The following is a 144179-nucleotide window of genomic DNA, read 5'->3' as shown; positions in this document are numbered from 1 at the left end:
AGAAATTCCGCTTAAATTGAGTTGTCCGCATAACACACAAGGTTTCCTTGAATGACTAAGTCGGAAGTTACGCCTAAGAAATAAGACTAAGTTGAATTTTTCGCCTAAGACTTTACATTTATCCTTTTCTGCCTAAGCTCTAGGCGGAATCTGTTTGAGAATTTAGGCGGAAATTTCAGAAACTTAGGCGGACTTTGCTAGAAATTCCATGTCCGCCTTAACCTAGCAGGAAAATGTGGATTTTCTGAATATTTTAGATGGAATCCGCCTTATATAAGGCGGATTCCGTCTTACTTTTTCGTACGGGTATATATCCCTGTGTGTGAAAAAGAAAAGAATAATGTAAGGCTTAATTTTTCACCCCATTTAAGTAAAAGATTTATACCTTTAAATAATTAAGTTTTTCTTCTAAACCAGATGATTCTTAATTGAGAGAAAAAGTAAGTAGGGCCTATTTCATTTACTAATAGTTGTGATCTTGTGACAATTATTGTGTTTAAATGAACACTTTACAGTATTTGTACAGTCATGCTGAATCATACTATCAAGATACATGCATAAAGGCTGAAAACAATGGGAAATCTAAACAGGAACAATAATGATTGTTGACTTTGAAGCTTCTTAAAACTGAGAAGTGATAATTTCTTAACAAAGCATCCCAGTTTAGTTGCAACAGGCTTTCATAGGCATTGTATGTGCTGCTCCGGCTCTAATGAAAGTCATGGCTTACTCTGAAAGCCTGCTTGTCTTAGTAGTGAGAGCATCAGGTTTGTAGGCCAAGGGTTACTAGTGAGGTAAAAAAAAATCTGTGACAGTTGATAATAGACATTGAGTCTGTGGTATTCATGTGGTATGGAATAATTTAGTGGTGTAATTCCATATTTTAAATTGTATCTTCTATAACGAAGAATTTTACCGTTACACCGTCGAAATTGCCCGGCTGTTCAGTGATCAATTAGGAAAATAGATATTCTATTATTCATACTGATAGATCATCGTAACATATCTAGGTAAGTTATATAGATATATTCTAATTTTAATGCGATTTGTTTACAGTTTGATCTCTGAAATAATGAATGATTTTCGGATATATCAATAGATTCGGTCGCAAAATTTGTGAAAATATATCTGTGTTTAACTTTAAATCTGTAAATTCAGTGGAAGGTAAAATGTGCTGTTTAAATAAGTACCTTTGTTTTTATTTTGAATGACCATAAGTCATTTATAAGGCAATGCATTTTTTTAAACTGTACATTCAGAACAATTGTACATTGTTCAGTCACCAGGGTAAAGTTAGAAGTGACTAACAATCAGCAGATCACATGCAAATGTTAAAGGCCCAAATGCCTCAGAACTGGTTTCATTTTTATTTCTCAAAAGCTTTGTATTTCTGGTGTCCTGTTAATAGTTTCCAAAATGATACTCATTGGCCAATTACCTTAACCATCTTTTGCTTTAAAGAACTGTTGACCGTTCTTTACTGGCAAATTATTAGTACAAATATCAAGCAATTTGTATGGAAGTCAAAATACTACTGCTACTGTAACAGTTTGTTTACTTTTGCAACTATTATGACAGATACTTTAACTTCCTGTGCTACTGTTTTCAAGGAATAAGCATCTTACTTGCTCAAAATCCATTACTTAAATGTTATAAAATTAATGTTTGCTTTTTCTAAAGAAGAACAAACTTATTTACTCATTTCTGAGGCATAATGTTCCTTTAATGAATTATTGTAACATGACTTTGTTGTTTCATGTCCAAACATAGGTGAGCTTTTCATTTAGTTTACATTCATTGAATTGTAACATGGTTCATTTAAGAAATAATATCGGTCTTAGCGGTGTTTACCAGCTATTTAACACCGGTTTGGAGTTTTGATGCGTAGGAATTGACCATGCTGGTCGTAAGGCCTGAGTGGTTAATTTTTTCCGCATCAAAACAACAAAACGGGTATTAAATAGCCGATAAACACTGCTAAGACCAATATTATTAACCAGGTTTTCCGAAGGAAAAAACTGGTTATTAGATTGAGGTATGTCGGCGGGTGGACAGGCAGGCGGGCGTAAACAATTACTTCTGTGCGCAACTCCTCCTAAATTTCTCAACGGATTTTGACCAAACTTTCACAGAAGCTTTGTCATCAAGTGCCCTGGTGCATATTGTCGCGGTTTGCCATTGGATAATATTTGACCTAATTATGGCCCTTTGTTGTTTTTCCTTATATAGAATATATAGTGAACAATTTCTTCTGCGCGCAACTCCTCCTACATTTCTCAATGGATTTTGACCAAACTTTCACAGAAGCTTTGTCATCAAGTGCCCTGGCGCATATTGTCAGGGTTTTGTGACTGGATAATATTTGACCTAATTATGGCCCTTTGATTTTTTTCCTTATACAGAATTATCAATATATAGTGAACAAATTCTTCTGTGCTGAACTAGTCCTACATTTCTCAACAGATTTTGTTCAAACTTTCACAGAAGCTTTGTCATCAAGTGCCCTGGCGCATATTGTAGAGGTTTTGTGATTGGATAATTTTTTACCTAATTATGGCCCTTTGTTTTTTTTTTCCTTATACAGAATATATTTTTTCCTTATATAGAATATATAGTGAACACTTCTTCTGTGGCAATTCCTCCTACATTATTCATGTCTTACATTGCACATAGTTACATTGTTCATTGCTTGTATTTGTATTTCAAATACAACATATTTATCTACAATGGAGATAATTGAAAACCTGGTTTCGTGGCATTGCCATGTTTCTTGTTTAGATTCTAACAAGACAAAATAAGGAAGATCACCAATGTTACTTTTTCAAGCGGAGATTACTTCGGGTGCAGATTTTCTTATAAGACTGTTCGATTTCCCACTCTTCTGTTGCTAAGATATAGAAATTATTAAACAAAAGAAATGACACGAAAAGAAAGTTAATTTATCAAGTTTTCAACAATTAAAACTTAAGTGTTAGACTGGATTGTATTGTATTTACATCAGTGTTTGATTAATCATTGTCAGTTTAAAATGGCATCATTCATGAGTTGTTTACTAACGATGATGTCATTACGCTGCTAACTGTTAAGCGCCGTTTTGTCAAATTATTCATTAACTGATATGGATCAAATCTGTGACATTAGTGTATGTCAGATATTATTTCAGCATTATATGAAAAAAAACAACAGTCAAAGAACAGAAAATATTAATAAATATGTTTTTTATTGTTGCTTTAAAAGGCTTTGTAAACTATATAATCAAGGGAGAAAACATGACAGCTGCATATTCAAGTAGTCTGTAACGAGTGTTTATTGGCAGTTTAACACCATTTTTTTTCTTCTTTGTCTTTAGTGACAAAATCACAAGGAGTGTTAGAATAAAATATCAACAATATTTTCATAGGTACATGTAATATACAGCATAAGATCTTTGTAGTATTCTTTGCCTGGCATTTATGATGGTTCCAGTATGTTAAGAAAAGTATAATTGCTGTATTAGCCATTATAAATATAATACGTAGATTTAATTTTTAAGGACTTGTAATTGACTGATCACATAAAAAATTTGGATTTCTATATTAGAATTGACAGTTTGATCAATGATCTTACTGTCTCTTGATCTTACTGATAAGTTGATATGGCTATCAAAATCATTATAACTTTATCAGTGTGTTGAATGTAATAATTTGATAAAAGAACTAGAATAGTTGATGCATATCAAGAATCAGATTAATTTTAATACAATATATGAATATAATTATCTTTAGATTAAATATTGATAACTTTTCCGTAAAATATTTTATCTGTAATCTGTATTAATGATATAAACACCTTCTATAAATGCAATCCTTAGTTTCATCTCAAATATATAGGTAATGGAACAATATGAAATTAAGATACGGCACTTTTTGCATGATATAGACATATATACTGGAGAGAACGTCTGCATTAGTTCTTGTTGCAAATTAAATTCACTAATGTTTTACTGATATTCAGCACTGCTTTTGACCTTCCAACATTAATTTTGCATTATTTACAGCCAACATGTGATATTTTACCATTTTGATTTTTCAGGTGAGAAGGTGAAATTGAAAGATGTCTACAGGTGTGGGAGATACTGAACATGAAAAGCAACCATTACAGCAGGCAGAAGGCCGTGATGAGACAGAACCAGTGCCAGAAGTAACTCAGAATGATTCGGCCAATGATCCAAACCTTACGGGACAGTCCCTTATCAGGCACACTGATGAAACTCAAGAAAATGACCTTATGTCGCCTTACCAAATGGAAGCAACTCGAGTTACAGATGCATATGAAAATCCTTACAGAGAAACTACTGACAACAACCAGGGATTTATTCGGAGAGTTCCTAGCTCAGATTTAGTACCTACTCCGTTTAAGAAATTCAACCACGTAATTATCTTGTCAGTTATAGCAACTGTGCTATTCGTATTTGTAGGCGTCTTTGCGATACGGCTGGCTAGAAATGCAAAAATGCAGCACTCAAAAGGTTTATATGGCTTGGCACAGAGGGATAGCAAGAAGTCTGTGATACTTAGCTATCTAAGTATTACACTTGGTACCCTGACAATTATAACCATCCTAGTGTTAACCCATACAATATAGTGTGAAAAGTTCTTCGTTTTTTTTCTCAAGAATACAGCTGATTTTAAAGATTTATTTATGATATTTTTTGTATAGATCTATGTGCGTGTCCAGGGGAAGACAAAGATTTGAATGTAAATTTACTAGTGACAGCACTTGATGGAAAATAAATCAATCACAGTCCCTTTAATTAATATGATTTAAAGTAAATTTGATACCTTTTAGATATTCTTTCCCATGTCATGATCTATACGACAGTTCTAACTCTTCAGATATGTTTTGGGCAATTTTTGTGTCAAACAGTTTTAAGTTCTGATATTTTCCTTTTGCATTGATAATAGCTGCATTAGTAAAATTAAAAATTAGAGAAAGTTTTAAAATGTTTTAGATACAAATTATGATATAATCATGGCAAAACTGAGATTATTTTACAGTTTAACTGGCAGCCTTAATTTAAGGCCTAGCACACACTAGTTTTATTTTAACATTCTTGCCATTTTCTCGATCTTTTGACAATTCCATTATAAAGGTGAAGGACCTGCTTTGACTTTATATTTTTATTGCACTACATGTATATGATTGAAGTGTAGAAGTGTCAAGTCTTGTTGTTTTGTAATAATAGATATACTGTTGATTAGTGATAAGTTGGCCTAGATAGTAGCCTTTGTTTAATGAAAGCAATGGTTTTTTAACTTTCTTCTATATAGAGGATGATAACACATTTTTTTCTGCTTAATTTAAATTTTTATATTGTCTGGAATTTATTGGTACTGAAAGTTTATTCTTTATGCAGATGGTATATAAGACTTTTACCTAATTGACTTTTGATTTAAAATTTGGCATTTCTACACAAAGGGTTCCTTTCAAACATAAGCAGTCCTTATTTTTCCATGTACACTATCAATAGTTTCTTAGAGTGTTCTTTACGGATATTTGTGTAGAACTTTAACTTTTTACATGGATCTTGTACAGTTTCCTATATCTGCATTGAGAATTGATTAAGTGTAAGAATTGGTCAACATACAACATGTACTGAGTTCATAGAACATGTAGAAATTCAGAACTCATTGTCAAGAAATAAAATGTGACAATAAATGGCAGAGAGGAATTTGTAAAATTTATTAAGCTGAAGTATTGAATTGATTAATATTAGATAGTGTTTAAGAGGATTTGTGTAATATCTTCCACCATTGATTGTAATCTTTAAGAAATGTGCCATGGGAATAATGTTGCTAAAATGTGTTCAGTTTCAAAATTTTACATTTGCCTATATTTTAGTGATACAAATTTAATTAAGTTCGTGTTGGAAGCGATAAGCTTATTGAAACACTTTAGAATTTGTACTGGAGCTTAAACCAGTACTTAGCAATGAGTGAAAAGTTTCATGCCATTAATAATTTGTTACTCAGATTACTACAGCTTCATATATATTGTATATATATTACTTACATACATTCAAGGAAATGTTAGGAAAAGAAACAGTGATTTGAGAACTTGGTTTATATTTGTTTTTATAGACCATATTATTTTCAGAAAATAACAAATTTTAGTCTTGTATTTATAAATTCTCTAAATGGCAATGGAATCTAGTGAGGTTTATTTTTTATGTAATGATCTTATATTCATATATTTTGTCAATTATTATTATTATTGTACATTGTAATTATCAATTTTGGGGATATCACATTGAAAAAATGAAGTTGTTAAGCCAACAGTTAAGTGCTAGATCAGATTGCACAGCTGTGTAGGCTGGACTACTGGTGGCAAAGTCTAGTCGCTTTCTGTTCTAGCATCAATGGTTAAAATCAATTATAAGATATTATACATTGTCAGACTATAATATGCAGCAGCCTTAAGAACAAGCTGAGTTGTTCTAAAATTTACTGAAAGAAGTTGTTTTGTGCAATATATTTTAGTATGATTATTATTTTTTATTTATTTTTCATGTATATTTAGTTTTTATATTTAGTTTACCATATATTGCTCATAAATATTTATACATTTCATCATAGCAGAGAAAATTGCTTACCATATGCACACAATTTTCATATATATATACATAACAATATGGTAAATTAGGGTCATTATATAGATTTGCACATATCCCAAGTCATTCATCCATCACACCATCTATTAACATTGCTTCCGCAATTTTTTAACTTTGTTTGGTCATGCCAACTTGGTTAATTAATGTTGAATGATGTCATTCCAGCTATACCGGCTCTGGACGAGATCAGCTGCTCCTTGATACAATATTTAATTCACAAACAGTTGCCTAAGTAAAACTTCAAACCATAAATAAGTTAGCTGCACAGTTGACTTGCTAAATGAAATTCTTTCTCAGGCCATCCTTAAAAAAATGTTTGTTTGCAGTAACCCGACCCAGAATTTTCAAGGTGAGTAGGTAGGTCGATTTTTTTTTTTTTATTGAACTGTACTCCCAAATAAACATGGAATTTCAAAATGCTGGACAATATATGCTTTGATAATCTGGTAACAATTAATAAATTGATAACTGAATTCTTATTTAATAAGCACTACATTTTATTTCTTCTATTAACCTTTAAAAGAATGAAAACAAAACACAAGGCATAATTTTCTGATTAAAAAAAAATTTTTTTTTATCCAGACCATGAAAAAACATTTGAGTAGGGGCAAATTTTATGAGTCGGTCGCGTTACTGCAAACAAACATTTTTTTAAGGATGGCCTCAGTCACTGCTATTTATTTCTGTTAAAATAAGTAACTAAGACAGTTACTTAGCTCTAAGCTTACAAAATCGTCAGTGGCTACACCCTGTTGTCCACACTTGATGGAAGTCATGTATGGAGGGAATCGCAGAGTTTTCCTTCTCTGTTTCATGTAAATCTGAAAAATATGTTACATTTAGAGTGCATGGATTAAAAAAAAACAACACAAAATAGCTTGAAGTTTCACCAGTGACTGGTACTTAAATATGTTCAGATTTAAGCGGAAATAACAAACAATTATATCAGTGTTTTCTAAAGCATTAAATCAAACATTTGTACCAACTTTAAACTTGCATTTATTTTATAAACTCTTTATTGTTTGTACAAATTCTTCAAATTCTTTCTTTTGAACTTTATCTGTACAGGTGCAGATCAAGGATTTTTTACCAGAGGGGGTTTTCAAAATTTTGCTATGGAGTAATGCATATACCAGAAGGTGTTTGCATTTCACTGTTTCCAGGGTTAATGAGGGGTGATGATACAATTTTTTTACAAAAAACTTCAAGTTTATATCCAAACATTGATGTAATATACTTTAAGCATATTCATCCAAATCCAATCCCAGAGTGACCCTCTAAACCACCACCCCACCCTCTGGATTTGTGCATGTTGTAAACCCCAATAGTACGTGGCCTGATCACTTAATGGTGTTTAATAAATGAAAATCCTAATAAATATATAAGCAATTCATCTGTATTACTATAAATCTTCTCTAGATTTAAACAGTCTGGAATGTAAGACAGAAGATTAATATCAGATCAGGTTGTGAGCTTCATGTGTCATTTAAGATTTTTAGTCTGTCAAGGTGCTTTTAATGTGTTAAAACAAATGAGCCGCGTCACGACAAAACCAACATAGTGCGTTTGCGACCAGCATGGATCCAGACCAGCCTGGGCATCCGTGCAGTCTGATCAGGATCCATGCTGTTCGCTTACAAACCCTATTACAAGTAGAGAAACTGTCATAGCAAAACCCATTATGTTTGGTTTTGTCATGACGCGGCTCAAATGTTTTTTAAGGACATACTCATTTCCATCTGTTATGATCGCAATTTTTCTCCATATAGAATTGCATATAATAACTGTCTAATATTATATACACTTAATTGATGCTGTTATGCAGTGAACATGGCCTTTGTATTAAATGAATTATTTATATTAAGGCAAAGCAGGAAGAAGTGATTAATACCTTATTATACAACAACTTGAAGGTCAAAGACATGAATGGTTTACTATAATAATAGTAAAAGTATTGCACTTGTAGTTGATCAAATTATAATAACCAAAAGCATGTGATATCATAGGCATAGTCATTTCGTAAAGGAAACATAAGATTATTCATACACCCACGCTATTTTAATCTTAGTCATATTTTTAACTTGACGCGCTGTATAAGTAGAATATGTTTACATGCTTTATGTTTTGAAATAGCCTAAATCTTATGCATACAAACTGTAAAGTTTTAGTTAAAGTACACATAACCTCATTTTGATTTTGTTTTTGACAAGAGTTGAGGCCCTTTTTGTTTAATAATATACTAATTTGAAGATTGTCACATTAAGGAAAAATTTAGATAACTAGGCATTATAAGTAAAAGTACAGTCAGCCTTATTTTCATTTGCTTTTGTCAAGAGTTATTGTCCTTGTTATTTAGTAGTTTGCTATTTTTAAAATCGGCACACAAGGTAAACTTTAGATCTAGATAAGTAGGCATGCATAGCATCTGTGATTTCTGATATATGTTTTAAAACTCAAAAAAATATATTGCATTTCTTTTTGTCAATGAAAAGGTTATAAATTCATCAAAAGTTCATATAAAATTGTCAAACTTTGTCACTTTCTTCATCCTGAATTTATAAATAAAACAAATTTTTTGTAGAAGAGCAGCTTAAAATTATTATACATAAGTGTTACTATTAGACAAATACATGTTGTTAGACAAATGTACTATGGAAGGTAGCGGTAAATTGAACAAAATCATATGACTTTAAATGATGAAGTTGGATCAAGTTTCATATATAAATTCATAAAAGTACATTGAACCCATTCATGCATTAATGTTACAGTACATGGGTGAAGTTCGGACAATAATATATGAGTTATTGATGAATGAATGATTTCCGGTTTAGGCCATTTCAGTTTTGATATTAGCTTATTAAGTTTTAATTCTAAATGGCAGAAAAATGTTGATGTCATAATTTGTCAAATTTGGTAATTTTTTAGCTCACCTGACCACGAAGTGGTCATGGTGAGGTATAGTGATGGGGCTATATCCGGCGTCCGTCGTCGTGCGTTGTGCGTCGTGCGTTGTGCGTCGTTCGTCGTCAACACAATTGGGTTTGTTAAACAAGTCTAGCAGTCACAGTTTTGATGGATCATCATCAAACTTTGTCAGAATGTTTGGTCTCAATGAAATACAGATCGAGTTCGAAGATGGGTTATCTCGGGTCAAAAACTAGGTCACCAGGAGCTAAAAATAGAAAAAGCTTGTTAACACTCTAGAGGCTGCAGTTTTTCATCCAAATATTCTGGAAATTTGTCAGGAAGGTTGTTTTGATGATATCTAGGTCAAGTTCGAAGATGGGTCATCTCTGGTCAAAAACTAGGTCACGAGCTAAAAATAGAAAAGCTTGTTAACACTCTAACAATTGGGTTGTTAACAGTCTAGCAGTCACAGTTTTGATTGGATCATCATCAAACTTTGTCAGAATGTTTGTCTCAATGAATATACAGATCGAGTTCGAAGATGGGTTATCTCGGGTCAAAAAAACTAGGTCACAGGAGCTAAAAATAGAAAAAAGCTTGTTAACACTCTAGAGGCTGCAGTTTTTCATCCAAATATTCTGGAAATTTGTCAGGAAGGTTGTTTTGATGATATCTAGGTCAAGTTCGAAGATGGGTCATCTCTGGTCAAAAACTAGGTCACGAGCTAAAAAATAGAAAAAGCTTGTTAACACTCTAATAATTGGGTTGTTAACAGTCTAGCAGTCACAGTTTTGATTGGATCATCATCAAACTTTGTCAGAATGTTTGTCTCAATGAAATACAGATCGAGTTCGAAGATGGGTATATCTCGGGTCAAAAACTAGGTCACAGGAGCTAAAAATAGAAAAAGCTTGTTAACACTCTAGAGGCTGCAGTTTTCATACAAATATTCTGGAAATTTGTCAGGAAGGTTTTTTTTAATGATATCTAGGTCAAGTTCGAAGATGGGTCATTTCCGATCAAAAACTAGGTCACAGGAGCTAAAAATAGAAAAAGCTTGTTAACACTCTATTGGCTAACACTCTAACAATTGGGTTTGTTAACAGTCTAGCAGTCACAGTTTTGATTGGATCATCATCAAAACTTTGTCAGAATGTTTGTCTCAATGAAATACAGATCGAGTTCGAAGATGGGTTATCTCGGGTCAAAAAACTAGGTCACAGGAGCTAAAAATAGAAAAAGCTTGTTAACACTCTAGAGGCTGCAGTTTTCATCCAAATATTCTGGAAATTTGTCAGGAAGGTTGTTTTGATGATATCTAGGTCAAGTTCGAAGATGGGTCATCTCTGGTCAAAAACTAGGTCACGAGCTAAAAATAGAAAAAAGCTTGTTAACACTCTAATAATTGGGTTGTTAACAGTCTAGCAGTCACAGTTTTGATTGGATCATCATCAAACTTTGTCAGAATGTTTGTCTCAATGAAATACAGATCGAGTTCGAAGATGGGTTATCTCGGGTCAAAAACTAGGTCACAGGAGCTAAAAATAGAAAAAGCTTTGTTAACACTCTATAGGCTGCAGTTTTCATCCAAATATTCTGGAAATTTGTCAGGAAGGTTGTTTAGATGATATCTAGGTCAAGTTTAAAGATGGATCATGTCTGGTCAAAAACTACGTCACAGGAGCTAAAAATAGAAAAAGCTTGTTAACACTCTATTGGCTGCAGTTTTCATCCAAATATTTTGGAAATTTGTCAGGAAGGTTGTTTTGATGATATCTAGGTCAAGTTTGAAGATGGGTCATCTCCGGTCAAAAACTAGGTCACAGGAGCTAAAAATAGAAAAAGCTTGTTAACACTCTAGTGGCCGCAGTTTTCATCCAAATATTCTGGAAATTTGTCAGGAAGGTTGTTTTGATGATATCTAGGTCAAGTTGGAAGATGGGTAATGTCGGTCAAAAACTAGGTCACAGGAGCTAAAAATAGAAAAAGCTTGGTAACACTCTAGTGGCTGCAGTTTCTCATCCAAATATTCTGGAAATTTGTCAGGAAGGTTGTTTTGATGATATCTAGGTCAAGTTGGAAGATGGGTCATGTCCGGTCAAAAAACTAGGTCACAGGTGCTAAAAAATAGAAAAAGCTTGTTAACACTCTAGTGGCTGCAGTTTTCATCCAAATATTTTGGAAATTTGTCAGGAAGGTTGTTTTGATGATTTTCAGGTCAAGTTCGAAGATGGGTTATCACGGTCAAAAACTAGGTCACAGGAGCTAAAAATAGAAAAAGCTTGTTAACACTCTAGTGGCTGCAGTTTTGATTAAAATATTCTGGAAATTTGTCAGGAAGGTTGTTTTAATGATTTCTAGGTCAATTTCGAAGATGGGTCATGTCTGGTCAAAAACTAGGTCACAGGAGCTAAAAATAGAAAAAAGCTTGTTAACACTCTAATGGTTGCAGTTTTCATCCAAACATTCTGGAAATTTGTCAGAAAGGTTGTTTAGATGATTTCTAGGTCAAAGTTCGAAGATGGGTCATCTCAGGTCAAAAACTAGGTCACAGGAGCTAAAATAGAAAAAGCATGTTAACACTCTAATGGCTGCAGTTTTCATCTAAATGTTCTGGAAATTTGTCAAGAAGGTTGTTTTGATGATATCTAAGTCAAGTTCGAAGATGGGTCATCTCTGGTCAAAAAACTAGGTCACAGGAGCTAAAAAATAGAAAAGCTTGTTAACACATTAGGGGCTGCAGTTTTCATCCAAATATTCTGGAAATTTGTCAGAAAAGTTGTTTTGATGATTTCTAAGCCAAGTTCGAAAATGGGTCATCTCCGGTCAAAAACTAGGTAACAGGAGCTAAAATTAGAAAAAGCTTGTTAACACTCTAGTGGCTGCAGTTTTGATCAAAATATTCTGGAAATTTGTCAGGAAGGTTGTTTTGATGATTTCTAGGTAAAGTTTGAAGATGGATTATCTCCGGTCAAAAACTAGGTCACAGGAGTTAAAAATAGAAAACGTCTGTTTACACTCTTGTGGCTGCAGTTTTGATTAAGATATTCTTGAAATTTGTCAGGAAGGTTGTTTTGATGTTTTTAGGGTCAAGTGCTAAGATTGGTCATGTCCGGTCAAAAACTAGGTCACCGGAGCTAAAAATAGAAAAAATCTTTTTAACACTCTAGTGGCTGGAGTTTTGATCCAAATTTCCTGGAAATTGGTCAGGAAGGTTTTTTTGATGATTTCTATGTCAAGTTTGAATATGGGTCGTGTCCGGTCAAAAATTAGGTCACATTGCCCAAATATGGAAAAATCTTTATAACACACTAGAGGTCACATGTTTGACTCAGTCGCATCAAACTTGGTCATGATGCTTGTTTAAGACATTGCTTGGATGCGGTTGTGTCAGGTGAGCGATCCAGGGCCATCATGGCCCTCTTGTTTATATTCATAGTTTGTTTCAGATATACACAAACAATAGTCTGTCTGTTGTGATTTGTTTGGTGTTTTCATTGGGTGTAAAACTTAATGTTGTGTAGTACTTGATTATTATGTAAATTAACAATAAAACAATCTTATGTCAGTTTGTAAATTAGACAGTTTCAGATATAATAATAAGATATTGATTATTTGAAAGTGAACAAAAGAGTTCAAAGTTCACACAGTTGTTTTCTAATTATAGTATCTGACATTGTGTGCTATATTTAGAACTACATGTAGATTTTTATGTCTTTGTGAATTTTTATTTTATTGTAAAATAGTATTTGTTTACATTTTTAATTTTTAAAGACCTACAGTGTAATTGGCCTGAACATAAACAGTCCCTTATGTAGTGCAGAACTGATGTACTGCTTTAACTTGTATGTGCCTTGCTATTTTAAACCATCCAATTATATTTTGTTTTTATATATTAATGTTTTGTTGTTTTTTTTAATTTTTTAATGTATTAAATAATTTAATTTCTTTCTATTGAATTTTATTTCTTTTTTTTTTAAGGTGATGTTTTAAATATTTCTTACTAAAGATTCATTGGCCCTTGGAGGTGACCAATTTCCGCCATCTTGTTTTACGCACATATTAAATGTATGGCAGTTGGTTTAATTTAATCTTAATAGACATGGCATTGATTAGATAAAAGTTTGAATAACAACTTCTGCAGGGCAACATTCTGTTGGAGTCAAAGATTTAGTATAACTGAAAGATTTTGTTCCGAAGACTTATATTACAGAGGGATAAGTAGCTCTAAAAATAGAAAAAAAATCCAATTCTTACCCACAATCCCTTGGGCTGGATTCATGGAGTTGATCAATTTCTGCCATTTTGTTTTATGTACTTCATTTGTTTATTGTAAGGACATATAGTTAAGTATTTGATCTTTATTTTATTTCTTTACTCCATGCAGGGTATTTTTTCTGCGGACTTGTTTTATTCAATTTTCCTCTTTTTACTGTATTGTATCTTGTTATTTGTAAATTTTGCTATTTCAAGTGAAGAAAATGGCTAATAGTCAAACATTTGTTTTAGATTTTACTTAAAAATTCCATTACACATTTCTTTTTCATTTGCATTTACCGGTTCTTCTAGTTGGGAGGGGAAAATTGCGTTTTCTTGTCATTCATATATCTGTGACAGAAATTTTTATTTTTATTTATTTTTTGGATGTTTTTATTCTTGTCATTTGCCATGTTAACTATTGTGTTCATATTTTTAGCTCGACTATTCGATAAGAATAAGTAGAGCTATTGCAGTCACCCGAGCGTCGGCGTCGGCGTAACCACTTATGTTAAAGTTTTTGTAATAGTTCAAATATTTTCAAAGTCCATAGACATATTGCTTTGAAACTTTGCACACTTGTTCACCATCATGACCCCAACCTGTAGACAGGAGGAGGTAACTCTATCAAGCATTTTGACAGAATTATGCCCCTTTTTCGACTTAGAATTTACGTTAAAGTTTTTGTAATAGTTCAAATATTTTCAAAGTCCATTGACATATGGCTTTGAAACTTTGCACACTTGTTCACCATCATGACCCCAACCTGTAGACAAGAGGAGGTAACTCTATCAAGCATTTTGACAGAATTATGCCCCTTTTTCGACTTAGAATTTACGTTAAAGTTTTTGTAATAGTTCAAATATTTTCAAAGTCCATTGACATATGGCTTTGAAACTTTGCACACTTGTTCACCATCATGACCCCAACCTGTAAACAGGAGGAGGTAACTCTATCAAGCATTTTGACAGAATAATGCCCCTTTTTCGACTTAGAATTTACGTTAAAGTTTTTGTAATAGTTCAATTATTTTCAAAGTCCTTTGACATATGGCTTTAAAACTTTGCACACTTGTTCACCATCATGACCCCAACCTGTAAACAGGAGGAGGTAACTGTATCAAGCATTTTTTTTTACTATCAAGCACTAAGAATAGTCGAGCGTTGCTGTCCTACCGAAGCTCTTGTTAATGTATGTACTACGTATACTTTTAAAGTTTTTATCTAAATAAGTGTGATTTATTTTGAAACATTGTTTAGGCTGAGGTTGAACTCTGATAAATGAGTCGCGTCACGACAAAACCAACGTAATGCGTTTGCGACCAGCACAGATCCAGACCAGCCTGCGCATTTGCGCAGTCTGATCAGGATCCATGCTGTTCACTATCAGTTTCTCTACTTGAAATAGTGTTTGTAAGCGAACAGCATGGATCTTGATCAGACTGCGCGGATGCGCAGGCTGGTCTGGATCCATGCTGGTCACAAACTCATTACGTTGGTTTTGTCGTGACATGGCTCAAATATATACATGAATATATAAATATGGCTTATAGTTGGCATTTAATGCCCAGTGAAAAATATTTTTAGGCACAATAAAGGGCGTCAGTTGTCGAGTTGTTACGATCTCCGACTTCAAACTGCTTGCCTCTCACTGCTGTGGGTTGGATTCTCAACAGATACTTTTGATTCTTTCATGTGAGGAAGCTATTCAGCTAGCTTACGGAATGTTGGTGGTTCTATTTGGTTGCCTGTTTGTGCCTGAAATAATGCACCTGAGGTCTTCCTCCACCAGTAAAGCTGGATAGTCTACATATGACCTATACTGTGTATGTGCGATTTTATTTAATACCCAACCGCTGAAAATAAGGAACAATTAAGGAAATCAAGTTTGTTCATTATAGGTCAGAAAACTTTTCTATCATTTCATAGAATTATTAGCTTAGCTACAATATATTCACCTATTTATGTCACAAATATAATTATGTCAATTTTTTTTTTATTTCTTTGTTTTTGATAAGTGATTGAATTTTGCTTCATGTTCCAGTTGATGCATTGGCATTTACAAGGCTATAAATTGCTATTTTTGTTCAGAAATTTTGTGGTTTTACTTATTCAAGCATTTCTATTTCTTTTTGAAAATATATTTAATCTTTTACAGGTGTGGTTATTGATAATGTGAGTTTCAAGTTTGCAAGATTTTCAACATAATTTTTTTTGTATTTATTTTCCAGAAAATTGCTTATATAAATAATGATGGTAAAAATGTACTATATAATATCAGTTGTGAAATGAATATGATATTTATTGAAGCATAGTGTTAACTTAGTACTTTGTTCAGTTTTAATAAACAATTGCTTTGCTCCTGGAAATCCTATTATATATAAGGAATAATGTTTGTGAAAAGTTTGTATTTTTATTGAAAGCAAAACATTTTAGAAGCTGTTAGGAATATAATCTTTACCAGATTTTGCAGATATTTTTTTTATAATTATCATGTAACCAACATTAAGTCTTTTCACACTTCATTCTATTTACAAGCACAAAAATGTTAGCCTGTTGAAATATTAAAGGAGATAATGAACAAAATATGCATGCTAGCATATACTGTTAGAATTGCTTGAAAACAATGTATATTTTTTATATTATAATTGCTACACAAATGTATGCATAGACATTAAGTTATCACATAAAAATATAACTGGCCTCAATGTATTTATATTTCACTTAGAAATAGTGGTATACATGTTTAATTAATTGAAATTATACCTCTCAACTCATTTGTATGTTTTTACCATTTTAAGAATTTGAACCTATTATTTGAATCTGATTTATATAACTTTATGGTTGATATTTAGTCATCTTACCATTATTGGTATGGGTTCAAATCCCGCACAGGGTTGTTTTAATTTGTGGAATAACTGTTAATATTGGTTTATATATATGTATATATATATGCATTTTTATGCACTAAAATGCTGCATTTTTGAACAAATCAATAAAGCTGGAAGTTAGTCAATTTATATCATATGAAATTTGAACCTTAATAGAGTTGATGCTACTTGAAAGCCTGTACGGGTACATTATAAAATGTTAATGTTCACCATAATGCCCTGATAAACTTGCGACATGTCTTGTGGCAATATCTAACATTACTGTTTTCATTATTACTTTTATTAAAGTGCCATGATTAAAGTATTCATTAAAGGCACATTATGCCTCAGAAATGAATATTTTGAAACATACATACATTTAATGTTGAAACAATGCTTATCACATGAAGAAAGTATATCGCCAGATGTGAAATTATTTGTCACAAAAGTAGCAAGATGTATACAAAGTAGTATTTTCACTCACATACAAAATTCTACTTAGTAAAGTCACTAATTGCCCTAACCACCAAAGGCAACAGAAGCAAAAACTGGTGTAGCTAATTGGCCAATGTCTATAACAAGACAAATGCAAAAAAAAACCACAACAAAAAACAAAAAAAACTTGAGAAATTGTTAGGGGATAATGGGCCTTAAAGTCTAGCATTCTAGTGACTGTAAAATATTAAGATATATTTTTTAATGTTAAATGGATTGTACTGCTTTTAATTGTAATGTATACATATGATGAATTCTAACGTAAATAGAAAGAAACCATATCAGATGGTAAAGAAATAAATGACATTTAAAACACCCTGTTTAATTTGTCTGCTGAACTTTGTTAAACTATAGATAAGATGTTAAACTATGGCTAAGATAAAGTTTTATGTAAATTTTATGTGAATTTTAAATACTAGGATTTTTTTTAATGATAGAAGAAAATACAGTTACTTTGTACCACACTCAACTGTTTTTCAAGGATTATTATTTTTGAAGGAAGAATTTATTATATTTAAAAGGTGCGTGGTAGAAAATATTTCATTTTACATTCCATAATTCATGTTATATCGAGAATTACCCTTGCTTCAGATATTAAGAGCTTGTATGTGTATAGTGAATAAGAAATAAAATATTTTACTGGCACATTGTTTCACACTATTTTTAGCCCATGTGATCATTAGGGGGTCACGATTTGGAACCGATTATATTGCTAGTTGACCAGTAGGCTCCATGACACGGATACTACATAGATGTCTGTCTCTACTGGGGGCTGTCTGGCGGCTACTTGACAATGCTCATTACTGATGAAATTAGATGTAGTCAGGTAGATCATGACTGCAAATAAGGGCACTTGATCGAATGGTCGGTAAACCTGTTACATTAGGATTTACAAATATGGCAGTCATATTGCGCCTTGGTCTGCAGAATCGGGGCTGATGAAATAATAGCTATATGAGTAATCAAAGGTCCAAACCTTGGCAAATAATTGTCCGTGGCGAATGGTTTCAAACTACATGTACTTGCCAACCAGGCTATCATTGTCGTTTGTTTTACTCAAATGTCCGGTTGTGCCGTAATTATTATGTACGGGTGACTTCAGTGACTTGACTTCCCCGCCAAAAAAAAAAAAAAAAAAAAAAAAAAGAAGAAAGAAACAACAAAAAACAAAACGCAAGGAACTAGAAATCCCATTTAATAGATTATGTTCTGACACAATAAACGACTTACTTTTATGTTCTTACTTTTGAGCTTTAAAGCTCTCAGGAGCAATCCAGAGCTTTGTCTTATTGTTTCAATCACACTTGATTCTACTACTTAGGTCTGTACCCTTACTAATGATTAACGCAACTCTTAAATAAATAATGTCATTTATCCTGTATAATAAAGTTGTACTCGGACTTTCATCTTATTTTCGAGCGGACTTTCGTAACACTGATATGGTTATAGTACTTGCATGGACCTTGGAATAGTGATTTTATAACATTCTTACGCTTTGTACGGTGGCACAAAGTTGACCTGTGTGTGTTTTTATTTATCTCGTGCGCACGAGATACTATTTCGTGGCCACGAGTTACTAAGTCGTAGCCGCGAGATAGCTATAAGCCGTCGGAACGAGATAGCTAAATCGTGGCCATAATCGTGCCATAATAAATAGAGATGTTTTCTGCGAAAACTTGTGTGTTTGCTTTTTTTTTGGCTCGGAATTATTCATAAAATGGTAGGCCTATTTAATCATTTTCTTAAAAAGAAATAATTGTTTTATGTTCGACCTTCTCCGGTCATTAACGGTCACCAGTTTCCAAAGACCTTCTTCTATATTGATCGATTATTGTCAGTTTTATTCCTGATACAAACGTTTATTTATCCACCCACCCAAACAATGTTGAAGATAGTTAAATGAAATATCTTTATATCATCAAAAATGTTCCCCGCAGGAAACCATTTTACTTGTTTTATTTGGAAGGGACATTGTCCATGGACAGTAGATAGCTATAAGGATGTTTAAGGTCAAGGTAACCATGACACTTCATGTAAAATCTTTGTCTGATGAATAATTTAGAAGATAAAAGTCATGGTTTTATATATCACCTAGAAAGATCATTGCACCTGATCAGTAGATCTAATAATTTCGAGGTCATTTGGTCAAATATCAGGGTCACAATGACGCTAAATGTAAAATTATTAACCAATCAATAACTTGCATTGCACTTTTAAATGCAGGTGAAGTAGGGGCATCCTTGTACTATGGCACATGTTATGGTGGCTGATTTGTGCCATTTGTGTTTTCGCCCCGCGACCCCGTCAAGCGAAAGTCGAGAACTAACAAGTTTAAACGGCGGGGTCGCGGGACGAAAATACGCTAATTAGCGCCCCCGCGAATTAGCGTGTTTTCGCTCCGCGCCCCCGCCATTTTAACTTGTTAATTCTCGACTTTTCGCTTGGTGGGGTCGCGGGACGAAAACACGAATGGCACAAATTAGCCACCATATGAATATGATATTTCTGTCGCTTTCGCTTTCGCTGTCGTCACAATAAGTAAACCGCGGCAAAAATGAGCCAATCAATGGGCATGCTCTGGAGTGCGGGTAACTAATATAACGCACTGTGCATGTATATGTATACGATTTTACTCTGACACATTTTCAACAGAAAGGTCACCAAACTATGATACAAGGTGTAATTAATATGTTTGGTTATTTATCTCGTGGCCACGACTTAGTAACTCGTGGCCACGACATAGTATCTCGTTCTCACGACTTAATTATCTCGTGGTCACGACTTAGTAACTCGTGGCCACGACTTAACTATTCCGTGGCCACGACATAGTATCTTGTTCCCACGACTTAACTATCTCGTGGCCACGACTTAGTGACTCGTGGCCACGACATAGTATCTCGTTCCCACGACTTAATTATCTCGTGGCTACGGCAAAGTATCTCGTTCCCACGACCTAGCTATCTTGTGGACACGACTTTGTAACTCGTGGCTACGACATAGTATCTCGTGCGCACGAGATAAATAAACACACACACACACACACACTCACACACGCACACACGCACACACATGTCACCTTTGTGCCACCGTAGCTTTGTACAGATTAAATGCAATTAAACATAATGCTTAATTGCAAAATCAAGGACTGGATCACACTGGAATTTTCTCATCGGTTCAGGGTCCACTTATTTACGTAGCACACATTAGCGAACTTTAAGTTGAAGCTGTCTCGATAAAATACTATGGGATGAAAATATACTAATTACTGGATATAGTGTCCGAATATCTAGGAAAACTGAGTGAGTATGATTTTTAGACTAAGTGTATAGCAATCATTTATCATTATAGCCCACTAATATAGAAACTACACATCCGATCAGACTGACCAGGCTCTATATACTGTAAGTAGCAAAACTTTGTGTTTAATTATGAAACCCCTTAAACTTTAATTGGAGAGTTCCAAAATACAAAGCAATGAAATCCATTTCACAAAATGAAATGTAGCATTAGGCTTAAGATCTAAGGAAACCGATTTTCCCGTTGCTAAAAGATTAAAGTCAACATAATATTCTTATTAATAACCGAATCATTCGACGAGATATTTAACAATCGAGCATTTTTTTTATATTTCACTTTTCTTCCCGCTCTTGAAAATATGAAGAAAAGACATAGTATTATATACAGTAACTTATTTATGCCGCCACTCATGAAATATTTATTTTATTATCACCCGATGAATATAAATATTGTATTTATAGAAAAAAACTTTAATATTCTCTATGTATTGCTCATTATTTCCTGAAAACAAAGAAACATTCTCTAATCGTTTAAAATAATCACGTGGCGGCCTGTTATTAATGAAATTTTCTACTATCTGTTACAAATACTAGTAAATCATCTCTGCGTGGCGTACAGAAAATGAGTCACACTGGGATCCCGATATTGCTTAATTAATTGTCGATCAACGCATGACGTGTTCTTGCAAAATAACTATTAAAAGATCTCTTCAAGACGAGAACCGCATCAGTGACCCAATGTAGATCGTAAGTACACTTTTAATTTAAATTTGTGTAATGTTATAAATAGCTTGGTCAATATTCACCTGTTGACATATAAACAGCACATACTTTTCGCATATTTAGATCAATAACTGATTATTCTGTGTGGTATATAAGTACTATTTTCAGAAAGGTTTAGCATATTGGTACAGTTGCTAGGAAAACATACAAATGTAATACAAAAGTGAAATTGATACCTAAATAGATGTGAGCTACTATAAATGGTAATTAAAAATACTATCTAGCTGTTCTTCTTTAAACAACATCAGTAACAACAAGAGACCTAAAAAATCATGTCTAACCAGTATATATATATAGAGTCTGATCTAACACTTACATTATTTTCCGAAGCCTAGGCAGTTTTTCATGAAATATCAAACTTAAAGTAATTCACAAGAATTAACTTTTTAAATTCAATTTGCAACAATAAAAAATATTGACAAACAAATAATTGCACTTATAGCTAGCAACGAGGGACGTTATAAAACCGAAACGACAGAAATGTTACATAATAATAATAATAATAATAATAATAATAATAATAATAACTCAACACAATCATGCATGGACTGTGATATAACTACATTCGTTTATTTTTCATTTTGTATATAATTGCAAAAATATTTTTCAGTTTCTTCCACAAAGCTTAAAAATTCTATTTTAATTTCTTAACAATACATGTATATTGATATATACTCTAGGCAAGCGTTCACTAAAAATAAATATTGAAGTAAACAAATGCAGCTATTGTTCACAAAACAATACACAGGTGTTGGGTTTCCCTCAAATCTGGCTTACTCGAAGCAATAAACAATAATTCGATTGTTCACATAAGAAATGAGAAAATGCTGATTTTGCGATATTACTTACACCAATATACACTAGAAAAATACGATTTCAAAGGTGTTTTTGTTACAAGAAAATGAGTAAAAACTGTATACAGAGCTTCCAAAGACTCAAAATACATGTGTGTTACAATATTTATAGTACAGACACGAGTATCGGACCTGGGAAGGAAATAGGACCACATTGATAAAAAACACTCTGTGTTCATCTTAAAATTGTTAAAAACAAAAACAAGAAATGTGAAATATGAGCCTCCTTAAAAATATACTATAAGTTAAGTTAACTTATAGTATATTTTTATTAAAAATATACTATAAGTTAAGTTAACTTATAGTATATTTTTAAGAAGGCTCATATTTCACTCTTTTTGACAATTCTAAGATGAACACAGAGGTCTTTTTTATCATTGTGGTCAGATTTTCTTCCCAGGTCCGAAGCTCGTGTCTGTGATTTATAGCTATCATACATTTTCAACCAAAACATATTATTTAACATGTTTACATTACTTTATAATGATATCGTTGGTATTTTAATTAACATTGAATCACTATGAAAGACAATTGAACATAATTTAATTCATTGTTTTAACAGTGACTATATATGCTCATTAATTTCACGGTCCAGCTGAGAAATATATTACTTGTACATTTTTAAAGATTGACTATCTTAACGACGATTGAACAATAATTGATAATCACAAAAGTTTAGGAGAAAATATAAAAATAAAGAAGTGCAGAGTAACGATTCTTGTGCACTTCACTTCAGGTCATTATAAGAAGCATGTATATCAAGTTTAGTGTCAATCCGACTTATATTGACTGACTTACGGACAAGCTTAAAGGGACGCCGACACCGACGCCGACACCGCCGACAAAAGTAACATCTATATATCGGCGTCACAAAAACTGCCTAAAATAGAAAAATGCTACTCAATTCTTTTTATAAATTCAACACACTATTTTTCTAAGGAGATTTATAGATACATGTAATCTATATGTTGTTCACGGCGGTTGTTCAAGTGACGTTTCTTATAAAAATGAAAGATTTTTAAGTTATGTAATAGTTATAGTATATGAAACGAATTAGTAACGGTGGTATAACAGTGGCTGGGGCGACATCGAGGGATATTTCTGAAAAAAAAAAATGTCGAGGCCGTAAGGCCGAGATGATTTTATTTTTGCAGAAACATCCCGAGATGTCGCCCAAACCACTGTTATACCCCTGTAACTTACGAATTTCATATATTATAACTGTTTTATCGCAATTTCATTATTTCTTTTTGTAACAGAAATCAATAAAAAAAATCCATTTGCATTTCCCTCTCTTGTGTCTTTTCACTTTTGTTTCAAATGGAAACCCCAGATAAAAAGAACCATAACTCTGAAACTACAGGAGATATCAACAGGAAACTTTGTAAGTAGATATATCTCATTGGGTAAATATGCAATGTAAAAGAACCGTAACTTTGCCTAGCCTAATTTTGGAGTAATTGCCCTTTGTTCATTTTTTTCACCTTGAACTTTGTCGGGATCTGAAATAACAGGAGGTATTAACAAGAAACCTTGTTGGTAGTTAGATCTTGTCGAGTAGATGTGCTTTGCAAAAGAAACATAACTCAGATTTGCCTTCTTTACTGTCATTTGTGCCTGAAATAATGCACGGTAGGGCACCTGAGGTCTTCCTCCACCAGTAAAGCTGGAACGTCGCGATATTACCTTTACTGTGTCGATGTGACGTAAAACCCAAAACAAACAAACAAACAAACAAAAACTGTCATTTGTTCATTTTTACACTGTGAACTTTGTCCGAGACATAACTGAAACTACAAAAGATATCAACACGAAGTAGTTTCTCTATATCCAAATGAGCATCACCCGGCTTTTTTTGTATTTTGAATGTGTTACCCCGTGCCCCCTTAGACCCTTTGAACCCCCGTAACAACTCAACCGATATATAAGAGGTGTTAAAAAAACTCAACTGATAAATATCAATTGAGTTTTTGGCGTCCGCGCCGAAGCGCGACGCCCTAGAAAGGGCAATTGCAACTTCTCGAGCCTTTTCGTCGGTCACAATAGCCCAACATTCCGATTGGTATGAGTGTTTGATTATCATAAATGAAATGTCGCGATATGTAAAATGAATAGCGAACTAGATAATTTCGCAATGTAAACATATTCAAATGAAATTATCTTATCCGTCAATTAATCGCGCTCTTCGGTATTTTTAAGAATCATTTTGTAGTACACAGTGGGTTATTATGTGTGTTATTGCTTTACCTATAAATAGAATGATGACCTGAACATTGTGAAAGTCCGAAAATCTATTTATAGAAGTAGTTTTAGTTTACCGAAACGGTCATTGGTGTCGCAACGAACTGACCAGTGTTAAAACAATTACATGTAATTGCAATCTTTAAGTAGGCAATTTTTATGAAATGTTTTATCATAGTATTATCATTCTTCGTCTGCAATTTTAACATGAGTTGTTATGGGTTAATTGATAGGCATATAAACAGACTAGGTCATTAAAATAGTAGATTGACCTCCCAAAAAAATCAATTAACAGACTTTGTTCATTTTGACTATTATGTTGTATGTTCTAAAGAAAATACCACATGAACTTGAAATTCTATCAAATAACCAATATTTATGATAATATCCAAAAATACCCTTATATAGTATAAATAAAGTTATACCATATAGAGGGTATATTTTGGATAGTATAGACCTGTATATTTTGGATATTATCGTTAACATTGATAGAATTAAAGTTCCTGTGGAAAAAACATTTAATATTCAAATCTTTAGCGTGCCTAACAAAGTTCATGATGAACAATGTCTTTCGTCCGCCCATTCATAAATGATATACAATACTGGTTAAAAGCAATTAACCATTGAAAAGTGTATAAGAATATCTGGTCATCAGATGTCTACTAGTTAATCTTCACTTGCTGCATTTGCTTGGACGCCCTTTGATGCTTTGCATCAATGCTTTTCTTGTTTCCTATATGAATCAAGTGAAAAAGCTGCACTGTACGTTATATATCGATACAATTTTCAAATCCTAAATTGAAGTGTACCGAGTATAATAGGCTAGAAACTCAAAGCCATGCGATAACTTAACTTTACATGAACCCTCACTATGGTATTGTCGCTTTAATCATTCATTGACATCAAACCATGCAGTTCAACACTCCTAAATGTAGGTAACAAAGAAAACGCAAGAGGGATAGTTTTTCAGCTATGATCTGACTTAAAAGGGATTGAAAGTAGTTCTACCCTGTGGTTTTAGATTTAAACAAACAGATAAATTGCATGTATAAGAGTGTATATTTTTGACATCCGAATGAAAATAAAGTCTACCCGGTAAAATTCATGAAATTATGATAACGCTAGCACTCCCTTGCACTTTAATTGTATATAATTCATATATATGAACTATAATTTAACCTATACTTAAATTTAGTGCAAGGGAGCTTTAGCGACCGCTTCACTTAATTTGTGTATAATTCTAATACCGGCTGTTCATTCTGTCCCTTCATTTGCTTTTCATATTGACCACTTAATAAAATCACATTATGATTTTACTTAAAACGTATTGTGCACAGCGTTAAATTGTTAATATTTTACAGGTTTCTTAAGAGGTCATTTTTCTTCAGAGGGAGTCAGTATTTTATAGGAAGTGGGCCAAGTTATGCATCTGTATTAGTCCTTATTCTATTGGGTTCACTTTCTTTTTTGTATTCAGAGAGGTTGGAAGTTATTTTGATACATAAAATCGGGTTAATATGGTAAAGATTCTAGGGATACTCGTTTAGTATAATGACCACTGGTATGCGTATCAGACAGAGCCTTTTTGAGTCCTGTGCTTCATTTAAATTTTTGTACCGATACAGGCCAATAGCTATATTATAACAATTAAAGACTGCTTCTTTTATTTGAACTGCTGAAAATACCACTAATCGTTTATTTCCCGTAACACAGGATTCTAAATTATGATTATTTTTATGAGGCACCATCTGGATAACATCGCTTATTCACCCCGTAATAGGTATGAGGGAGTCGGGGTCATCCCCCACCATACCTTACACCTTTAATATACAATATGTATATTACATAATAATAGTGTTAATGTAAATTATACCCTTTGATCAAACACACCTACATACCTGTGCATAAGTATAAACAAACATACAATAAACGCTTCTATTTTTAACAAGATATTTTAACAAACGAACTTCTACTCTTTATTAACCAATCTGTTACGATGTAAATTTCGTTTTCATTTATTAAGTGTAGTTTAAACAAAGATTTTACAATTGCCTTTAAGCTACAGAATATAAGCGGTATGAGATAAATCATTTCCTTTTATTCGATTTACCTTAAAATATATTGACCCCTTTTACTTACTGTGTTGCTATTTGCGACCATAGATTAGTGTTACGGGACATATAGTGTTCCTATAATAAACACAGAAACAGAGATTGTTTCGTTTAATACCTCACTCCTTACTCAAATTTTCTATTTTTAGTAACAGTGACTTTGACCTTAATCCTATGGGACTCAAAAGCAAATCCAAAGTGAGATTTTCAAATAGGAATGCTTTTTAACAGGTTTAATTAAAATATCTCATTCCTAACTATATATATAGTTTTTGACCAGAAACTGACTTTTTTTAAATTATAGTGACCTTGACGCTTTGGTTTGAAAAAAGCAATCCCAAGAGAGTTTCACTAAATTATGTCATTCGAATATTGACCCGAAATCGATTTTCTGTGTTTTTAAGTGACATTGACCTTCACCATTACCAATGGAGAACAAACAAAACAATCCCAAATGATATCTTCACATTAGCTCGCCACACTCCAAGCTTCTTTGAAATATCTCATCCAAACTATAGTTATTTTCGGGAAACGAAATTTTCTATTTAAGTAACAGTGACCTTGACCCTGCCTGGCCCTCAAGCGACGTCTTTATATAAGCTTGCTGCACACCAAGTTTCATTGAAATAGCTCATTTCTAACTTGATCGGAAGACGATTTTCTATTTTAAGTAACAGTGACCTTGAACCTGGGGTGGGGGGGGGGGGCGTGGAGGAGAAGCAATCCCAAGCAAGCAGGATCTTTACATAAGCTTGCTATATACCTAATTCCATTGAAAGAACTCATTCCAAACTTAAGTTATTGACCGTTACCCGATTTTCTATATTAAGTAACAGTGAAAATGACCTTGACCACTGGGGGCTAAAAGCAATCCCAAGAAAGCCCTTCATATATGCTTGCTATACATGTATAACATGTTTGACAAAAATAAGGCAGTAAGCGTTTTAGCGTTTAAAGAAATCGTAACTTAATGCAGGATGTTGTTAGTTTTTTCCAATATAATGTATCAAAATTGCCTAAATTATGTTAATTTATACATGGAAAAGTACACTGACAGAGATAAGTCACTTACCAGTGTGTTTCAGAATGAATGCTTGTTGACATTAAGTCGGATTGGATATAAATGTATGTCACTTGATTATGATTGTCAAACATATTTTGCAATAATATTTTTACATAAACATACTTTATTTACCTTTGGATACTAAATATATACATTTATACATTTGTTTTTCATTATACACTATATTCATTTTTGTTCACATTCAATTTTGTTAAAAACCTTATTAAGGTTGAGATGATTATGAATAGTCTCTGAAGTGTTCCGATTGCATTAACATTTAACGTTAAAATTGACAGGTAATCTCCGTCTTGAAAAGGCCACTGTTATAGTATGCATTATTGAGTCGTCACTGAATTTCAATCACTTGTCTTCACGTCTTTGGGGAACATAACACGTAATGTACGTTAAATATTACATTACCAAATCTTTTTGTTTAACAAGAGGGCCATGATGGCCATATTTGGGCAGTGTCATCTAGTGTTTGACCCCAGATTACCCATATTTAATTTTGACATAGAACTCATTGAAACCTTGCTGACAAATTTACAGGATATTTGTACTGAAAATATACAGGGTAACCTATAGTTACGACCTGTGTTTACAAGGCATTTGTCATTTTTAGGCTCTATGGCCTAGTTTTTGACCCCAGATGACCCACATTCAAAGTTGAGCTCGAAATCAACATAACAATTTTTCTGACCAATTTCCATAGCATTTCGGCTGAAAATGGTTCTTCTAGATTGTTATCTGTTTTTCATAATTGACGTATACAGAAATCTATGCAAGTGACACCTACATATATATGTCTATGTGAGTGACCCCAGGGCAGGGCCATTCAAGGGTTATCATTCATATAACTTGTGCAGAGGTTCACAAGGCAATTCTACATGGCAAATATCTAAGCTCTTGACATAGTAGTAGTTTTACGGAAAATACTTAAATATATTTTCCTATTAAAGTCTATATAAACTAAGTGACCCCTTGGGCGGGGCCAATCTTGACACTAGGGCTATAATTTGAACATACTTGGTAGAGGTCCACTAGACAATGTTTCATGCCAAATATCTAAGCATGAACACACTTGGTAGACGTCCACTAGACAATGTTTAATGCTAAATGTCTAAGCTTTAGCCTAAATGCTTGTAGTAAAACACATGACCACTGGGTCGGAGGCAATTTTCATACAAGGGCTATTATTTGAACAATTGGGCGTCCGTGGCAGAGTGGTTAAGGTCGTTGACTTCAAACCACTTTCCCCTCACCGCTGTGGGTTCGAATCCCGACAGGGACTTTGGATTCTTTCATGTGAGGAAGCTATCCAGCTAGCATACGGGACGTCGGTGGTTCTACTCAGGTGCCCGTTCGTGCCTGAAAATGCACGGAGGGGCACCTGAGGTCTTCCTCCACCAGTAAAGCTGGAAAATCGCCAAATGACCTATACTGTGTCAGTGTGACGTAAAACCCGAGTCCAAAAAAAATAAATAAAAAATTGAACAATTTTTTTAGAATCCACTAGACTATATTTCATGCTAAATATCTAAGATATAGCTCTTACAGTTTTCAAGAAGATTTTTTGAAGTATTTACTACACGTACAAGGAAAAGCCATGACCCTTTGGGGTGGAACAATTTTTGTAAAGTTTCATAAGATGATACTATACACAAAAATATCTAAGCTCTGGGCCTTGCATTTTCAGAGAATTTTTTTAAAGATTTCATGAGCCATTCTGACCCAGATGTTTAATGGAGCAGAACAATTCGAAATTTTTTAGTACTCAGCTTTATGCTAGGAGCATTCAACAAATATGTCCCAGTGGTTTCAGAGGAGAAGTCATTTGAGAAAAGTTGATGACAGACATACGGACGCACTGATGGATGATGGACGCCAGAGAAATAGTGATCACAAAAGCTCACCTTCAGCACTTTGTGCTCAGGTGAACTAACAAGAGCTGTCGGTAGGACAGCACGCTCGACTATTCTTAGTGCTTGATAGTAAAAGAGCCTTGATAATGTTAATTTTTTTAAGTTCACAAAAGGGCTAATTTTTTCTATAAATTGATGTTATAGGCCTTAGAGAGAGTCTAATTATACAGTATTGGCTTGACTATTCGAAAGGTAATGTCACAAGGGTGTTTTATTGAGTATAATAATACTAATTACCTATGAATATATAAATTTGACAGAAAAGGTACAAAGGCTTGTTATTAAGATGTTTTATCAAGTAAATCACTGCTTTATTATTATGAATGCATAAAATTGTCAAAAAAAAAAAAAATGCACAAACCCTTCAGTAGTTATTAACAGCTTACAAGCAAAACTTTACCATGAATTTCTAAGTTGAAAAAGGGGAGAAAAATCAGCCTAAATGCAAGATAAATTATGGATCTTTGTCAGTGACCTACAATTATGACCCTAAATGCATATGTGAAGTTTTAAATAGATATCTTCAATATTTATTTAGATGTGTAAAACTTGCATGTAAACATTAACCAAGAGACTAAGTAGAAAAGGGGATATGAATCAGCCTCAATGCAAGATAGAGTTATGGAACTTGGTCAGTGACATACAATTATGACCCTCCAATTATGACCCTAAGTGCATATGTAAAGTTTCAAGTAAATATCTTTGAAGACCTTTAACCATTAACCAAAATTTCAAAGTTTCAAAGGGGCAAATAATTCTGCAAACATTGCAGGCAGAGTTATGCAATTTTGAAAACTGATGTACATTGTTACTATAAAAAAGTATTTTAAATTTCAATTGAATATCTCAAGCAATAATTGAGATATTTGACTTTACAAAAAAACTTTAACCAAAATTTCTAAGTTCCAAAGGGGCATAATTCTGTCAATATTGTAGGCAGAGTTATACAACTTGTCAATCTGATGTACCTTGTTACTATAAATAAGTATTGTAAGTTTCAATTGAATATCTCAAGCAATAATTGAGATATTTGACTTTACAAAAAACTTTAACCAAAGTTTCTAAGTTAAAAAGGGGCATAATTCTGTCAATATTGTAGGCAGAGTTATCCAACTTGTCAATCTGATGTACCTTGTTACTATAAATAAGTATTGTAAGTTTCAATTGAATATCTCAAGCAATAATTGAGATATTTGACTTTGCAAAAAACTTTCACCAAAATTTCTAAGTTAAAAAGGGGGAATAATTCAGTCAATATTGTAGGCAGAGTTATCCAACTTGTCAATCTGATGTACCTTGTTACTATAAATAAGTATTGTAAGTTTCAATTGAATATCTCAAGCAATAATTGAGATATTTGACTTTACAAAAAACTTTAACCAAAATTACTAAGTTAAAAAGGGGCATAATTCTGTCAATATTGTAGGCAGAGTTATCCAACTTGTCAATCTGATGTACCTTGTTACTGTAAATAAGTATTGTAAGTTTCAATTGAATATCTCAAGTAATAATTGAGATATTTGACTTTACAAAAAACTTTAACCAACGCAGACGCCGACGCGGACGCTGACGCCGGGGCGACTACAATAGCTCTCATATTCTTCGAATAGTCGAGCTAAAAATGTTTGTGGTTTCACTCATATTTGCCTGAAATAATACACAGGTGTGGCAGCACATGAGGTATCTCTCCATCAGTAAAGCTGGTAATTTGTCATAACCTCAATATGACAAAAACAAAATGTTATATACTGGGAATGAATTGAAAGCACAAATTGTAACAATAAGAACAAAATCAGTTCAGTTCATGTTTATTGTCATATATCTAACAGAAATAACAGAATAGGCACCTGTCGATTCAGGGAAACCCTGACAATATTGTTTTAATCATGCAATCATCTGTTTCAGAGAAATACACTCCTCAATTTCTGGAAAGCAGACGGTATTGAAGCTGTTTTGTATGGAGTGATGCCGCTTACATCATTGATCGTATCCTGAAGAATAAAATGTAGGTAAACATTTACATATTTTCTGGAAATTGCATAATATTATGTATTGAATAAATTATTCATATTAATTAATGTATATCATTTATGCGCCCTAACATCTTAACCCTTTGGGATAATAGCTGTAAAATTTTCACTTTTGATATATAAACTCCGCGATAAAAGCCACGTATTGCGGGGACAGTCAGATGCTAAAACTTGCCACTTAATGCTCTCGCACTTAACATATCCACCGCTATTATGGTGAAATAACAAATGGTAAAAACTTAGTTCTCCCGCTATCTAAGGCTGTACAAGTAAAAGGCTGTAAAGCTGTGTTACAAATGACTAGTGAATTACCGTTATAATTTAAGAAGTAAAAATTTTAGTATTCGATTATTTCAGAAATTTGTTTGCTCGTTCAATGTCGCAAGGCAACTTATGTCATGCACTGGCATTTCAATGCCCGCAGTCGTACATATTGCAATGAAAGGGAATACCTCTGCTATTTTGATAGCTTTCCGACAATGTTGTACTGAAACCGCCGGTTGTTTATTATTTCCAAATGCTATGACAATCTGAAATTTTAAAGTTGTGAGTTAAAAGTTTCAAGAGTTTTTTTTTTGACTTTGAATTATATACATGTATCTTTTTTATTGATAAAGAAAATCGAAAAGTCATTCAGTTTTGCAATTTTTCCGACATAGTTACGCTTTCACGTCTTGTAACTGGCTAAAGTTCTTCTTTGAGGTCTTGATGTCATGCGTTTATGTAAGCAAAAACATGATGACTTGGAAGACCAATAAGTCATACAATTGCAAGATTTTATGACGTAAAACATACACAAAAATTTTTAACATAATTTCGGAATCGGAAATGACCTATGGGCACCTCATTAAATTATTTTGTGGTATTGAATTTGCCTCTCCCTATCCTCCAACTGAAGTGCAACATATTCGAATAATCGTAAACACATTTTTTCAACTATTTGACTGAACTACTAGTATGCCCTCAATATCAGCACAATGAAGAGCAAAATATTAAAAGATTAGTCAAAATGCAATTTGATTTATAACATTTTTGAACTCACTTACTTTGAAAGCACAACTAATACTAAGAAACGATAAAATAATTTCGTTATAAAACATCCATCACAAGAATGTACGAAAACAAAATCAAAGATTAATAACAAACAATTTACAAAACATAATTGAAATATACCACTTCTGATATTTTGACATTGACAATTTAATCGGTACCAATCTTTAACTTTATTTCTCGGAAAGGTACTGTTTACCACCAATAAAACAAAGTGAAACAAACAGTTGTTTAAATGTAAATTTATAAAAGAGCTAGTGAACAAGCCCTTATCAGCTATGAAATAAGATTTAAACAAGGATATTTGCGAAATCGAAGGATTGAAATTGTTGCAGAAGTCTTGGATAACTCAAAACCCTGTCAGAATTGACTGACTTAAAAGTTGACCGTGTGCATGCCAGGTATCAACACAATAAATGGAGGCTTGATAGGGAAAGTAAAAACACTGCATTTAATCTTCACATGATAATTATCAAGTCCTTTTACTTGTTTTTCATATCTTTCAAGAAAGGATAACAACTTTAAGACTTATCATGGACTGGCTCTTTATAGTATATTTGTAAAACACATTTAAATACGTCAGTTATAATGGTAAGAATAAAATCAACAGGAACAGCCTGCACATATGCATTCTTTTTTCCCCCGCCCGAAATTAGAGAAGTAGTCACAGAGGAAACGACAGGAAGAAAGTCACTTTATTTTTGTACAGACACTAGGTTCCCTATTGGTAAAATCTGTTTTACTACAAATCTAATCATTACCCCTTGTTCCCGGCGACTAATGGCTTTATGCAAAGCTGCAGCAATAGATGGGCTGCTTCTGACTATCACTTCAAATACCCCCATTTCTCCGGTCGATACATTCCCATCATTTATCTGGTCCTTTCCTACTGGCAGTACACTTAGATGCACAACATGCCCAAGGGCTGTCGATAGCTGGCAGTTGGAAGGTTTTATGCCACTGTTGTCCGATACAGTCTTACCAAAAAGAGCTTCTAGAACTCTATGAGCTACAGAAATGCAAAATAATTACAAAAGTACACAATGATGTCAACTTTAACAACGTTTGTGTCAACAACTTTTGCTATTCAATTTGTAATAAAAAATGCTTTCAATGGTATAATTACTAGATAGTACAGAAAACTAATAAGCACACTGGAAAATCCACAGATATCGCACCACAACCTTTCTCCTTTTATTCAAGATTTTGTTCATCACTAATTTATCAAGGAAACTTTAGTTGAAATGCCTTGACAACATACTGGTATTCGCAAAAATCTATCCCTCAGACTATTAAGTACTTTGCACATCTAGTGCATGCTTTTCAAACAACATCCCAATAGTTGTCATAAAAAACAACACAATAGTTATCATAAAAACAACACTTTATTTACCTTTATCATGTCCGTCCTTTTCATCTTCCAGTTTAGGTAAATGAAGAACATTTTTTGTGCTTACAGTTATATCCTCATCACCTTGAACATTATAATAAAAAGTTATATTTTAGTACATACAATTGTTTTGGTGGAAAAGTTGTGGCCTTCGATAAAATAAAAACAATAAAGGTTGTGCCCTTCGATAAAAAAAAGAAGAGGGCCATAATGGCCCTGCGTCGCTCACCAGAAACAACTGTTTTTTCAGTAAAAGATAAAAGACTACCTAAGAATGCTACAGACAAAGTTTGGTGATCATCCATCAATAAGTTCTGTAGAAGCAGACGTTTAAAGGTATTTCTGTTTTTAGCTTTAGCGGCCCCTAAAAGCGGCCAATCAAATTAATATGAGCGAACTTGATAAAAGACTACATAACAATGCTACAGACAAAATTTGGTGACCATCCATCAATTAGTTCTGTTGTAGGAGACGTTTCAAGGTATTTCTTTTTTTTAGCTTTAGCGGCCCATAAAAGGCGCCAATCAAATATGAGCAAACTTGATAAAAGACTACCTAAGAATGCTTCAGACAAAATTTGGTGATCATCCATCAATTATTTCAGTAGGAGATGATGTTCAAAGGCTTTTCTACTTTTAGCTTTAGCGGCCCATAAAAGGGGCCATCATATTAATATGAGCAAACTTGATTAAAAAGACTACCTACGAATGTTACGGACAAAGTTTGGTGATCATCCATCAGTTATTTCAGTAGGAGATGATGTTCAAAGGTTTTTCTATTTTTAGCTTTAGCTTTTTTGATAAAGGACTATCTAAGAATGCTACAGACAAAGTTTAGTGATCTACAGACAAAGTTTAGTGAACATTCATCAATTATTTCAGGAGACGATGGTCAAAGGTTTTTCTATTTTTTAGCTTTAGCGGCCCCTAAAAGGAGCCAAACAAATTATAATGAGCAAACTTGATAAGACTACGTAAGAATGCTACAGGCAAAGTTTGGTGATCATACATCAATTATGTCAGTAGGAAATGATGTTCAAAGGTTTTTCTATTTTTAGCTTTAGCAGCCCCTAAAAGGGGCCAATCAAATTTATATGAGCAAACTTGATAAAATACTACATAAGAATGCTACAGACCAAATTAGGTGACCATCCATCAATTAGTTCTGTTGTAGGAGACGTTTAAAGATGTTTCTATTTTTAGCTTTAGCAGCCCCTAAAAAGGGCCAATAAAATTAACATAAGCAAACTTGATAAAAGACTACCTAAGAATGCTACAGAAAAAGTCTGGTGATCATCCATCAATTATTTCAGTAGGAGATGATGTTCAAAGGTTTTTATTTTTAGCTTCAGCGGCCCCTAAAAGGGGCCAATCAAATTAATATAAGCAAAATTGATAAAAGACTACCTAAGAATGCTACAGACAAAGTATGGTGATCATCAATCCATTAGTTCTATAGAAGAAGATGTCTAAAGGTTTTTCTATTTTAAGCTCTAGAGATCCCCAAAAGGGGCCAATCAAATTAAAAAGAGCAAAATTTTGGTGATAATCCATCATTTAATTTAGAAGTAGAAGATGTTTAAAGGGTTTTCTATTTTTAGCTCTGTTGACCCCTCAAAGGGGCCAATTGAAATGGCACGAGCAAATTTAAGTGTGACTATCACAAGGATGCTACAGACAAAATTTGAGGTAAATTTGCCCAGCAGTTTCAGAGAAGAAGATGATTGTTGACGCATGGTGACGGACGACGGAGCATCCCCCTTTGATACTAAAAGCTCTGACCTTGAACCTTCAGTTCTGGTGACATTGTTTCCTTCCATTGAATTCTAACCGTGTTGCTGACAAGTCTTTAATGTAAATTACAATCCCGCCATTTAATCATCTTTCACCAATAATGATATGCATATAATTTTGTAGCTTCACAGGAGTCCTTAACACCGACATTTATATGCGATATAAGTCGCGACTGTTCATTCTATAGGGAAAATGCCAGTTTGTATTGAATATTAATTTATCAGATATAAAATATATGCAATTTTGATAAGGCCTTAGGGGATCCTCCACATTGAATATTTGTCAGATTATCACCGAATCTTACCTTAAACAACTCATTTCCTTATCAATCTAAATCGATAAAGAATGCCTTCAAGTACATATCAAGATAATTTTAAATACACCCCTCAGTACAAGTATATCAACATTTTACGATTTTAAAAATGTCGAATTTAATCTTAATCTAAATTCAAATTATCTGAAAGATAAAGAAAATGTATGAATATTACTAATATTTGAATGGACTATGTTCTCGTGTACAAGGTAAGCTTCATATGATATATATATTTACATGTAATAACGATTTACGCAGAATCGTTTTGACGATGTAATACAACCAGTTGCATAAAATCCTTATCAATAAATATTTGAGAGTGAAGATAAGCATTGACATTCCTATTCTTTTGGCATCTCGCATATCAGAGTATAGTTCTTTGTAAAATATGACCCTCAGTTAATTAGGAATTTAGGCAGATCTTTTAACCATTAAATAATAGCTGAAATTTGGATCGCATGCATGCAAGAAAAGTGGTTTTAATTTTTATAATGGAATAAATGTAGCAACTTTTAAGTATGTGACCGTTATCTTGACCATGAAGTACATACAGTAAGAGATCTTTAACGATATATTTCTTGAAAAATATGTTAGACCAAATCAGGTCTGTTTTCTACCTAATACAAAAGCACAAATCAGGATATGGGTTTTGAATAAGCTACATGTAGACGAATCGCAATACAGTTAAATATGATTTTCCAAAATAATTCAAAATACACAAAATTAATTCTTTATAAAAAGTGACACCATGACCGAAAGGTTAACGAGTCGGACTAGTGATGTGCCCACGTGAGCTAAAAATAAATCTTTCTGGTTAACCCATTACTGCAATGAGCATTTTGTGAAAAATGGCTGTTTTCATGGATAAGTCTCCCGTTACAAGTTCAAATTGCTATGAAACTATAAAAAGTTCTTCAATTCTAATCAAACTTGGCACAAATGTTGACTGGACCATTGCCTTTGTAAAAACATGCTCAGTCTTTAATTTCCTGTTACCATGGCAACGAGGGGACATCTCAAAATTGCCAAAAATCACTATTTTGCCTTGATTATTTTCCATCAAAATTGATTTCAAAGTGCTGCACTTCTCAATGGAGTCAAAGGCTTTTGAGCGTCGGTTACACGTTCCCTTATGATCGACCTGGGGTCATTTTTAGCCTCTCACAAGTCCAAACTTTTTTTTGGCGATGAGGGGGACTGCCGCCCCCTTTAAACCCCCAAACAGAAGGGGGCACATCCCCCTTCTGGCATTCCCCTGATGTACCTTTTGGATCGGGGATGGCGCCGAAAAAGTGCTCACTTTTTTATCAACATTTCTCAAACAAAAACATGTGTCGGGGACCAAACAGGACATTTTTTCACTATTTGAGGCCTAAAAGAGTGTGTGTGTGTGTGTGGGGGGGGGGGGGGGTCGAAAATGCGTTGTTTCGCGTATATATGATGTAAAAGGTTAAAATGAACTAAAGCTATCACTTATGATGATCCATACTGTACTCCCACCAGCAACCTTGACTTTTTGAAAAATGAGTGGTATGACTTAACCTATAATTTATGTTTAATCTGTGTACCAAATATATTACAATTAATTGCCTTTAATTGCCTGTCTTCAAGAAACCATTTTTCTATTATGAGTAACAGTGACCTTAAATCTAGGGGGTCCAACAACAATACCAACATAGGTCTATTCATAAGCTTGCTAAATACCAAGTTAGATTACAATATCTCATTGCTAACTCTAGTTATCATATGGAAACCATTTTTCTATTTTTAGCATTAGTGTCCTTGACCCCAGGGGATCTAAAAGCAATAACAACCGGGGTTTTCATATAAGCTTGCTATATACCAAGTTTGATTACAGTATCTCATTCCTAACTTTAGTAATTGTTCGAAAACCATTTTAAACCAGGTTTCCGAAGGAAAACACTGGTTATTAGATTGAGGTATGTCGGCGGCGGGCGGGCTGGAGGACGGGCAGGCGGGCGTTAACAATTCTTCTGTGCGCAACTCCTACATTTCTCAAGGGATTTTGACCAAACTTTCACAAAGCTTTGTCATCAAGTGCCCTGGCGCATACTGTCGGAGTTTTGTGATTGGATAATTTTTAAACCTAATTATGGCCCTTTGTTTTTTCCCTTATTAACCAGGTTTTCAATTTTGAAAATCCTGGTTATTAGATTGGGGTATGGCGGGCGGATGGGCGGATGGGCGGGCGGGCGTCAAACGAAATTGTGTCCGCTCTGTAACTCTTCAACCCTTTGAAGAATTTTGATGAAACTTCAGACAAATGTTTACCACATCAAGATGACGTGCAGAACGCATGTTCCGCATGGCTGGCTCCAAGGTCAAGGTCACAGTGACATTAACATTGAAAATCCTGTCCGCTCTGTAACTCTTCAACCCTTTGAAGAATTTTGATGAAACTTCAGACAAATGTTTACCACATCAAGATGACGTGCAGAACGCATGTTCCGCATGGCTGGCTCCAAGGTCAAGGTCACAGTGACATTAACATTGAAAATCCTGTTTACATGATTTTAACTTGATTTGGCAGTCAAAGGTCATATCATCTTTGGAGGTAATTTAAAAAAGATATGATATATTATTTCATGTCTACTTTGTAACTTGTTTTTCATTATACAGAATTATCAATATAATTATAGTGAACAAATTCTTCTGTGCTGAACTCGTCCTACATTTCTCAACGGATTTTGTTCAAACTTTCACAGAAGCTTTGTCACCAAGCACCCTGGCACATATTGTCGGGGTTTTTGATTGGATAATTTTTGACCTAATTATGGCCCTTTGTTTTTTTTCCTTATACAGAATATATAGTGAACACTTCTTCAGTGGCAATTCCTCCTACATTATTCATGTTTTACATTGCACATAGTTACATTGTTTGTTGCTTGTATTTGTATTTCAAATACAACATATTTATCTACAATGGTGATAATTGAAAACCTGGTTTCATGGCATTGCCATGTTTCTTGTATAGAATATATAGTGAACAATTTCTTCTGTGCGCAACTTCTCCTACAATTTTTTAGGGAGTTTGTTCAAACTTTCACAGAAGCTTTGTCATCAAGTGAGCTGATGCATTTTGTCTGGGTTTTGTGATTGGATTATTTTTTACCTTATTATGGCCCTTTGTTTTTTTTCTTCATAAAATGTAATTATTAGTGTTATATACTCTTTAAATCACAACTAAAACATTTAACAAAGCTTTAACAGAAACTATCTAGTTTGTTGCACGCCTGCCAGCTCATCTGCCTACTTTTGGGTCCTTTGAAGTCAAGGTTACTGTTGCTAAAAATCCAGGCAATTCACTGTAACTAAAGAAGTGATCCCTATATGTCGCCACTACTCCGTAGAGGCGACACAAAAATAGGTTTCCAGTCAATAACAAGAGTTTGGAGTAAGATATTTTTTATGAAATTTAGTGTCTAGCAAGTTTTAATAAAGACCTCACTAGGGATGGCTTTAGGGCCCCATAGGGTCAAGGTTACTGTTACTAAAAAGAAAAGAAAATTCATTATTAAGATTTACATTGCACATAGTAACATTGTTTGTTGCTTGTATTTGTATTTCAACAACAACAGATTAATCTACAATGGTGATAACTGAAAACCTGGTTTCGTTTCGTGGCATTGCCATGTTTCTTGTTCTATTTTAAGAAATGGTGACCTTGACTCCAGGAGATCCAAAAGCAATACCAACCAAGGTCTCTTGCTTAATACAAAATTAGCTTACGATATCTCATTCCTAACTCAAGTTATTGTCAGTAGACAATTTTTAGTAGCAGTGACCTCGAACGTGACCTCATGGGGTCCAAATTCAAAAGGGGTTTCCATATAAGGTTGCTATATACATGTATTAAGTTTGATGACAATACCTCATTGACGATTCAAAACTCTATTTATTGTCCAAATGGAACTGGGATTTCCACATAAGGTTGCCATAAACCAAGTTTAATTACAATATCATTGATGATTCAAACTTCTATTCATTGTCCGGAACCATGAAGTAGACCGACAGACCAACCTATCGACAGACAAGCTGACTCCTATATACCTCCCTAAACTTTGTTTGTAGAGGTATAAAAATGTAAATGAAGATAAAAGGAAACAAAAAGTCATTTGCATACACACCTTCATTATTTGCTGTTGACAATTTTAGCCTCTCCATTCGATTCTTCGTCTGTTCTGTCATCATTGTATTTGAAATGGATGCATATTTTGCAATACATTCATTGACATTCTCTGATACAGGTGTCAAACAGTCTATTATATCAATAACTTTTTCGTATATTGGAATACTTATATGTTGTATACCACTACATTCTCCATCTTCAAGCTGTTGCTTACCACCCTTTTCTAATGCAAGAACTGCTTTAACAACAAGTTTACATATTGACAATATTTGTTTGAAAGTTATTTGGATTGGAACACTCACTTTCTCATTTTCTTTCCATTCTTTATCAATTTTAACAGATGCATTCAAGATGTTATCATTGCTAGTTAAGGTAACTACTGATACAATAATTGTCCAATCTAATGAAGGTATCACCGACATCTGATTGACTATCTCAGCAGTCATTTCAATGATTTCCTTATCTTTAGCAACTTGTGTTCTTGGCAAAAGAACAACAGAAAATGGTGACTTGGTAGACACGTTTCTAAATACATCCAATTGCCCTCTATTATTACATGACATCCCTTTTGTCAGATTGACATAACAGGTATTAACGTATGACGCTATGCCAAGCTGCTGAATGTTTCTTTCTTGGACTTTGTTCTGATTCTTTAAGTGCTGTCTTTTTTTACCTATGTCATCAATTGATGTCAGAATATTTTTCAAATTACCATGAGGTGTGCTTTGATTGTCACAATGATTATCTAACAGTTTTGATGATTTGATTGCCTTAACATGCCCATTCTGACAAGTACAGTAAAATGTACATGGGGATGCTGAAATGTTCAATGAAAGTAAAAAATCATAACATGTAAGCCAGATAAATATAAGCAAACTTACTAAATATCTGCAGCCTAAATTTAAAGATTTAAACAAGTTGAATGAAGGATATGCAGAAATGCCAATTTATCGCTTTTACAAATAATTAATTGACACATAATATAGTCAGAGACCTTTTTACTTGTCCTTAAATTGGAAACTAACAAAAGAAAACAGGCAAAATTTCACAAAAACTATAGCAAATTCCTTTTTTACAGATCATCATTTCACTATACTACCATATGCCAGCAATGTTATTAAACATAACATGATTAGACAATAGTATGGCAATGGCTGTTCAATTTATTCCTCAATGTAAATTTGTTTGAATAACCAATACTATTGTACCAATTACCAAAGACACCTACTCATGAAACTTGTCTGAAACATGTTTCATATTAATTATCCTTCCGATACTGACCCTATGTTTGCAGAAATTTAATACCAACATTTACCTTTTATAATAAAACAAGAGCCACCACAAGCCAGAGTGGCACTTGACTATTTTTTATTACCAAATGCAAAAAGAATGATAGAAGCCTTTTATGGTGAATGTCTTCAGCCTAATGTCATGTAATAATATAATATGTAAGATAAGTCCTGAATCTTGTTTCTGGAGTATAAAACAAATACATTTATAAATAACAAAGTTACAGCAAGTCAAATTTTTATAAATTCAATCAAGTATAATTTTGATGGTCATGAATTATCAGACTGGCTAAAGAATCTAACCAAACTATCAAATCATTATTACCTTGTGACTCCACATATCCATCTGAAGATACTGCATGAATAACAGCCACACTGTCATTACTGACTAACTTTGTATCCGATATCTGAAGCTGTCCATTCCTAGCCAAACCGTTGCTGTTCCTATCTGCTGGTATCTCAACTATACTTTCAAATATTGCACATCCATTAGTATTATATATCTTATTGTGAAATGATTGAACACTAAGCACAGGGCTACAAATGGATACTTCAGAGATGATATATTCTGTTTTACCATCCTCACTCCAGAATATTACCACTTGACCATCACATCCGCATATACACAAGGCATTCTTACAGTGTTCATTAGTAGGTCGGTCATCTTCTAGTACTGTTAAAGTAGTGATTGCTACAACATTGGCGGACATACAGCATAAAATACTCCATGTATTCCTGTAACTTTCGGTACTAGAAACTAACGAGTTATCTGGACTTGAAACAAAAGATGATAATGGAATATAACATACTGTTCCATCTATTTTACTGACCATCAACACTGGAGAACTAAGAAGAGCTGTTTCTTCACCAAACAATTGCTTGAATAAAGTTACATCTATAATAACCACATCTGAATAAAATGTGTCTTTCCCATCCATGCAATCACGAGTAATAATATTTATCAGACCAGATGCTAGACAGATATCTTTTTCACCATGGCCAGAGCTTTTTGGAAGTATAGCTATGCCTTCTGCAGTATTTGTATTACATTGTTTTCTAAACAGAGACAATGTGTAAAACACAGAGTCCTCTGTTATAGCAATGATATGACTAGAGCAAACACATAGCGCTACAGGGTACTGAAGTTTTCTAATGATAATGTCTGAATCATTCAGAACATAGACTGGCTGTGTTGACATGTGCAGTTGAAACACATCATCCAAATCTTCAGGCCCAAGGAGATCCGAAAATATCTCTGACTGTTTATCCTCAGGTGGGCATTTGTGCCTGAAACACATATAGTACATAAGAGACCAAAGACTATTACCATGCTAGATAACTAAAGTGGGAATGTTTAGCCTTGAACACATCTGAATAAAATGTGTCTTTCCCATCTATGCAATCACATGTTATAACCTAATGAGACTTTGGAACTATCAATTAATTATCAAGGTAAGGACTTTGATATCAGGTTGTTGAACTTGATAAATCAACAGTATACAGACTGATCTATTCAGTCATACACATAGGATGCTCAATGTTGTTACTACATTTAAACAGTTTAAAACGTGTCTTTGCATATTATCTTACATATCTTTAATATTAAGATAATTTAGTAATAGTGATGATATTTGAACTTTAATCATACTTCTCATTACCTTATAGCAAAACTTCAATATGAAATGGTCATTATAAGTATCAATGCAGGAAACATTTACTTATAAATATGAGTACATTTGAAGATAAAGTCAGCACATGTATATCCTATAACTTAAAGTCACTGACATATTTTGTACCAGATCAAGCACATAATAATTATATGCATTGTCATCTTTCCTGGAAACCATATATTACTCATACATGAAACTAAATATACAATATTCCTCAATTGATAACTTTACATCACACATGTAAATACATGAATTTCCTTATTCAGTATCTTTATACAGTAAATGCTTCAAAAATGTTACTGGCAGAAAGGACTTGCAAACAAAAAGTTATATAATGGTTGTCTACAATTATGGAAGGAAGAATGGTTTTGCATGGAGAAAGGGATTTACAAATTTCATAAATAATGGTAAAGATTTCACAAAGTTACATTTAATTTGACTCAATCTGTTGGCAAGCAGGACAATGTGTTAACAATTGTTTTAGCATGAAAATAGTTTAGTGTCTCTTTAGTTTACAACCATAATTTTGCATATTATTGCACATTTTTTAACATCACTTTTCAGTTTATATAAACTATATCATGAAATATGAATATGAAATAATTCCATTTTGAAATGTGTTTTCATTTAGCTGTATCATACATTTCTTTTAGAATTGTATAGATCATTAAAATTTTGCTTAGTATAAGTTGCCAACCATACCTGCAAAGTGCAAAAAATCATATCAATCAAGAATTTTCATAATTAGAATGTATCTGATTAAATGATTTCTGAGAAATCCGCCAGCATAATCATAAATGGTAAAGTTTGAACAAAAATTAAAAAGAAATGTTAAACAACACATATGCCCCCCTTTCTAGCCCTTGACTCATATTATTAGTAATTCTGTTATAGAAGTTTGCCATAAATGTGTACATGGAAGTATTCACTTATGGGAAAAAAATAATGACCTAGTTATAACCAATCAATATGTGAAATAAAAAGACCTTGACCTCTGAACTAGTGACCCCATTATGACTAATCAATATGGGAAATATCAAGACTGTGATAGAAAGTTTTCAAGGTAATAAGAGGGAACCATATTTACATTTAAGGCCCCTGTGACCTTGACCTTTAAACTGGTGATCCCAAAATCAATAGGGGTCATCAACTATATATATGGCTATCCAATATGTGGAATTTGAAGACTTTGTGATACAGAGTTTTCAAGATAATGAGCAGAAACCATTCTGACATTTAAGGCCCCTGTGACCTTGACCTCTGACAGTGATCCCAATGTCAATGGGGGACATCTACTAGTTATGACCAATCAGTATGTGAAATATGAAGACTTTATGATAAATAGTTTTAAGACAATAAGTGGAAATCATTCTGAAATTAAAGGCACTTGTGACCTTGACCTTTGACCTAGTTAACCAGAAATCAATAAGAGGTATCTAATAGTTATGACCAATCAATATGTGAAATATGAAGACTTTGTGATAAAAAGCTGTCAAGATAATGAGCAGAAATCATACTAACATTCAAGGCCTTGTGACCTTGACTGTTGACCTAGTGACCCCAAAATCAATAGGGGTCATCTACTAGTGATGAACAAGCAGTATGTGAAATATTAAGACTTTGTGATAAATAGTTTTCAAGATAATGAGCAGAAATTCTGACATTTAAGGATCATGTGACCTTGACCTTTGTCCCAGTGACCCCAAAATCAGTAGGGTCAATTACTAGTTATGACCAATTAGTATGTGAAATATGAATACTTTGTAATAAATAGCTTTTAAGATAATCAGTGGAAACCATGTGGTCTATGACGGACAGACCGACTCACCGACCAACCAAATAAGCAAAACCGAAATATACCCACTCTTCTTCAAAGGGGGCATAAAAAGTGTCATACCTTATGTGTGTGTCACCTGCTCTATGAAGTACATGTAACCCTATGTTACAAATACATTAATGCAAGTATGAAAGCATTTAGCACCTTTTAAAGTGTAGGAAGACGGCTGGATCCTCTTTGCTCCAGAATGAAATTACTGATGCTGTTATGGTTGCACAATCAGACAAGGAACATCGCAATGCGATGCAACCAGGTTTTCAGCAAAATATTTCACAGAAGCTTTGTCATGAAGGGGCATTTGTTTTTAATTGAATTTTTAGGAGGAATTATGGCTTTTTTAATATTCCTCAAACAAAAATGATTGAGAAATTTTATTTTGTCTATTCGCCTTTTTCCCCCAAATGTTTTAGAAAGGTAAACAGTACTTTATTTCTGCTTAATTTTTGAAGTTGCGCACTGTTGAAATTGTTCACTATATATTCTGTATAAGGAAAAAATATACAAAGGGCCATAATTCGGTCAAATATTATCCAATCACAAAACCCCGACAATATGTGCCAGGCACTTGATAACAAAGCTTCTAAGAAAGTTTGGTCAAAATCCGTTGAGAAATGTAGGAGGAGTTGCGCACAGAAGAAATTGTTCACTATATATTCTGTATAAGGAAAAAATATACAAAGGGCCATAATTCGGTCAAATATTATCCAATCACAAAAAACCCCGACAATATGTGCCAGGCACTTGATAACAAAGCTTCTAAGAAAGTTTGGTCAAAATCCGTTGAGAAATGTAGGAGGAGTTGCGCACAGAAGAAATTGTTCACTATATATTCTATATAAGGAAAAAAAACAAAGGCCATAATTAGGTCAAATATATACCAATTGCAAAACCCTGGCAATATGTGTCAGGGCACTTGATGACAAAGCTTCTGAGAAAGTTTGGTCAAAATCCGTTGAGAAATGTAGGAGGAGTTGCGCACAGAAGAAATTGTTCACTATATATTCTGTATAAGGAAAAAAAACAAAGGGCCATAATTAGGTCAAATATACACCAATTGCAAAACCCTGGCGATATGTGTCAGGGCACTTGATGACAAAGCTTCTGTGAAAGTTTGGTCAAAATCCGTTGAGAAATGTAGGAGGAGTTGTGCACAGAAGAAATTGTTCACTATATATTTTATATAAGGAAAAAAAACAAAGGGCCATAATTAGGTCAAATATTATCTAATCACAAAACCCCGACAATATGCGCCAGGGCACTTGATGACAAAGCTTCTGTGAAAGTTTGGTCAAAATCCGTTGAGAAATGTAGGAGGAGTTGCGCACAGAAGAAATTGTTTACGCCCGCCCGCCCGACCGTCCGCCGACATACCTCAATCTAATAACCAGTTTTTTCCTTCGGAAAACCTGGTTAAAAAGCTGTACTTTTAATATTAGAAAAGGTACAATCAATTATGTGTAAAAGCTAAATATATCCAACCAATCATCTTTAGCTGAAATATTTCTCCAACAGATTTTTCCTTGATCCTAAACCTACTAAATTTCTTAAATGATCTTGACCAGGATCCATTTTTGGGACTGTCAATTTACCAAAGTTGGGATATCAATATGGACACTTAGTCAGTCAACAGTATTTGACTGCACACTGATGTACAAGGTACCTGATTCTACATCTAGACTTTTATGATGACAAAGGTTAATAACTTTCCATTCCAACAGGGCAAAGATAAAGTAATTTCCCCTGTTCAATACAGAAATGTTATTTAAGCTACTACCTGGCAAGCTCTTTTTCACAACCTTTTTCAACCCTATATATGCATCCCTTCTTTGTAAGACAGTACAGACACCAATGTCCATCGTGAAGAATTTCTAAGCTGTGATCTACAATAGGATCCTTAGTAGAGTGTATATATACCTGGAAAATAATTACAGCAAGAATAAATAAATAAATAACAAAGAGGACAATAGTAGCAAAATTCACAACTTTGACCTGTAGTGCAAAGGTCAAATTAATGTCATGTCCAAGTGGTTAACATGTCAGACTAGTAATCTAACGATTGCTAGCCACTGGGGTTCAAATCCTGTCAGGGGCAAGCTGTTGTTTCTGTGAACAAGAAACTTTACACTCATTGCTTAGTACTAGTTGGTTCCATGAACAGATTCAAAGTGTTTCAATAAGCTTATAGCTTCCAACACATGGAACTAAAAATAGATAAGTATAAACTAAATTACACCTAAAGGTCAAGTTCAAATAAGTCTTTTTTAATGTTTTATCCATAGAATTGATCAATTTGATGAGCCCAAGTATTAGTATGGACACAGTGCATTTATTATTTGCAAAGTTAAAATAGCCAATTATAATTAAAACAAGAGCCGGTTGAACCAGGTGATACTCCCCGACTAGGTTTTGGACACAGAAAAGTATATCTTTTGTAGTTTCTGAGTTATGTCCCAGATAAAGTTCAAAGTGTGATAATTCCAAACTTGGGCAAGGCAGAGTTACTGTTCTTTGCACTGTACTTCTACTCAATGAGATCTATCTACCGATTTGTGCGCGACATGCCTTCTCAATATGGTGATCATTTCTGTGAAATAGTTGTAAAATCTGACTAAAAATAATGAAGTTTAATGGGCCTGACACGATTTTGCTGCAAGGTCATGCTTTGACCTTGACCTTCATGGTAGCTACCCAAATGTTGCGCACGACATATCCTCTCAATATGGTGATCATTTCTGTGAAATAGTTGTAAAATCTGAGTTCAAATAACGAAGTTATGGGCCGGACACATTTTTGCTGCAAGGTCATGCTGTGACCTTGACCTTCAATGTAGCGACCCAAATGTTGCTCATGACACGTCGTCTCAATATGCTGATCATTTCTGTGAATAGTTGTAAAATCCTACTTCAAATAACAAAGTTATGGGCCGGACACAAATTTGTTACGTATGGACGGACTGACGACCTGGTGACTTTATGCTCCCCTGAATTTTTTCGGGGAGCATAAAAATGTGAAAATACAATCACTTAGGGCTGTCATTGATGGACAATTTTGTATCGATATATCGAGAGACAAATATCTACGAGATATCGATATATTGACTTTCACAGTAGATAGAATGAAAAACATTTAAATATGTGTTTTAAATTAGGATGATAGTGTTATGCATGCTTGTACATGCTGTATGAGACTACTAGTACTACAAACTAATAGAATGAGTCTTTTTTCTGATACTTTTGTCACTGACATTTGAAAACAGAGTTTAAAGTTCAAATTAGCCTAGAAAACTGGAAAAAGTGGCTTCTCTTATTAGGCAAAATTAAGAGGTATATATTTATTAATAGACATAAATAAATTTTAGCTTGAATCGATATTGGAAAGTGTGTATCGATATTGTATCGGATGATGAATATCGATGATATATCTATATCGCAATATTCAATGACAGCCCTACAATCACTAGACCTTCTTTATTAATCTTTAAGACATTGACCTAAGGATAGTATAAAGACTATATCCATTCATAAGTACATGTATGTTATAGCTAATTATGGCAAAAAACAAGCAAAATTCAATAATTTGACATTCAAGGTTAAGGTCATTAATGAAAAAAATGGAGATGGATTTTCGCAGTTTGTCATTAATCTGTCACAAGTAGCTAAAATAAAAAAACCCCCAAAAATCTATGAACAGTGAGATATGAAATTTTCAAGTCACAGTTAAATGTTCGGATCACCTTTATTTTGATAGGTGTTGACATAGGTAGTGAAAAAGTACTGGTTGAAATGATTCATAATGTTGAATAAAACAAATATCATTTATGGTATGACTCTTTGTCCGTCACTATTATATTTCTGCGTCCTCACAGCGCACCAAAATGCCAGTTCGGGGGGGAGGGGAAATTTCATTGATTTTCAGAAATAAACATATAGGCTGCTTCGTTTAAGGTACGCACACTTTTAATATTTTAGGTCTCTCATTTTTAAAATGAAACAATGTTATTACAATCATATACATGGTATTTAAACGCATGTCACTTGAAAAACTCTCCCTTCCAGTTCCTCCGACATTTCCTCCCTGTCTGTTCTTGCCTAATTTAGGCGAACTGTCTGCATATGTGCAATATGAGCAGACAGTACCGCCCCATTTTTATCAATAGACAATACATCATAAATGATGTATTTTGATGTTTAATAAATGGGTCAGCTGATTATTAAATGATATAAATTAAAAATTTGTTTTAGAAGATTACTACACAATATAATTTAATTATTCTGAAGAGTTGTTTTTTTTTGTATTCATGTTATAGACAGTGAATTGCATCATGTTTTAATATGAAACATATCCTACAATTAATAAATTTTTTATGTGGATAGTCATAAAAAATAATTAATTTACTTGATAAGGATTAAATGATATGGACAGACACAAAATGTAACCTTGACCTTTGGGGTGGCAACCCAATTATTGCACTCTTCACATTGTTCTTATAAGGGTGCCAAGTTATTTTTTAACTAGAAATGTGTCATCATGCCACGGATGCCCAGGCATGTAGCCAAAATTTCAGATGTTATAATATTAAGTTCGGAATTTGTTTGCACAAATTATTTTTTTCATTTTAAGTTCAAAGCCCTGAAAACTTTTCAATGTTAACACAAACCATTTTCATACAATGTTCAAGGCACTGGAATTATTCAGTCTTAACCTTTTGAAAATAGCATATTTCATATTTGTAGCCAAAATAATGGCTACATACATTTCCACAAAAGTATGAGTGCTTAAACTGAAAGTTCAAAATTTTTCCAACATTCAGGAAAGATAAATTTGTCCAAAATCATTGAACCACGACCAAATTCAAACTGCTTATTCCTAAGATGTATCTATATTATTTTCAAAGTGAAAAGGACATAACTCTACCAAAAAATCATCCAACCATGACCAAATTCCAACTTGACCTGCTCTTTCCTTTGACATATCCATATGTCAAATTTGAGTTGAATATGTAACACTGTTGGGTAGATAATCAGAACAGAAACTGTTAATTTCATTTTATTTTCAAAGTGAAAGGGGCATTACTCTGCCAAAAATCATTGAACCATGACCAAATTCGAACTCGGCCTGGGCATTCCCTGGGACATACGTATGTCCAAGGCATTCCTAAAACATATCCATATGTCAAATTTGAGTTGAATGTGTAATACTGTTGGGGAGATGATAAACGGAAACTGAAAATTTCACATTATTTTCAAAGTGAAAGGGGCATAACTCTGCCAAAAATCATTGAACCATAACCAAATTTGAACTTGACCTGCGCATTCCTTTGACGTATCCATATGTCAAGTTTGAGTTGAATTTGTTGTACCGTTAAGGTGATAATTAATGGAAACTGAAAATTTCATACTATTTTCAAAGTAAAAGGGGCATAACTCTGCCAAAAATCATCGAACCATGACCAAATTCAAACGTGACCTGTATTTTCTCATGACATATCTATATGTCAAATTTGAGTTGAATATGTGCAACAGTTACTTAGATAATGAACGGAAACTGATGATGACGGAATGACAGAAATTATGACAGAAGGACGGAATGACAGAACACTCAGGGTAACACTATACCACTTTACTTTTATACGCGGATAGTCCGAGCGGGGCCGAAGGCCCCGCGAGAGCTGTAGCGCTCTTAGATAACATGTATGACGCATATCAATTCAAATGAAATCGAAGTAAAAGTAAATGAAAATTTAAAAAAAATAAATATCCTTTACCTAATGAGCTGTGAAAAAATCCTTAGTTAACTGGGCGCCGCCATTTTGAAATCCTTTTGAGCTAAATATAAATATCAGAGCTCTTTAATGAGCGTCTACATAATTTAGACTATTGCTAGCGTCTGCTAAATAACACTTCCGGTGAAAGAATAATGTGCAAAATCAGAAAGTAAACATGCATTTCATTGATAAGAACTATACCCAAACAAAAAAAAGATAGGAATGAATCAGTATAATAAATGATAAACAAATTTACCATTTATTCCCAATTTATTAAAGATGGAAATGACATGCAAATGAGCCAATGCATTATGAATAAATCGTTAATAAATCAGTGAAATGAATTGGTAATGAATTGGGTCCCTTTACCAACTTATTATAAATTGTTAATAAATCAAATTTAACAAATGAGTAATGAATTTGGCCCTTTTCTTGACTTAGTCAATGAATTATCAACAAATCAGGTCAATCAATTGGCAATAAATTAGGTTCGCTGACCAACTGATTCATTAATGAATTGCAAATAAATTGTTAACGAATCACTAATAAATTGTATTTTTTCTTCTTCCATAAACCGAAATTTAATGTATTAATGAATCATTAACAAATCAGGCTTGCCTGCTTATATTCATCTAATGGATTTTGAATAAATGCAGGTTCCAATGATGGTGTCAATTCCGGAGAAAAATATGAAAATAACAATAATAATAATAACAACATATCTTGATAAATTTTATTTATTTTTCTTTTATTTTTTACAAACAAAAGCTGACTAGATTAATCAAGAACATACAACAAGATTAAAATTTGTGAAAAAATCTATGCCACCACATCATAACATTGAAAACTCATAATGTACGTGCATAGCTCATTTCATAAATATCCCTGTAAATAAAACAGGTAATGTCAGGTAAACAAGTAAAGGGGAATAATTCTGGAAATATTCGTGCTTGCTGTTAGGAATATATTTCTAGTTTTAGAAACTAGGGCTTTATGTCAGTCTGAAAACATCTTTGCCTTCCTTTTCAGTGTCTGTCTGGAGCTACACCTTTTTTATTCCTATAATCATTAAATGTTGAATCTCTATACTGAGGCAATGAATGGCATACTCTGAAATAGAAAAGAAAATTCTCATAAAAAGTATCATATTGATAAATAAAATATCAAAATTTAAACTTAGACTTCTGACATATCACTCTGAAAAAAGTATAATATATTTTTGTTCTATTTGCAATACAATCTGAATTTGAATTTCAACTTGAGCCAAATACACTAAAGGACTCAACCACTTAATTTAAAATTTGGACTGTACATGTTCTATTGAATAAAAAACAGCAGTATATTTCACAAAGTCTGATGATAGATAAATATTTGTTGATAAAACAAACGGGTGAATGTTCGATTTCATTTTCAACAGAGGAATGTCAGAACAAATATTTTGTAGCAAGTCCAGTTTTTTACCATTTGCTTCAATTAAATTTAAAACGAAATTGAAAGGCTATGACATTGAATTACTATATGTACATGAACAAAATTCAGATTGAGAAGTATTATTTTTTATCATTTACTTAATATTTAAAAAGCACATTGTCATCTTTAAAATGATTAATATATATGGCCTATACTTACGCTTCAAAGACTCATATATGTCATTTCCTTGGAATGCCCTCGTCCCATAACTATAATAGCAAACTCTTCACGATCAAAGAAGCCGTCCATCTGCATTTTATTATCTCCCGTTCATCTGCTTTTTACCATCTCATCAGAGTTGCTGATTTTTACGTTCTGTCCTTTCTTGGCTGCTCTTTTCAGTTTTCTGTGAGATAACTAAGTAAAAGAAAAATAGTCTTCTGAAGTCACTTAAAATAAAAAAGAACATCATTTTTCATAGCATTCAAATGTGCAGATGAGCTCAGTGTGAAACAATGCAGATTTATGTTTTTAAAATGGGCTGTACATAGATATCCTCATAAACAATGCATGTACATGCGTGCATATTTTAAAACTTGTATCTTGTATCATAAATATTTTTCAATCCAAATCAAATGAATAAAAAAATGTTTAATTTAAGGTGGTGCCATTAGGGTGGGACGAATCGTCACTAAAATGGGGCGAGTCGTTATGGGGCGAATCGATCGTTATCCTAATCTGCACATTACTCCAGTAAATTTTATTTTTTGTCAACTTATACATATGTTATAGATCTAGAAGGTTTTTAAAAACGCTATGTAGAACGAAAAGAAAATTTTGAACTTACCGTCTATCAGTAGTCTAGATGCCTTGATATTGTTTTTTATCCATATTTTTGTGTAACACCACAATTTTTTATCTTCCAAAATAACCGCCTTTTTCTATGCATAGAATTAATGCAAACGAAATGTTATTCCTAGCTACTATAGTATTGTATAAAGTTCCTAATTTTGCAGCTGCAATGACAAAATCTGTTGTAAGTTAGTTTGTTTCTGACATTAGTTATATCCAAAAGAAAGAAAACTGTATGGTAAGATATCTTTTTTCTGAAATGGCAAAAAAATTTCGTTTCCTATTAATCTTGTTCTGTTGTCGGCTGATAGGGGGCGCTGACAGTAGGCTGCAGTTCCCTGCAAGATCTTATCGTTTAATCGCGCGGCTGGGAGCCATGCTGTTCAAAACAATAAACTAACAACAGATGTTAAGTCCGAGAGAATTAAGTCGCTTTTTTACGACATTTTACATTTTTACGCATATACGTTAATCTATTCGACAGTTTTTTTTTTACTTATAAGGATAGATCTAATCATAAAAAGCCGTGGGTATGGATCAGATTGCGTATTAACAATAAGAAAGACAAAAACTGATCTTGATCACACAAAAATAAAATCTACATGCAAATTAGTTAGACATATTTAACAGTAAAACGAGATTGTATAATTGACTCTTTTTTTTACGTTTTGCACTGAGCATGGAATTAATAATATGGTGATGCTTAAACTAAGGGACTTGAAAAACCCATATATATTTTCCAGTGACTGATTAAAAACAAGTACGGTAATGAGTAAAGGGAAATTTAAAAAAAATATTTGTATAGTTGAGAGGGGTTTAGTTGTTATGAACAGTAAAACAAAAGGACATACATCAATGAATTTCTGTTATAATTAAGCAAATTATGAACATCTGAAGTACAATGAATATGTTATGAATTGTATTGAATAAATCCTGGAAAATCTCTGATTTTAATGAATCATGAACAACTTGTGAATATCTCAGAACTTTAAAGTGTAATAAATTTGTAATAAATGGTATTAAATGCAGTCGGGAAAAGTTCTATTTCCAATAAATCATGAATAAATTGTATACATTCCAGTTCAAGTGTAATGAATTTGCAATAAATTGTATTGAATATATCTTATGTTTGTAATCAATGGTTAATAAATCTGTCTTTTGTAATGAATCTATAATAAATGGGGTATTTTCTTTCCAGTAAAAGCACAATTTATTTATGATTCATTTAATGAATCATGAACAAATTGTATTAACAAATCAGGAAAACATGATTTATTCCAGATTTATTCACAATTTTGATATAATTTGTTGATGTATTTTTTTGTTTGGGTAGTAACAATTATAAATAATATGAAAAAGGCAAAGCCACAAAGCGAGCTCGATTTTCTTTTACCGTAAGATAGTTTAAAATAATCGTTCATTTTTATTTTACATTTTCCGTTTTAAAATTGTCATTCGGTTTTTATACACTGCTTCCATTTATTCTGGTTCCACTTTTTATTATGGTTCCTATATAAGTGCGCAGGATACCAGTCTACGCTTCCGTTTTCAATCAGAGTACATCAGCTTTTATCATTATCTTGTAATTCGAAAAGTTGCGATGTGTCCAATTCGGTACTTCGGACTAAAGTTTTCAAAACCATCACTTAGCAGGTTCTCGCGTTACCATAAAGCTAGCTTTGCGAGCAGGCCCTTCGCGCCAGCTCGTCGCGCTCGCTATAAAAAGTTACTTTAATATATCCTTTAAGACGTTGAAAAAAGCCTTGATAGTGAGCTCGACGAGCTGGCCCGAAGGGCCTGCTCGCAAAGCGAACTTTACGGTAACGCGAGTACCTGCTAAGTGATGGTTTTGAAAACTTTCGTCCAAAGTACCGAATTGGACACATCGCAACCTTTCGAATTTAAAGATAACGATAAAAACTGAGGAATTCTGACTGAAAACGGATGTGTAGACTGGTCACCCGCGCATGTCTATGGGAACCATAATTGGACAGGGAACCAGAATAACGGAAGCTGTGTATAAAAAATGAAAATCGAAGGCGCCATTTTGCTTGAAATCTGATAAATAAAAACAATTTTTTGTCGAATTTTGTTGTGAAAACTATCTAGCATAAAAGAAAATGGTCTAACTAAGAAAATGAATCCGAACACCAATATCTTTTATTCAGTCGTTAACGCTGTACAGACGTTTAAAGTATTGTTTACGTGACGTCACAATGTAGCGCCAAACAGCACGTGCAAAACTAGTCCTATAAATATGACGTCGCTTTGAGATATTTTTGCTTCTGGCCAAAGCAACGTCATATTGAAATTGCTCAAAAACCCATAGCATGTTCCGCCAGAAAATCGGGCGGAACGAAAAACAATGAGGACAGCGTGTATTTACATATTTTTTTTACCTATTTATGAACAAAACTAAAAAATAAATACTTTTGTCTAAATAATTAAACTGTCACATCCGAAAAATCATGATTAAATCCTCTCGTGTATTTCAATTCCTTTTACAGCCGATAAACAAATGGCGGCCATAAAGTGCGCGAAATCTGATTGGCTAATTTCAAATGCAAGCGTTTAACTGAGTCAGAACAATCTAACGGAAATATTTTTTAACGAAAATAATGCCCCATGCACCGTTTCAGTTGTGTTCGAATATTTTTTCCGTTCAAAAATTTGGAATCAATCTGTAAAGCACCTTGCCTAACCAGTATGGCTGATAGACAAAAAATAGATTGATGTTATATATTTGATTTTAAATTGATAAGTACATCATTTGACAGTTTTTGTGTATGATTGAGCATGAAATTTTGAAAAAAATATGAATAAAGCTTTTTGAATAAAGCTTGAAAGGCAGGACAATAGACATTTTTTTGGATTTTTTTATGATGCTATGGGCATTTTTAGCAATAACTATTAGACGTAAGGCTGACCACAAAAACTATAACAAGCCTGGGTACCATAAAAATACGCAACAGAGATTTTTTGCGCAACGGACGCAACGGAGATATTTTTTTAGAAAAACCGGGGCACAACGCCTTTTTTTTTAAAAGTCAATGTGCTATATTTAAGCATCTAAAATGATTTGGTTTATAACTATTTAGTAAGAAAGTTTTAAAATATTTTCATAAATTTGTATTATGTTTTTAATTGCACTGAAGGGTCATATGCCTAGTGCGAAATGGAATTTTTCATGCGCAACGGAGAATATTTTTTTTCAGAAAAACCGACACAACGCCTTTTTTTTTAAAGAAATATGCTGTATTTGAGCATCTAAAATGATTGTTTAGCACTATAAAGTAAGTTATGATTTCAAATGTTTCATAAATTGTATATGTAATACACTGAAGGATTATAATATGCCTGGCGAAATGGAAATTTCCATGGCGCAACGGAGATAATTTTGGAAAAAATACGGCACAACGTTTGTTACTATTGTACTATTATATGAATTAATTAACACAATGTTATTTGAATAAATAAAAAAAAAAAAAAGATTTAAAAACTTAATCGTATATCAAATAATCAAAGAGCTGCAAGGTTGATGTTGTAAAGGATTGTGTGCCAGCGAAATGGACATTTTGTCTGCGCAACGGAATATTTTTTTTTTTTTTGGCGCAACGAAATTTTAAAAAAGAAAACAATGTTTGTCCCCGTTAAAGTAGGTAATATGGAAGAAGTAATCATTAAAGATTAACTTAAGAATTTTACTGAAGTGGTGTTATAAATGTCTGTTTTAATTCATTTCAAAATAGAATGAAATCACGTTTTTATCGTTAATGGCTTGACACCGGAAGACAAGTATAGATTTTTATATCTGTTTCATTTTTTCCCCGTTCAATTCGTTATTTTATGAAAAGTACTGTAATAGCTTTTCTATACATAATTTTTAATTGAATTTGCATTAGTTAACTAAATAAAGTAATATGTTGATATTACAGAAATCAAATGTTCAGTATTTTTTTATGATAAAAATTCATTGTATTTTTGTTATACCTTCCTGTTATACCATCCGTTGCGCCGATGGGATAATTGCGAAACGGAGATTTTATTTTCAAAACTGTGTACTGTTTTTTATGTCTAAAACATAAAATAATCAATATAAAAGTGGTATTGTTGATATTTTTATACATATTTTTTACATATAACTGTATAAGTTTGATTTTATTAGGTAGAATACTGAATATAATCAGATTCTAAATGGACGGCGAAATAGACATAATTTGCGGCGCAATGGAAAATGAAGATTTGCATAACGGATAGTTCTTATGTTTTGAACATAACAAAGATTTTGAGAAAATAAGTAACATCTTTAAAAAAGATTAACTTCCTTTATTTAGAAAATTTGAAAATAGGATATTGTAAAGATATTTTAAATTACGGCGAAAATGGACACATTTTCTGCACAACGGGGATTATCATAAATTTTATCAATTTATTATTTTTTTAATTTATTATCTTTCATTAATCATTGGTACCTTTTTCAATAATTGGTTTGTTCATAAAATTGTAATATTTCATCAAAAACAATCAAATATGTTCATAATTGTTATAATGACAAGGTATCAATAACGCGAGAATTGTAAGCAATAGCAACGTTCTTCACACGATTTTGGCACGGGTGTTTAATATTTTAACACTTGTAAAAAAAACTTGACCGTTATCAGTGGAGTCAGGCTCCAAAATGTTTTATAAAGTCAAACATTTCATATACACAATTTTTCTCAATTTGAGTGAAAAATTGCAAAATAAACTTTAAAAACAAATTTTTAAAAATAATTTTAAAAAAAATGTAAAACCCTTAAGTCAATACATTTTCCCCTTAACACATTACTAAAGTTGAAAACCTTTCCAATAGACATCAACCCCCGTCATTGGAATTTTTTTATCGGTACTTAACACCCGAAAACATTTGCCATCCCAAATTTCTGTTGGCTAAAAAACAGTATTCAAGATTAAAGGGGTTTTCTGATTGGGAAGGGAAATTTTTAAGGTAAAGTTTTAAGTTAATTATTTAAATTTTTTAAAAGGGAAAACTAAAACAATTTACAGGCATGTCGTTTTTCTATTTTAATAATTTCAATCAAAAAATAAATTGTTTTATGTTTCTATTTTTAATTTTAAAATGCATAAAATATTTCAATCATTCGAATATCACATGACGGAAAAAATCGTATTTCTTTGTGCAGCAATAAGCCATTAATTTTAACGTTTTGTTGAAATTTGGATAATTTATTGTTAAGATTACATTTAGAAAGTCAACAGCGTATGCTTTAACGGACTTTTTTTCGTATTCTTCAAGTAAAAATTCTGAAAAATTATGTATAGAAAAGCTATTTACGGTACTTTTCGTAAAAATAACGAAATTGAACGGGAAAAAATGAAACAGATTGTTGAAATCCATACATGTCTTTCAGTGTCAGCCATAACGATAAAAAACGTATTTATTCGCATTTCTAAAGTCAATAAAACAGACATTATATAACACCTACTTCAGTAATTCAGTTTATGTCTTTAAAATGATTTACTTCTTCATATAACTACTTTTAATTCGGACTAACATTGATTCCGTTGAGCCAAAAAAAAAAAAAAAAAAAAAATCTCCACGTTGCGCAGACAAAAACCTGTCCATTTTTCGGCGGCACAACAATCCTTTTACAACATCAACCTTGCACTCTTTGATTATTTTGATATACGATTAAGGTTTTTAAATCTTTTTTTTTTTAAATTTATTATTCAAATAACATTGGTGTTAATTAATTTCATATAATAGGACAATAGTACAAACGTTTGTGCCGATTTTTCCAAATTATCTCCGTTGCGGCCATGAAATTTCCATTTCGCCAGGCATATTATTATATCCTTCAGTGTATACATATACAATTTAATGAACAATTTGAAATCATACTTACTTTATAGTGCTAAACAATCATTTTAGATGCTCAAATACAGCATATTGACTTTAAAAAAAGGCGTTGTGTCGGTTTTTTTCTGAAAAAAAATATCTCCGTTGCGCCATGAAATTTTCATTTCGCTAGGCATATGACCCTTCAGTGCAATTACACATATACAATTTTAATGAAATATTTTAAAACTTTCTTAAAAATAGTTATAAACAATCATTTTAGATGCTTAAATATAAGCACATTGACTTTAAAAAAAGGCGTTGTGCCGGTTTTTCTAAAAAAATAACTCCGTTGCGCCCGGGGCGTCCGTTGCGCCCCAAAAATCTCCGTGCGTATTTTTAGTGACCGACAAGGCCTGTAACGTCTAAATACATTGGACTAGTGCAAAACAAACAAATCAAGTACGCTATTTTTAATGTCGCAAAACGTTTTAAGTTTTACATTTATTTTCACTTTAAAATAATGTTTATTTTCGGGATTGAAAAATTATAAAGTGAAATAAAATAAACAAAGTTTTATCAACGTTTTCAAACTCGTATTCATTTTCAGGACAGGGCGGGGCCATATTTAAAATAGTACGGTGACGTCCACGCACCGTTACTTGCATTGAAAAAAAAAATTGACTATTATTTTTATACTATTTTAGTAAAAATACATCGACTCCTTTTGAGGGTTTGCCTTTTTCATAAATAAAAGTAAAAAAGTCCAAATGATAAAATTTTTGGAAGTGGCACCGTACGGGCCCTACTGCAGCCAAAATTTTACCATACACGTACGACTAGCAGGGCCCCCGTAGGGGCACCCTTTTTTTAAAAATTTTATGGGGAAAGGGGAAAGTGCATATGTTGATAATGATTTAAACGAGGATTTTTGTCAAGAATTTTCTTTTTAAGAAATTAATCGACGGTTTGGTATGTATAAAGAATTTCTTTGTCATCTCAAACTCGAGAAAAAAAAGCGGGTTAAGTTTAAAAAACACAATAGAAATGTTTACAAAATTTTTATAAAAACCTTTTTTTTTTTCATTTTGTTTTTTTTTAAATTGAAAAAAAAACAAAAAAAAAAAACACCGAAATAATTTTTTGTTGGGGGAAAATTAAAATTTCCCTGGTTTGGGGAAATTTTTCCCTCGTCCATTTTAAAAAATTTTCATTATTAAATTTTTTTCCTTTTTACTTTTTTTTTAAAATTCTTTTATTATTCCCTCGACTTCTTTATTCGATCCATGTGTCAATTAACGATTAAACAATTTCATCTTTCATACAAATCAAACATAAAATTAAAGATTATAACATGAAAATTTTAACTTTAATTTATTAAAATGGGTTTTACAACGCTTTTTCCCTATTCATTTTTGTGTGTGCAAAATTTCGGAGTATTTTATTTTAAATGAACACCTAGGGCAAAAGGAATTTTATAAAAACGTTTTTTTTAAAGACACAAAATAACAATGCTTTTCACTTCCATAATTTTTAAAATCCTACGCTACCCTAACATGTTTCAGGGTTTAGTGATCCGTACGGCTGAAACTTTTGGGTACCTGGGCCACTTTCCAAATTTATGCGTGCACAGCAAAATTTTTGGACTACCAACACCTTTGTCAAAATTTGACGTGCCCAAAACTTGATTCCCAGATTTTTTTCGTTCTAGGGCGCCAGAATCTTCGCTTTTAAATCTCCAAAACCAAAAAGGAGAAACCTTCTCCTGTTGGTTAAACGTGGATTTCGATGTTGCAACTATAATAGGACCCAATTTGAAACTACAGAATGCTTATATCAAGCGAATAACAATTTTTAAGAGGAAAATTGAATCAGCACAAAAGTGCTAGACAATCAACTTAGTAAGAAACTACAACCACGTTAGGTTCTCAATTTTTCACGCGTCTAGTTGTGTACAACGCCGCCATAAGGTGTGAGTTGCTACAGTAAATGTAACATGTACGCTAACATTGTGATATTTGTTCGGCGCAATCAGCGTGCGTGAAGTGGTTGTCATTATAATATTAGAGGCCAGAAAATATGAAAAAACGGTTAAACAGTTGCTTATCATTCTCTAAAATGTTGTTTTATTAAAATTTACTAGAGTTGCTACATTAAAATAAATCGCCAGGAAATAATCTTTAACTATTTTTTTCTAAATTGATTGAAATCTTTAAAATGATGCGGAGAGAAACTTTTAATTTAGACCTCTTTTTTATAAACATGTTTATTAAAGATAAACAAATACTGTTTTTTCGATGTAAAAATTTATATTGTCACCACTGCTGTTAGTATTATCTATGTATGAATAACTTAATGTTAGTTACAACTGCTGCGTATTAAACATCAGCAACTCCTTCGCCTAGGAATAGTTTTGTTTTACAAACGTGCATTACGCTATGAAAGAATTTTTTTTGAATTCAAATGCGTAATTCTTGCGTTAGATTTTTCATTCCTCAACAGTTTTCCAGAAAAAGTAAAACTCGTTACGACCAGGAGCGCTGCATTATTTCATTTGTCTGCAGTTGTACATGTTACCCACTTAATCTTGTAATTAAAGACTATAAGCATAGCTATCGCCGTAATGGCCTGGTAATAGTTTGGGTGTTTGTTTAAGCGATTTGCGAAAAGTTTTTGTTCCGGTATAGAAAATATATTCCAACCATGTTATTTATTTTTTCAATACGTTACGTGTCAACTTGCCACATACGACACCGGTAACGCTAGACTCAATATAACCACTATCGGAAATGTGATCACTTGTAGACTGCGCAGTTTCTGTTTCCTTCTTACTTACATGTTCCCATCTTACACTTGTGTCGAACTTAAATATTTATAAGATTAAAGTTTTATAATAAATTTGATTTATAGAATAAGTAATTTAAATTGGAGCTGTGATTCTATCTGGGAATCAGTTAAACAATTTTCCATGCTGATATAGGTCCAAATTGAAAAGAAAAGTTATTTTAGATTGTAATTACAGATTATTTATTTTTCAATTCAATAATATAAGAGAGAATATACTTGATGATTCACTCTCTGTAATATGAAGATAATCTTAATTGCTTAAATTTCTTTCTATAAATTCAATTTATGAAAATTGTTTTAAACGGTGGTAAGATATTTAAAATGTGTTTACGGGCCACGAGTTTCCTCGCTCTGAATTAACGCAGATATACATGTACCAACTTTGTTTTTAAGTTTTGTATTTGGGACATTTAATATTTAAGAACATTTTCTGGTTTTCTATCTAATTCACTAGAATCGTTTAAAAATTATTGAAAAAAAAGAACTGAAGAGGCGCCGTGTTTTCTTGCCGATATTTAAAAAGTTCGTTTTCCAAAGCAACACTTTAATACTTGGGGCAGTAGCAATCTGTATCATATATTATTGTTTAAAATGAGTAAACGTGTTGGCATAGACTCCTTAAATCTTATATGATTGGGACAAGAATCAAAGAAACACAGACACTTTGGGTGTGGTACTCAAAACGCCGTTTAAAAAATCCAAATGAAATGTTATTTGTCAACGTTGGGTGCCGACAGTTTGAATTTGTCGAAAGATTTTGTACTGGAGTAAAACGTGATAATCCGATGTTGCGTTGTTCATGATTGATGTGGAAGTTTAAAAATTGACCATCAATCATGAAGAATTATATCTTCTGTGTCCCCTTGGGACAAAGGATTATGGTGAAAATTTGGAAAACGGAATAAAATACATGGGTTTTGTCCGTAGGTGTGCGGATTTTTCCGGCGAACATAATTTATCTTGTGTATTATATAGGACGTTGAAAAGTATGATTTTTTTTTCAAACGGCTTATATTAAGGTATTCTTTATATTTATATATATATACAGATCAGTCCATGTGCTGGGCTTACAATTGATTTCTTTAATTTTAAATCGTTTTGAAGCTCGACACCCTAACACTTCTGTGGCGCAGCGTTTTGTTTTATGTAACATTGTAAAATAACCGCCTTGAGTTCTTCAAATCGCAACTTCGGCCATGGTGTATTTTATAAAAAAGAAAAATAATTTCTAAAGACGGCATAAAAAGTGAAATGTAATGGAATAAATTCTTTACTGTATACCAACATTATGAAAGTCTTTTTGCAAAAACAAAAAATAACAAACAAAAAAAATGAAGCGGGCACCTAATTTCATGAAATAAATTTCCCGAGTATTTTCCCTGTACCACGCGTCATTTTAAAACAATTTCATACCTACGTGTGTGTACGTGTGTGTGTGTTTTTTTTCTATAAACACCTTCAGAAAGCTTTTTGGAATAAACTAAGGCAAGAATTATGGACCTGCGTGGATTAGAAAATAAAAAAATAAAATTGACATGGAATGTTGTTTCCGCGACAGCATTACATGTATAAATGTCGAGGCACCGGTTTGCATTATATTCGTTTTATACCGCGTTTGACATTTATTCGTTTTATTATTGATAAAAATAGTTTGAACATTGAAAATATCGTTTAATAGTTAATCAACATTAATATAAATAACAGACTGTCAAATTCCTTAGAATGGCGTCCTCTCGTAGTCGCTAAGAACTAGGAAAAGTCGTTCGTCTGCTCTTTAACATATAAACCTCGTGTTTCTGCTTTAACATATTCCTATTTTTCATCATAATCGTGGGAAAAAATCTTATAGTTACATAGGTCCATGTCCTATATTTACTGGGAAAGCTGAACAAAATATTTTTTTTTTTATAAAACTAGAAAATATTTTGTGAGGAGTCATTTAAGAGTAGCTTTTCTAAAAAGATAATGATGATTTGATATTTCTAAGAACGCTCCCTGACAATAACGAATAAGTTTTTGCATCTACTTCCAATTTAAATAATATTTTCAATCCTTTCATAGTTTATTTTTTTTTTTGCATAAATAAATGTTTAAATATAGACATTAACTTGATATTTTACTAAGAGTTTTTCGGCGTTTCTCAAGTAACGAACTTCAGCAGTACCTGCAATACACACCCAGTGTAGTAATCACAGTGTTTTTTTGTCACGTGACATTAGCGGGCGATGTCTTTATTTGGATGGTTCATGTGTTTACTTTTCTATCAAAATCTTTATGTTAGGAATATTTTCACACATAAATACATGAAATCGATGTATAAATGAATAATCTTTAAAGGTATCGTAACAAAATTTATTCAAATATGAATTCTATACGATTTTAAGACGGTCCCAAAGCTTTGGCGCTCAAAATCCGGCGCAAATTCACCAAGAAAGGTACTTTTTATGTTGTACGTAGAGGCGAGGATATTGACCCAGACACGAAAATAGCACAATATCTCGTCGCGCAGTACAATTAGTTGGACTACCGAACACCTGTGTTTGTAAGTAGAGATCTACGGACAAAATGCCAGACAGCGTCGTATCAATGTGCCCATTTCAATTTTATCTGCACGGATGAAAACTTTTTAAACTTACTGTAACCTTTACGTTGCTATATACACCAACTGTGTTCAAGTTTTCCTGTTTTGAAAAAAACATATTTTACTTCCTGAATTTCTCCAGATTGAAGAGTACTTAAGAGATTTGTCTACCTGCTGGTATTACCGTACCTTTCCGGAAAACTAAAAATGAGACTCTGGTCTTGTTAAAACTAGTTTATTGTATTTCACACATATATTCGCCTGTTTCCGCTCATTATTAACCTGGTTATTTAAGTTATGGAAACATGAGCTATTCATGAAGATGTGGCAACTTTTGAAAGCTTAATATATCATCATATAAACTGGTTATTTAAGATATGGAAACAGGAGCTATTCATGAAGATGTGGCAACTTTTGAAAGCTTAATATATTATCATATAAACTTATAAAGTGTCAGAGACTTAATTATATTACATTATAATAATATATTATGACAGTGAATACATGTAGTTTGGTTTGGACATAATATATGTATACATACTATTCAGTTCAAATTATCCCAGATCAATCGATATAAAAATGCACAACTTTTATATGTATATACATGTAAATATGCTCGAATTTGCTTCTTGAAACCTAAAAGTTTTTACCCATGTAGTTACAATGATTCAATGTTATTGATTTACTGTAAATGAACTAAATTAATATTTTAAATTTATAGACCCTTAGATCCGTCTTTCCAGAGAGTTTAACAGGTATTTTGGATAATTTATTTTTTTCAAAAATCTTGGTAAAGTTATCGTTATCTTTGATCATCAATAACAAAGTTACGTAAGTATCAAGCACCCGTAAAAGGTGCTTCTTGGTTATCAACTTAGAATTAATTTAAATTTTAACTTAAATCATATTTATTGACAAGACAAATGCGCCGAATTCCAGCGAGTGCACTGAATTCGTGCGCAATATATACTGTGCGGAATAATGGTGGAAAGACGGTTAATGCACCGTAAATGTGATTAATTATTTCTTTTAATATACCTTTAAATATCAAGTTAGTCTTAATGGCCAGGCCGCCAACTTCACGGTTAATGCACCGTATATGTGATTAATTATTTCTTTTAATATACCTTTAAATATCAAGTTAGTCTTAATGGCCTGGCCGCCAACTTCAGGCCGCTGCGGCGCTAGGCCGCGAACTTCAAACTTTCTAGCTAAACGCGTAGTACAATTAGTTACACCACATGCGCTACTTAATCAGTGAATCAATCGGCAGAAATAATAAGTTTCTTGCATAATTAACAACTGTTACTTTTTACACATTCTATATTGAACAATAAATGGAATTTACTATCTATACTCCGTCGACTGCTTTGCGAGTTTTTTTTTCTGAAACGGACTATAATAACTGACCTGCTATATTTATGATGCAATAAAAACACCGCCCGGAAAAAAGCATTTATGAAGTTTTTTCTTTAAATGCCAGTTTCGGAAAGAAAACAAAATATATACTCTCATAAAGACTACATTCTCCTATCAGAAATAGCATATGTAGCAAAAAATATTGCAATTTGCAGTGTTTATCCTGCAAGAGACTAAAGACTTGTACGAATCACAGACAATCGGTGCGTGGCTTGGATAGTATACATGTACATGACCACGCCCACTTATTTTGTTATAATTTTTTTGTTAATAATAAAATATTTTTTCATTCGAAATGTTTTTAAAATATCTTATTTTCAATAAATCAACAAAGGAAATTTGTTTTTAAAAATTTCATCCATATATACTATAAATATAAAGTGCATTTTCGCTTTAAAATTCCATCTTTTGTCGTACCAACTGGTCTAATATTGTATATTTTTCGAAAGAAGAATCATTTCTGCGTAGATTGCACTTTATTTGGTGAAAATTGGTTGGCAATTAACAAAGATCTGGGAGGTAACATAAGGCCTGGTGGTAGGTCCGCTGGCGAACTTTTCTACCTTTAATATATTTATAGTATATATGGATGAAATTTTTAAAAACAAATTTCCTTTGTTGATTTATTGAAAATAAGATATTTTAAAAACATTTTGAATGAAAAAATATTTTATAAGTGAAAAAAAAAATATTTATAAAAAAAAAATAAGTGGGCGTGGTCATGTACATGTATACTATCCAAGCCACGCACCGATTGCCTGTGGTACGAATAAGTAACCCGACAACCCGGTTGGGCGAGTCAATTTAAGCATCCCTCGTTTATACAAATTTATTTCAGTTCGATTATGTTGGAAGCTTTAAGCTTATTGAAACACTCTCGAATCGTTCCTGCTAAGCTATGAATGTAAAGTTTCTTGCTCAAGGAAACAACGGCTTGCCCCTGACAGGGTTTGAACCCACGCGGTTACTAGTCCGACGCGATAACCAATCGGCCACGCCGCCACCGTCCATTTTGTTATCATGTTCGCTTTGATTGGCTAAAGGCAGGCGATGTACGTCGAGGAACGTCGATAAAAACGAAACAGAAAGTAGCTAGATTAAAGTAATAATAAAGATACTGAGGAAAACGAAACAAACTTCTACTTACGTTTTATAGTATCTGGAAATAAAATATGATCGTGCAGCCACTTAGTTGATGTTTTTTACATAAACATACTGCTTTATTTAGAGTTTTAGTTTTGAAACGGATCTACCACTTACAATTCTTAATTTAGTAGGCTTATCTTACAAAGAAAAATATACAGAGAAAAATAGTGGAATTGGAAGTTTCTTGTAGTCGTGTTGATTTTAAAATATAGGATATATAGATTAACAAAAAAAATTTACATTTTTTTAAAACCGCTATTTTATGTTCAAGGAAAAATTTTTAGCAATGCATTTTCAATAAAAGTAAAAATGATTTTGGAAAAAGGCAATAATTTTTTTGAAGTATGTACATGGTGTTTATATATGAAAAAAACCGGGGTTTTCTTTTTAATCCAAAATTTCAACTTCAATATATAACGTTTTTAAATTATTAAAGTCGTCGTTTTTCAGCTTTTATTTATTGTTCATTATTTTAAACACAAATTTCAGGGACTTTCATTTTAAATTTATGAATGGATTATAAAGGTAAGACCTTTATTTTCTTAAATTATGTATACATATTGTTTCACGGACAAAATATATATAACATAAAATAGATCATTATTAAATAATTAGAACTCATAGATTTATATAACATTTTCACTACAGTTTTTGCTTTTTAGCCTTTTTACACCCGTACTTTGATCACGGGGGAGGAAGTGTTACACGAAGGATGGAGTTCTTATGATAACTTGTTCAGGAGTTTTGCTTAAAATCTGGTAGTTTTGAATAAAATTTCCAAATTATTTGCCAATTCGCAAGTATTGACCTGTTTATTTCTAGCCTTCATCCTTGCTATACATAATTACCTAATTATGATGCAGAATTGCAAACATAAAGCACCGGCTAACAGATTTATACTCGATTTTTCCAATGTCCTGTAGTTCTTGTGATAACTCAGAAGATGTCACAAAGTTCTTATGATAACTTTTGTGAAAAATGGCCTATACATTAGTTTTTGACACATAGCAAGATGTAAGACAAGCTTAAATTTAGCACCTAAAGCCCATTTTTTAAAGATGAAGATGTTTTCCGCCGAACTCCGTGACAGTTATCACTAGAACACCTGAACAAGTTATCATAAGAACTCCATCCTTCGTGTAACAGTTATATACTTCCCCGTGTTGATTGTGTTGGTGTATCTAGAGCGTGCAATCCAACAGATACATGTAGCATATACTGCCCAACAAATTGTAAGTTCCTATCTACACGTAGACATTCAGACAAGAGAAAGGCGTTTAAATGATTTAAAATCTAACAGATAAAATTTGAACTTCTGGGTTCGTAAATGGTATAAAATTTTCTGTATGAACAAAATTACTTTATTTATAAGAGTAAACAAACGTTGTTTTATTTATTGATTCTAAAGAGATATTTTCGTAAGACATCCAGGTAGTATGTCCATGCATACACAGTGCGTGTGTACTATTGTCTATATGACCGATGGTCAGTTATCACAAATAGCACTATTGAATATACATAAGTTTTATGCCGGCTCGCCGTGGTATTACGTTAGGATTTTACTGAGAAACAACCTAAAACTCCGAATCCATCCAAAATTTATCGAAGTTGCTTCCAGGCTTTTCGTACAAAATTTATCGTCAGGGTGCGTTAATACCAAACTATTTTAGTTCAATCATTTAATCTACATAGCTAGGTCAAACCATTCATGTTCACAGCCATTTTTTAAAAGCAGCACATAGTTTGATTGTGAGCGCAGAAGAGTATTTGAATGATGCATTAAAATGATTGTTTTATTTCAGAGTAATTCTTTTCTCAATTATTGTCTATTACACTGACTTTTGATTTTAGGCGATTTCACCTGTTTTCTTTTTGGTTTAATTAACATTTTGTACATCTGTGCATTTTTTTTATTCTTAATTTCTCGTCATTATCCTTTTCGGAGGTTTTAGAGTGGGGGGGTGGGGGTGAATCCGGGATCCGGACGTCGCGCAGCATTCGCGGTTGATTAGTTTGATGTTTTTAGGTTAATTGAGGAATACAACATTTTTTTGATTATTGCGTAATGAAAGGCGATTAAACGATAAACTTTTTTATTTTTATGTAGTAATTTGATGAATGGTATTAATTTATTAAGATTTAAAATATTTTAGAGCTATTATTAACAAATTAAAATGGCGGAATCGAATATCTTCGTGTATATATATGCTAATTGAAACAATCAAGTTTTTGTTATTAATATTGGCTAAATTTTATGTTCATTTTTTTAGAAAGATCATGTTTTTAACATGATTGATACCACAAAAAGATTTTTTCATTATGATTTTATAGTTGCTGCAACTTATAGATTGGAGTTAATGGCAAATGCTTTGTCTCAGTCGGTGTTACACTTTACGCTTATGTATATCGATCTTGTGTTTGGTCCATTTTCAGCCTGTAATTTTCTTGGCGGAAGGAAGATACTCGTCGCTTTCAAAATCCCAAGATGATGGGGTTCATTCCCCCCTAATCCAACAGTTTGGGGCTAGCAATAGGCTTTTTTCATCCATTTGACGAAACAGAAACGGGAGTATGAAAAGGAGTCTAAAGGGTGCTATTCGCGTAATTGTTATACGATGTTTCTGATATGTTTTTTTGGTTAGTTCCCGAGATCGTATATATCCATATATACCATTTTTTCCTCTTCTGTGTTCATATTGAATCTCACGACTTAGTTCAAATTCGTTACATATCACATATGACACCTTTATCCTTATTATGCCAAAATCACTTCAATATTTGGACGTTGGGATTATTGCTCTGCTGTTATATTTTTTTGTTGAAGTGTTTCAGACATTACCAAGATGAAGGAATTTTTAATTAAAGGCTTAGGAGTATGTTAAGTTGATAGAACTTCAATGCCTCCAGCTTTAATATTGAATAGTTTTTTTTGGGGGGGGGGGTGGTCGGCAAAAAAAACCAAAGAACAACAAAAGACCGATCAAATGTACCAATGCTTAATACTTGTAACATCAAATGTTATCTGCCCGATGAAGTCTACAATTTCGCCCACACCAAGAGGTTCTTCAGTAATTATTCCCTGCTAGGACTTGTTGTCTTCACTCATTCCAATTGCTAAATAACAGATAATTACAAATTAATCGTAGTTAAAGAGACATCTTTATGAATTCTCATATCTAACATTGTCTTGGTTCAAGGTACAACAAGGCCCACTAATAGTAAATGTTGCACGAGACATTAGGGACTTCATTCTATCTTTTATATGCATCTTCAAAATTATATTTACATATTCTCTTATGTTACTGAAGAGAAAGCATCGGCATCCTTACATAACTTATAACACTAATGTCCACCCTATACTTAAATCTTATGATGTTCACGCCATATCTCTTCAAGGTAAACAGACACGGTCTTTTTACATTTTAAACACACCCCTGGAAACAAAAAATTACGAAAGCGGTCTTTACTAGCTTTTTCTTGAAAAGCTTAACACCTTGTCTAGCTACGCAATAATTACCACTCCGTATCCAAAGAGTAACATCTTCACCGAGTTAACCCACGGATTGGAGCATATTTATTACATTAGCTTAAAGTTCACCTTTCCTCTCATTATTTATGCACTGCGATATTCTAGAAATTCATTCATTAAATTCTCTCAGTATTTCGTAACTTATACACAACGACATTTAGAACTCTTTGAGAACAACGTGAATTGCAATTTAATATCAATTATATTTACAAGTATAATTCGAATAAGCATTTAATCATGTCAACAACTCTATTCATTTGTTTAATCAACAAACATCACAAATCTAATCTATTCTGGGGCGGTTTCTGCAGTCTGCTTGTCTCTGTATCACATATTGTTTTGTGCTCCTCATAGCTGCATTTTTGAGCACCTTGTTTATTCTACATAATTAGACACTAAATTAGTTGGTACTGTAGACAAAAAAGGTATCATATAACTTTCATTGAAAGAAATATCTATTTCTTTATCAAAGTCAACTTGTTTATGCAATTTAACTAAATTATGGCGATTTCTTTCAATGGTAGATTTAGGTGTCTCAACCAGAGCTGCATCACTGGTACTGCAGTACGTACTGCAGCGATTTTGCAAGTACTGGTACTGATACTTAATTACTCTTACAAAATGTTGCTACTATTGGTACTGGTACTGCATTACTGTCCTAAAAAAGTGGTACTGGTACTGCATTACAAGGCAGTACTTTGGTTTTGATAAAAATGTCATCGATTTTTCTAATAAAGTAAAGCTGTAAATTCCATGTCTTATTTTATTTTTGTGAAAAAAGTAAGTTATCAAATCTATAGATAATTTGCTGCAATATTCCTTCAGATGTAAACATAGTTTTTTCATAAAAATAAGCACCAAAGACTTTAAGTAAAAATTAAATTGAGATAAACAGACTCAATAACTCTTTACCTTAAAATATCCTTATTACACTTTTTTATTTCTTTGTACATGTATTTACTAGTACAAAAGAGCAAAATATGAACAATAATTGATTGCTTCTATTCTAAATAATCCTATTTTAAGTGATCTTGTTAGCACTATAAAAAGTTGTTATTTACTGTCGTATAAATTGAACAGAGGTGTAAATTTTTAAAAATGGAAAAAGATTACGGGTTTGTTTTAATGAAAGATGATTGTTGTATTACCGTTGTTTGGTTTTTACTAAAAATAAAATTTTTGCTGAATATATATTTGTAAATTGATGAAAAATCATTAAGTTGAAAAAATTAATTTTAAATTTTAAAAAACATTATGACTATTTCTTTGCTAAAAGGTTTGAATTATTTTGTTTGACCTGTGTATTTATTAAAACTTAAAAGATATATAAAAGAAGGGTACTGGTATTATTCCCCCCCCCCCCAAAAAATACTGGTTATGCATCCCAAACTAAAATCTAGAGGGTTTTTCAAAAAGGTATGCAATTTAGGGGGAATTTGGGAAATGTGGAAGGGGTCTTAAGTACAACTTTAACTGATGCAGTCTGGTCTAAATAAAGAGACCGGGTCGCAAAACTTTCTTAATTATTCTACATTCTATATTTGTCTTTCACGTATCTTTCTTATTAAAAAGGCAATTTGTGCAGTTTTTTCCTGTCAAATTTTGCTTATGCTATCACAGTAATTTTTTTTTCTTTTTTTAAATTTGCTACATAAAAATTATGTTTTTGGGAAAAATTTGGGCCTACCCAAAAAACTTTTTGCTGGGAAACTCAAACCTTTTTGCGTAATGGAGTCGCACGAAAAATCTCATCGCTTCTTTCGGGCCCCAATGTAGTTTAAAAAGGGCTTTTTTCCCGTTCTGTTTTCCAAATTCCCCCAACGGTAAAAGGGACTACTGGTCCAAATGTTGTTTCGTTTTTTCATTAAAAAAAACACCCTTTTTTAATTTTGATTTAATTTTCCCAGCTTTTTTTTTAGCTGGGAGACTGGTGGCAACTGATGAAATAATTTGGGGGGTCATTAAAATTTTTGATGAAAATTTTAAACGTTCCATTCAGCACGTACGCGAAAAATTCAGGGAAATCCCAAAAAGCTTATAAAATAGGGAATTTTTAAAACGTCTTTTTCAAAATTGATGGGTCATTTAAAGGGTCCTTTGACAAAAGACTTACAAAAATTTTTTTGGGACATTTTTGAAAATGGAAATTTTTTTTCCCAAAATAAAAGATCATTGTTGTTCAGCCCATTTAATAAAACCTTTAGTGCTTTTTTTTCAGAAATGTTTTTTTTAACCTCTGGGGATTTAAATCCCCTTGAGCAAATGATACTGGTTAAAATTTTCCCAAAATTTTTTTCTGAAGAAGACACTTTCGGGTAGCAATTTTGAAGAATCTGTTTTAATCCCCCGTTCAATGTTTTGGTAAAATTTGGCTAACCCCAAAATTTTGTTTTCAGCTTCTGCTAAAACCCCTTAATGATCGTTTCTTTTGTTTCCCGGGATTGGGTTTCTGGTATGAAATTTTTCCCTCGTCTGTGAATTATTTTTTTATCGGGATTAAGATGTTGTCAAATTTTTTTTAAACGTTTTTTTTTCGCATTATTTTTCTGAGGGTTCAAAGATTTTAAAAAAATTGGGTTCGTTTCCCTTTTCCCCCATTTTATATAAAAAAAGGGCCCCGACTTGAAATTTCTTTGTTTTTTTTATGAAGTTTTGTGCTGTTTGAAGAAAAAAAATCGTCTTATACAATTTAATTTTTAAAGTTTCCTTAAAATTTAAAATAACCCCAGTTTTTGTAATTATAAAATTTCAGTAAATCCCATCAACAGTGTTTTTATTTTAAAATTTTGAATTTTTAATTTCCAATTTTTTTTTTAAAATTGAATAAAACCCTTTCTTTGTTAAAATTTTTAAATGTAAGTCCGTTTTTTACTTCTATTCATTTTTTACTTCTGACACCATGTACTATTGTCTGAATGACCCATGGTCAGTTATTACCACAACACTATTGAATATACATAAGCATTCGTTTTGAGTATTTGTACTTAATAACACAATACACACATTTCAATCACCCCCCCCTCCAAAGAAGAAAAAGGACACGAAGAAGGAGAAGGACATGAAGAAGAGAAAGGAGAAGAAGAAAAAAGAAAAAAAGAAAATAAGATATTTTGTTGATATGTAGGGTATATATACAATTATATCATCCAATTTACAAGGATATGCAGTGAGAAAAAAGCCACCATTCCTGCGTTTGGAACAAAAACTTTTGTTCAATTTAATAATTAAATCACTCAAGAGACTTGCCTAAGAACATTACGCGCAGTGTTTAATCTATTACATTTGCAACCGTCTGTTCAAAGTCAGACAAGAATAGTAAAACATTGCATTACAATTATGCTATGGTATGAACTATTTTTCCGTAGTGTAAAATCTATTTTATCACTTTTGACCTTAGCACCAAAAACCATTAACTGCAACCAAGATAGAGGGCCATCCAAGGTATGTTCCTACCAATATCAAAGTCGTGGGGAAAAATTAAGGCTGTATAAGCCTCAGTTAAAGAAAGTATTTCTTTAGTGCCAGTGACCAAAGTTCGAGAGACCCAAACCCAGACCAAATTAACTACCTTATAAATATGAAAAAAAGAACAGTCAATAAATAAATAGGGTTTTTGAGCAAAAACGTAAAAATACTTAAGAACAGCTGGCCTTGACCCAAGTGACCCTAAACACACAAGTGCTCACACAGTTAAAGGACTGTTCAAAGAATGATCCTTCTAAATATGAAAGAGATCAATTGTGTAATCACAAGGGGTTAAACAATACTTTTAGCGATGGTGATCTTGACCATGACCAAATGAACCTTTACTCGAAACAACAAAGGCATGATCTACCAAAGATGAAAATTATTGGGCAATAAAATGTACATCTGTATATGTAAAAGTGATAAAAGGTAATTTTAACACCAATGATAATGACTTCGACCCAAGCGATTTCTTACCCTAATCCAAGTTAGTGAACAATCCCGAGAATCTTTCTAACCAGTTAATGTATCTACCTATATCAAATATCAAAGACATAATTTAGTAATGAGAAGCTGTTTGAAAGAGTGACGTAAGAACAGAAGGATGATACGGCGGATATATACATGCATAATTATTGATCCAGTGGCGTGATTGAAATCTTGAAAAGAGAAGATCTCTGGAGCAAAAGAAGCAAAGTGAAAATTGCAGACCTGGTTTAATTGAGTCTGTTCATAAGAGAACATTAACATAAAAAGTATTCTGTCATAAACATATTAAAGTATTTGAATCAATAATCCCAAAGGACCAGAAAAATATAACAATAAAAAGTGAAATCAGATTGTTTCATATTTGAACAGTCTTTATCACTGTCATCATATCAATCAATTGTGACCACTTTAGAGTGTGTTGGTCATTGTCACATCCTTCATTATCTTACTTATCTTATTTCCGTTTTATTTATTTCCATGTTGGATTGAAGTTGATTGTTCTTATCTGTTCCATCTTATTTGCAAGTGCTGCGACTTTTTAATTTTTTTCCTCTAAAATAAGATAATATGTGTTCCCAATTTGTCCGACCTTTTTTTGTATTGTCATCCATATTTCTAAAATGTAAGTATAATTTTCTATGATATTCCCCTTAAACTTTGTTAATGAGTTATTTCTACATTACTTCCGTCCAAATGTATAGTTTTAAGTTTATTCCATCTGCCAATTTCATGTGTATGTGAGGACATTCTGAGCCGAGACAGTGATTATGTTTTCTTATATTAATTGATACAATTCCAATACGTTTGAAAGTTAAAATCTGCAAATATATTTAATTCTGTATTTCTATCAATAAAAGATACAGTATAAACTCTGCAGAGCAACATCCTTTGGTTTGTACTTTAGTACTCTCCTGCGCATCGGTCGAATGTTCCACTATCGCTCACTTTCTAGTCTGAAATAACGTGAGTGTATTCAGTGAGCTGCCAAGGGAGCGTAGTACTTTAGAGGTGATGCTATACAGAGGTAAAATATAGTGAACATCTTTACTCTGGGAAGAAATAATTTTGTTGTTTTAAAGAGGTAATTGCTCTAGTGTGGGGGGAGGGGGGCTTTCTGTAGAGATTTGCTGTATTCAAACAAACGCTACGTTTTACAACTGTATGATTTAAGTCGGTGTTTAATGACTTCATTTCAAACTTGTTGTTAAATAGAATTATTGAGTTTGCACTTCAAAGTCGAACAGTATATTTGCACTTTTCTAATTTACAACATCATCAAAATACTTCAGTAAACAGGATATAATGTTGTAAATATTATCTAAATGCAGACTAAAATAAAGGATGTGTTTTTTTCAAATGTGTAGTGATAATAATTAAATCCGAACAACAACCATAGATTAAAAGGCACGGATCCAGCAGATTTCGACTGGAGATGCGTAAGTTACGGGGTTCTCCCACTGGAAAATAAAAAAATGCATGTTTAATGATGGCTTCTGGTGTATCTGGTGTATTTGAGGAGCACGTTTTGAAACACATGTGCCAACATTTTTTCTTACAAAATTTTAGACTTAAGAACATATAAAAGCTAACGTTTAAAATTCTACTCGGTCTCTGAAAAATAAATCTGCATAAAAAGTGGAGGTTCCTTCGGAACTTTCACTATAGGCAAATATGAATGCTATAGGGCTAAGGTAGTGAAGGTGGAAGGAAACCGTCCTCAAACATGGGGAAATAACATGGCATATTAACAAAACAACTACAAACCTAATATGGGAAAGCTGCATAAACTTAAAGATTTTTTTAGAAAGGAAGAGGCCTATATATAGTCCCTGCTATTAAAAGGCAAAATGCCTGATAATGTTTTATCCAAACCCGTAAAACTGGTAAAAGATGAATTTCAGAAGCTTATTGGTAAACATTCTATATCATTTATGCATAAAATTTGTGTCAGTGTTTTGCCAATAATCTGCACATTACTCTGGGGAAAAGATATTAAACATTGCAATTAAGAAAACAAGAGCACCTCATGCAATATTATTGCTCGTCTGTTATAATTTCTAAATTATAAAGGGGCATTGCTTAAAAAATATTGCTTATAGAATTATGCCTCTTGTTTAACAACTGCACCTTGTCATAATAAGAACGTATTCTAAGGTTCATGTTGATAACCTATAAACTCTTTGAATAAAGGTCGGTGACGACTTCGACAACGACGGCGACAACAATGCCACAAATATCATATTAGAACGATCTTTGTTTGAAACAAACGAGAGAGATGACTCATATTGCTTATAACTTTTACAATGTCTTGATTATCTGCTTTCACTTAAATTACCCAATGGACACAACTTGGACATGACATACGTTTCATGTAAAATGACATGTCTAAAGTTTAATGACAATGCCAATTTTGAGTCGGGTGCTTATTTCTTATACAGACAGGTCAAACCCTTTTTGTGCCATTGCTGTGTCAATTTCATTTGCTTGACATGGTAAACTTATTAAGCTTCTTCACATAACCTATTACTACATAATTTTTTTTAAAATACACCAACACAAATTAAGAAATTTGGTACATCTCTGCGAAGCATAAAAAGCGATCTTATTTCAAGCCCGAAAGATGCATGGAACAGACCAAATAGCCCACCCCGTAATTAAGTGGTGAAAGTCAACCTAGATGTAAGCTAGAAAGATAGCTTCGTTGATCGGTTGCGATTTCTCAGCAATTAATTTTTCAAAACGGTTAAGTCCTCCTTTTTTTCAAGATTTGTAGCAAAATCACAATAGGCTCAGAGTCATCCATTGGTAGCTTATCAGACTAAGTTTAATAACATAAGTGATATGTACCTAAATCTATGAGAAAAAAAAGAGTTCCGTTAATTGGCCTCAGGCCATTTGAGTAAGCTTTGCCACTGAATATAAACTGAAAATAACCCGTTCCAAAGTAGTCACTTTCTACCCATGCCTCTTCGAGAACTGAACACCAATTCCTTCCAGAAATATGTAGGTCAACTAGCGGCAGTAATAACCGCAAGATCATAAAGCTTAAGGAATAAATGTAGTTTGTGTTGCATGAGATGAATCATTTCTTTCAACCATTTCTAAGCTGTCATATGAGTTTGGTCAAGAATGTCAATTTCGTCAACGGAGTAATGATTGAGTTCCAGAAGCTTTAGTTTATGAGGCATCTTCAGTCGCTGAAATTATTAAGATTGTACTGTATATGCCTTACATATATTTGTGATAAAGACGCTCAGAGCTCGTGTATAAGGGTAGCTCTAATAATAAGCTTCATATGGTATTAATAAATATGCACCAAAAGTAAGCTGTTTACATTAAATTACTGGCACAACGTATTCATTGAATTTTTAAATAGTGGCAATAATAATTTAACCATTAATTAACTTTACTCATTACTCATCTATTATAACATTGATCTTAAATGTTAACACAGTTTAAAGTAAAGTTTTGTACGATGATTATAAATGTTATCAGCCTTTAAAATTCTGTTTGACAAGGACATTGTTATTATTCTGCAAGCTAAAACATCTTGATCTAAGAATGGAAAACTTGCATTTACATTTTAGCATATTCGGCATTTACATTTTAGCATATAACTTAAAGCAAACAAACACTTCAAAGTAACATGCTTTTGACAAGAAAGACTGATGGCTTAATGGCGACGCTAATAACCTTATTATTTATCCTGTAGTAGCTTGACAACATATAAATTCCATTAAAACTTTTTAGAAGTTTAGAAGCTACATGATCACCGTTAATTCTGTGCTTAACTGTATACAAGCATCCTCAATTCAACAGCATCAGGAATGCTTGCAAATACTTTCGGCAAGATCTGAATGTTGACAACCTTATTTCAAGCTTCCAACAGTACAGTTAACCTCTTCATTTCTACAGCGCTAATGTTATATTTAGGTTATAATCTGAGATCATGAAGATTCAACAGTAAAACATTTCATATGGAGGCATAATTCATTAAATAAAGCCAAATGTCCTAAGTATCCGGTATGGAATTGAAAGGGAGAAGAGTTGTTTGACCATATTCGGCCAAAACATATTTACTACTGAAATTGTAATTATAGCAAAACAAGTTTGAATGGAGCATATTAAACCTGCCAATTTTCAAGATAAATAGCGTAGTTTAGTTACAGACGTTAACTCCCTGACACAAAAAATATCTTTCCTAGATACAAGTTTGATAATAAATCACGTGTACCCTGATGTATCATTTGAATAGCTTATGGTCAATATCACTAGAATGCAATTTTATATTGTAGCTAAGTCATATTCTAACTTCGAAAGCATATGTTATATGTCAAAGCATTCTATCAAACTGGTACCAAAGAGGCAAGTATACACACAATTAAATCCACGTGAAAAGAGAGAATAATAGAGCGTATCATAACACCCCGTTTCTTAAGCTTAAAGTTAACTTCTTATTTTTAAATGCACTAGATGTTTTAAAGTTAAATCATTCCATTATCTCAAATATTTCATTTACAATCTTGTAAAAATAACAAATTTATACTCTGCGCGGAAATGTGAAATGTAATGTTAATATCAATTATATTGTTATATTGTTATTCGCACATTGTTTGAATAACAATTAAAGTCTGTCAACATGTAATTGTTTGTTAAATCATGAACAACATTACGAATTCAATATATCTTTGGGTTTACTCGGTCTATGTTCAGTTAATTTGCTACTCACATAATCAGTTTTTTTCTTTAATTCAATTTCCTCTAGCCCTTTTGTTTGAAGCTGGGAGACATGAGACAACTGAGTCAACATGTATTCCTGTTTCCTTATAGTTTCGACAGTAAATGTCAAAGTGTCACATTCAGCACGCGACAAATTATTTGATCTAGAGTATGTATCAATTTTCCAGACAAATCATTTTGAATAAGAGAATCTTAACAGTTTCATTCTAGAAATTTGGACCCTTACCAGGCCGTTTGTCTTAAAAGACGAACAAGCCCATCATGGTCAATTTTGATAAGGAAATTTTTTCTAATCGAAATGACACTATATCGTTCAGCCTCCTAATTGAATCATAGGCAGCTTACACAGGAGTATTGGTCAAAGTTAGCTTTACTTTATTTAGCTTTGCACTTACCAGTACCTTCCATGAACAGGCTCAATGAAACCGAGCCTGCAACATTTACAGTTTTGCTGTGTTGGGCTTTCTTTGGGGATTCTTATGTCTCTCTATTCTATCAAAAAATTTCGTGTTGGATTTAACGCCAGTAAACTTGATTTTGCGTACCCAGTATATATCTGGGGTTCGAGGCTGCTGCTATTGACGGAGAATCTTTTTCAAATCGATTGACACTTCCCATAAATAAACGTACCTTATGTTTGTCTTTTGAAGGACATACCTTTCCTATGGCCATGAACTTGTCAGTGCCTGTTGACATAAAATGTTTTCTTACTAAATACTCTATGATTTGAACACTTAATTTCTGCTTTATGACACACTTTTCATTAGGATGGTCTTGTTTATCCAAAACTGTCTTTATTCATGTTCCGCCTCTGTCCGTTCGAATTCAGGACATCGTTTGGCAAAGACCTTCTTTAATGTCCTCAAGTATTTGAGACATTCTTTTTTGGAGGTATTCAGAACTACTAGAAAACCACATTGGTAAGCAAATAAACGCGTATCTACCTAAAGGTGTGATACATATTGTCAAAAATTTACTCTCTTGAGCAAATTCAATTTGCCAAAATGAATTATTAGCGTCTAATTTTGAAAAACATTTTGCTCCGTTAAACGACCTCTGGTCTATAATCGACTGAGGAAATTGTCACGTCCAACTTACCAAATCAACGCATATGCGCACGGTACTGCACTCAAATCTGTGATTTCAACTTCATTAAAAATACACCTACCTTTTCCATACGCTCAAGCTCCGATTTCGATTTCGGTAGCAAGACCATCGGCACATGTCTTTGTACAGATATAGTTTTCATTGGAAAATTACGATATTCACTATGTTTTTGCTCTAGCTCTCGAAATAATTAAAATGATTCGGTTTGACATTTTCAATAGTTTGAATCTCGTCCAAATCAAATTGTAGTAAATTGAAATTCTTTACAGCAGATCGCCCTACCTAATAAATACCTATCTATGTCTCTTACAACACACATATCTTCTTAAGTTTTGGCATTGTCTGAAAGGGTCTGTGAAAATGAACCGATGAACTGTATTTTTTGGTACCTGGGCCATACTACGACCTATGAGTTTTACTCAATATTGGTTTGCCTTATATATTATCAAGACGGTCAGGAATAAAAGTTAAATCAGCATCAGTGTCTTATTTTTATGTAGACAACCGAACTTTCATCTCCTGAAGGGTCAATATTTCCTATTTATGATGACGGATCATCTGCACACAGTTTATGTACTTTGTGCGAAATTGTATACATGTCCATATTTGCAGCATACTTTTCAAAACGCTGTGAATGGAATTTAAGTTGAAAATTGGGTTCCCGGCAATTTCTGCATTGCACCCTGCTATGAGGAACATATCGTCGTTATCCCAAGCTTCATTTTGTCTGCGCCCCCACCCCGAACCTCGTCTGTTACGGCTACAACTTGCTGTGATCGAATTTGATCTTTTACTATGTTGCATTATTCCGCTATTATAACTCATTTTGGCCGGGTTGCACTGGTGCAAACCCTGGTTATAGTAAGGTGAATGTCGGGCGGCGGGCAGGCGGGCGGGGAAAATATTTTCGTAACAGTTTTCTCAGCAACTACTTATCAAAGCCTATTGATATTTGGGATACAGCATTGACACATGGTCCCATAACGTAGGATTCGATTCCAGGTCAGTACCTCATCCACTTCCTGTTTACACTCTTAGATAAGTTTTCAACAATTATGGTCAATTGTATGAAATTTTCGTAACAATTTTCTCAGCAACTTCTTCTCACAGCCTCTTGATATTTGGCATACAGCATTGACATGGTCCCATACCGTAGGATTCGATTTGAGGTCTATAGCTTAACCACTTCCTGTTTACCCACTTAGTTAAATTTTCAACATTAATGGTCAATGGTAGGAAATTTTCGTAAAAGTTCTCTCAGCAACTTTATATCACAGCCTCTTCATATTTAGTATACAACATTGACACATGATCCCATGCCGTGGGTTTGAATTTCAGGTGTGTAGCTCATCCACTTCATGTTTACCTACTTAGTTAAATTTTCGACATTAATGGTCTATAGTAGGAACTTTTCATAACAGTTGTCTCAGCAAATATGTATCACAGCCTCTTGATATTTGGCATACAGCATTAACACATAGTCTGATACCGTCGGATTCGATTTCAGGTCTGTCAGTTATCCACTTCCTGTTTACCTACTTAGTTAAGTTTTCGACATTAATGGTGAATTGTAGGCACTTTTCGTAACAGTTTTCTCAGCAACTACTCATCAAAGCCTCTTGATATTTTGCAAACAGCATTGACACATGTTCCCATATCGTGGGGTTTGATTAAGATGTGTAGCTCACCCACTTCCTGTTTACCCATTTAGTTAAATTTTCAACATTAATGGTGAATGGTAGGAACTTTTCGTAACAGTTTTCTCAGCAACTACTTATCACAGCCTCTTGATATTTGGCATACAACATTGACACATGTTCCCATACCGTGGGAATTGGTTTCAGGTTTGTCGCTTATCCATATTTAGTTAAATTTTCAACATTAATAGAAAATGGTAGGAACTTTTTGTAACATTTTTCTAGCAACTACTTATCACAGCCTCTTGATATTTGGCATACAGCTTTGACATACAGCTTTGACACATTGTCTCATACCATGGGATTCCATTTTAGGTCTGTACCTCATCCACTTCCTGTTTAACCACTTACGTTAAATTTTTAACATAAATTTTCAATATTAATGGTCAATGGTAGGAAATTTTGTAACAGTTTTCTTAGCAACTACATATAACACCCTCTTGATATTTGGCATACAACATTGACACATGGTCCCATACCAAGGGATTCGGTTTCAGGTCTATCTCCTATCCGCTTCCTATTTACCCACTTAGTTAAATTTTCGATATTTATGGTCAATGGTAGGTAATTTTTAACACCTTTCTCAGCAACTTTATATCACAGCCTTTTCATATTTGGCATACAGCAATAACACATGGTACCATACCTCGAGATTCGATTTCAGGTCTGTCGCTTATACACTTCCTGTTGACCTAATTAGTTTAATTTTCGACATTAATGTTGAATGGTAGGATATTGTGGTAACAGTTTTCTCAGCAATTTCAGCCTCTTGATATTTGTCATACAGCATTGAAACATGGTCCTATACCGTGGAATACGATTTCAGGTGTGTAGCTCATCCACTTCCTGTTTACCCACTAAGTTAAATTTTCGACATTAATGGTGAATGGTAGGAAATTTTGGTAACAGTTTTCTCAGCAACTTCATATCACAGCCTCTTGATATTTGGCATTCAGCATTGACACGTGTTCTTCCCATACCGTGGGATTCGATTTAAGGTGTGCAGCTCATCCACTTCCTGTTTACCTACTTTGTTAAATTTTCGGCATTAATGGTGAATGGCAGGAAATTTTCGTAACAGTTTTCTCAGTAAATTCATATTACAGCCTCTTGATATTTGGCGTACAGCATAGACACATGGTACTTTACCGTGGGGTTTGATTTCAGGTTTGTCGCTTATCCACTTCCTGTTGACCTACTTAGTTAAATTTTCGTCATTAATGGTGAATGGTAGGAAATTGTTGTAACAGTTTTCTCAGTAACTACTTATCAAAGCCTCTTAATATTTGGCATGAAGCATTGACTCATGGTCTCTTACCATGGGATTCGATTTCAGGTCTGTAGCTCATCCAATTCCTGCTTACCTACTTAGTTAAATTTTCGACATTAATGGTGAATGGTATGAAATTTTGGTAGCAGTTTTCTCAGGAACAACTAATCACAGCCTCTTGGGAATTGGCATACAACATTAACACAAGGTTTCATACCGTGGGATTCGATTTCAAGCGTGTAGCTCAACCACTTCCTGTTAACCTACTTAGTTAAATCTTCATCATTAATGGTCAATGGTAGGAAATTTTCGTAACAGTTTTCTCAGCAACTACATATCACACCCTCTTGATATTTGGCATACAACATTGACAGATGGTCCCATACCGTGGGATTTCAGGTGTGTAGCTCATCAACTTCCTGTTTACCTACTAAGTTATATTTTCGACATTAATGGTCATTGTTCAATTTATTTCGTAGCATTACAGCCTCTTGGTATTTGGTGTACAAATGCAAGCCGGCCTTTTCTGTCTTTGACCCAATTTTTAGTGTAAGGTCTTGTTCAAGCTGTAGTTTTTCTGACAGATTTTAATCTATAATCCTTACTACAATTCGATCCCTTATTTGCTAACTGTTCATATCAGTTGCAAATTCATAGCTGTCTGCTTACTAATATAATGATCTAAAGAAAGTTTCTACCGTTTCATCTGTCATTTGGTTTCTGTGATGGACTTTAGCCCGTTCATGAATGATGTTTTTCTTTGGATTAAAACGTTCAGACATTGTCATATTTCTTTAGGGTTGCTTTCTGATAGCTCAGAAGATTTTAACATATTGTGAGCTTCTTTTCCCGTTGTATATACACGTGTAGCGACTTATCTAGCTTCATATTCATTATAAAGATCATGAGCGCCGTCTTTCTTTGTTGATCTTGTTAATAATATTTTTTGTTGCTGTTCTATAGAAAGAAAATTGTTGTTTTCATTCACCCAATTAATTCAGGCTTGCAAAGTCGAAGTTTTCTGGAGGATGTAACTTTTCTTTTTAGCTGTAATGTTATTTCTTTTACAATTTAATATAGCTTACAATTTAATGTAGTCTGGCTAGAACTTATACAATTTATTATAAATTCAGTCAATAGTGTTTTAAGAATTTACGATTAAATGCAAGTCCATATTTTTTAACAATTGTATGTAAATCCGTTTTCATTGTTTGCAATTTAATATAGGTCCGTGTTTTACTTCTTTAACTTCTGACACCATGTCAGTTATCACCAAAACACCATTAAATATACATCAGTTTTATTCTAACTACCAAAGCATATGTTTACATGTCAAAGCATTCTATATATCAAACTGGTTCAAAGAGAAAGTTTACATGGACTTAAACCCACGTGAACAGAGAGAATAAGACATCACGTCATATTGCATAACATGCAGTAACTCGTAAAATCATAAATTTTGCAAAGCTAGTTAGCTTGGTACCGTATGCATTCTATCAAACTGGTATTAAAGAGACAAGTATACACAGAGTTAAACCAACGTGACCAGAAAGAATAACAGAGCATGTCATATTGCATAACACGCAGTAATTATGAAAAAGCTAGCTTGGTATCATATGGCTCTTAGACTACGACATGCATCTATTAAGACAACCTCTCCACGGTCTTAACATCCACAAAACAATGTTATTTCTCTATTGATTTGATTAGTACTTTGACAACTCATTCAGGACCGACATTTCACCTTAGCGTTTGAATGACCTTCACTTTATAAAGCATCTTAATTAGAATAATGCGAATGTAAAGGCCTCCAATCATGATGGCTGTTGTTAAAAAGCAGGTTTTCTGACATTGCTGTTATACAGGCCGCTTTAACATTCGTTTACACTTGTTTCCGGAGTACATATTTTTAACATTGAACATATGTTTCATGATGTTAAGTTTAGGTTACTTTACTTAATGACTTTATGATGATAGCGATTATTGTTCGCATAGTTATTTATTTGTTCATCTATTCAAAAATAACACTTATATTGTTCTGTAAAATTGTTATTTATAAGCTTATTAAACTGAAATAAAATCCCGCTACAAGACCAGAATCATTATTTCAAACTGTGTCTTTTTCGGTACAAGTATGTTAAATAAAACTTAAACCGTTTGCATGTGTTATGTTCAATGCTAAAGCAATGTATTGATAAGAAAACTATGTGTTATTAGGTAGAGTATAATTTGTCAGAAATTCTATTGGTTCATATGACTGAAGTATTTAATACTGAATCAAATCAGATGGATATAACTCTTCTAAATTTAATTTCGTAACTTTCATCTCAATTAGTTCCGGACTGTGATATGTAACAATTTGTGGAGGAAATTATGTAATGTGATTAATCTAATTATTTGCACATCAATGATTAATTAGTAATTTTACTGAAAACATACAGGAAGTATGTTCACATTTGCATTAGTTCATGACAGCTTGAACTGATGTGTTTGTTTGGGAATTAGCTCGGGATCATTGGGACGCATGTGAGTAGAAAGGGCTGAAATGTCAAACGAAAATTCTACTTTATGAAGTTCCTAAATTCCCTGCGTATTGAAGTCAAGAAGCCTTCGCGCCCGCAACAAATTACATACAAAATAAAACCATTATAATTAAATATGAATTGAAATGTATTTTGAATGAAACTTTGTGCTTTTTTGTGACTGTAGGTTATTTAGGTAGTATAGAGGGTGTTAGGGGTAGGTTCATGGGAGTAGGGCTTGGTCCCATGTCGATATGTTACAAAATTTATGTCAACTTATGCGTAATAGAGTTTTAGATTGTTGCTTTTATTTTACATAATTAAGTTAACTAAATCTTAATATCTGTTTTAAAGCATTAAAATTTGTTACACACTGTGTTTAAATGTTCTATGGTTAATGTACATACCGGTTTTAGGAGGTAACAAAACACGAATGCATGCGGGATCTTCTTACTTGTTACTTTAATATCAGCTTTAAATGGCTTCTAATCTTCTAAACGTAACATGTTTTATCATAATATTTCCATTTTTTTCAGCACCTGCTTCACACATGACAATTAAAAGATAGCATGGAACAAATTGTTTCGATTGAATGTAAGCTAATTTATGACATGTGACATAGAAATGGAAGAAACACGTCTGGTGCAAAATTGCACGATTCTTTACTGACTTTCTAAAGACATAAACTGAGTTGTGCCGACACATTTAAGTTGATTTAGAAAGGTTTCGGAATAGAGGCATATTCATTTCGGCAAAGTGGCACATTTTATGTTACCATTGGATGTTACATTGAAACATACTTTCTCCGTGTTAATTATAATGATGAATAAAAACAAAAACATTACACCTTTTCGGAAATGCGAAAGCATTTGCAATGTTGAAAGTGACAAATCGATTTCTTATGAAATAGTTATAAATATAGTATCGAATCCTTGGCAAAATGTATTGTCAGATATAGTAATTTTAAGTTCTAATTTTACTAAGTGTGTTATTTTATATGGGGAAGGACATCTTCAAATTTTTTCACCACTACCGCTGAAAATTACTGACTTGTTAAACAAAGCTACTGAAAATAAAGACATTAAGTTGAAACTAGAAACTATTGGAAGTTGGTCACCCTATTATGACACTTTTTTGATATACACTAAAAGCGAAAAAGAACATTTAGTTTTACCAAAATTAAATAAAACAAAGCATTTGTTTGACCTATTCAATGTGAAATTCTGCCAAAAAGTAGTGTCTGTAAATCAAGTTGACCTTTTACAATATAACAATACTCATATGAACATCAACACATATGATAAAGAACTGGATAAGGTGAATATACTAAAGACTTCTCAAATACCAGGTGACAAAAAATCGAAGGCATCCTTTGAAATCCGTAATGTGTCTTTGAAAATTTTAAGAAAAGTTGATTTGCCACATAATACAAAAGTTAAATGTGTAATATTACCTCTGTCTGGTGAAAAAGGAATAAACGAAAATTATCCCCAGCAAGTATCGGAAGAGCAGAATACAGACGGGAGAAGCTTATTTGTATTTTCTAATGGCCTTTCATTGCCTGTAACTACTGATAATACTTCAGCGGCTTTATCTAATGATTATACTATTTCTGAAAATAATACATTTCCCCGAGGGACTGGATCATATACTCATGACACAGAAATTGGAACCGGAACTAGAAATACCCCTAATTCAGCGCATGGAGCACGTCATCCTGATTATATAAATTTACCCGAGAGGCTCGCATCATATGGTAGATGGATTCACACAAGTCCGGACCCGAATACTCTGTGTAAAGCGGGATTCTTTTATACAAGTGAGATGTACCATGTTTTAACGTGTGAACTTGTTCTTCTTTATTTAAATATAAGTTTTTTGTCGTTCTTTCTTTACTAAAAGCAACATATTTTATTTGTGATAAGTATATTCTTTTTCAATTTTCTGGAAGCACATTTAAACTTATAAAACATTTTCAAGCTTTGTCTTTTTATTATGTTTGTTAACACTATGAAGACTAGATTCTTCTTTGTTTTCACTAGATGATGGAGACCTTGTCAGGTGTTTCCAATGTGGTATTGGTTTGAAGGATTTCTCTCCAGAAGACGATCCGCTTAAAGAGCATGTAAGGCATTCCGGTAATTGTCCGTATCTTGTCGAGGTTTTAGGAGTGGAAAGGCTTTCAGAATGGAAGGTAACGTGCGGATTTGTTGTTTCTCTTTTCGGTGTGTGTGTATGTTATTGAGTGGATAGGTGCAATTAACATATGAACTAAGACGTAGGAATTTCTCAAGAGAACTATGACATAAATCAATTATCAGAACTACAAATTCGGTTTGAAACTACGAAGTCCTTGCACAATACATCTTCTTCTGCAATATCCAACTTTCAGAATCTTTAATGTTCAAAATCACAAATCCAAACGTTTGAGATGAATATAACAGCACATGAAATTGCGATAGAGCATTTTTTTGCAATGTCTAAAACAGGAAAATTCATTCGCCGTCAAAAGAACAAAAGATCATGCAATAACAAATGTTAGAAATAAAATAATTGTATGATGCACGTTAAATTTTATAGTCGCCAAACAGCACTTGGCATATATAAAAAGTGTTTTATGGTAAATCACACTTCAAAGGACACTTTTGTCTTGTCCTGATGTATCAAATAAATATTCTATATATCTCATAAATATTCGAGAACCATTCGAATTATATGTTTCTCGAGAGAAATATTCAAATAATCTTTTCTCAGAGAAATATTTGAATTATCTCGAATTATCTTTTTTCAGAGGTTGCTTCAAGTGCAAGACCCCGAACTTAACAGACGAATGCAATGGAATGGTATGCTATTAGGTCTAAAGAACACGTTCTTAAGAAATTAGAAAAACTGTCTCGGTTTTCAGAAAAGACCCTGAAAATTCGGATGTCTTTGAGTTTATTAATGAAATGGAGATGTGATAATAAATTGCCAATATATTTTGCTATTTGAAATAGATCTACCTCATATAAAATTTATCTTTATTGGTTTGAACAACTAGTATCAAGTTTTACAAAATTTTGTTTTGCTTTTATATTCTTAGATGGTATACCCTATAAATAATTCTTGACAATAAATTATTCTTTTATTCATTTCAAAATAGCGGAAATTGCCGGTATTAATAATTTACTTAATTATAAATACAGCAATAAAGAAGTTGTGCCTTTTTTTTACACATTTAAATGGACGTAAATACAAATAAGACCATTTGCTGCCAACATTTTAGATTTCAGTAAAGGACTGTATTTATGACGTCATGTTTTTCCATACAATAATTCCATTACATTATATCATAACTGTCTGAGTTTTATGAAGAGAGTTTCAATATTTTGTTTTTTTTCTTCTTTGAATGTTAGTGACCATTCAGTGACTTTTTCTATGCCACCAGAATATGGTAAGGAATGATTGCATATATCGATGCCGTCTGCTACGATTCATAGTATACTGTCAGTACTTGCTTATCAAACACTATCACATCACCAACAGACATATGGATAGTGACTTTAAAAGCAATAGCGAGATTTGGGATAATCATGATATACACCCCACCCCTTTTTGACGTAGAAAAAGAAAACTGAGTTACAAATATAATAACATAAATCCAAGGAAATGAGCTGGAACTTCCAGTTTATATAATTCATTGGAAAATAACAGAAAAACAGTCAACATTTTAATTTTGATGATACTTAACTTTGATGTGTTCAAATTAACGCACCAATTAATCGTTTGAAAAATAACACGTCCTGTTGGTGCTTATTCCAGGATATTTCTCTTTCCAGGTCGTAACAATATAACTGCAGGGACTTATACTTATCGCCATCCTGAATATCAGACACGGGAGAAACGTTTGGAAACATTTGTTAACTGGCCTGCACAGATGATGCAACGTCCTGATCAACTAGCTGATGCAGGTTTATTTTACACAGGTAAATTATATTTCTAAGTAATAAAGTTATTATTTCAACTTGCTTATCTTGCTTCTTTTGGGGAAATTGGTGTCAACTGGCTAGTATATGTCCTTAGATAAGTAAATGTTTCAAAACTACATAATCCCTCCCTGTTTCTTTCTCTTTTTTATATAAATTTGGGTATAATGCTTCATGCATCTGCAAAAAAACATATTAATCTTTGTTTAGACAAACAAAATGTACACTGTTATGCAATTCATTTACAAGATAAAAGCTCTTAGATTAATTCATATGTCCTAGATAATTAAGTTATAAAAACAGTGAACTCTTATTAGAAATGACATTTCGATAAGAAAGTGTCTTGAATCGTAAGTACTATTGTTATTCGACTATCTCACAATTTTGTTTAAATTAATCAATTAATTAACTTAGTAAACTTATTTACTTTGATTATTTCAATTTTGGAACATGATTTCGACGATCCAATCCTGCCATAAGAATATCTGCTCCTTTTAAACAAACTGAAGGACACCTTTTTAAGTCATTATAAATATATTATTCAAAGTATCGACACTCCTTTCTGTACATCAATACCATCTGAGATTGGGACACTAACTGGGCAATTGAAAAATCATTCATGAGTCTTTAATACTTTTTCAGTACATGAAATGCCGTAAAAATGTTAACATTTAACAACTGAATATTAAATCAATAGGTTCAGTTAGTAACAGCATTTTATTACTTGTTTATTGTTGCATAGTTCTGATGGTTTTGAAAGTTAATCTATTTTTAAAAAGAAGATTTAAGCACATTAGGTGTTAATTGTTAATCTAAATGGTGTTTTCAAAATGGTCCAGTTTTTGTAAGGTCAATAATTGATTCTGTTTCCCAGTTGTTATTTCATATAGGTAAAATTAAAGAAAATTATTCAACAAGACCAAATGTGATTGACATATTAACTGCACAATTTTTTTTTAATTAAGGACCATTGTCTCAAAAATGAAGAAACTTATTTATGTTCTATCTAGAAAACCTTTCATGGGGAAATACTTAGACATCTGTACTGATAATATTCTACTTTTAAGATGTATGGATGCTATAAATATTGAACGAACAAGAATTTTATTATTATTGAAAAAAAAGTCATTTTTCAGGTCTAGAATTTGTAAAATGTCGTGGTTTACTGAGAATTAGTAAAAATGCAATAAATATCCACCCATCTATACATTAAAATTTATACATAAGGATATTGATTCTTCGGCACAGCACATTCAGAGCGTAACATTTTTTGGACAATATTGTATGTTGGCATATTTCAGACAACTGTTAAATTTAATTGCCTTACTTATTAGTTTCTTTTACTTATGAGATAAATAACAATTTATTATTTATTTGTAAAACTAGATATATTTCCTGTAAAATAACGAATACTATAGTATGTAAACAGTATGCTCAAAACTTTTCCATCTTACCAGTTAAACAAAATGCAATAATTCATTATCTTTATATGTTTGCGTCCATTGTTGATAACAGCATAGTTTCAGTTGACAGCAATATAATCATTTATCACATAAAACGCGGCGCAGGAGTGTGATAAAGTCATTTAATAAAAACGATATTACACAAGTGTAATAACACTTTGACGTGACGTCATTTGCGCTATATAGAAACAGAGCGTTAAAGCGCGCTAATGTTAGCGTTACACCATGGGCGCGTCATTGAACAATTACTCATTTTAATAGTTTACTGTTCTTATTTTTATATAAAAATTATGTGATAAATATAATATTATACTGTTGTAGATTCAATACTAGATTTATTGAACTCGTTGAATAAAAAAATATTATGTTTGCCAGAGGCTCGCATAATATGATTTTATTCAATTCGTTAAATAAATTTAGTATTAAACTACACTTATTCAATATCCTGTATATAGTATGTACACTTTATATTGTAAGGTTTTGAAGATCTTGTGCGATGTTTTGCATGCGACGGCGGTCTCCGCCGTTGGGATCCAGAAGATGACCCATGGACGGAACACTGTCGATGGTTCCCGGCTTGCCCTTTTGCCAGGGAAACAAAGGGAGATGATTATATAGCCCTTGTGCAAGCCTCGGCTAATTTAGAATCTGAGGTAAATAGCATTATGCTTTGCTTGTAAATTAAATTTTTTCTTGTTAAGTCTTGTCACTTTATTGCAAGACCCCCTCGAAGTGTGTATTGTGCAATAAGACATGTAAGAAATACATCTAAATAGAAGGCGATTTCCGATTTACAGAAGTAAATGTTATAGTATTTAGGTTACGTGTTGTAGAAGACATTTTCAAGGAGCTTTCGGTGTTTTGTTTGCATATAGTTATTTTGAAAGTAACTTTTCATAGGAAACAGTATATATTAAATCATGCACCTTTAACAGTTTCTTAAATGTAAAACTTTGTTAGTATTTGAAAGTCCCGATCAACAAGCATAGGGGGTATAACGTTGACATTGGTCAAATGATAAGAAATAAACAAATTTTTTAAAAGTTCACCTAGGTGCAACCTGAATCATACATATTAAACGGTTGTACCAACATTGATTGGCTATCTATGAGCTATATACTGGTATGAGTATATATTATTTAAAATTCCGATCAAACTAAAACAAATGGTTTTATTTGTTTATCTGATGAATTGAATATTGCAAGCTCTTTGCAAACTGTAACAAACGAATAAAATTAGTAGTTATTCTGAGCGTATATTAGTTGATGCTTTATTCTTATTCAAGGGGTGTGCCTAATATCAGATTGATAGCCTTTTAGCTATACGGAACAGAATTTTCAGTTGAACTAGTGGGACTAGAATAATTTATTTGAAGATATAACAATATTAAACATTACTGTACCGATGATAAAACAATGTAATTATTTGTTTTGATGCCCATGTTTGCCATCAATGTGAACTTTATTATATTAAAATGTATTTAATATGCATTGTAGGGTGAAGCAGCCCAGTCTTCCGGGCAAAATCTTGCTGAGGCAATGGAACAGATAACACTAAGCGATCCAGAAATTAGAACTGCATTAGAAGAACATAAAAGCGCATGTGTGAATATGGGATATCAAATAATAGAGTTTGATGAAGCGGTGAAAGAGATAAGGAACAGAGGTTTAAATTTTATTCACTTCTATCATATAAAAATAATGTTTTTATATATCTTTTCTACGATGTATATCACTTTTAAATAGAGAGAAATAGAATCCCTAAAGAAAGTTCAAAACGGCAAAAGGCTCGTTTTAATTGCGCCTTTTCATGGACAGTACTGGAAAGTGCAATATATTGTCCATGCCAAGTAGCACAGACTAAGCAGAATTCAACAATTAAAACAAAACATTGTAAAGGTGAAGTTTTGAATTTAGAAACATCCGTAGACAATTATGTTCCTACGTCAATCATAGATCCTTCGATGAGGCACGTAAGTGCCATTCCATGAATGACGGCGTTCTGTCCCCAATGTAAAATAATGTGTGTGCCTTAAACGAGGAACAATAAACAACACTGAATAAAGTGAAATTTGAAAGAGGATCAGAGGTTATGAAACCTGCATATCCCTGATAAGATGCCAAAAGACAAATTTAAAAAGCAGGTCATTTTTCCTTAGGGTTGTTTTATGGCATTCAAGTAATTGCCGTTTAGGAATACAAACACATCAATAATGTCGTGCTGAACGATCTTTAAGGATCGGAAACATCACTTCTCTGATTGTATAATGCACCGTGCTACTTTTTACGGCTTCTGCACGGTACAAACAACACTGATTTGACAATAGAATTGAGAGAATCCCTAATGAAAGTAAAATATGGCAAAATTGAAAATGTTGCAGGATCGGTTTGACTGAGCTTGTGCATGGACAGCTCCGGGAAGTGCAATCTATTGTCCCATAGCACAAGATCATTCAAATCAAAATGGTCGTATTGCATTGTAAATTGTATCGATGTAACTTGATTGTATCGACTTAACCATACTTTTTAGATGATAAAATTAAAGGGATTAACAGAACCAGGTGAAGGACATATCACTCGGGAGCAATTAAAACAAATGTTAAGGTGAATATTGCATACTTGGTCTGATTGAGTCTGTTCTTGAGAGATAATAAAAGGTTAAATATCTTTCAGGTTCCCTAGTATTGACATAAGCAAATTGTATTTTTAACATTAAACATGTATGAACCAATAATCCCAAAAGGATAAACAAAATATAACAGCACTGAGATGTTATTAAGCGCAACGTATACAGTAGCCGCAACAAATGTTAGAATAAGGTTATCATCAGACTATAAATTTAATTGGCTGTATTGTAGAAGCTTTGTTATAGCAATATTCAACGTAACAAATATATAATCGGAATAATCAAATTGCAAATAGGTTGGTGAATTTTGGGGTCTGAAAAGACACCACAGCATGTTATTACATGTTACTACTCAGTAATTTAAATGTTGAACAACTATTAATCAACGAAATGATAGAATGTTACAGGTTTGATTTAGTTTGTACATTTGTATAAAATATTACTAGGAAAGTACTTTACAAACTTTACAGACCCACTTAGTTGGGAGGGAGACATAGATTTTGTCATTTCAAACCGCCACGCTTCATGCTGTCCGTCTACAGACTGACGGAACAGTAGAATGTGGATGAATCCGTGTCATATGGGAACATTCCTAGTTTACACCCAATTCTGAACTTTATTGATTTCCAGTACTTTCACAAGAAACATATTTTAAATTATATTTTATTGTGATTTCATGGTTTCAATTTTAGCAATATATTTTTAAGGAACAATCAAGCCATCTATTGAAGAAATAATAGACGTCATAGAAGTTATTCAGTCAAGAAAGCTACAAGATACTTTAACGGCTACAAGAGAAGATGGTAATATATGTATATAGTTTTATGAAAGATCATGTTCCACATCATTTTTGAAATTATATTTTATTGTAAATGTAAGCTTTCAAAATTTCAGCAATAATTCATATTATTGATATTATGTTTACGTATTTTTTCTTTTTCTATTTATTTCTGAAGACTAATAGGTGTCATTATATTATTTATGTACATTATTCTTTCAAAGACGTATATAACTTTACAAAATAAATATAGATATAACTATATTGACGAACTTTGTATACTTTTTCTGCTTTTAGAAACGCCTATTGAACAAAACCAGCGTTTAAAGAGTTATGTCATATGTATGAAATGTGAAAAGAATGATGTCAATGCATTGTTCCTTCCTTGCACCCATCATCGATTTTGTATGAAATGCGCAGAAAATGTATCCAACTGTCCTGTATGTGGTAAATTTATTCGTCAAAGGATAAGGACTTACATGGTTTGAACTTGCAACTGTCTTTTTATTGTGCTTTTTAACATGGACATTAGCGTGCAGATTTAGTTATTGACATTGTAATTGGTGTTTTATGTTAAGTGTTGCTGTACATATCTTTAAAGAATAGGGTCGCATGAACGGTTTCATTTCATTTGTGTAAGTGGAAGTTATTTTTGAATAACGTTTGAATTTTGGAGGGAATTTCAAACAGTTGGTTAACTTGTAGCGGTTATACTAGCAGGATTGATAACATCAGTCATATGTTACAGTTTAATCGGAATATCAGGTGTGGTATCGAGGCTTGTCGACTTTCAGCCCATTGGTGTGTACCCTAACAGCACATGACTCATCTGGCACCCCATACCAGTAATACGAACAGGCAGAAGTAATATAGCACACCAAGATGTAGTGACAGTGACACGAGCAGGATGAAGTAATATTGCATTCCAAGATGTAGTGCCAGGAGCAGAATAAAGTAATATTGCACTCCAAGATGTAGTGACACGAGCAGACTGAAATGATGTCACTGAAATATTGCACTTTCAGATGTAGTTTTACGAGCAGGATGAAGTACTATTGCACTCAAAAATGTAGTTATACGAGCAAGATGAAATACTTTTGCACTCCAAGACGAAGTTATACGAGCAGGTTGAAGTACTATTTCACTCCATAATGTAGTTACACGAATAGGATAAAGTTGTATAGCACTCGACTCTGCAGAACAGGATAAAGTAAAACAGCACTCCATTATACAGTTTTAAGAACAATGAAGTAATGTTGCACTCGACAATGCAGTATTACGAGCATGATAAAACAATATTGCACTCTTTAATGATGTTTTACGAGTAGGATGGAGTAAAAGTGCACTCCATTGTACTACATAAAGCAGTTTACCTAGCAGGATGAAGTAATATTGCACTCGATAACAAGATAGGAATTCTAGTTATGAGAAAAGACAAAATAATATACTTCTTTAACTTTTGGAGGTATATGAAAACAAGTCCATATCGTTTCTCAAGAAACAACACTGCGTAAAGATGAAGTTTTGTTATTTATATATTTGAGCTGTGTTCAAGTAATGTTAGAAAACAATAGTGTAACTTATAAAAGATGTCATGTTTTTAAGGTATAATGTACAGTCTCAAATTTTTTTTGATATAAACATTATTTAAATGTGAAGTGACGTTGATGGGAATCAATTTGATTAAATCGATGGACAAACGAAAGCAGAATTTAACATTTTAGATCCATTTTCAACTTCTGCAGTAGTGGTGATAATATGTGTCATTTTCGTGTCGTTCACTTGAAAGCATTATTATTTGCCCTCAGAAAGTACATTATCATTGTCGCCTGTGTGAAACAATAAACATAATTTATTACAACTGGTTTAATTGGTGACGGGTATTGTGAAACCTGTGTGATACAGACAACTGTCGAAAGACAATTAAAGACAGGCAGCATATCCTCTTTTGAGGGTCTGCCAAAATATTGGAACCGTTAAAGCGACATATATGTCTTGTAAAAATTAACTGCCATTCGTTGTAGAAAACAAACCCCTGAAAAGTACTACGAATAATACTATATCAAGGTCAAACTTGCATGTTTCTATGTAAGGTACGAGTACTACATTTATAAGTGAACGAGGATAAAAGACAAATAAAATATGTTCTCTTTGAAGCAAATACGTGATTATGTTGGAAATAACTTTCGTTTTGAAATTCCAGAATATCCCGTATACAACACATGCACATGTATTTACAAGCATTTGAAATATTTTCATGGAGTATTAGTGCAAAGTTGTCGATTATGTTTTGACTTATGATTTTACTTTCTGTGCCATAAACGTTAAACATATGGATTAAACAAAATATTTTGGGAAGTGGGTCTAATGTTAAGAAGTACTGCTTATACAAAACAGATACGGAAAAAGCAACTTTAAACGACAGATGACATATATTCCCAAGGTTGGTTTTGCGATATTTCGATGGAAATATAGTTTAAGACATAGTAAACGTTAATCGTCTAGATGGCTGAAAGACGAAGGAACTTTTGGTAAAGTACTCTATAAGAGAGATGCATGTGTTATTAAGTGGAAACAGAATAAGATAAAATAAGGAAACACTGTACATTAACAAGTGTACGACGAAGGATAAAAAAGTGTGATTAACCAGTTCTTTTAAAGGCAAGCAGACAAGCACATTAAATTGCAAATATGTGGCTGTATGGAAAGAAATAAAAGTTCTGTACATTTAGGATGTTCTCCGTGAAAAAATACTAATATTATCTTAAAACTAACGGAATTGAAGCGACAACATGAAAATAAATATGACGATCACGTATTTGAACATTGAATCATAATATTCAGTGTTGCCACTGACGTAGTGACATGCCATTTATTCAATAAAACATTGAACTATTGAATTATGATGTTATTTTGTGTGTTTTACAAACCTTTACCGTATGGTTAAGGATGCGTCTTATGTTAAAAAGTTTGCTTATGACAGCCAGCTTTAAACTATCAAAGAACATATTTGAAAGGCAGGCAAGCAAAACTACATAAGATCATTCCGGTGGGAATAAAGTTGCCGCTTAAATGATAGAGTGAAAGTTGATCTTTTTAAAAGTCAAATATAAAAGAAACGAATTGTTGAAGCAGAAACTTTGTGAAATGCCACTACAAGCTAGACGCATGCGGTGATAAATAGAAATAGGACAATGAAGAACTTTATTATATATGAACTACTTTAAACATGTGTATAACATGTTAATTGTTTTAATTTTATTTTTGTTTGTTTGAAATCAATGACCGTATGGAAACTGGTTTTGTACAGTGAGGCTGTCATGTGAAGAAAGAAAATTAATGATATCTGCAATCTTGTATTGTTGAAATGGAAATATGAAAACAAATCTCTGTATATTGATGTTTGTAATAATGGTTTGTCATCACTTATCACATTTCAATTTTTTTTCTCAGACGAATTGCAATTAATTATTGTCATTTTAATTTAGCGCAATGTTCATGCTAAATTATATTTGTCCTACAGTTTTAGGTACATTATTATATATCCTGTAGGTACATTTTTATATATGCAGTATGTACATTATTATATACGTATGCTGTTTTTAATTTAAAGACATAAAAGTAAATCGATTAAACAAATGTATGCTAATCTTATTTTTATATGTTTCATCATTATTAAAGATGTAAATAGGTGTGAGTAACGGACTTCTTATTTTTATCGTGTAATTGTATGCTATATAGAATTTTCCGCTTAGGTATCACTGCACAGTAATTATTCATAAGTTCCTAGAAAAGGGTCTCCGAAGAACTTATAAAACAGTCTGTTTTACGTACTTCAGTAGTTTATTATTAAAGCACATTACATTTAACTTTCATATCTTAAAGAGATTGATACTAGTTTTTATGAAATGTTTTCAATATGATATCTTCTAGAATATGTTCAAGTAACTTTTGCTTGTGATCTCGCCCTTTCTTACAAGGCACTTATATATCATTATTTTGCTGCTGTTTTTATCTTTATCATTTTGGAACTACATTATTTATCATAACCGGTAATATCTACACCTGTATAATAGTACGGTTAATGCATGAAAACAAATTATTGTTAACAAAATGAGGTTTTGTAGCTCTTTATTATAAATGTATAAAGTTTAATGTTTTTTTATTTACATTAGACATGATACCTATGGACAATATATATGCTTGTTCTCATCTTAATACCCACATTTCAACAGGAAACAATATGAGTTATGTTATTTAACATGTTTGTAATTTGGCATTTTATTTGATAAAAGTATTCTTTTTGCTGTTGTCAAATTCAATATGATTTCCTAGAAAAGGGTCTCCGAAGAACTTATAAAACAGTCTGTTTTACGTACTTCAGTAGTTGATAATTAAAGCACATTACATTTAACTTTCATATCTTAAAGAGATTGATACTAGTTTTTATGAAATGTTTTCAATATGATATCTTCTAGAATATGCTCTCATGTATTTTGTTCAAGTAACTTTTGCTTGTGATCTCGCCCTTTCTTACAAGGCACTTATATATCATTTTATTTTGCTGCTGTTTTTATCTTTATCATTTTGGAACTACATTATTTATCATAACCGGTAATAACTACACCTGTATAATAGTACGGTTAATGCATGAAAACAAAATATTGTTAACAAAATGAGGTTTTGTAGCTCTTTATTATAAATGTATAAAGTTTAATGTTTTTTATTTACATTAGACATGATACCTATGGACAATATATATGCTTGTTCTCATCTTAATACCCACATTTCAACAGGAAACAATATGAGTTATGTTATTTAACATGTTTGTAATTTGGCATGTTATTTGATAAAAGTATTCTTTTTGCTGTTGTCAAATTCAATATGATTTCCTTTCGGATTATTTTCATCATGTCTACGTTGACTCCATACATATTTAAAGGAATTAATAGTGTACTTTAAGCTATATTTTGATTCTTACATTAAATAAACATCTTATAAAACATTGAAATCCTTATATAGTGTTTTAACTGTTTAGAGTGTAATGTTTGTTTTAATTTCTTTTCTCTGTACTTAATATAATTTGCGAGAATAATTCATCTTATTGACGACTGTGATTTTAAAAGAAACGGAACATAAAAACATATGGAGTGACAAACAATTGAAAAAATTATGTAGAAAAGAAATTGTTAAACATTTACCTTTTCTTTTTTGTTGCTTATCGATAGCTCGCTTACTTAAATACTATTTTATCCGCCAATTGCACATAGAAAAACTTTAAATTGGAACAAGATGAGAGGTCTACAACGTCGCATGTCTGCATATACAAAAGGATTTCAACATTTCTTTATATTTTCTTTAAGAATTACTTAGCATACTGAAACAGGCAAATTCGAATAATTGTATCCCAAACAACAATATAATACCTTAATGTCAGCATTTGATGTTATCTTTGGATTGCCTTCCATCATGAAGATACACTTTCCCCATCTAACAACTATATAGTCAAAACATTTACTTCTGGTGATGTTACAAAACGTTCCATTCCTGGTGGGATGTTATGATGTCTATAATTACATTAATGGCACGTAATATGTCAAACATACTTTAAGTTTATGAAGTTAGATCTTGGGCCTGTAAAATGGTTGTAAAATCTCTTTTATAATTAAATTCTTTATATCATATGACGTCGCTTGTTTTCCACATCAGATAAACGTTAGGTTCTTATTTATTTAGCACTGTGTAGTATAACATCGTCATACAAAACCGCAAACATGCTTATTTTCATCAATTTTAATGTGTTCAAAAGAATTTTCACATTCAAAGACATTAATTTTACGGTTTTATAAAACTAGTCCAAGAAAATCTTTTAAAGCTTTCAAGGTCAACTTCTTTAACTCATTAAATTAACAATGTATGCAATACATTACCTCATAATGGTTTATGAATTTAAGAGTAAATATATTTTTGCTTAGGGCTAAAAATTCACCAAATACTAACTTGCGTTTTTGATATTTGTGTATATCGTCGATTCCTCTAGTATTTTCTGCTTCTTTTATATGATCAATTTGCCAGTTATTATATTCTCCTTCCCCTTCCATTTTCCCTTTCTATGAGAGTAAAATGAAAAGAAAACAACAACAATTCTTAACATCCTTTTTGAACTTGTTTGGGTTTTGATTGAACAATTTCTTCAAGGCTTTAGGCTCTTCACAGTTTTTGTTGACCAGGTTTTACATGCAAATAAAACCAACCTTGGTTTGAGAATTACAAAGTTTTTCCGAAACACCTTGATTATGTTACATCATAACATGTAATTATACCCCCAAAAAAAAAGTTTTTTTTTTTTTTTGGGGGGGGGGGGGTATATAGGAGTCACCCGGTGGTCGGTTGGTCGGTCGGTCGGTCGGTCGGTCGGTCCAGACGTCCGTTGCATTTTCCTTGTCAGGACCATAACTTGAAGACTAATGGTTGGAATTCAATATAACTACATACAATGGTCAAGCACATTGAGAGGAAGTGCAGTGCACAAGAACCATAACTCTATCTTGACTAATTACATAGTTATTGCCCTTTGTTACTTTTCCTTGTCCGGGGCATAACTTGAAAACTACTGGTTGGAATTCAAAACAACTTCATACAATTGTCAAACACAATAAGGGAAAGTGCAGTGCACAAGAACCATAACTCTATTTAAAGTAATTACAGAGTTATTGCCCTTTGTTACTTTTCCATTGCTTTCTTTTGTCCGGACCATAACTTGAAGACTAATGGTTGGAATTCAATATAACTACATACAATGGTCAAGCACATTGAGAGGAAGTGCAGTGCACAAGAACCATAACTCTATCTTGACTAATTACAGAGTTATTGCCCTTTGTTACTTTTCCTTGTCCGGGGCATAACTTGAAAATTACTGGTTGGAATTCAAAACAACTTCATACAATTGTCAAACACAGTAAGGGGAAGTGCAATTCATATGAACCATAACTCTATCTAAAGTAATTACAGAGTTATTGCCCTTTGTTACTTTTCCATTGCTTTCTTTTGTCTGGAGTATAACTTAAAGACTAATTGTTGGAATTCATTATAACTTCATACAATGGTCAAGCACATTGAGAGGAAGTGCAGTGCACAAGAACCATAACTCCATCTTGACTAATTACAGAGTTATTGCCCTTTGTTACTTTTCCATTGCTTTTTTTTGTCCGGAGCATAACTTGAAGACTAATGGTTGGAATTCAATATAACTTCATACAATGGTCAAGCACATTGAGAGGAAGTGCAGTGCACAAGAACCATAACTCCATCTTGACTAATTACAGAGTTATTGCCCTTTGTTACTTTTCCATTGCTTTTTTTTGTCCGGAGCATAACTTGAAGACTAATGGTTGGAATTCAATATAACTTCATACAATGGTCAAGCACATTGAGAGGAAGTGCAGTGCACAAGAACCATAACTCCATCTTGACAAATTACAGAGTTATTGCCCTTTGTTACTTTTCCATTGCTTTTTTTGTCCGGAGCATAACTTGAAGACTAATGGTTGGAATTCAATATAACTTCATACAATGGTCAAGCACATTGAGAGGAAGTGCAGTGCACAAGAACCATAACTCCATCTTGACAAATTACAGAGTTATTGCCCTTTGTTACTTTTCCTTGTCCAGAGCATAACTTGAAAACTACTGTTTGGAATTCAATACAACTTCATACAGTTGTCAAGGACATTAAAAGGAAGTGCAGTGCATAAGAGCCATAACTCCATTTTGATAAAATACAGAGTTACTGCCCTTTGATACTTTTCCTTGTCTGGAGCATAACTTAAAACGTACTGGTTGAAATTCAAAACAACTTCATACAATGGTCAAGCACAAAAAGAGGAAGTGCAGTGCACAAAAACTATAACTCCATCTTCAGTATTTATAGAGTTATTGCCCTTTGTTCCTTTCTTTGTCTTTCTGGACTTATTACAGAGTAAGTCAATAAAACTTCATCAATGGCCAACCACATTGAAAGGAAATGCAATATACAAGAACCACAACTATCTTTAATTGCCCACAACCATAACTCTATATTTCAATTCTTTTACAAGGTATTCTGTTACTAGTAACATCCTCATTTCCGAAGCAGTCTTGTGGGGGTATTAATCACATTTAGCGATAGTTCTAGTTACATTTTATTCTACGTACCACACAAGAACAACTTTGTATTACCAAGGACTTGCCAAACAATATCTTGGTAATAAACCTGTTTTACCTTCCTCTTAACGCTAAACAATATGAACCCAGCCTTTCCGAAATAGAGGGATATTTTGTAATTAATATTTCTTACAGTAATCTAATTCATTTACCAGCTTTTGACGGTTACTATCTGGGGTCCGATGATAAAAGATTATAAAACTATCATCTGCAAGTCATTTTTCACTAACCCGGAGTATAAATTTTCTTTAAAGGTCCATTATGCTCTAGAAATGAGTATACGTACAGGTTACCGTTTTTGGGAAAGACAAACATTAATTTAATTAATTTAAAAAATGTTTTTAGAATGTTAGATGCCTATCACATGAAACAGGAAGTACTGAAATTCTATGCAGAATCATTTGTCATGCTAGTAGCACAATGTAAATAAAGTGGTAATATAGCAAACAGTGGCATAATTAGTTGAAAATTAAGAAAAATATTAGTCATCTAATAGTTAGCAGAGATAATATGAAAATATAGACCTTTTGTACATAATTACCAGTATATAGGTGTCACGTTTATTTCTACTGTAATTGTTGACGATGGTGGCTTGTTTGAAATAACAATTTGTATGCTGCTTAGATCATTATGTAGGGGCGTCCGTGGCCAATTGGTTAAGTTTGTTGACTACAAACCACTTGCCCCTCACCGCTTTGGGCTTGAGTCCCGAAAGGGCTTTGGATACTCTCATGTAAGAAAGCTATCCAGACTTGTTACGGAACGTCGGTGGTCCTACCCGTTCGAGTCTGAAATACTGCACGGAAGAAGGCCCGAGGTCTTTCTCTACAATTAAGACTGGAAAGTCGCCATATGGCCTATACTGTGTTGGTGCGACGTAAAACCAAACCAAAAATCATATTATGGCCATAATATTCATGTAACTGAAGTACTGAATTACATTTCAATTGACGTAATGGTACATTTCACAATGCCATGGCTATCTTGTTTCATTTGTAAAGCCTCCAGATACAAACACGTATGAGGTGATCAACAAATATGAAATTTGTTCTCGGCTACTAAGCAAAAACGAAATAAGCACATGTCAGTCGAAAATTGTTTAAATTATAATTTGTCGGGAACAACATTAAATGACTCTTAATATGGTTAAATATGTATAGAGATATTCTCTTTCCAGATAATCTAAGCAAAAAGTGCTCAAATGTGACTCTTGATACCATGATGACCGTCTGGCCTCGTCCGTCTTCGTCGGTTCGTCTGTAAACAATATATCCCTCCTTCTTATCCAAAATTAAGATTTTGACCAACTATTACGTACATGTTTGATGCTGATATCTAGCAAAAGTGATCCCTTGGAAGCATTAAAACAACAAATTTACATGAGAATTGCAGATTCGGTTTGATTGAGTCTGTACATGAAGATTTCCGTCACAAGTTACATAAATGATTACAGTCTGACGAATTTTGAAGGTTACAAAAGATAAACAAGACTAAAATTAAATCTAAAATAAATCGTCTCCTCACAAAATTTAATGCTCATAGCTTAAATATTTTGTATGTGGCGTTTTAGAACTCTACAAAAGTCATGCAACACTTTATTTTTTCCGTCCTACGGGTTATAGTTATATAGACCAATAAACGCTTTTATACATGTATTGTCTTTCGGAAACTACATAATTTTATCCTCGGCATTTTATTGTCATTCTGAAACTGCATATTGTAAGTCTTTCATTGTTTCTCTGAAATTAAATATCACGGGCTTACATATTTAGCGTGCAGATATGCCGAATAAACTTATAAATCGTGTTTATTATGTACAATAATGCCAGCCACAGGTACACTTTTACATTGACTTGTTAAAAGAATAAAGACAGTAAAATACTGTCTCCTGAGACACAATAATACATAGTTCTCTATTATTTCTAAATATTTGGCATCTATCGTCGACTTGGTGACCTCTTTAATAGTTACCAAAGGTCAAAATCGACCCTGACCTTAGGATCACTTAGTTTACACCACCTTATACATGTTTATGTAAAATTAAGAATTAAATCATTTTATATACAAACACTAGGTCAAGATCTAAGATATATGAACAATATGTAATATAATTCATGTCACTAGGGTAAAACTGGGACGACTATGACTGTGTTCCCGAGTGGTGTGTTCGACCGGTTGGGCTGCACAACCGATTTGTTGTGGCGGCATTGCCAAGTAGTGAACCTATCGCACTATTATAATCTAAGAATTGTAAGCCGCATAACTTCAGACCCTGTCAGCGTCAAACGGTTGTTTCAATGAGACAGAAACTATTTTGGTGTCACGTCAACGTTGTCTGTGCCGTGTGGAGATCGTCAATGTCACCTTCGTATAAGGAATATGTTGCCTTTTTACATATGTCATTTAACGTCTTATCTCTGCAAGTTACATTTTACATAGTTCCGTTCATGGTTTTTGCTGTGGGCAAACATATTCATTTACTTTGGGATCATACAGCTCTGTCCATTAAATAACACTCACGTCTCACATTTAAAATTCAACGTTAACCGTCGCATGAAAAAATTTGAGGATGCTTCTAAATTCAGAGTTTTGTCATTTTTTTATGTTGAAATGAATTCAGCTAAAGTCGGGACTTAAACTGAATCTTTTGATTACCTCTATCGGCCATGATAAAACCAAACCTGCAATGTTCTTAATTTTGTCGTTTTCACCTTTTGTAACCATAACAACTGTTAGAATTTCACTTGGCTGGGATTCATTTTATTTACACTGTCTAATTCATAGGGTGAGGTTTGGTGCACTTTTGACCGGTTTAAACTCCCCAGCAGTACTTATGCTGCTGATGTTCCAAGGCGGCGCCCCTTTGTGTTCCTCAGATGTATGATTTGTTGTTTCATACTGTTTTGGTGACATTTTGTCTGCGTCCCTTGTTTTCTCGTCTACTGTAAGTATCTGGTAAGTGTCTTCCCCTTTGCCCCTAGTTTTGTTTCTTTAATTTACCCCCATTCACAGAATCTCCTATCCATTCCCCTGTGCCCTTTGACTTAATAGGCCTATTATTCAATCATTTATTAGTTTTCTTTAAATTTCTTATCAGTTACAAATTATTTCTTCTTACGTATTATTCTAGTGATTGAACGCCGCCTTTCCTTGTTGATCTTGTTTTTCATTTTTTTGTCGTTCCTAAGCTAAGAGATTCTGTTTTCTATATTTTGATTACATAATATTTCATATTGCTTCTACTATTACAAGTGCTGTTGAATAGTAAACATATGACAAATATATCCCGTTAATGGACCGAGAAAAAAGTTTTTAGCTATGATTTTAGCGAAGAACAAAATTTATATAACTGATGTTGCATGTTGCAAGTAGTAAGGTGGGTCTTACAGGTGTTCTGCTCCAGATAGGACAGCCGATTTAATATTCTTCAAGAGCTTTGAAATCATCACAGCTGAAACGGCCCTTTTAGTATTATTCGCGTTGCAACGTTTTGACCAATAAACATTTGGTATACATATTATCGTCCGGAATGAGCATAACATAAGCCATTGAGTAAATTATTAATGAGTAATATTCAGAGGCATCTCTTATTATTACTCCTTGATGTCTTTGTCTCAAACATATCATAATGAAGATGCAATGTAGGATTCAGAGTTGTTTAGATTAAGAACATAGTGTAAGTCGACACACAAAGAATAGACAACCTTAAATTGGTCATTTTTAAGAAAGAAAACGTAATCGGTAAATCAATTAGAATATATCAGGTATATGGTTTAGAGAGACGCATATGAAGACAAATATTGCTGTAAAAAGACAATTTCAATGTATTAAGGGTCATACAAATGGATGGTACCAAGGCTTTGTGAAGGAATGTTTATAAACTTAATCAGTGGATATTATTCAGTGAAGAGCCTGTGGAACTGTCAGTTTGCCAAATATGAGTTCTGACATTGTAACTGGTTGGGTCTTATGTAATTTGCCATATATAGTACTTTGTAAATACACAAAACATTTTAACTTTACTACAACAACATTGTTATGGATAAAATCCTTGACCAGTTATATTGCTCATTATTAAAATCGAAGGTAGAAATAATCTTGTTTGTATAGAAACATATACTTCAAATATTTTATAGAGGCAATTTTTTTACAAGTATAGTCATTTGAATAATAAAGAATCAGTTTCTAAGATTTAGAGCTACCATTGTAACTTATCAGTTACCTCAACATACTTTTCTTGATTTCAAACATCTGGTTTGTAACAACAAATCACCCGGAAAGCACACGGTTAAGACGAAAAGCGTATAAGATAATAAAAAAATAATGCGTTTAAATGTTTGTGTGAAGGATCAGACCAATGAGAAGCGTTAGGAGAACTATGAAATGTACCATTAAAACATGAAGCCACTGAACTAAGCTTGAGGGAGATGTTGCTTAGTGGTCAAACATGTAATCTCTTTCCTTTAAACAATGTTAACATTAGACAAACACATATCAGTCGCTATCTACAATACATACTCGGTGCTCACCGTTTTTATTAACAAAGACATAAGATGATTAATGACGATATAACAAATATTTACAAAGTCAAAACCTTCTAGTCAGGATGTAAACATTGATCTAAAGATATATGAAGACACTGAAGAACCAACTGCAGATATGATGTAAATAATCGTCTTCTTACTCGAAGATTATATGCAATGGAATACATGAACTTAATTTCGATAATTATTTAAAAAAAGATATGTGTTATCATTCAAAATCTGTACTCTCTTTGCATAAGTATTTCTATTTTTTTTTTCAATTTCTGAAACATTTTTCATAGCCTACAGGTTCAAGTTAGTATTCGAAATTTGATGTACATGATGATGAATGTTCAAAACTAAAAATAGAGAAATGTGGAAGTAAATCATACAGTCATGTATAGTTTTATTTAACCATAATATAAGATGAAATAGTATTTAGACCTTGGAAGTTTTCATTTTTCTTTAAATATCCTGTAGATATGTTGTTTTAGCTCATTTTGGATCTTTAGTATACCCAACATCATCTAGGATCAATACAAAAGTTAACAAGTTCACAAGGTTTGGGCTTCAAATTTTACGAGCTAAACGCAACAGAGAAGATAACGCAGCAACAAATTTTACAATTTTAATCAAAGAGAAACAGTTATTTACAATAACATAAAAATTATGAAAATAAAGTTTTACACACTATTATCTAAGACCTTGAATTTAACAAATGTCCTCAAGTTTAACTCACAGTTCGAAAAACAATTGTCCACAACTCAGATATTATCAATGTCCAATGTCCGCAGCAGAATAAATGGTATGTACAAAACAAACAATAAACATGAACAGAATTTTCTTGAAAGAAGATGAATGAATATGAAAATTTATATAAACTTCAAATAAATAAAATTATTAAAAATGATAGTGACACGAGTAGGTATCAAACCCGGGACCTCGAGATTATCAGTCCTGTGCTCTACCTACTGAGCTATTCAGGAAACAGATACTAAACACAAATAAAATAAGACCTATATACATAACAAAAATCAATAAGATCTTCCTAATTATTGACGACAATCTTCCGGGTTGAGACGCATGCGCGCGGATAAATGAACGTGTGGAAAACGTGTTCATATAAAATTCGAAATATTGAAGTTAATCGCTTGTACCAAGGACATTATCAAATAAAGTAAGTTTTTGGTTAGCTTTTAACTTCACACGATATACCTATTTATATAAATATATAAAATCACCGACTTTAGTCTAAGGTTGGATAGTTCTACCTATGATAAGTGTGTCAACGTTAAACTTCCGGGACGGCTCCAGTGAAATTTCAAGTTACGAAACGAAGAAATAGAATTATTTTGATGCAGGTGACGGTTTTATAAGATAAATTTACATGTTCTCCCAACATTATATGTGTGGGCGCAGCTCCTCGGAGGCTGCTTGTGTTTACCAATGTCACGTGTCGAAGTGTTAGGCAACATGGAGTAGTTAAGGTGTTCTTCGGATATGCGCTTTCGGATAGTCGTTTTTTCAAAGGACATTTGCCACTTTCTTTTGTTCTTTTTATAGCCCGAACGGGCTTTTATAGCTCAAACGAGCTATATAGCTCGATCGGGAATATTCCCCAACCTGTTAAATGGCTGACATTTTTTCTTTTGAAATTTTAAAATTGTTTGAACATGATAGTTAGACCCGTTTAAGTTGCTTGCCTGAATGGTCGATGGTCAGTGATCACCATAACATAAATGAATATATAAGTTTTATTCCAACTATGATACGATATGTTCACATGTCAAAGCATTCTTTCAAAGTGGTATTTAACAGACAAGTCTACGCTGAGACTAGTGAAAATGAGAGAGCATATCATAGCAGTCGTCAATTGCTTTAAAAATTATTCGATTATGTTTACATTACAATTGATCGTTATACTGTGTGTATTATGTTTTCTATATTTGGAACATGATATGATTCGTTTAATGACAGTGCTATTTATGTATTAAACTTTTGATAATACACCCAATAAGGTTATTCTAACTGATAATACATGTGTATAATTATATCAAAGTAGGTCCGTATTAACTTATAAAGATATAAAAATACATCCGTATATAACAACTACATATATTTATAAATAAATGAAAATAAAAACAAAACAAACTTTTAGACTTTAATGTGATGATATGACACAAAGTACGGGTTTTCCAAATTATTATTAAACTTATGATCATCTAATCATTCATTATGTATCTTTCTCTTGTGACAACATGGGTGCATTTAATTTATCCTGACAAGACAATACTGACTAAACATTCATTTCGTTCAATTGAAATTGAATAGTTGTTCAAACCCAGATTAAACAAATGTGATCAATATACCGGTATAGATAACAGATAACATATATCATCAGTTTGTAATTTATGAATTATTTAATATTATTGTTGACATTAAAACTAGACTATTAAAATGTTATGATTCTATGTTTATAAACACTAATGTATGCAATGCTTATTTCTACTATGTAAACTACTTATAGATTATCTAAACTTAAATGAACAATACGGAATGTATATAAAAATTCGATGCAAATAACTTTTTAAACTACTTAACATTTGGGAATTGTATAAGAATATTGTGTTTTCAGTTTGTAGATTTCAAAGAATTTGCAATGGCTGAAGGTTGCCCTGATCCTGATTTTGGCGAACGAACTGAATACCTAGGAGAACAAATAAGACAACCATCTTTACTTACGTCTGGTGAAACAATTTATGGTGATCCCTATGATTTAGCAATATTTTTATCACGCAACATTAAGAAAAGAATTGGATTGAACTCTGGAGTTATTTTGAAATCATTTGAGAAATATATCTCTTTGAAGCAAATTGAGGGAAACATTTATGAACAGACTTCTCATTTTAAAGTGATAAATGAATTAGGTAAAGGAGGGCTTGGGACAGCTTACAAATGTGTTGACAAGGAAAGTGGCAAGACTTTCGTTATTAAACGTGTCATTTCGTGTGATAATCCAATGCATATGAAATCACTAGACCGCGAGGTTAACACTTTGCTAGACTGTGATCACCCCAATGTTATTAAAATATATGGCATAATTCAAAGAGAAGCAGGTGTTATTGATGTTCTATTAGAATCATGGGGCGAATCACTGAAAGCATATTTGAAGAGATTTCCGCGAAAGATTTATCCCAAAACAATTACAATACGTTCATGGTTCTATCAAATACTATCTGGTTTGGACTATTTGCATCATTGCAAACAATTAGTCCACTGTGACATTCATCCTGGAAATGTTCTTATATGGAAAGACGTTATTAAAGTATGCGATTTTGGATCAATAAAGAAAATAGGAGAGCGACACGGAACACAATCACATGGAATAAGCCCTATGTATTTCCCACCAACTGTTCTAAGACATTATTTAGAGAAAGAAATTAAACAGTATGATTATCAGGTTTCCTTAAGACTTGACACGTTTGCAGTTGGAAAATTGCTCCTAGAATTAATGAGAGGAGGAAAAATTATAGAAATAGAAGAGATGCGTCCTTACATTTATGATAAGAACAAGTGGGATGCAGCTGTAAAAGTTTCTATTCCCGAAGGTACGCCTTTTGAAATTAAGCAAGTAATTATCGGGCTAATGGGCTTTACAACAAAGGACAGCATGTGCACGATCGAAGACGTACAAATCCTGTTAAAATGAACATGTATGTAAGAGTACACGTACAAGAGTACAGCATGACTTTCCAATGACTTTTCAAAAGAAGATGTTTATCACTTCAATGTTACATTATATTCTAATGATTTGGTATGTCAGGTGCAAATTCATATCCACAATTAACGCTTTCAATCTTGTGTGTTGTAGTAGGGGAAGGAAAACGCAGAGCTACCTTTTCACATTTTAATTCAACATTAGTGTACAACAATCTACTCTGGTCAATTCCGAAATCTAACTCTAAACGGACTTAATGGACCCTTTAATCTGTCTTTATACATGATGACAGCTTACCACCTGTCTTTACAAAATATGTATATTCTGAAATATATTATCAATCATTCTGACATATGAACTTTGTACACCTTCATATATATGAATTGCGAAATTAAAAAAAAACCCTAAAAGTATATCTATATGTCGACTTGTTATTTACAATAATATGAATCATCAGTAAGCATGTACAAACAACATTTATCTAAATTATACAAATTGCTTTCTTACTTATAAGAACAATATTTACAAAAAAATTAAATACATATTGAACATTTTTATCCTTTTTAACACTGTGTTTAACAAAATTAAGAAAATTTGAAATCACTTAAAATCTCTCTTAAAAAAAAAAAAAAAAAAAAAAAAAAAAAAACACAAAAAAAAAAAAAACAAAAAAAAAAAAACGCCTGATGTCTTAGTTACCTTAATCTTACATCTTGTCATTTAAAAAAAAAGTTTTCGTTGTGCTAACTTGGAAATTACACACACAGGTAAGAACTAATTTTACTTTTGAGATTTTAATAAATAAACGAATTAAATAATGTTTTAAAAAAGTGAAAGAGTAATTACTGTTATATATTAGGATACATCTTTATGCAAAGATACTTTATTTTGAATCGATTGAGAAAAAAATTCGAAATTATTTCAGTTAATGTATTTTTTTAAATAACTAAACTTAAAAATTAATATAAAGGAATACAATCACCAAACATATGAAGATTTATAATTAAAATAATTTGTTTTATAGGATTTCTATAATAACTATTTACAACGCATGAGGTCAATTTAGCGAAAATCAATATAGCATATAACATGGTATATATAACGCGGCTTAACAATGCGATTTCGTTTAGTAGTAATAGAGTTTATAAACATTTCGGTATCTGAATCATTATCGTCAGCCATTGCATCAGACTGAATAGCATTATATACTGTTTGTGACTGAGGTTCGTTATTTACTTGTATTGAACTAAAGTCGGATAATTCTGAATCAGTCCGAGACCGCATCTTTTCTGATAGTGCATTACTTTGAGGATAAATTTCTCCTAATAGAATATGTATGATTGTATTTTTACTTTTGTCAGCAGTAGGAAAACACTCTAAACCACTGTAAAGGTCAATAAAACATATAATGTAGCCGTTACCATTCATTGTTTGTTAATTAAGTCCATAGCAATCAAAACTGAGGGTGGTGACAAAAGGAAATGGAGGCATGTTAATCTCGCTTAGTTGGTGATTTTATTTTCGTTAGATAACGTGACTGACAACCAACCCATTTAAAAACATATTCAAATAATTCTTTGAACATATTTGGCCAATATATTTTTTAGCTCGACTATTCGATAAGAATAAGTAGAGCTATTGCAGTCACCCGAGCGTCGGCGTCGGCGTAACCACTTATGTTAAAGTTTTTGTAATAGTTCAAATATTTTCAAAGTCCATTGACATATGGCTTTGAAACTTTGCACACTTGTTCACCATCATGACCCCAACCTGTAGACAGGAGGAGGTAACTCTATCAAGCATTGTGACAGAATTATGCCGCTTTTTCGACTTAGAATTTACGTTAAAGTTTTTGTAATAGTTCAAATATTTTCAAAGTCCATTGACATATGGCTTTGAAACTTTGCACACTTGTTCACCATCATGACCCCAACCTGTAGACAGGAGGAGGTAACTCTATCAAGCATTTTGACAGAATTATGCCCCTTTTTCGACTTAGAATTTACGTTAAAGTTTTTGTAATAGTTCAAATATTTTCAAAGTCCATTGACATATGGCTTTGAAACTTTGCACACTTGTTCACCATCATGACCCCAACCTGTAGACAGGAGGAGGTAACTTTATCAAGCATTTTGACAGAATTATGCCCCTTTTTCGACTTAGAATTTACGTTAAAGTTTTTGTAATACCTCAAATATTTTCAAAGTCCATTGACATATGGCTTTGAAACTTTGCACATTTGTTCACCATCATGACCCCAACCTGTAGACAGGAGGAGGTAACTTTATCAAGCATTTTGACAGAATTATGCCCCTTTTTCGACTTAGAATTTACGTTAAAGTTTTTGTAATAGTTCAAATATTTTCAAAGTCCATTGACATATGGCTTTGAAACTTTGCACACTTGTTCAACATCATGACCCCAATCTGTAAACAGTAGGAGGTAACTCTATCAAGCATTTTGACAGAATTAAGCCCCTTTTTCGACTTAGAATTTACGTTAAAGTTTTTGTAATAGTTCAAATATTTTCAAAGTCCATTGACATATGGCTTTGAAACTTTGTTTTAGTTCTATTGTTGTTAATAACCTCTGTGTTCCTGGGCGAACATTATTCAAATGATATTGAGTAATGATGAGATGTTTTAAATGTTGTGGAACAAACATTCTAAGATTAGTATTATCATCTAAATTAGATTCATAATAAACAACTCGGTCTATTTCTAAATATTTGCTATGCACTGATTTAGTTGGCTGTCCTTGGCCTAGTAACTTTTTTAGTTCAAGAATGGTTTTATCCTTATCTTGTTCTGAGGCAATATTTAATTTTTCTGACTGTTTAATAAATCTATAATTGGCTTTTGAATTTGGTATTCTTTGTTTTCTATTTGTTAAGCATTAAGATGAGTAGAATCAAAAGCATTTACTTCATAGCTTTCATCAATTTTCAGCAATTTTCGTCAAACAGCGCGCCAAGTTGTTCTGTATTTATCTATTTCACAGCATGTCCATTATCATAATTTTGATTAGTATTTGATTTTGAGACTGTTCTTTTGAAGGCATTGTCATTAATATCAGGCTTGCAAAGTTAAACATCAGACTTATTAGCATTTCTATCATCAGCTGGAGGTCTAGAAAAGAAATCGGACTATAAATTTTATTGTCCAGGTAAATATTCAATTTTGCAGTTATAGGCAGAAATATTTGAGGTCCAAAGCTTAATTCTTCTGTTTTGCATTGGTGCTTCTAAAAGATTTTTTAAAGGCTATGGTATGTAAATATAGTAAACTCTTTATTATGTAAATAAAAATCTAATATTTGTAAGGCATAATGAATACTGAATGCTTCTTTTTCTATGGTACTGTACTTTCTTTGAGATTCATTTAACTTATGAGATAAGAAAAATATAGGTTATTCAGTGCCAGCTTGTCACACTTTTGACTTAAAATGGTCTGACCATTAGATCTAAGGTGTCCGTGTATAGAATATATGGCTTATTTGGGTATGGGAATGCTAAAAGTGGAATACGTGTTAACATGTTCTTTAGTTGTTCAAAACTTTCTTGACATTCTTTTGTCCTTAAAAAACACGTTTTCTAGTAGGATTAATCAGAGGTTCAGCAATTTTAGAATATTATTGGGCAAAAGCTTCTATAAAAAACAGCGCGCCAAGTAAAGGTCTGACATCTTAACACATTTTGGTAACGGAAGTGACCTTATAGCTTTTACTTTATCTGGGTCTGGTCTTATACCTTCATGATCAATAATAAAACCAAGGTATTGGATTGTGGCTGAATTAAACTGCACCTTTTCAGTTAAAGTTTTAATTTATGCTCTTTTAACTTAAAAAAATAATGTTTTATATGTGAAAATGCTCATTTTATGCCTTCGAAAATATGAGAATGCCATCAAGATAACTTACTGTAAATGCCTCTTAACTTTATAAGACATGTGGAAAAATTCCAGGTGCAGAAACTAAACCAAATGGAACAACATTATACTCATAGAGTCCTCGAAATGTTGTCAAAACTGTTTTTTCTTTGTCAAACCCATGTACTGGTATTTGCCAAAATCCTGATTTCATGTCTAGTGTTGATTAATATTTTGAAGACCATAGTAGTGTTAAAATATCATCAATATGAGAAAGGAGATACGAGGGTTGTTCAATATATAACGAGACTGTGTTCATAGCTTTTATTTGATACTTTCAACACTTATATAAAACATAGTAACAAAGTTCATTCATTTCTAAATACTATCTGAAAATATTAAAGTAATCCATAAAACCGTTTTAAAGTTACAGAATTTATTAGAAAGTAATGTTTGCACCAGCGCCCCCACACACAATATGTCGCCCCCCCCACAAAAATATGTGCGACATCAGCGACGTCGTCCGCGCAGTTTAAGTCGCTATGTGATGTCTTGTCACATTCATAGCTTTTCAAAATATGCTCCCGAATGCAGAAAACATTTTTGGTGGCATGCCACCCGCACTGTTTAACGCCTATCCGTATCAAGCGCTGACTGAATTGACGCGACACTTGCCGCTTTCTCGGACTTTTTCTGCCGGACCCATGTTCGTCATTCAGGATTGTGTGTTCCCTAGAAAACTTGTTGTGCCACCTTAACGCTAAGGTACGACAAACATTGTCTTTCCCCTTAGCCTCTTGCAACTTTGTAAATATTTACGTCGTCGATTTGCCGAAAGGCAAGCAAAACTTAGTGTTCGCCCGCACTTCAAGACGTTCTTGCGTCATAATCTTAACGTGACAACGTGTCAGGGTAACCATGAACAAATGTTAATTGCAACTTGGGTTTACGACCAAATGACATCATTTTTTCACATCATGACGTCACTTTTATAACGTACAAACTATAGGCGGAGTTTTACGCTATTGCAAAACTTGTTTCTTACTTTACTTTATATTATGAGTTACGTCTTTATAGCGTGTTACTATGGTTATTGAAATGATCATAATTTCTATGTCGCGTTATATTTTTCCTACCAATATCGGTAACCTGATCAAGATTAAGTTATATTAAATAATGATACCACATTTAGTTATTTTCCTTGTTAGAATAAAAATATATGAGGACAGTCTCATAATATATTGAACAGCCTTCGTGTAATGTTGGTTTTGTAATTTTATTAAATTTTCTAAAATCAAAACAAAATCGTTTCGTACTGTCGCGCTTTCCAACTACCAGAAAACTATATTGACTATGATTTCTTCTTATAATTTATCAATAATACATTTTCTATTGTTTAGAGGTGTGTGGTATGGACGTAATTTGATTGGAGGATGATTACCTGTCGGTATTTTTATGGTTACACTATCTGTTGGAGTTAATTCTGAATTTTTTATATGCAAATACATTCTATTTGTCCTTATTAAGTCTCTAACAATATTTAAATTCACTAACGGTGTATGAATATCACGTTCGAAATCGTTGCTAAGAGAGGAAGTTGTTTGAAGAGCCTCTGTGACCGAGTTAATGCTCTCAATATCTGAAACCTTAGCAACCACTGAATCCCGTTTTAATCTTATAGTTTTATGTGTATTATTGACAATCATAATAGAAAATCTTCTATCAGCCAAAAGTTTCATAACAGATCTTGTTTTTCATTTTTCTAGACCTGTTCAGGAGCAATTATTCCAGTTTCTATACTTTTTAATTCATATAATTTATCATTTTCCGAGCCTGAATTTTGTTTTAACTTAGCATGTCTGAGGTTTTTACGAATAACATCCTGCTTTAATCTAACAATTGATGCGATATGAATATCTTCTTCGAGGTGTATACATGTAATATTTACTCGCAAGCAGCCTATATCAAAACTTAATCTAACGCCAGTTTGTGTTTAACAATAACGACATAAAATAACATTTCTTGACCCTTCGATCTGTCTTTATACATGATAGCTTCGTACCTGTCTTTCAATGTAGATCTTACAAAATACGTATACTCTAAAATATATTATCGTCATTCTTGCATATGAACTTTGTTCACCTTCATATATATGAATTGCGAAATAATAAAAAAAGCCTAACAGTATATTTATATGTTGATTTGTCATTTATAATATTAATATGAATCATAACAATAAGCAAGTACAAACAACATTTTTCTCAATTATACAAATATCTAGAAAAAGTGAAATTTTGGAAGCATTAAAAACAGCAAAATTACATGAAAATTGCAGACTCGGTTTGATTCACTTTGTACATGAGGAATAATGAAAAAATGCAACATCTTTCACGCCCCCTAGCACCGGCTTGAGCCATTCTCAATTCTCAACACTTAAAAGTGCTGGACTCAATGATCCCGAAGGAGTACACGTGCATACACAGTCGTTTGTTAAAGATCTACTATGCTCATCCTTGGGTAAATTATTTTAATAACAGAAATTTATTGAAATCTGTGAAACTTTACTGAATATGTCTAATTTGAAGAAATGAACGAGTAAATTATGCATTGGAAGCGGCGTTTCCCATCAAAGTCAAGAAAAAAATTTATTTTAGAAAATCTGGCAGTTCATATTTACAAAACGACTGTGTCGCAATTATCAATTTTCCTTCTAGTATATCATTAATCCATTTATTTACTGTACATATTTATTATGTCTCAAAGGTTTTTAAAAAGTTCTTTAACCGTGAAAAAGGCAACAACAACAAAAAAACTTGGTTCTCTAGGAGTGTTTTATTATATTTGCAGGTGTGTATTGTATCCAAAAGTATCATTTTCTTTCAATTTTATACGCCCGAAAAAATTTCGATGTATATCGTTATGCACCTGGTCGTCCGGTCAACCGTCTGTTAGCCATTCCTTGTCCGGTCTGTATCTTTTGAACCGATGTAAGGACATTATTATGCAGAAATGCTACTTGTATTGAGACGGCGTGCAAAACCCATGTATAAACTTTCTACGATCAACAATGCCCCCGCTCCTGGGGTCACTTGAATTATATAGGCTAAAAATATATACATGTAGAAAAAAATCTGGAAATAAAGTGGTCCCTCGGAAGCATTAATCGCAACAACATTACGTGAAAATTGCAGACTCGGTTTGATTGAGTATGTATATGAGGGATAATGAATAAGTGCAACATCCCTCCCGCCCCTAGCATAAACCAGAGCTGCATTTGTACTAAGGGTGTAGTACTTTAGTATCAGTACTTGAGTTTTGCAGTACCATTACCAGTACCCGTACTAGATTTTAGCAAAGTACTGCAGTTCCATTATTTTTTTTTGGGGGGGGGGGGGTGGGGGGGGGGGAGTTATAAAGTATCAGTACCATTACTTTTATATATTCATCAAAGTTTGAATAAATACACTGTGTCAAACAAAATAATTGCAAACATTATTCAGCAAAGAAATAAAATCATTTACGTTACAGTTAATTTTACATTTTTACAACTTTAATGATTGAACATACGTTTTACAAGCAATATTTACCACATATATTCATGTCATATCTTATTGTTTAGTAACCAGTCAACTGTAATACAATGCAACCATCTTTCATTTAAAACACAACAGTTTTTTGTCGCCTTTCACACCTTCACATCTCTGTTCAATTTATACAAAAGTAAATAACAACTTTTTTAGGTGTTAACAATATCACTTTAAATAAGATTATTAAGAATAGAAACAATTAATAAGTGTTTATTTTGCTCTCTTTTACTAGAAAATACAAAGTCATAAACGATTGTAATGAAGATATTTTTAGGTAAAATTAGGTTATTTAGTCTGTTTATCTCAATTTAATTTTTACTTCAAGTCTTTGGTGCTTCTTTTTATGATAAATACTATGTTAACATTTAAAGGAATATTGCAACAAATTATCTATTGATTTGATAATTTCTTTTTCACAAAATGGAATTTACAGCTTTACTTTATGAGAAAAAATGATGATATTTTTATCAAAACCAAAAGTACTGCCTAGTAATGCAGTATCAACTTTTAAGACAGTAATGCAGTACCAGTACCAGTAGTAGCAAAATTTGTAAGAGTAATTCAGTACAAGTACCAGTACCAGTAATGCAGCTCTGGTAGAAAACACATTTATGTCTCAATATGTGAAGTTGAAATGTTCAGACCTTAGATATCTAGCATGTAGCATTGCCATGTGGGTATTCTACAAAGTGCCCCTTGGATAAATATTGTACCCGTCATTTGATTAATGTAGTCTTATATAGAAAAAAATATAATTTATGTCTTTTTTCAAAATCTTTTTCTTTGAAACTGCAATGCCAAAAGCTTAGATATTTCGCATGTAGCATTGTCTGGTGGACCTTTACAAAGATGATATTTGTCATGCCTTAAAGTGAATGTTGACTTAGCCGCGGGGGTCACTTCACGTTTATATAGGCTTTTGTAAAGGCAAAAACATTTTAGTCCTTTTTGTGAAACTGCAATGCTCATAACTTACATAATAAGCATGTAACATTGTCTTGTAAATCTGTACAATGATGATATATAATCATGCCCGTTGGATTAATACTGGCCCTGCCCCGGGGTTTACTTTAATTAATATTATATAGACTTTTTTAGGAAATACCTTTTAGGCTTATTCTTTATAACTACAATCCCCATAGCCTAGATATTTGGTAAATAATAATAATAATGCCACTAGCGTGATTATGTGCCTCATCCTTGGAACATCTAACAAAAATAGGTTTATATAGGGTCAAAACTTAATCTTATTATGTAAAACTACAATGCCAATTCGTTGAAAAATTTGGTATGTACCTTTAAAACCTCAATGTTACTGATGTATATCATACCACTTGGTTCAACATGGGGGGGGGGGGGCTATTAAGTCAATATAAATTTATACAGGAAAACATATTTAAGTTTTGGTAAGAATTAGCCCCAGCCCGGGCTTCACTTTTATTGTATGCTTATAAACATGGTTTAAAATAATTTACTTCGGTACCATTAAGCCTAGAGCTTTGATATTGGCATGTACTATTAATTAAAAGTTTTTTACAAAAGTTTGATCAACCATGAACCTGAGGTCAAAATTGTCCCTATCCTGATGGTCACCATACCTTATGTATATTAATGCAGACTACAGTGCTCAAAACTCATATATTCATCGTGTAGCGGTGGCTTGTAGACCGCAATAAAGGTTTTATGAATCATGCACCAAGGCAAAAGATGCCTCCACCTTTTGGGAGGGGATAATTAAGTATTAAAATTCAATTATGATAAAACATTTTGGTTGAGATTCATGATCGGGTTTCTTTCCTTAATGAAATACAAATGTATTATTTTGCCTTTGCGGAGGTCTTGTCAAGATATTTCTTGACGTGGTGTTTTGGAAGTATGCAGTCAACCATATCAATATCAACGAACTGTAATTTCGTTTAATATACTATGACATCAATTTCAGAATTTGACACTAACAGTTTCAGAATTTTGCCAATGTTTTCCTGGTGTGATAGATTTAACCTTTATTTGTAGTTATTCCCAGTATTCTTATTTTTTGTTCTGATGTTAGGTATTAATCTGTATTCATATATGCCAAATAAATGTTACAAGATAATGATATATTTACTAACGGTTAAAGAAATTAAAATATATGCGTAGCAATATACATGTACAGCAAATATTACTTTTTGATGACTTTTATGTTTTACATAATTTAGAAAACTGCAATCCACTGTAAAACATCCGTGTATTCCTGTTTATGTTCTAGACATAGCCATAACACATTTAGATGATCACATTAGAAAAAAACATTGATTTAGAGAATAATGTGAAAGGTATTGAAGCAGGTTTAATAAGAGGTTAATACACGGCAGGAGAGGGCCGGAAGGTGATAATCGGCCGCAAAATGAATAATGGACCCGAGGGCTTTAGCCCGAGGGCCATTATTCATTCAAGGCCCATTATCACCTTCCGGCCCTACTCTGACGTGAATTAATAAGAGGTTAATACACGGCAGGAGAGGGCCGGAAGGTGATAATCGGCCCGCAAAATGAATAATGGACCCGAGGGCTTTAGCCCGAGGGCCATTATTCATTCAGGGCCGATTATCACCTTCCGGCCCTACTCTGACGTGTATTAATGTCTTTAATACACTTGGTAGATCTAATAGTAGCATTTAAAAAACAAAAAAAAACAAAACAAAAAAAACCACAAAAAAAAACAACAAAGTTCTTTCGTTGAAATTCTTGTCTACTCTTCTACTGTTCTGTGCAGAGATGTTTACTGTTTGTGTGTTCAAAGCAGTAGACTCTAGAAGCAAGTTTGATTTTCATTTTTTTTTTTCGGAATGAATTTGTCGTATTATTTCTTCAAATTTCAATAGTAACAAAAATGTGTTTGTACTAAATACGCTTAAGCTCTCATAATAAAAATAAAGCGATTCGTGCTGACAACCTACTTTCACTTTTACAGTTAACTCTTTGATGACGTAAAATATGACGTCATTGTTTCAGTTTGTGCACGTGCACATGTTCTGCGGGCTGATAACTAGTTCTCGGCCCCGGGCCGCAAACTCATAATAGGTCACGTGACACTCATAATCAGTTGAAATCATAGGCAATTTTGTTACTATATATAGTAACAAGTGTATTAATGTCTTTAATACACTTGGTAGATCTAATAGTAGCATTTAAAAACAACAACAACAACAACAACAACAAATACTTTGAAGTTCTTTTTTTGAAATCCTTGTCTACTCTTCTACTGTTCTTTAGATCTACATAGATGTTTACTGTTTGTGTGTTCCTAGAAGCAAGTTTTATTTTTATTTTTTTTCGGAATGAATTTGTCGTATTATTTCTTCAAATTTTAATAGTAACAAAAATGTGTTTGTACTAAATACGCTTAAGCTCTCATAATAAAAATAAAGCGATTCGTGCTGACAATCTACTTTCTCTTTTACAGTTAACTGTTTGGTGACGTAAAATATGACGTCATTGTTTCAGTTTGTGCACGTGCACATGTTCTGCGGGCTGATAACTAGTTCTCGGCCCCGGGCCGCAAACTCATAATAGATCACGTGACACTCATAATCAGTTGAAATCATAGGCAATTTTGTTACTATATATAGTAACAAGTGTATTAATAAACCTTAACATGATAGATACTAGTGAGATCAAAGAAACATAATTCTACCTTTCTTACTTATTTAATTTTTTTTTCAATTATTATCCCGAAAATGATAAACAGTGCTTGACCGGGTATAACTTCTAAACTAACAATGATATTTAATTGAAACTTCAAACAGTTATTAAGGAAAAGAAACGACAATGTTAAAGAACCATAACTCTATATTTCTGAGTTGTTTTTATTATCTACCTTTTTTATGATTATATGCTTTGGGGATAAAAACTTGAAAGTATTTAAGTAACATAATTAAAAGTTAACATAGATAATATATGGTAAACAAGATCAACAAGGGTAGGCGGTGTTCAATAAACGCAACCCCACAAGCCAAGCAACAAGAACCAGTGGCAAGGAGCCCAGGAGGACCCCAAACAAAAACAGGACAGGGTGCAAGGCAGAGCAGGTACTAGCTTATCATAATAGTTGGAGAAACGCAGTGTCAAAAAACATTCATTTACCTTGCGGTGTAATATCCAGTCCTGCATGTTATAAGTAATGAACAAATGGTAAAAGAATAAATTCCAAAAACTGAATCTAAAAAAAGGATATAGGGAGGGTACAGTTGTGTACCGGCTGATTGGTGCCATGATTTTCTTAATAGAAAAAGAAAATCTGGAAACAGGTTGATCCTTCAGAAACTTTGAAGGTCTAGATCTAGCAAAGGTGCCTTAACCCCAGTGACTCCTATCTCCACGTACCCATCTATCAAATATTATAATCATACAATAAATAAAATTGTAAACAGCAACTCTTGACCTTGAGCACTTTTCAATTACACAAAGTTTAGTACTCGCCAATATTTACCTACTAAATAAGACAGACATAAGACAGACATCAGTCAATAAATGATGGCTGTATAAGCAAAAGAAATTTTTTTTAGAAAAGTTTACCTTGACCTAAGTGTCGGATGTTCCATTACGTTACCCAAAGTAACATCAGGAACCCCAAAAGAATCTTCCTTTAATATGAAAGCAATCAGTAATGAATGTGAAAGAGTGTACACACGATCTTCGGAGAATGAAGCTGTTTTGACAGGCATTTCAACCTTCATGATGCAACTATGTTGCCTGTTTAAATAAAGTCTTTATTATTATCATTATTATTATACGTTTTCAATTTTGTTTAATTTAACCTTTGTTAACATTTCGACAAGGATGTATCAGGTTCCACTTTATTAGTTTCATTTTTTTAATAACTGCATATTTCGCGACACAGATCGAATGTACACATATTATAGCAAATTAAGAAATTCTATTCTCTATGTTTTTTCCTATAAGCCTTGTTGGAATTCAAATAATGACCAGGAAATTTATTGAAATCATCATCCCAGAAACACTTCATTAATTAAAATAGTGTGAACTTTTGAAAACACTTTATATGTGCATAATGCACATTGGAAGAGCATGAACTTAAACAAAGGTTTTATGCTGTCCGATTCTGAATCAATTAGACGTCGCCTTGTTCGTCTCTCCATCCGTCTGTACTAACAGGAGAATAATTATGTGTCTACAAGATATTGCTTATTTGTTTTTAAATTATCTACATTAATTTATATTTTAAACGCTTAGGTTATATGGAAGTGTATTTTTTTCGCAAATGTTGTTCCTGCAGAAAAGGTAGGTTCTGGTATAATGATATAATCAAAAGCCTAAACAAACGGAATGTAGTTTATCCACAGCAGGTAGTGAAAAAGGCGTTAACTTTAGATTGCCTTACAATGCGCCTTTGTTGAGAGCCATAATTATGGCGCGATATCATACATGATAAACAAGATCAACAAGGAAAGGCAAGCCAAATCAAGTACACTTATGGTACAACATAATGATAACACAATCTTTGAAGAGCTTTTAAAGTCGGTTTGTAAATTACAATACACAATAACAAAATAAATGTATATAGCACACGCATACACATAAATTTCGCATGTTTAAATTATCATAAGATTATGCCATAAATATTATAAATATATTAAAACCTAGCTCACTAAAACAAAACAGGTAGGAAGATTTAAAAATCAACACGCAAGACAGTCTGCTCTCTATCTGGCACATGCAGGGCAGTTGTCGAACGTGAACTTATTGTAATACGAGTAATGTCTGAATATGTCTGGTAGCTAGTTCCACAGCCCAAGGAGTTCTTTGCCTTTTATGATTACAAAAACCCCTATCTGGTAACGCGTTGTTTGCAAACTCCAAAAGATACTTTATGGTCAAGTTTGTAGTAATGAAAAGAAATATCAAATAAATTGTATGATGATTATGTGTGTTCTTCTCCAACATTTTACACTTAAAGTTAGCAATGAAATTTTATGCTATACATAACGACATCAGGCATATATTGAGAATATACATGCAATGCAACCCCATTGATTAATGAGTATATGAAACTTTACAAACTAGTAATGGAAAATTTGATTGTGCATCGCTACCTGGCTGTAGGCAAGTTACACTGCTGCGCCGACCCAACACGTTATAACGCCCATTCAAGATATTATGCTACATTTACACTTTGTTCTCGACGTCCACGGAAATAACGCTTCGGGCAACTGTGTAAAGGACAGGTTGAACGTGAGTCAACGAAAGGTGCCAACGTGACAAAACTTTTTTACCGTGGATGCGTGCTAGAACTTTAACCTCCAACGGCAGTCGTATTGCGGATGAGATATGTTTACGGGATAAATGCTACAAAACGTGACAGTACGTTAAAGCCGTCAAAACTTACAAGTGGTCTGCACTGAACAGCAATCATATATTCTAGATTTAATACGTTATGCTATGTTTTGTCAATGTTTTCAAACTTGTGCGTACATTAGCCGTTTCGTGAAGTTCTAATTACGGTGCGTTCCAATTGTGACGATATATTTGCAACCAAGTTCGTTATGGTATGTTACAATCTACTATTGTTTGACACGGTTTGCGTGGTCTTGAAATGCAGATAAAAAGACTCATACCGCCGGCAGCAGACTTCCCCTTATCAACCAATAAGTTACGTTGAACGTAGTCTTTAGTATGAGATCTTAAAAACGGAGGATTAATGCATCGGTGTCCTTCACGATGCTTTTAAAAATATCAGCCTTTGGAACGGATCAACTGATGTATCAATGTCCAACACCGAAAATGATAAATAACTCTACTGCGGTATTGCTTATATATTACACCACGTACGACATTAGACATGAAAGAGATTCATTCCGTACTAATCACTCAACAACACAAAATACTTGGTGTACAATATTAGTTGACTCAAGCATTCATGTCTACTTCCTGAAGTTTTTTTGAATAATGACTGAGGAGTATTCTTACACCGTAGACTCTCCATAGATCACCGGCGCAAACGTTTGATGCATTGGAAGCCTTAGCAGTAGGTGAAAAACGTTTCATATCTAGATGAGGAAGTTATTCCATCAGAATGCATAGTGCAAATTTAGCATTATTTGAGCTTTAGATTAATAAGGATGATACCTTATGCACCTAGATCTTAAAATTATTGGCCCAACTGATTTTAGTTGTACACTATATCGAAAGCGATAACTTGGAAAACGTTCTCAACCATGCGCAAGAGTTACTTCTAACTTATGGCTAACAATGAAAATGGGTCTGTTGTCCGACATGTACCTCATATTTATTTTCCAATGTTATATGATCTTTTATTATTACTTTTATTATTTTATTTATTCTTATGTAAAGGTAAGTTAACTATTATCCACATATTATATCCTATATAGAATAGAAAGTGATAAAAATGTCCAGATTTTTATACTTAACAACAGCAGGTGTCAAGTGCTGTGATGTTGCTTTGCATTTCACTTCAGTGTCGTTATATTTTTCTGTTGATTTTTTTAGGGATTATTAATAATAACACTTTTAAGTGTTACAGATTGAGTACCACTCAAGTCGGTGCTTGGGGCGTGAGAGATGTTGCACTTTTTCATTATTCCTCATATACAATATTCAACCTGAGTCTACAATGTTCATGTAATTTTGTTGTGATTAATGCTTACGATGGATCACATTTGTGGTAAACAATAAAACGGTTAATATCTCTATTGACGGGTATATCCGCCAAAAGTATAATGTGTCTTAATGGCATGTTCAAATCTGAATGTTACTTATACATGTATGTCGATTGCATTCTTATTTATACCTTTGTCCATCAATGTCTATTAATTTACATACAGAAATGTAAAATTACTAATATATGTATGTCATTGTAAGAAATAGTATTGAAGATTGGTATCATTGCTTTTGTCTTTTGTAAAATGCCAAATAATCGTGCATAGGAAAAAAATTCAATACATGCTTAATGCTAGCTTCAAATTAACAGTCGTTTGTGTCTTTATGACATATGCAAAGTGAAAACTGCTTTTATATTCCAATGTAATAATATATTCTGTGTGATGGAAAATGGCTAATGTTTTATATTAGTCCTTACTTATTCATTGCTTAAATTAAACATCTCATGTTTACTTGTTGGGTCCATTTGTTTAGTTGGAGAACAATAACACTAGCATTGTTCCTGACTAACAAAGGATTGCACAAGAATACTCTTCTGAAAGGAGATGAAGTTGGGAAAAAGCTCGGGATCCGGGAACGTATTAGATAAATAGGGGAAATCTAAGGAAAAAATAACGTTAAATTCTTTTGATTATTCTATGTGCTATGATTGGTATATTGATTGAAATATATTCAAAACAACTTAAAAAATGTGGAAATCCAAAAACAGAAAAGTATTTTGTTAATACAATGTACACAATACAGAATAAGATTTTGTTCTTGTATTTTATTATTAATATTTTTAGATTATACTTAACGTAATTGATAAAAAACATTTTGATATCTATGACAGGTTGCAAATTTCGTGAACTATTTCTTGATTGTTAGAAGCCCTCTTTATTATAAATTCTATAATAGATATAATATTTATTATAAATTCAGTAGGGACATAATGAATCTAGAAATATGGATCATCTGTTCTATTGAAGACCTTTATTGTGATTTGATAAATGAATGCCGAACATACCCGTATATTAACAATGGCCTTGCCTTAAGAGTAAAAAATAAAGAAGAACTTAACCAGTCTGCTTATTGTTTGAAAAGTGGAAATCACACTGACAATTTATTCTAAGAAGGATATCAAATGGAAATTATCCCATACAGACAAGCAATGAATCCCTTGTGCGAGATATATTTGCCGATTGAGTTATTTAACATTACATTTTCCTCCATTATCAATCATAGTTACATCTTTCTATTTTTGTCCTTCTTTTGATTCTCGTAACGAAACCACAATAATTTGATGGCGTGCGTATCGGTAAATAGTCTCGTGTCAAACACGTCAGAAAATCCAAAAGGTGGACTTAACGTAAAACACATTTTCTATAATTATTTATTAAATTAATTTAGAAAAACCAATAGTTGCGAACAATGAAAAATCCTTTTCTATCATTAAGTAATTTAAAGATCTTTAACTGCACGAAAGACATTTCACCAATTCATAAAACCCACAGGTGGCAGTATCAGTGTTTGGACACCCACCCCTATCTGCCCCTGGACCCCTACTACATCCCTGAAAAAAAATCAACACTCTAAGGCTTACTATAAGGTACCAAATACAAAACCACCGATGAAATTATATAAAAAAAATTTTTTTTCCACTATCAAAATTATAGTTATAGAAAGGTGAAAAGCCTACTATATGTTGATTTGCCAAACAATGTGGAACATGAGAAATCGTCGTTTCGGTGACTGAGGCGCATTCCGGCAGGATTTCGCTGCATCATTCATTAACATTAATAAAAAGAACTAGAATTCCACAGCTTATCTAATTCAAGTCCAACGAATATCATTATCATTCCGATTTTTCTGTTTTACGGTATGTTTTGAATTGTCGTAGCCATTTTGCAGTCTTATACCTGGATTGAAATACGCGATCTGATTGGACGAGCCAAATTTGACGTCCAATCAGATCGCGTATAACACACAGGTATCAGAATCCAAAATGGCAGCGACAAGCCAAAAATTACCGTGAAATAGAAAAAATCGATAGAATATTAATATTCGTTAAACTTGAATTAAGTAAGCTGTGGAATTCAAGTTCTTTTTATTGATGTAAATGAATGATGCAGCAAAATGCCTTCGGAATGCGCCTCAGTCGCCAAAACGACGATTTCTCGCGTTCCACATTGTTTGACAAATGAACATATTTTAGGCTTTTCACCTTTCTATAACTATAATTTTGATAGTGGAAATTTTTTTTATATAATTTCATCGGTGGTTTTGTATTTGGTACCTTATAGTAAGCCTTAGAGTGTTGAATTTTTTTTCAGGGTTTTTGTAGGGGTCCAGGGGCAGATAGGGGTGTGTGTCCAAACACTGATACTGCCACCTGTGATAAAACCTTGCAATATTTTGATTTTACGTTTCAAGAATATGATGCTGCGTTATGAAAGTCAAAATAACACGTATAAATTTCTTCTCATGTGCCATTGTTATATCAATGTATTTAAGCGTAAATGAGAATATGATACGGGATAATGTTATCGCTGATACAGATTTTATGTGAATAACATCATAGTTTTCTTTTCACGTAATATAAAATACCATGAAACAATCAACTAACTATAAAAAACAAAACCAACATAGTTCAATCGCATAGAGCGCGAACCTTGTAATCTCTACATTGTTTGTCTCATTCCTTGGCTGGCCCACTGTAATTACTTAACAGTCTTTCAAATCAAAGTCCCGTGTATGAGTGGTTTAACACTTGTCAGGCTTAAGAGTCTCTGTATTTGTGCACTGTCTGCCAAAATTAATTTTTAAGGGTTAAGGCATCAGAATTGCAGCCACCGCTTAACCTTGCGTGAACGTAACAGGCGGTTTAATGGGTTCGAATTACAAGATTCAATGCATATTTTAAATTTAGCTGGTGATGAGGTTTTTACTCCAACGTAAACTTGAGTTTAGATTATCCGAATGAACATTTGTATCTATTCAATGTAAGGTTTCGATCTTGAAGACGTTGCAAAAAAGCTCAAAATTGGCTTCATGTTCCCCATGTGTCTTACCAAAACATACGAGATCGTCGGCAATATTCAATACGCCTGTTAAGAATTTGTTATGCTTGACGAAAATTATCGGTGCTGCAGAGACCAAGAAATTGAGACATTTATACCAAAACAGTCCAATATGTGTCTGAAACGTTGAAATTGGCAATGGTGATTTCTGGCCAAATGCGAATGCTCTTGTTTTCTCACAAACATCAAGTAACCTTATATACATTAACAATAACGATATTTGATATTTAATGCGTGGTTTAATCTATCTTGTACACTTGCTTACTACATTTGTGCATTTTTACACTTAATCATTCATTGCACACAATATAAGGATCTTTCACGTGTCATATTTGGAGGTCTTAACTACAATAATTAAAAATAAGACATGTCCTATCTTGTAAATCTAGCATGAAGTTTTACCAATTTAAGAAATAGTAGCCTACACAAACTAAGAATAACTTGTACATCCAATTGATTTTTACATCTAAATTCTACCGTTTATTGAGGCCTTCCAGCTACGCCATTGACTGCAACCTGTTTTTTTTTTGTAACTGAGATATATCATGTAATCATGTACGTATCATTTAATTTAAATTGTTTTACAAGTAACCCTTATATATCGTTGTCTACAAATACATTGTTGAAATTTAAACAATGATAATTCTTAATTCAATGTGTGTATCATCTGATTCATTATGTAATATATTTATAATCACTGGGTTAAAATATATGACTAATATTATTATAGTTTTCTTATGTATAAAATAAATACAAATTTTGCAATATTACCTTTTCACTGCCATAGGAACAGCTTATGCCGTCCTTGTTATTTTCGGCGTATTTGCCATATGGACGGCTTTTGCCGTTTCTATAATAATCATAATTATAATAATAAATTAATAATAAAAATAATAATAATCATAAATATAAAGAAAATTATACCATCGACAATAATTATTATTATACTAGCATATTTGGAAACATATATAATTATTATACTACTAATGACGAATAATAATAATAATTATATTAATTAATGATATAGTAATTTCTTAGAAAACCCTCTGGCAAATAGGTGATCAATAAAACAATAACTCTCTGGCAGCAAAAGGGTTAAGAATAACAGATACGGAAAGTAACCGGTTTATTTTTAATAGGTCAGTAACGATCATATAACTTCATCTATGAGTATAATATACATTTTCATCGCTTTCTACATGAAACAGGTTATACCATACTTTTAATAAAGTCTAATATTATTAAAATGGTAAGAATAATTCGATAATTTAGCCATTTCTTATTTGCATGACAAAGAATAAGTGCAGCATTAAAAATCTCCTGCTAATTAAGGTTAAATGAAGAAAAGTTGCCATTTGTTTATAGTTTTAAACATTTAGTTAAGAACTAAATGTTTCATTTATTGCACGTTTATATCAATATTACTTTCCTGTAGAAATTTGCAGCTAGTTTGTGTAGATATAGATTTTAACGAAAACATAATTTAAAACATAATTCCAAATATACTTTTTGTTTTGCATACACAGTATCAAATTATGTCATGAAAGTATGAAAATGTTTAAATACTTACGTATTATTGACTTAACGGTACATCTTCGCCGCTTTTCTCCAAATAGTCTTTACGGGTGGCAACATATTGAACAAACAAAGCACCTTTTTAAGGTTACAATTCAATGATATTAAACAGCTGACATTTCTATATGTCTTGCTGAATTTTATCAGTTTAAACTAATGCGAATCTACATCATGGATCAATTTCAAGCATAATATTTGCTTTCTGAAAACTTACTTATTTCATTTCTTTTTTAAATTGAAATATTGTTTGCATGGAATGTAAAAGAAAGCATGTTAAATTAAGCATAATTTTTACAGGAAAAACCGCTAATAGAATATGAAACAAATTTTGTTTTATGACTTAACTCCTATTTAGCTCATTTTATGCTTTACAGATTTTATATAATAATTGAATCTACATCATTATTCATTTTTCAGCAAAGACAAATTAAAAATGCCATTTCAATGTGGATGCCTTTATATTTTCATCTTTTTTCTTGACTTTGAAATCATAATTCTAAATTTTATACAAGCGTAATCAGTCTTATTAAGTTATAATACAATATTGAATTCTATTTGATGAGCACACAGCTGTAAATCTTATATTGACGAGGCGCTGGCTACACAGCTGTAAATCTTATATTGACGAGGCGCTGGCTACACGGCTGTAAATCTTACATTGACGAGGCGCTGGCTACACAGCTGTAAATCTTATATTGACGAGGCTCTGGCTACACAGCTGTAAATCTTATACTGACGAGGCGCTGGCTACACAGCTGTAAATCTTATACTGACGAGGCGCTGGCTACACAGCTGTAAATCTTATACTGACGAGGCGCTGGCTACACAGCTGTAAATCTTATACTGACGAGGCGCTGGCTACACAGCTGTAAATCTTATACTGACGAGGCGCTGGCTACACAGCTGTAAATCTTATATTGACGATGCTCTGGCTACACAGCTGTAAATCTTATACTGACGAGGCGCTGGCTACACAGCTGTAAATCTTATTCTGACGAGGCGCTGGCTACACTGCTGTAAATCTTATACTGACGAGGCGCTGGCTACACAGCTGTAAATCTTACATTGACGAGGCGCTGGCTACACAGCTGTAAATCTTACATTGACGAGGCGCTGGCTACATGTAAGTCTTGTATAGGTTTTGCATTATATGTTTAAGTGTCGAATTTGTCTTTGTTTAATGACCTCTTTATTTAAAACAAACATTTCTTAACATTTGACAAAACTTTGCTATAACGAGTAAAAAAAGGATTGGTTATGGACATTTGGACTTGAAAAATGAACACGAGGTAGATTGAGTACATTAGTTATTTGTCTGTAAAGGAGGCTTAATTGATTAGATTGAACCTATTAACTATTTATAGTGAAATGTAACATAACATAACACAAACGCTGTAATTTCATTAGTTACAGTTTATATCTATAACGCGATTATAAACTTACGTAAGCAAAGCATTTTTACGTTCTATATAAATTACCGGTAGTCATGTGCATGTAATCCAATTCGATAAGTTAAACCTAAATATCAACCCTGTGTGTGTGTGTGTTGAAAAAGATATTTGATTTAAATATATACATATCTTATACTGTTAGCTTTAATATAGCTTAAATATAACGGTTAAGAACGACAAGACTGATAATAGGGTTACTGGAAAAAACATTAGGTAAATATTCTTACTTAATGTTTATCAGTCATAAGATACTGGTTAAATAATGTGTTGTTTATAACTTGGATATTCGATCGTTTGATTCGTGCATGAATAAAGGAGATTCACATTTTGTTTTGAAAGTAAGTTAATACACGTATTAATCACTTAATGTTTCAAAATATTTATAAATTGGGAGATATTACGTGCTACACATCACAGGTTCAATTGTTAATCAAATATTTTTATATGTCAATTGTTTGTTTGTTTGTTTCACACCTTTTGTTTTTTTACGCCTTTTTCCAACAGTATTTCAGTCATATAGGCGGGTAGTTTCCTAACCATCGTTCTAGGAGAGTTACACCAGTACTAGACTTCCTTCCTCCGCGCTAAAGTACCAAAGCATCTCCCGGGGATGGAACCCACGCCAGAGAGGTAACTGGATTAGAAGTCATTATGAAGTCGACTCTAACCCCTCACCACGTAGGCGGTCATATATGTCAATTAGAAGTTTAATAAACGAAGTCAATTATAGGTCAAGTAAATATCAATTAGATGTCAAATAAATGATGTTTACATAATGAATGGATAGTAAACTTTATATGTATACAATTGTAGGGTTGTCCCCACCTCCTAAGAAGCACAAAAACCCCGATCAGTTTCTGTATTTCAAAGAAGGCCATAATTTTTCAACTTAAAGGTAGTGTCGCTATACTATAACTATTACAAAGCAAATTACATAGAGACGTGTTCACTCAAAAAAGCTAAAATCTAAAATATTTATGATACCCTATCTGAAATATATTTACTTCAAGGGCCATAACTATGGCACAATTATTGAACCGAAAATGCCGGCGATAACTGGACATGGTACTGTTCGTTTCTGTAAAGTTTGGAGAAAATTGCACCAGCAGTTTCTGAATAGTAGTCGAACAAGTTTTAAGACGAACAGACAGAAAGACAGACGACTGAGAAGTGATACCTATAAAACCATGCTTAAGTAGTTTATTATTTATTATATAACTATGTAAAATAATTTTAATACATTCTTCAAGTTGATGAAATGTATATATATCAGAATATTAAAACATATGAGCTGCTAAAGTACTGCTTTTTCTCTATATAAATAAACCTACACGATCAAGTATGATACTTTTAATTGCGATATATGGCCACCAGCCAATGCACATATACAGAATATACAAATGTGAATGACACGACAAAGTTCTGGAGTTATAAACTCAATCAATAATTTTCGTTAATAATATATCATGTCATGTTTAAGTTGTTAATAAAGACATGTACTTATACAGTGTTTTCGTTTTACAAGAGCCGGTAAACATGTAAATACAAAGTTAAATTTCACCAACTGATATATTATTGCTTGATATTAAAACATTAAATCAATGAAATGAAGGTGATACATAAAACATTTCAGTATAAAGTGGGCAATTAAGAAGGAAATGGTACTACAAGTTCTCTCTTCTCGTGATAATTTCAGATAACGCCCCTTTTCAATCATAAGTTAATGTGAAGATTTTCTAAATGCAACTAATGCCTTTTTTGATCTTTTTCAAATGAATGGTAAAAATAAAGTTTTTTTAGTCCTAGCACTTTTACTCGACGAGTTTGATGATCCATATACGTTAAGCGTTGAGAATGAAAAACAAAAAATATAAGTATTAACAACACATTGTGTATCCCAAAAATAACCAAAGCTTAGTTGGTATAGATATAATCTAATCTTTGTAACCCAGTTTTTGTTATCATTAGAATCAAATTATACAAGCATCTGGTAATAATTTTTGACAAAATGATAATTTGGCATAAGTTATATCCGAAACCAATATTTTACAGCCTTTTTGGCAGTAACACAGTACATGCTTTGGCGCCCACAGTAACTGTTATTAAGGACTGCTGCATTACATGCGTCGATTAAAGCATTCCTTAAACGCTCAGCTAAATTCTGATTAAAGTTTCCCAAATTTGAGCTACAAATAATAACATTGGAGCTATTTTACTATCAAAATTAATAATTAAAAAAAAGGTCAATAACAAGGATATAGATGATTTAATGATTTTAATAGAGACGTTAGTACTCGCTGTGCTTTAAGAGATGTACTCTCAGCCATTTTGAGCAACGGCAAACTACAAGAAAGGTATAAAATGGGGCAGAAAGAATCCCTAAAGAAAGCCTAACACGGCAAAATTGAAAATGTTGCAGGCTCGGTTTGATTGAGCATGTTTATGGACTGTACTGTCAAGTGCAAACTACCGTCCATGCCCCCTAGCACCGGCTTAAGCAGAATTCAACATCTAAAATGTAACTGGTAAAATTTAGAATTTTGAAACATCCGCAGATGTGTTCATATGGCGGTAATCATGGAACCATAAGCTCCTGCAATTGCGCCACTATTTTTAAACACCATTATATGAGTTTTATTAATATCCAAATGTTGCTGCAAAATTCATTAAGTTTACTTTGTAGACCCTGAACTGTAACTAATCTATCATCAGCAAACATGTATAATTTAATATCATAACATCAACTACTGTAACTCTGGAGTTAGCTGGATACAACGCACATCTTTTTCTTCGAGAACATTTCTAACTAGTTTATCAATATTAAAAATAAGATAGGGTTAAAACTTTAATTGGCATTACATTTGGCCTAAAATCAGTAGTTACTGAATTACCTTCTGTAGCAAACAAAGACTTAAAATGATCAACCAAGACATTGGTCGTTAGGTTTTCTTATGGTTTTGACATTTTACTTTAGATCAGAATGTCTCTGGTTAAGAATTGAATCCTCGTTTGATTTAAGTGTACTTTCATTATTATGAGATTTGTTTACTTTTGCATATTTTAACAAATTCCTGTTTAACATTTAAATAAGCGTTCACTGTTGATCTTGTTTATCATATTTACGGTCATTTATTTTTTACTATTTCTAAACAGTCTAAACATTCTATTCTTAAATTGTTTGAGACGTTTATATTAATGGTCAAACCATTTAGATTTACTTTTTTAAAAAGAATTTTAGTAAGCATACGCTTTGTAAAAGGTCTACTTGATAAAAATGTTTTCAATTATCTCCAATACAGTGTCAACATTACCTACGGTTTCTATGCATTTACTTACAGCATCAAAATGACAATTTAATACATTTTCAGTGACAATACCTAGGTTTATTTCTGAATTTTGATCGCTTAAGTCGCATTTGTAAGCAAATTCCATACATTGTTCATAGTATGCATTTATATTTATATATAATACAGTTTAAAATATAATTGGCCAATGATCATATAAACCATGATTATTAATTCTAAAATATAGTGTCAAATAATACTCTTGAATCAATATAATAATCGATAGTACTTGAAACCATTTGATGAATTATATGTACAGTCGCCTATTCCGTTGTCCTTACCAAGTCTGCCATTCACAATAAGTAATGAGATAATTCAACAAAAGACAATCAATACTTTCTAAAATCTGTTCCTATAACTTAAATAAGTTTCTATATTTGCACGATCTGGCATATTTATGTCATTCAATAAATCGTCATACTCATTAAAGATCCTGTATGTTGTAATTAATGTTGTTACCACACTTAAGTGAAATTTCATATATGCATATAATTATGATTCTAAAACATTTTTCAAACATCGAAGAATATGTAAAATATGTATTGCAAATATGTTTCCACATTATATGTAATCATTAATATATTGGCATTTGTTTTTTATTGAAAAGTTTGACTTAGACTTTAAAGAAAATAAATTTCTAATTACTTCCCTTTTTTAACATGAAATGTTAATTCGGTAATATCTATAAAAGTAATGCTTTTTCGAACTTAAAACATTGATAAATCTTCATTTGAGCATTATATTTATGACAAAAAAAAACATAGAAGATTGAGTTACAGGATCTTTAATCTGCGGAATATCTGTTGTCTGTGAAATGTCATCATTAAGAGAAGCAGTTCCACATACAATATTGCCAGTATTGTAATATATAGTAACACACTTGTCTAATAAACTCGAAGATTTTCAAATGCATCTGTATCAAAAATTAAATGGTAAACCTTCTGGTGGTAAATACACAACATATATCCATCACTGGAAGCTCAGTATTAAACACAGCCTCATTACACATAAAAAATGACCCCATAGTTTAATTTGAAATCAATCAAACCGAGCCTGCAACATTTTCAATTTTGCCGTGTTGGGCTTTCTTTAGGGATTCTGTATTTATCTATTTCACATAGTTAAATTACTTAACCTCCATATACAGACTTCTTTGCCTAACAATAAAAACATTTATATCCATTCAACAAGTTTTTATAATCCGAAATATCAGTTACCCATGATTGAATTTAACCAATAATATCATATGTAACAACATACTCTAGTAATGATGCTTTCCTACCTCTTAAGCCACCAACATTTCAAGTAAGTATAGAAATATTGTTAACTGAATGGCTTTGGCCGATTTCTATATCCTGGTTTATGGCTTATCACTACTGTGTCACATTGAAGGTTCCATGATAACCGCCGTATGAAAACATCTGCGGATGTTTCTAAATTCAAAATTTCACCATTTTTCGTGTTTAAATGTTGAATTCTGCTTAAGCCGGTGCTAGCGGGCGTGGACGGTAACTTGCACTTTCCAGTACCGTCCATGAACAGGCTCAATCAAACCGAGCCTGCAACATTTTCAATTTTGCCGTGTTTGGCTTTCTTTAGGGATTCTGTTTTTCTCTATTTTATCATTATTAAGACATGTAACATACATTGATGATTCATCAAACTTAATCCTTCTTGAAGCCCTTATGAATGTTCATGAACTTTGGTTTTCTGAAGAATGAGTTTTATGAGGCTATTTATACAGTTTGCCATTTTTATGCCACCGCAGCATCTGCGATGCGGTGGCATATAGCGATTCACCTGTGTGTTTGTGCGTGTGTGTGTGTGTGTTTGTGTGTGTGTTATATAGATTATATAGTGAACTTAAAAAATCTTCTTGTGAAAAACCACTAGTCTAATTTCAACCAAACTTGACATGATTGTTCCTTGGGTGAAGGGCTTCGAAAGTTGTTCAAAGAATTTCATTCCATGCAGAAATCTGGTTGCCATGGCAACCAAAAGGAATTATAAGAATAAATTTAAAAAATCTTCTTGTAAAGACCCAAAAGGGCTAGAGCTTAGATATTTTGCATAAGGCATTGTCTGGTAGACCTCTAACAAGATTGTTCAAATTATAGCCCTGGGGTCAAAATTGGCCCCGCCCCGGGGGTCATTGATTTTCACTATGTACATATAGTAAAAACTAAAAATACCTTCTTGTAAAAACCCAAAAAGCCTAGAGCTTAGATATTTTGCATAAGGCATTGTCTGGTAGACCCCTAACAAGATTGTCCAAATTATAGCCCTGGGGGTCAAAACCGGCCCCGCCCTGTACATATAGTAAAAACTTATAACACCTTTTGTAAAGACCCAAAAGGCCTAGAGCTTAGATATTTTGCAGAAGGCATTGTCTGGCAGACCTCTACACAGATTGTAAAAATTATAGCCCTGGGGTCAAAATCGGCCCGCCCCAGAGGTCATTGGTTTTCCTTATATGTATATAGTAAAAACTTAAAAAAATTCTTCTAGCAATCAACAAATGCTAGAGGTTAGATATTTTGCATGAAACATTGTGTTGTAAAACTCTAGCAAGATTGTTCAAATTATAGCCCTGGGGTCAAAATTGCCGCCGCCCTGGGGGTCATTGATTTCAATATATACATATAGTAAAAAATATTAAAAAAAAATATTGTCTGAAGGTACAAGGCCTAGAGCTCTTATATTTTTAAAATAATATCATCTAAAGGTACTCTACCAAAGTTGTTCAAATTTTGCCTCATGTGTCCAAATAAGCCCCGCCCCTGGGAGCCATAGGTTTATCTAATATGTATATAGTTAAATTAAAAAAATCATCTTCTCTAAATTTACAAAGGATAGAGTTAAGATATTCTGCATGAAACATTGTGTAGTGAACCTCTAGCAAGATTGTTCAAATTATAGCCCTGGGGTCAAAATTGGTTCCGCCCCGGGGGTCATTGATTTTCATTATGTACATATAGTGAAAAAAAAAATTGTCTGAAGGTTCAAGGCATAGAGCTTTGATGTTTGATATATAATATCATCTATAGGTCCTCTACCAAAGTTGTTCAAATGTCAAAAATTGGCCCTGCCCGGGGTCAGTGATTCTCATTATGTACACGTAGTAAAAACAGAAAATAAAACAAATGTTTTCTGAATGGGACAAAGCTATAGCTTAGATATTTGACTTGAAATGTTGTTTGGTGGACCTGTATCAAGATTGTTATTAAACCCTTGGGTCAAAATTATGCCGTGCCCAAGGGGACAGTGACCTACTTTCTTGTCCTTTGATGTACAGCAATGACATTTTGATCATGTGCACAGTTTTAGTTGTAAAATTGAACTTTGACCTAGATTTTGATAATGTGACCTACTTTCTTGTCCTTTGATGTACAGCTATGAAATTTGAACCATGCGGTGGCATAGCATTTTTCTCAAATGCAATCTTGTTTGTAATAAGCATATACACTGATTCTTAATTTTTCTTAATTCGCATTTTGTGTTCGTCAAAACATTTGCTTTTCGGATACTAAGAGATCATAGACGATCACGCCCTTCAAACAGTGTAATTATGTTATTTTGTTGTGATTAATGCTTCCGAGGGATCACTTTGTTTCCAGAATTTTATAATTTCTGAACCTTTCTCGCATCATACTCGTGTTTTCAGCATTCATTTCCTAAATTTTCTAGCACTTTCGAGCTCAAAATTATCAGGGTTCTTTTCTGAAAAAGCAATCTGTGTCATCTTTCCCTTTACTGTTTTCAACTTAGCGTACAAGTCATCCGGTTCGTCTTTCTCTTTGTTGTGATTAAGGCTTCCGAGGGATCACTTTGTTTCCAGATTTTTATACTTCACAACAGCAGGTGTCAAGTGCTGTGTGGCAGCTGTAAAAAGTTGCCCCGTACTAAAGTGTTGTTATATTTTTCTGGTCCTTCGGGATCATTGATGCCAGCGCTATTGAGTGTTGAGAATTGAGTACCGCTCAAGTCGGTGCTAAGGAGCGTGAGGGATGTTGAACGTTTTCATGGTCCCTCATGTACAGACTCAATCAAACCGAGTCTGCAATTCTCTTGTAATTTTGTTGTAATTAATGCTTCCGAGGGATCACTTTGTTTCAATTTTTTTTCATTAAACCAAAAATACGTAAGGAATCTTTAATTCTATCAGATTCTATCAGTTCAACAGTAGCTTCTAAGTAATCTAAAATAGAGAAAATAAGAATCCCTAAAGAAGTCTCAAACGGCAAAATTGAAAATGTTGCAGGCTGGGTTTGATTAAGCTTGTTCATTTACGGAACTGTCAGGAGTAAACTACCGTCCACGCCCCCTAGCACCGGCTTAAGCAGAAATCAACATTTAACAATGAAATGGCAAAATTTTGAATTTAGAAACATCCGAAGATGTTTTCATACGGCGGCTAGATGTGACCTATCTGTGCCATTCCATGAAAACCTCAAACTTCTGTTAACAAGCAAACGCAAGGTCTTTCACATCTGACTTTCATAAACAAGTTTTCAAACTTATTTAGTCATTTCTGATTGTTTTGGTCTAATCTTAGAAACTCAATACTTTATTTGGTTCAAGTCTTGTTTTAAAGCTAGACACTTCTGATGGAACTAAATGAATACCTTCTTTTACTACCTTTTAATCAGTTGATGTTTTAAATCTTAGATCGTCTATAACATTTAATAGCGTCTATTAGGTTACTTTTGGCTCTTGATTCCGCTCAATTATTACGGTCCACTATTGTGTAAGACTGTTTAGTAATAGAAAGAGCACCGAAACACGAGGCTATCTGATTTGTACGAGGGGGCGTAGCTCCCGAGTATAAATCAGATTGCCGAGTGTTTTGGTGTTCTTTCTCTTTTGTATCATAGTCAAACATGACAGCACGTTCTCTGTTGTCATAATATGAAACCCCAGAAAAAATTAACCAATGAACGAGCATTTGAATATGATATTTCTACCCCTTTCCCTTTCTTTGCCGTCACAATAAGTAAACCCCAGCAAAAATGAACCAATCAACGGGGATTATCTGGAGTGCGGGTAACTGATACCTGCACTCCAGTTACCGCACTGTGCATGTATATGTAGGCGATTTAACTCTGACACTTTTTTCAACAGAAAGGTCCCCAAACTATGATACAATATAACATTGTAACACTGCCTACACTATACAAACACAGAAATAGACAGCTTTATAAATGTATAACTGGATACCTGTATCAGCGGTCACTATGACACGGTACAATGCTCATGTGTGTATACAGTACACACACTGTATATATTATATAATGAATAAGGTTTAAACTCTTTAACACCAACTTGTATGTCCTTTTAAATCCAATTTTTCAGAAGTTTATTGCAAGAACACTAGGCAAAATAAATCAATTGATTCCATAAGAATTCATCCAGAAACTATGTTTATCTAGAAATGTGTCCATAGGACACGGGTGCCCCCACCGCGCCACTGTTCTGTCAATCTTATGACTCAAGGTCAAATATTTTTCAAAACTAAAAATCTTTTACTAAGTAAAGGGAAAGAACTTTACAAATACTGAATAAATCCACAAGCAGACCCCAAGATGCATAAGTACACATGCTGACCAACATTCTTGTAAACTTTCAGGCCTACTAGTGAAATAATTTTTGAGCTATGCATGGACAAGTTGAAAATTGCAAATTTATACTACTGTAAGTCAAGGGCAATAACTCTAACAAAACTAAAAAAACACATGCAAAGCCCTAGGTGCATAGCTTCACAGTAATTTGAATCATTATTCCTGTAATTTAGTGATGTTGAGCATTATTCCAGAAAAGTTTGTTGATTTTTAACTCAAGCACTCAAGGAACAAATAACAACATAATGAAACGGTTTTTACTAAGTCAAGGGAAATAACTTGATAAATCCACAAGCGAAACCCCAGGTGCAAAACAAAATATGCTGAGCAACTTTCCCGCAAGGTTTAATGACTCTATGTCAAATCCTTTTTGAGTTACATGCGACACAAGTTGAAAAAAATTTCTAAGTCAAGGGCAATAACTATAAAAAAAACTAAATAAATCCAGACAAAAATACTCAGGTGCACAACTACACAGGCTGATCAATATTCCTGTAAAGTTTCATGACTATAGATCAAATACTTTTTGTTTTTGAGTTACATGCGACACAAGTTGAAAATTGCAAAATTTTACTAAGTCAAGGGCAATAACTCTAAAAATACTTAAAATATCCAGACAAAAATACCCAGGTGCACAACTACACAGGCTGATCAATATTCCTGTAAAATTTCATGACTATAGATCAAATACTTTTTGTTTTTGAGTTACATGCGACACAAGTTGAAAATTGCAAAATTTTACAAAGTCAATGGCAATAACTCTAAAAATACTAAAAATATCCAGACAAAAATACCCAGGTGCACAGCTACACATGCTGATCAACATTCCTGTAAAGTTTCATGACTCTCGGTCAAATACTTTTTGAGTTACGTGCGACACAAAAGAGAACGGACGGACGGAAGGACGGACGGAAAAACGGATGGACGGACAAGGGTAAATCTAAATGCCCGCCACTAAAGTGGGGGCACAAAAATCCATAAATGTCAGATATTAATATTTTGTCAGAGCTAAAACAGCATGGCATTCACACAAAATAGATTATTACAGAATCCCTAAAGAAAGCCAAGCCCAACACGACAAAATTGAAAATGTTGCAGGCTCGGTTTGATTGAGCCTGTTCATGGACGGTACTGGAAAGTGCAAAAAATATGAAAAACAAGATCAACAAGGAAAGGCGGCGTTCAATGAACGCAACCCCCCATGACCCAGCAAGTCATGTACAAGTCATTTTACATTTTAAGCAAGTCACCGTCCTTACAAGTTACAAACTTACACATAATATTACTTACAGGTTTTTTATTGATGTAAAATTACATAATTCGATACACCCTGCCGATTATTCATAATAATCTCGTAAACCATGCATCTAATAGCATTTACTTACTATAAGATTACTTGTGTACAAGTGTACCGTCCATGAACAGGCTCAATCAAACCGAGCCTGCAACATTTTCAATTTTGTCGTGTTGGGCTTTCTTTAGGGATTCTGTATTTATCTATTTTATGGTCACATTCGTGTTATTTGTGCCGTGTGGCGGCTGTAAAAAGTCTCCCCGTACATTTAATCAATGATGTTATATTTTCGATCCTTGAAGATCGTTCAGCACGACATTATTGTTGTGCTAGTGGTATTTTTAGTTTAAACTTTTCGGCTTTTTCTAGATGGGTGGTTCCAATATTCCTACTTGAATAATGTTGAATCACCCTTAGGATATGTTGCCTGCTTTTTAAATTTGTCTTTTGACGTCTTATCTGTGATATGCAGGCTTCATAACATATGATACCCTTTCAAAATTCCATTTTAATTAGTTCCGCCCAATGTTTTCTCGTTTCGGGCACACGCTTTTTATAACTTGGGGACCATACGCCGCTTTTAATGGAATGGCACTACTGTGTCACATTGAAGGTTCCATCATAACCGTCGTATGAACACATCTGCGGATGTTTCTAAATTCAAAATTTTACTATTTCATGTTTAAATGTTAATTCTGCTTACGCCGGTGCTAGGGGGCATGGACGGTAATTTGCACTTGACAGTACCGTCTATGAACAGGCTAAATCAAACCGAGCCTGCAACATTTTCAATTTTGTCGTGTTGGGCTTTCTTTAGGGATTCTGTATTTATCTATTATTTGGTGATACCGATATTGTAAATGTCCGTGCATTCATGTTATTGTATTCGAGATTCTTATTCATCATTTGACAACAAGGGCCAAGAAGTGGACTACTCGTTTGTTTTCCGGTTCCATTTTGTAGTGTTTAGAATAAAATCATTAAAACCCTTGTCAGTATCGATTTCGAACCCTTCATATTTTTCAGAACTGTACAGAATATGCAGGTTTATTTGAAATACAACTTGAAAAGAGACCTTAGTTTGGAAAATGTCATGCTGGAACTTTATCATAGAACAATCTTTATCATCGACAACATTTTGATAAAACAGTCCTACATTTTATTCTACAAACAAATTATATATGAGCCTTGATGAACAGGAAACTGAAATAGCAATGGATTATGGCCATAATAAAAATAAATCTTTTCCCGATACAAGACTCCTGAAAATAAACTATAAAAAGAACCCGGTAAGCTGGAAGAAAGTTCTTGTTTATATCGTTTTACTTGCTAATGTTTTCAAAGGCTGTCTTATACATCTACGCAACAGAGAAGTATACATTTTGACTTTAACGTCAGCCGAGCTCTTAGTAAGTCTCCAGGAAGCTTCTTTGCGAAAAGCGTCCGACTTGGTAGACATTAACCATTTGTACAACATCTATGGAGATTGTCATACTTATGCCATCTACTGGACAGTGAAGGGAAATGCAAAAGTATTGCCAGAGTGTCTTGAAACATCTCAGTTATTTAGAAATATTGTAAATGAAAGCAAAAGAATTCAGTCGTCATCTTCAGCAATACTTCCTGTCGAATTTGATAGACTTTTCAGTGATCCTTCAGTAAGTAAACCAGTGTTAAAGAACAAAGACAATGGCATTACATACAATGTTAATGCTGTCATCGGAGTTTCCTATAAGAATGATTTAAATGGCAAAAGACGACGAGAAAAAAGAGATTTTCGACATGA

General features: G+C 32.9%; 4 protein-coding genes and 1 long non-coding RNA gene across 8 annotated transcripts in view; 3 read left to right on the top strand and 2 right to left on the bottom strand.

The window, feature by feature from the left end:
- Nucleotides 1–31243: 31243 nt before the first annotated feature.
- Nucleotides 31244–64445, bottom strand: LOC132747257 (uncharacterized). 2 transcript variants are annotated; one of them, XM_060736583.1, is made up of 8 exons: nt 64318–64445; nt 46744–46883; nt 41788–42749; nt 40172–40990; nt 33921–34001; nt 33289–33536; nt 31930–32007; nt 31244–31438 (listed from the first exon to the last, which is right to left on the bottom strand). In XM_060736583.1, the coding sequence occupies exons 1-8, from the start codon at nt 64378–64380 to the stop codon at nt 31349–31351; spliced, it is 2481 nt and encodes an 826-aa protein (XP_060592566.1). In that variant the 5' UTR covers nt 64381–64445; the 3' UTR covers nt 31244–31348. The 2 variants fall into 2 exon arrangements, with proteins under 2 accessions (XP_060592566.1, XP_060592568.1); XM_060736585.1 differs by lacking the exon at nt 31930–32007.
- LOC132747258 (baculoviral IAP repeat-containing protein 7-A-like) lies at nt 43389–98413 on the top strand. Its single transcript, XM_060736586.1, has 9 exons — nt 43389–43539; nt 86183–87465; nt 87689–87840; nt 88438–88489; nt 89465–89611; nt 91552–91727; nt 92571–92739; nt 94407–94502; nt 94775–98413. The coding sequence occupies exons 2-9, from the start codon at nt 86415–86417 to the stop codon at nt 94963–94965; spliced, it is 2034 nt and encodes a 677-aa protein (XP_060592569.1). The 5' UTR covers nt 43389–43539; nt 86183–86414; the 3' UTR covers nt 94966–98413.
- Nucleotides 51453–54328, bottom strand: LOC132747244 (uncharacterized). Of its 2 annotated transcripts, XR_009628104.1 has the most exons (3): nt 52991–54328; nt 52363–52560; nt 51453–51843 (listed from the first exon to the last, which is right to left on the bottom strand). It is a non-coding gene; the product is annotated as an uncharacterized LOC132747244 (long non-coding RNA). The 2 variants fall into 2 exon arrangements; XR_009628103.1 differs by having other exon boundaries at nt 52363–54328.
- An 11808-nt stretch (nt 98414–110221) lies between the features above and the next one.
- Nucleotides 110222–110911, top strand: LOC132747247 (uncharacterized). The gene has a single exon (XM_060736573.1). It carries the CDS (start codon nt 110222–110224, stop codon nt 110909–110911), a length of 690 nt encoding a protein of 229 aa, XP_060592556.1.
- Nucleotides 110912–132224: 21313 nt separating this feature from the next.
- LOC132747256 (baculoviral IAP repeat-containing protein 7-like) overlaps nt 132225–144179 on the top strand; it is a 20449-nt gene continuing 8494 nt past the window's right edge. The window contains exons 1-2 of one of the 2 annotated variants that reach the window (XM_060736582.1): nt 132225–132350; nt 143420–144179. The exon at nt 143420–144179 is cut by the window's right edge and continues 398 nt beyond it. In XM_060736582.1, coding sequence (XP_060592565.1) covers nt 143575–144179 — 605 coding nt within the window. In that variant the 5' untranslated portion in view covers nt 132225–132350; nt 143420–143574. Of the gene's footprint in view, nt 132476–143419 lie in introns of both variants that reach the window. The other variant, XM_060736581.1, reaches the window with a different exon arrangement.

This window comes from Ruditapes philippinarum, unplaced genomic scaffold (assembly GCF_026571515.1).
Source record: "Ruditapes philippinarum isolate M1 unplaced genomic scaffold, ASM2657151v2 ctg7_1_1_1_1, whole genome shotgun sequence".
Classification (NCBI taxonomy): Eukaryota; Metazoa; Mollusca; class Bivalvia; order Venerida; family Veneridae; genus Ruditapes; species Ruditapes philippinarum.
The sequence above is the reverse complement of the archived record's forward strand: the minus strand, read 5'-3'. Positions and strand labels throughout refer to the sequence as shown.

What these genes read in the sequence shown, in the direction of transcription:
- LOC132747257 (XM_060736583.1), bottom strand. Translation starts at nt 64,380, where the DNA reads ATGTTTTTTTCAAAACAGGAAAACTTGAACACAGTTGGTGTATATAGC. An exon ending in TTAGTCGCCGGGAACAAGGG is followed by an intron (nt 32,008 to 33,288) that starts GTAATGATTAGA and finishes TTAAAATTTCAG; the next exon opens with ATTGTCATAGCATTTGGAAA. An exon ending in AAGCTATCAAAATAGCAGAG is followed by an intron (nt 31,439 to 31,929) that starts GTATTCCCTTTC and finishes TTTATTCTTCAG; the next exon opens with GATACGATCAATGATGTAAG.
- LOC132747258 (XM_060736586.1), top strand. Translation starts at nt 86,415, where the DNA reads ATGTTACCATTGGATGTTACATTGAAACATACTTTCTCCGTGTTAATT. An exon ending in AGCGGGATTCTTTTATACAA is followed by an intron (nt 87,466 to 87,688) that starts GTGAGATGTACC and finishes TGTTTTCACTAG; the next exon opens with ATGATGGAGACCTTGTCAGG. An exon ending in CGGCTAATTTAGAATCTGAG is followed by an intron (nt 91,728 to 92,570) that starts GTAAATAGCATT and finishes TATGCATTGTAG; the next exon opens with GGTGAAGCAGCCCAGTCTTC.
- LOC132747247 (XM_060736573.1), top strand. Translation starts at nt 110,222, where the DNA reads ATGCATATGAAATCACTAGACCGCGAGGTTAACACTTTGCTAGACTGT.